Source organism: Apus apus, chromosome 1 (genome assembly GCF_020740795.1).
Source record: "Apus apus isolate bApuApu2 chromosome 1, bApuApu2.pri.cur, whole genome shotgun sequence".
Lineage (NCBI taxonomy): Eukaryota > Metazoa > Chordata > Aves > Apodiformes > Apodidae > Apus > Apus apus.
Window position 1 is genome coordinate 91860186 of NC_067282.1, and position 143757 is coordinate 92003942.

Here is a 143757-nt window from a genome sequence, read left to right on the forward strand (position 1 = left end):
CTCTTTGCCACCACCAGGTACACTTCCAGGGGAGCAAAGTAAGAGGTGACCTAAACATTGTTAGTCTCGTATGTCACACAATGACCCCCAAACATTAATGTCCATGGATACTTGACTGAAGACAAAGGCAGTGCTTCACCCAACCAGAAATCAGGCATGGTCTGTGAAATAGGAGTCCATATTAAGAGAACGGCAGAGAAAACTGTTGAATGGGAAACTTCTTCCTTTTCTGATGTGTGAGAGTTGAGAGATGAATGCCACAGAAGAGGAGAGTTTGTCCTGGTTTGATGAAGCCTGGCTCAAACCAGGACAGTGTTGGCATTCAAGAAAGAGAAAGAAGCAAGTTATGGACAGAAGCAAAGCAATTATTACAAAAAAGATTGGAGGACTATGTAGAGTCTACCGAGTGAATGACTAGGAAAGTGAATGGTGATGATGGAGATAACAAAAAGGGAGTATAAACTGAGAGTGATACAGTCCAATCCATGAGGTAGAAGTAAAAGTGGGAGTGAGGATAATATGAAAGAATGGAGAAAAGTAAGGGAGAGAAGGAATCTCAGAATAATAATTTTTTTAAAAAAATGGTAGGGGAAGAGGAAGCTGGGAAATCAGCACAGGTTACTGTACGTAGTAGAAGGGAAGTCAGCGGGAATTGCTTCTAGTCTTCAGTCCTTGCTTCTCCACTGCACTAGTAGGAAGACATCATTCCCACATGTTACACAGTGCAGTACTCCCACAGATTTAGGCAGAGGGAACAATAATGGGGGGGAGTGTACACATCAGCAGATGCACATTTAGGATGATAAAGTTCATCATCCTCACAAGTGGGCTGAGATCAGAAATAGACTGAAGTGCAGAAATTCACTTACAAGCACACTTTGAGAATTACCCATGTTCAGTGGGAATCCCCATTCAATGTACGAAATCAACTGAGAATTACCAGGATGAATCACAGCAGTGGTCCAACCTGCTCTAGCCAATACCAGAGATGTTAGGTTCCAGACACAAAATCACAAAAAAATGTGTTGCTCTTTAAGTCACATCCCTCGTTTGCAGTTATTTCTGCATGCATATAAACTAAATGTCTCCTTTGTGTAAGCCGTGTTGCTTCTTCATAACTCTTAAGATTGCAGTAAAAGCAAACGGATACATTTATCCACAAATATATACCAAATTAGTAATTCTTTTAAAATTGATGCATGTAGTATGGTGGCAAACTTGATTTTAGTTTTTTTCTCTTTGTTGGACAAGCACAAAACTTTACAAAAATTAACATAAGCAAATGTCAAGTGATGAAAGAGCAAAAACATACAATGAATCAGTATGACCAGTGAACTGTACTCATGTGCATCGAACAGGAAAGCATATCCAGTCTGGACACAAGAAACAGCTGGAATTATCAGGAAACTTAATGGCATATAAGTATCCACAGAAAATAATTATTCTATTATGACCACCACCTTTTCTCTCCATTTGTAATTTAGTGACCTTAAAATACAAAAAAAATACTCATTTTAAGTGTAGAATGCAAGAAGGAAACAGATTATCAAACCAAAAATGAAATGCAGATGTGCTTTAGATAGTCACATTTCTCAAGTGTGTATTGCAATGGATCTAAGAAAAAAAAATTGCTGTCTTCTCCTGTGCACCACTGAGATCTCCATGAATCCTGAAGATAATCAGGCTTTGATCCTGCAAACAGATACACTCCACTTTAAACTTTTGAGTAGTCCTGTTAGCTTTGCTGGAATTACTCTTTCACATGAAGTTAAGCACTGTTATCAGCATTTCTATGATTAAACAGTTTCCAAAGCTCATTAAAGTATTTGTCAAAGAAGCAGGTCATTGTGTAAGATTCTGCCAGGGTACAAGGAATGAAATTGAGATAGAATCTGCAAACAACTTAATGTCATGATGAGGAGTACTCCACAAGCATGGAATGTTTCTGAAATATCATGTTTTATCAGGACATGCTCCTGAAATAAAATAATTTTAAGTGTATTTGAGGAATTAAAAATGACCTAATAAAAAAAGTAATGAGAACACAGACAAGCAACTACCATTATTTTCCCTATGCTCAAAGCTTCATGAAAAAGAGAACAGGTACACTCTCATCTGACATATTAAACAGATCTGTTTCCAATTCTGTGTGCATAACCATTCACACTTCTGTTCTGCCAGGAAATACTGAAGGTTTAAGTCTCTGGGGATGCCTTACAAGCTGCCTGCATGCAAAACTGGCCAATGAATAATAAGAAGTATGCTTTAAAAACTGCCTTGGTTAAGCTACTGTGAACAGGGCAGATAGGGTGTTATGCTAGAAACATAAAATCTACTTTAAGTAAAATATTAGTATAACCATTACATTATCTGAAAGACAATTTCTTAAATTACACATTGTTCATCCCCCAACATCACAGTATGTATGTAGATTAGTATTCTTTTGAATACTAATCACACAATGATTACTAAGTCAACACAATAAACTATTTTGGGACTACAGTCTCAGCAGAAGTGAAGGGAAGGCATCACTTTGCTCTCTGTAGAGCAGAAGAGAAATTTGGGAGCTCGTCTCTCCTGTGGTTTGTAAGAACCCTGAGTAATTTCCCAAGAGATATACCAAACAAACCCCAAACCAATTTTTTTGTAATGAGATTTTCAGCTTAAAATGACTGCAGGCTACTGCAAAAATCAGATTCATTTCTTGAATAGAAACATGGAGAACGGACTTTTTGTAAGATTCCAAAACCTTGCAACTCAAAATATTTTGCCATTTGGGACCCAATATTCGATTTCTAATAAAAGATATCACCTGAGAGTCAAGTTTAATAAAATAATTTTTCTAAATCATTTTAAAAGAGAGACAGAGATATTTTATACTTCAGAGAAATCTTTTTCCAAATAACTTATGCAGCTGTCGACTCATTGGCTAATTGAAAATAAGTAACAGTTGTATGCAAGAGGTTATGTTTTCACAATGTCTCTGAGTAAGGGTGTGTATCTTGCAAATGTATGTATATAAAATATATATCTGCCTGTTCTTAGAAATAGTTCAGATTTTTTGTCTTCATACATTGGATCCACTATTCACTGAAGTAAATTCACACTGAAGTAAGTGGGACTCTTCTACAGATACACAATTATGATATATATGTGGGACCAGAATTAATAAATTTATTCATCCTCTCCAGCGAATCTTTATTAATTTACATAATAGCAAACCAAAATATTTCTACAGTACACACCCTGTGGGCTTCAGTATTAAGAATGCAAGACATTTGTTTACGTGTTTGAGTAGCCACCTACATTTAAGAATCCATTCAACTAATGAGGTAACAACTATTTGTTTTTCATACCAAATAATATTGTGCAAGAAAATATGCTTCCTACTCCATTTGTGTTCCATCTGATTATATATTCCAGGTGATATGATATAATTTACTTCCGTTTTACTTTATTTTATATATTTTCTAAGCAAATCTATTCCAACTGAAAACTCTGGAACACTTGTACTGCTTTTAAAACAAAACAAAACAGTGAAAGCATATCCACCATCCAGAATGTTTTATTGTTGTGGTTTTAAATTAAATCTTACACCTGTGTGTAGTATTTAATTGACAAATTAATTTACCTACTACCCTCCCCCCTTGATGGAACTGAGCATCCCAAATTTCCAGTAAAGCCATGATGTAATTAACTGGAACTAAATATTACTTTTCATTGAGCTCAAATACAAAATACAAATACAAAATCCTCTCACTGCAACAAGCCCTTATAGGTCACCCCGCTCCCCCAGTTTTGCTGAAATCCAAGACCTTTTTTTATTTTTTAATAATAAGGGTTTTTTTCCCTGTGCTTGTGCCTGTTGCAGAAGTTTGTCGAAATACATGAATCTTGTTTCACATCACAAATGTTGTGGTTAAAACACAGTCCTGTTTTGAAAAATCTGACAAATGAAGTGGCATTTCCTGCTTGAAAGAGGGGAGCAACATAATTTTTCAGGAGTGTGCAATGCCGGTGACATTCAACAGATGGAACTGAGCCTAGTGTATGGGGCAACACTAGTGTAAAGTTCAGAATGTAAGAAAAAGTATAAGTTCATGCAGACATCCAAAACAAATATCACCGGGTTCACAAATTAATTCAGTTCTCCCTCAAGAACCTTATTTGCTGCCATAATAGAAACATCCAGGCAGCCAAAATCTTGTGCGGTCAAGCAGCTTGCAGCATTACTGAAGCTGATGTCCATGGAGCACTGTTGAGGCATGTCCTGGTTTGAGCCAGGATGAAACCCTGAATTTCTACTGATTTTTTTCTGCAGTGAACTCTCTTTTAAGCAGCACATTTGCTGAAACTAGCAGCAGGTTTTCCAGCTAGTGGACTGATAACGCCCAAATGTTTATAGTCACTGCTTAGAGACCAAGAACGCTTTGCTCAGCTTGTTGAATCTGTTGCTTCAGACACTAAGGGAGCAGAAGAGTCTTATCTACAACCCTCCCATAGGGAGCAGCAGACTAGACAGATGGCAAAATCAGCCAAATGGATTATTCCATCCCGTATATATGACCCTCTCAGTATAAATTCAGGGATCACAGAAGTCAAGCCCTTGTTCTTCCCTTTTCTTCCATCCATGGCCAGTGTCCAGGGAGGACTTGATCTATCCAACTCCTTTGATCCCCGGGCCTGTGAGTTCCTGACCTTTATATCTCTGCCCTCAGCTCCTGTCTGCTCTGCCACTAGCTCTGAAGCAGTCTGGGACATTTCGTCACTGCTCACAACTCAGGAGAGTGACGTGGGAGCTGCTGGGGGTGGGAGGAGGTGATAGGGGGTTTGCACGTTCATGCATGTATTTGTTTATATTGGTACATATTTTCTTTTATCACTAGTATTTCATTAAAGCTGTCTAGTTTAGTTTTCAATCCAGAAGCCTCTCTCCTTATTCTCTCTCCTTTCCCTACCTGTGTGAGAAGGGGAGGGGATTGAGAGCATTGTTATCATATGTTTAATTGCCAATCCTGAGTTAAACTGACAAGGCAACACCTTCTTTTGGTGGAATATTATATTGAAAACTTTTACCTTACCTATTTTACCAGGAGGTAGGAACGCTGCACTCGAGTAGGCTCTAAGTAAAGGTCTAAAGTGGAAGCTGTGCCTAGATTCCTTCCTTATCATCAGCTCTTTTTACTCTGTGGCTTTGCTAGACCAGGGGAGCAGACAAGTAGATGGTAAATCCAGTCTACTAACTTGAAACAGAACTCATCATCTGAATATGACAAGACTTTAAGAACTGAAAAATTATAATCAAAATTTAGACTTCTGCATATAAAAAATCACTGAAAGCTTTGATGTTTAGTTCAAGATAAATTTTCTTATATTGCACTCCATAAATAAGAAACTCAGCAGTTAGCTGTACACACTGCCTGCCAAGAATGCCCTCACAGTGCCAGAAGATGTCTGGCTTCTCTTTTTATTTACAGTCTTTGGCAAATAGAGATCACTACAGGTATATTTACTCCGATGATTAATTTGAACCATTTGTAAATAAAGCTTCAAAATAATAAATTCCATTTAATAGCTTTGATGAATGGATTTCAGACATGTTCTCCTGAGATTTTTATTTTTTGATCTTGGAACCTGGTAGCTGTATTTTAATCATGTCACAGTAAATTCAAGTCTTCATCTGCAACATCATATGTTAAAAATACAGTCAAATAAATATTGAAATGCCAATTTTGTAAATACACACCCTAAATTTGTGAAATAGCTCCACAAAAACTTTGCAATTGTATTTATATTTCTAATGTTATCAATCAGTACTGGATCTCAATCACTATAGCTAGGTTAAACTTTGGTTAAACTTTGACTCAGCCTGGGATCTCTGAATAAGATTCACCTGAAAAAATGTGGTGTCTAGCAAAGTAGACCTCAGCATTTGAAGTAAAAGTACAGAATTTCTGTATAGTCATGGAGATAAACAGGTTTTCTAGGGTACAAATCATCTCCATCTAAAGTAGAAATCAAAAGCAGGCCAGATGAACTGTGTCCAAAAAAGTCTGTTTCTTCCCACTTACAGACCTTACAGAGAATCCAGGGTAACTAGCATAGACAGATGTCAATACCGTGAAAATCCATTTTACTTGAGATTAATCCCCTATCAAAGGTCGAAACCTGCTCGCACTCAGGCTCAGTGGGACTTCAGAATTGTCATCCTCCTGTAGACAGATCTGTTAAAAAGATTGTCACTGAAATTACCCTGGCAACAAGGATTCCACAAACAGAATTGTTCATCTGCACTTGCAGGAAGTCTCAAGCAAGGACTGACCTTTCACATACATCAAAACCTTCTCAGTTCTAGTTTTCATAAGAAGGAGTTATAGCCCGCCCTATACCTGACATGTCTTGCCAAAATTTTCAAATATCCAGTAGCCTGTGCTGGCAAAGATCTGGAAATAAGGTAGATCACCACCTTCAGCAGCAGGACAAATAAATTGCTATAAAAATTATCATCAATCACCTAAATCAGTAAAATTAGGTCAGCAGTAAACATAAGATAAAGCCATCCACCTGTAGTAGGACATGCAGAAGATGGATATAGATATAGATGATATAGATATAGATATAGATATATAACACCTTGACAAGCTATCTGGTGTTTAGAATTTTTTTTAATGTCTGGGTTTTTTTGAAAGTAAAGAATACAAGTGCCCAGGCAACAAATGCTATGTGCAAAACTGCAATATGATAAATGGTGTTTCTGCACGTAAATGAGCACACGTCTGTACTCAGGAGTTAAATAAAATCTAAAACAAGAATGAGTGAGTAAATTTACGATTAAGTGAAAGTACACAAAGTAAGGCACACGTAAACCTATCTTGTGTTATATGAATCATTCTTGATATATGACTATAACGGCAGCCTTCATTAGAAAGGGGAACAGCAAGAACTTCTAAGAAATGAAGTAGGAATGCTTCCTAACGTTCAGTGGTTTGGCATTCTTTGTTAAGAAGGTGAAGGAAGCATAAACAGGGCCTGCATGCATTTCTTGGACCACTTGAGAAATTAAAATTTTATGTATGAAGTTCTGTCACTTGGAAAAGAGGATATAGTATGTATGAGGTGGGCATACAAATACTAGATACATTTCTTGTTCTTAGTTGTAGGCTGTGTTTTATAAATGCTTGTCTTTCAAAGGATGAAATTTAAGATAAAGCTGTAATATTTGATACCTGAATGTTTTAATCTTATGCTAGAGTGTAGATACATCCTATAGAAAGGAAGTTGTCACTAAAGTTTCAGAGTCAGGAAATAAAAGTGTATGTGTGTGTATGTAAGTCTTCTTGAATCATAAATTCATTTACAAATCTACTGATCCTCCAGCTGATATTGATTTATTTTTCTTGAAAATCATTCACAGGTATGTTTAGTATTCTTAGAAGTGTCCTGATGGCACACAGTCATCTGGTGGCCTGCTGGGAACACTGACAGGGGCTGGGGCAGAGAGGGGAGGGACGTACCTATTTGCATGTACACACATATAACAATCACCTTCAAACCTCCAATGGCAGACTGAGCTACATATGTATTGTGAAAGTCCTAGAATAAATTAACTGTTATTTGCAAAACTCCTCAGACTGAGGAGTTTTACAGGTACAGGTCTGTCTCATCTGCTCCAAGCAAATCATCCCCTTTCATCTCATCAGCACAGCTTTGGCAGCAAACTTCCTTGCCAGATGGGTGCTTTTGAGCATGCTGAAAGCACTGGAAAAATATTAACTGGTCGTTCAATTTCTCAGATAAATTTGCTACTTTGAGATCCCTTAAGACATGAAAATGTCATTCCAAAATGGTTTCTTTCATTGAGGAATGTTTTTGAATATTTTTTTTTCAGTTTTGGAACATCGGAAACATGAGTGATTACTCATAGCAATTTGTGTCTTTGTGAGTATCAAATACACAGCAACATAGTTGTTTGATGTTTTAAATTATTAGAAGGGAATATTTCCCTCCTAAGTATCACATGCTCGGTTGTCAGTTACTTCATGGAGCTAACATTTTCCCGATTAGGGAAATGTTTTGGCTGATACCAGATCTTCCTTGCTCTACTCTGCCACTTGTTCTTCCTGCAGGATAGCTAGATGCAAGGAAAGGGAGGACAAGTTGAAGCAATGAAGTTGTGCAGTGGCTGCATTTTCCTGGGCAGAGCACGGCACTGAAGTGTTGGGATATAAGGTGTTTTCCATAGCAATAGCAGACTCAAGAATTCTGCAGTTACATCCTACTTCCAGTTTTCACTCAGGGAAGCTTGCAAGCTCTCACAGTTGCACACAAACACGCTGAAAACATGATCCTAAAATGCAGAACACATGAAGGAACAGGAAAACCTATTTTACCACTTCAAAACCAATGTGCTGGCGTTTTTGCTTCTGGCTTTAAGTTCTTTGCACTCAGACACATCATGTAGCATTGGTAAAGAATACTGCAACACAGTGTAATTTTATGATGACCACAAGCCTTGTAGAAACTTTTCTCTTTCAAAAGACTTTCAATAAATACTGAGCAGCATTCCTGCTGGTTTCCTGCCATCTCATCTCTCTGCTGTGAGCTCAAATCACTGAGGCTTGTGGCCCCAGAGAACCACTTCCCTGCCACTAGGACTGCCTCAAAACCAAACTGCCCCAAATTAAAGAAGGACTTTTAGGATGCCTTAGCAAAAACTCCGGCAGCTCTGGAGAGCAAGACAACATTGGTTACAAAGGGTTTTCACATTTCCACCTATGCAGAGATGTATGGAGCTTTTGCTGAAGCAAGACTTTCTCTGGCTCCCAGGATTTGCACTTCATAGCATGATGTTCTCTGAGGGGCTTTCCAACCACCTGTGTGTGGCAGGGACTCCCTGAGAGTCCAGACACCTACCCACAGTCTGCCAGCTGCTGGGAACAGTCCCCAATTAGCCCAGACCTCTAATTGCATCGTATCTGCTGAATCTCATCTCCACCTTCACTTTGCAGAGTGGCAATTGTGTGTGCCCAGGATAACCACGCTTGGGCTGATGAGTTAGCTTGAAATTGTAATGGATCATTCCCAGAACCAAAACCTACATGGATGCAGACACACTCTGCTGCATTGCCACACTGTTAGACAGTTTATTATGTATAATGCTACTTCCCTGATCATGTGTTTGCTGTCGAGTCAGGCTCTGGTTTGGGGTATTTTTCTTTGCTTTTCTCCAGTTCCGGAAATGTAGGAGGAAGAGATGGTTCAGATCCTACAGTTAACAGACACATGTGTAATCTTTTTGAACCCACCAACAGGACTGGCCATGTGAGGAAGTGCTCCTCACCTGAAAAAAAAACGCAGAGTATCCAGTCATCAGTGCTGCTTAAAAAACAGAGCATGCTGTTACTAATGCCACTGTAACTTTTCTCAGTGCAGGATTGTGTTGTTTTTTTTCAAACAAGACAGATACAATCCTTCATTCCTCCCTCTAACAGAGAAGAAATCAGTTGAGGGTGTGACTGAAAGTAAAACCATTGGCCCCATTGAAGACCTCAGACTCTCCTTTGAAGGTTATATGTGACTTCATAACATGGTTTTTAGGCACATAATTACTAGTTGGTTTCCCAAGGCAACTTGATGCTGGTAACACATGCTGTCAGACCCTCAAGGCTTGCTTGTTCTGATTTTGCAATTGCCACTAACAGAAAGGCGTGAGTAGGAACCCTAGGGCTCCTGGTGGCACTGAAACACCCTCCTAATGCTGCCTTCCCTGCAGCCACCTGCTTTCAGGGTGTCAACCTGAAAAACGGTAGACTCCACTTTTTCTTTCTTCTAAAGAGCTAAATAATAGTATAGTTATAGTGGTATTGGTTATAGTGAGATCTTCCTTACCCAAAGAGTTTCTGCCCCCAGTTATAACTTATTTTTAGGTCTGACACTGTCCTGCCTGAAGTCCTTTCTCAAGTGTTCTACCCCACTGAAACCAGCTCCCTCCACTTTTTTTATTTATATGTTGCTTCTGTTTTACTTAACTATTCCTACATTTATTCAATGAAAAGCGTTTATAATTTTTGAGAATTTTTAATTACTGCTATTCAGTAAATTAGTTATGCTTGAATTATTAATTGCTGCTACTGTTGTTACAGCTCCTGCTGTTATTAATAAACCTTCTTGGCATTTATTAATAAACCTTATTGACATTTCTTCATGACATTTAAAGAGAATTATGACATTTAAAGGGAAAATGAGGTTGTGTAACCATGCTTACAATATGTTTTGCAATTTATATTTATAAAGTAATTTAGTTCTCTTAGGAACATATAAAAGCATAGAAGACATCCAAACATGTAATTTTTTATTCAGCATCTCTATCTCTGTGACATAAATATACTTATTACTCATTACCAGGCAAACTATTTTCTTTTTTAAATCCCATGTCTCTAGTAATAACCAGTGTTGTCATTAAGGGGATTCTGGGAAGGAAATACTCATCACCAAAAAGCACAAAATCCCATGTACTTTACAGAAAGAAAGATCACTGATTGAAGACTGACTTCTTCAGAAATTTCTGAACTTGTGCGTAGCTTGTAAAAATTCCCCACCCACATTAATCTCTTTGAAGAACACTCTCACAGAGCTGCTCCTTCCATTTCTTGCTATAAAACTGTCAGCTGAGTGTTTCATGTTGTGATACAGCTCTCTATATTACAGGAAATCGACCTAAGTAGTTTTCCTCTGAGTATAAAAGAAGCAGATAAAATGCATTAACCCTTTCAATGCATCATATATTTACACACTTGTAACTTTGCAGGTCTTAGAACAAATAAAAACAGTCTCAATGGGAAATGGCAATGGTTGTGGGGAGGGTATTTTTTATTAAGAACCTTTTTTCTACTCATTAGGTAGTTATTTAAATTTATCCCCAAAAGATAATATTTGTGGATATTTTCATCAGTGGTCCTTCTTTACAACACTGCTGTTTCTAACAGCCACAATTACTATTTTTTCCATAGTAAACATTAGCATACTCTCTCAGCTTAGAAAATAAACACATTTTCACATTTTTCTTCTTGATTTGACAGCCTGGTATGTTGCTGGAACAGAGCTGTGTCCATGAGCTAAGATCCAGCTCTAAATTTTCAATGTGTGGTCGATATTTCTGATTTAGTTCTTGCTGAAACCTCTTGCTAGATTGTTAAAGATGTGCACGTTGCAAGAGATTAGGAGCTTTGAATAAGGCTATACAAATTCATAATTCTTACCTAATTTCCCTAGTCATCTAGACAAAGAGAAAAACTTTAACTGTAATAAGGAAATCTTGCACTGTGGAATTCTTAATAAGTCTTACTGTCATGCACATTATATTTTATCGAAACACCACTCACTTGAAAGTGTCCTAATATTTTAAATTAATAAAATTTACTTTGCAGTACAAAGTGGAGAAGGCAGCACAGGGCCCCTCAGCTTAAGCCATAATAAGAGGTGAGCAGGTATTTTAAACTCAAGATCCAAATCCCAAAATGTACACCATTAGTTCCATCCATCGGAATTTTTTATCTACTACCAATGAATTTTGCATTCTTCTCCAATAAATCCTCTATGTGTGCTATATTCTACAGTGAGCTGAACTCTGCTGTCAGAACAAGTGAGTAACATCAGGTTGGAAGGAGCTGCATGCTGCAAGACCATTTTATATCACTGCATCTGACTATACTGCAAAGCAACTAAATGAAATCATTGAACAGGTACACATGCAGCTCATAAAAAACCAGCATGAAAACCATCTTCAAAAGCAAACTAGGTCATGTTTCAAGGGAAGAATTTTTGACCTTCAAGTGTCACTCACAAATAGCTGCAAATAGCCCCTAATTGAGATAAAAAATTCCCAACATTTCTACTGTGAGAAAACGTTAGGTTTCTTTTACTTTGTACTCAGTCATATATTCTCATAAATTCTGAACTCCAGCTTCTCATTGCTCCACTTCTCACTCTCTTCCTTGAGGATATGAACACAAGCATCTGTGGTATATCATTGTCATTTTTCAATAAGTTCAAACATTTAATGGTTATTGTTGAAGTCAACTGTCCCGTATTCCATTTTAACATCTGAAACTATTTATCCTGGGAAAGGCAGAAATAAGAGAATACACAATTACTTGCACAGCACCAACCTGGATTATGGAAAAAACCCAAACTTTAACACCTGCAAAAATACAATAACATTTCTTAAATTAAAAATTCCACAGAGTGACAGTTTTACTCAGCCTAAAGTTCAATAATCTATGCAAATGTTCTTATGATTCCCAAAAATGTACTTCAGATTTTTCAGGAGGAAATAAGAACCAAAGGGTTTGATATCAGGTCTGCACTTGAGGTCACTTAGGTGTGTATAATCTACACATTTTTCTCTGTGGCTTATGTAAAAATCATACAAGTACTGCCCTGACTATTCAGGGTAGTTATCATAAGGAATATAGTAGTTCTCAAAAGCTCTGTAAGGAAGGCTTCACTTGTTAGGACTACAAATGTATAGCAGGTAGAAGGAAGTTCTACAACACTGAAGGCAAAGCTCTGATTTCTTTTCCCCTCCTCTGTGAACATGCAAGTACAACAGTTGGGTTAAGATGGGAGAACAAATTCTCTTTTAGTTTTAGGTCTGAGCTCATCTCTGGCTCCCTGCTAAGACACCCACAGGATTTTTTATCATAGTGAGGGACTTAAGCAATTTGTGAAGATAATTTCTCCAAGCAGGAGTCATGTTAGTCCCTTCAGCCCTTGCCTACCAATACTAAGGGTAAAAAGTAGAAATACAGAACTTACCTGCATAAGGTTACATATATGTCTTTCTGTAGCCCCAGCTTGAATGTGTACTAAACACGTTCCTGTGGTGATTAACTTTCTCAGTCATATTTTCCATAGCTACCCTTTGCTAATATAATTGCGGACTATATTACATAGCTGGACAGGAAAGCTCCAAAAAGTTAAGAATCCATGAGGAGAGACATGCAAATTGAATTTTTCTGAAGCCTGGCAAAAAACACATATTTTATTATTTTATTATTTAGTGAATCCTTCCCTCCCCCCACTCAATTTTCCTCCTGCCAAACCGAGCAGACATTTATCTTCTACCTGCTCTATGTTGACCTTTAACTGGTTCCTCCTGAGAAAGAGAGTCTGAAGAAGTTTGTGGGTGCTGCCCTGGCTGGGAGCATTGCCAAGTAGCTGGCCATGCCCCTGTGTTCTTCTCCAGCTCTCCCCCAGGGCAGGGATCCCAAGTGTCTGCCCCTGGCAAGGCCCTGAGGAGGCCATGGGGGATGACTATGAAGCACCTGTGCATACCCAGGGCTGTTCTCCATCAAGTAATGGCTCTGAGTACCAGGCCTGCTGCCTGGCACTGCTTGTGGCATGAGGAACTAGTCTGCCTGAAGAAAGAATATTTCTGCAGATTTCTGCAAACCAGAGCAGAGGAGAGAACCCATCTGAGCCAAAGGGTAGCAGAAATCCAACCAGCTGTTGTTCATACATAGAAATGACATACAAATGGAATCAGCAAAAAAATATTGCATCCCCCCGTTACGTTAGCAAGATTTGTTGTGGACGTTGTGGATGTCCCCTCCCTGGAGGTGTTAAAGGCCAGGTTGGATGAGGCTTTGTGCAGCCTGGTCTAGTGTGAGGTGTCCCTCCTCATAGCAGGGGGTTGGAACCTGATGGTCTTTAAGGTCCCTTCCAACCTTAACCACTCTATGATTCTGTTATTCTATTATTTGAGAATTACAGAAGTGCACTAGATGGAAGAGTTTGGGCATCAGGCTACCTTGTCTTCTGGCCCTGTGCATTGCAGCAAGATTCATAATTCCTCTGGTCTTCCATATTTGAAAAGATGACAGCAGTTTTTGCCACCAAAAAAGTAATGGAAAGGGACTTGCAGTATGTAAAAAATATTTCCAATTCATGTTTTATTGCCTTCCTTCCTACAGTCAAAGTGGACAAAGCATGGATGATAAACATAATTTTTAAAAAAAGAACTATCTCACAGACTGCTAGAAAATAAAAAATTAATGAAAGTCTGGGAATAAAAGTTATTAGCTCTCCCCCAAGAAAAAAAAAGCTATAATAAAGAAAATATCCAGAAACTATGAGAGGGTGCCTTAAAATGTGTATTTTATAAATATAGGTCATTTTGCAATATGAAGATAATCTCAAAGGCAGTTTGCAATAACATCCATTCCTTTTTTGTGCTAGTGTCCTCTTTACTAGCTCAAGTTTTCATTACTTACCAGGGTCAAATCTTTTCTTAAAGAAGTAGAAGGAACCTGGGACCTTGAGCATGAAGACTCTGGAGTTCATGTTCAAATCTGATCTCTAGATTTTTCATTGGAATGGCCTCCAAGCTGTACTTGAACATCTGTGCAGCCCATTGCTCTGGCATGTCCTCTTGGATTTCTTACAGTCAGTTTAGACACAAGTGGAGGAAGACCACAAGTAACTCATCTGCTTTTCCTGGGCATCTGCTTTTCCTCCACCTCCTGGGGTACTGGCTCTAGCCCTGGTTCCTCAGATTGGCCACAAGTTCCACTGGAAAGCAGGTCCCTCTGAACATCTTTCTTGTGTTACAGCTTCAGAAAGCAGCATCTCCATTGCATAGACAAGAGAGACTGTAAAGACAGGGAAGGCACTGCTCATCAGTGCTTAAAGGTACAACTAGGATTTATGAACTTTGAATCAGAAAAGGAAGATAAATTTGAGCAATTGTGTTATAGCTCCTCTATGGTTCACCATTAGGATTTCAGTATAACAGAAGTGATAAGCACTTAAAGAGTAACTTGGGCAGAATTTTTGGTGCCCACAAGAAAAAAATGTTTTCCTGTAAAAGCAACTCAGTTGTCATTAAGTCCTAGGACTGCACAAATTGCAGTGCCAGAGGCTGTTGCAAAGGGATAGAGGAGAAGAGGGAGAGATGGTTTTAAAAAGCTTCAAACACCCATCTCATGGTTTCTCATGTTTTAGAACTGTCACTGGGCAGTGTGACAAAAACTGATAAACCATATAAAAAAATTTGCCCAATTGAAATGTTGCCTTCTAAAGAACTTCTGTTCAAAAATTTCTTGTCCAATCAATGTCACAATTTCCATGGTAGTATTAAAAGTGTACTAAAAATAAAAATTTATGATCAGCTTTTATTGCAAAAACCTCATTTTAGTAATATTGGAATTTTCAGCTGAAAATTCTCATTCGGATAATACACTGATTTATTTTAAAAATGAGAAGAAGGTGAGTCTGGAAAGTCTAAAGAAAATTGCAGTTAATCAAGTGAGAAGTTTGCTGCCTCTAGATTGTCACTAGTTTTTCCAGTGACCCATATTTTAAACCCCTGCAATCACTCATGAACAAGCTCTATTTGAAGAAGATGTCTCTGTCATTAAAGCTTTAATTAAATCTGGCATTTCCACTTTTTTATTGTTTATTTTCTAATAGAGTTCAAATTGTGCTCTGCTTCTGTCTCTGATAGATGGCATTAGGAGTCTTAGCCACTATCTCACATGAAATTAGTATTGAATGTTATGGGTCTGACCAGCATCATATTAAGCTCAAACTCTCCTTGATTTCCACCAGTTTTGGGCTGGGGTCTATTGCTTATATGAATGCATTGCCCTCTGTTGGTCAGACATATCCCACAGAGCATCACAGCAGACAGGAAACCTAACCATCTTCACCTTGCCAGTTAGGAAGTTTATATTTCTATGTATGCTGAACAACTAGACAGACTACAGGAATTTAAAAATATATAGCGTACTTTCTAAGACTGTTTTTTTATTAATGGCCTTAAAGGTCCTTTTTTATGTTCTTACAAGGTGTTACTGCTTTGCATCTCTTGATCTTGCCACTGAAATCATATTCACACACTTCAAAATACAAAGGGAGTTTATGCTTCTCCCAGGAAATTATGCTACAGTTCTGTGCTGCACTTGAGTGTAGAACCACAGTGATAATTGCTGGAGTGAAGCTCAGAGGAGCAGGAAGAGAGCATGAGGCAGCCTCAGCAGTGCTCTGGACAGCTGCAATGCCACCAGACAACCCCATGGCACCCTTCAGTGTGCACATTTGAAGCTGATTGCCTGCACATGCACAAACACGCACACATAATCCTAATCAGGCTACTACTAATTAGGCATCAATGTCTAATTGACAGCTTTGCTGCTAAATTATCCATGTATATTGTTCTTAGCAACATTAGGGGTTTATTGCTCACTAACCGAAAATCATGTATTGATTCATGTATTAACTGGTGTTTTCATGCATTTAAGGTAATCCCTTACAAAGCAGGTCATTTTGTGAGTGGCAAAATGAACAAAATCTGGTTGCCTATGGATTTGTAATTGAGTTCCCATGTGGACTCTCTAATATTTAATAAGAATTGAAGTGCAGTTACCATCCTTTCCACAGTGGGAATTTTAATAAGGTTTTTCCTAATCTGCTCACTTGTTTTCACAAAAAATTGTAGAAGCTTCATATCCTCGAGATACCCCTCAGTCATTGTGGGTTCAAATTAACCAAATTAATGAGAGGGGACACCACCAGGTATGCACACAGACATACACATGCCAAGTGTGATTCCATAAGTCTCATCTGTTTGGGAATACAGGTTTCCAGTTTATACTGAAATCAAGTAAAAATGAAAGTTTAAAAAGAATTTGAGATAAAAATTAAAATGTTTGTGTTGTAGTATAATCAGTCTGGAGACAATCCAAGGGTCTAACCGCACTAAAATGGAGCTTCCCTCTTCTTCTCCATAAAAGCTGGCCCCACGTTTTGGCCATACATCAAGTACCAAGTAAGAAAATACATTTGGGGGAGATAACCAAGTAGCTCAGTGGGTTTTTTGGGGTTTTTTTGGTTGTTTTTTTGTTAGGGGGGTAAGGGCCCAAGAGAAATTGAGTCCCCTTCTGGTCCATGGGCATAGGAAGAAAACAGAAAGGTGACTGCCATAACCTCCCCACCCATCCAGGTGCACCAGCACTACAGCCCAGCCAGGCGTACTGCCCTCCTCTCCTCCAGCAGCATGGGCAGTGGAAATGTCCCCGGAGAGGGGGATCTTGGAGGTAAAATTAATTGTGTTTCTCAAAGTTGTTTTGCCTGGGATGTGTCACAGAAACAGCACAGCTCCAGCCACAGCTTCAAACTTTTCTCTCTAACCAAGGGAGCCAAAATCCATCATACTGTTAATGAGGCGTGAGGGTCTGATGTAATCATGTGAATGTAGATCTGCAGACAAGGACCCAAAACTTAGTTGGGCTCAACAGGGAAAAAGAAGACATTTCTAGTTACACACCTAAAATAAAGAGAAGAATAGCGTATGTAAGATGGAATTTGACAGAATTTTTAATTTCCTTATATTTCACTGGTTCACAGAGAACTGTTCTCTTTCAGCCATCTTAATGAGTTCTGAAATGAATTTTATTATTTTTTTTTTCCAAATGTGACTAAACTTCAAAAAGTTGAGGCAAAAAAAGTTCTGTTATTTATAGTGAACATGTATTTTGAGAGCCTACCTCCATCTGTGTCTAAGGAAAATCAAGAGGTAGTAGCCACACCTTTCCTTGCTGGAAATTCACATAAACTGGTTCTTTCTGGGAATACGTTCAAAACCTAGGAACTGTATAAAATTATCTCTCCTGTACATTTAGACCAATCTGTCTTTCCAGCCATCTGCAGTGGTCTTTCAAGAATGTGAAAAATGCCATATAATTTCAATAACAGGCTTCCACAATCCACTGTTTTACAGTTTTCCATGTACGCCCTAATTTGGCCAGAACTTGTCCCGGGTTTTAGGGGTTTGCAGTTCCTCTAGCTACAGATTTCAGGTCTCTCTGCACATTTATTGAGGGCAGTGAGAATTTTATCCACCTCTGATTATTTCTTTTTTTCCTGCTTGGATATGCCAGGGTTACTGGTAATACAAAAACTCCGTGCAGAACAGCTCAGGATGAAAATCTAATTCAGAGAAAGTAAGAAACAGCTCACCACATTGAACTCCCTCTTCAGTCAGATCTCTGAAGATACTGGCATGAACTCTCTCTTGCACGACATACATTTAACTTTTTTAAGAGTATCATCACTACTAAGCAATCGTTTGCATTTATTATCACTGCTCAATTCAAAGGCTGATGCCAGGCTGTCTGAAGGAAGGAAAGTACATGGTGTATTTTTTAAAAATCTTTTGTTTGTTTGGAGTTTTCCTTAGGTGTTCTTTCTTTTTTTTTTTTTTTTTTTTTTTCCTCTCTCTCTCTCTCAAGTTCTGTTCTAAGAAAAGGAAAGCAGGGGATTTACTAAAGGCAAGGCAAGTCGGTTAGTTATGAGTCACCTTCATGACTTATAAAGGGTCTCAAGTTATTTGGAGCGGGCTTTCTTCACCTAACTTGTACTGCAAGGATATCAGACAACCAGCCAGACCAACAGACATCTGTGGCAACTGCTCCTGCCTCAGTTGCTTTTTTTTCATTTTTTGTATGCCTTATTTCTCTCTGTCTCTCGCTGTCCCTCTCTCTCTTCAGAAGAAAAAAAAACAAACACAACCCAAGCTCAGTGATCATGGTTAACCTGTGAGATGGAACAAAGGAAGTCTGTGGCCTTCTTTGCTGCACTGGTTTTGCTTGCATCTCTGTGTAAAGAAACTGCCTTGTAGCAGGTAGGTTTTTCAGTTTGGTTCTTCAGCTTTTTTGTTTATTTTTGTGTGTGCTCCGTTTTTAAATGAGCTCAAGGGTTACAGGAGATGGGAGCAGGCCAAGGGAAGGGGCCCTAGGGCAGGGTTTAGAAGCCTCAAGAGTCAGAGAGGACAAACTTCAAAACATCTGCACCCATGCAGAAATACTCAGGCAGGCATCCTAATGGAAATATGCCTTCAGCCATCCAGATTAACACATGTTTAACTAGCCTCAGCTGAATATAAACCCAGTCCCCTTGCTGTCTTTGCATTCACTTTTAAAGGTGGCTACACCTCATGTAACTGATGGGACAGCACACACTGGAAAGGTGTCTGCAGACAAGTAAGAGGACATGGGAGATGCTTGCTGCTTTTTAGCTCCTGCACGCCTCCTTTTTTTGTTTTGAGATTGTTTAGAAGACCATGCGATATGAAGTAGCATTTGTACAGTGTTTCAGTTATCTGTTTAGAAGAGGTTTATGGCTAATTTGCAGTTACTCTCTTGCCTACAGCTTGCCAGAGACATTTTGAGGTGGGGAAAAGTAACTATACAGTCTTACCTAATTTTGGCCATAAAAGTAGTTTTAATCAGGGGACTGGTTCTGGTCCTCATTTTATAAATAAGTATCAGAGAAATGTCATCTTTAAAGTATTCCCATTAGTCTTGCATCATTTACTTATTGTTTGGTTTCATTATATGTTTTTTAATGAGGATGTTTAAAATGTCCATATAATAACTTTCTGTAACAATCTTGAAATGCATATCCATACTGACAGACCAGGAGTTCCATGCACAGTATTAATACCTGTCTGGTGAAAAAATCTAAGGTTTAACTTGGTTGTAAAAATTTGCTCCAAACAAAAATTTGGCATCCAATATCTAAGATTAATCATTTATTTTATTAAAGTTTTAATATGGCTATGACTGCTTTTAATTTACAAAGGAACAAGCAAAGTAACAGAAATAGTCTTTAAAAAAAATCCAGTTACTTGATCCACAAAGTGAAACAGAGGTACATTTGATTTTAGAGAGAGGTTTTCAGTAGAGAAAAGCCTCTTTTATCCACATAGGCATCTTTGGAGCTCTTCCAGTATCTTAAGTAAGAGGCTTGAATTAAATTTTTTTCTAAGTGTTTTAAAAAGAAAATCTCTATTTTGTGAGAAAATAGAGGATAATGGAGTACTAATCCTCCTGAAAATGTAAGTAGGGTACCTGGAAATGGATGTCTGCTGTATTACTTATGTGTAATGGCTTTTGCAGGTAATTAAAACAATTACAGAATGTGGTAATTATATTAACCTTAATTATTTTCAGCCAAAATCAGTTTTCTGCTGTTCAAGCATAAAAATATCTTTGAAACGGGAACATTTCATTTTGATCTTATTTTTTACAAACAAGATTTTTTCGGTACTGCAGAGGAAGACATTAAAAAGCCACACTTGTATACTATACCGAATCTTAGTTTTGGCAAATAAAAGGAAATAACCATTTTCAGAGGGCAATATGCAGCTTTCTAAGAAAGATATCAAATATGTGAACCATGTTACCCATTGGCCAGTGACAACTCCTCTCTCTCTGATTAATGTCTATCTATATTTATAGGCAAGCAAATGGAGACAAAAGACTGGGGCTCACTAGGTCTGTTTAAAACCTAATGCAGTCAGCTTGGGTTACTATTCTTTAACTTCAAAGCATCAGGCTTGGGGTTCTATCACAGTCCGATTCCTCCAACATGACTGTGAGTGCACAAAGACACATGCATGAGCACCGCAGATTTCTGGCCCTGGTGAACTGCCTTTTCTCTCATGCACCCTTCCCACAGAAAAGGGATTCATAACAGAGATAATTGCCCAACCCTAAGCACCTTCACATGAGGCTCTCCAGAAGGCAAGGTTCTAAATTTTTTTCTGTTTTGAAAAAAACCTTTTATCTTTTCTAAATTGGCTACCAAATTTTACAGTTGGAATTACTTTCCTAGCCTGCATGTGGTTTTCATTAAAAATTTCTATTGGGAAGTACTATCAAAGCTGGCATGTCCTCTTGCTATCAAAAGTTTGAGTTTTACCCCAGATTCATGACAAAGGATCCCCTCTGGTTAACCAACAGGCAAGTAAGATTTGGTCATTTGGACTGGAGGAGCAAAACTGCCTAATAACCACATAACTAGACTAACAATTGTGCTGGATGCTTCTAGTCCAAGTCCACTCAGACCCTTGAGTGCTGTCCAATGATGTATAAGTGTACAGGTGGGGAAATGAGCACTTGTCACATTTAAAATTAGTAGTTTATATTGTACTCATGGTAGTACTTCTGAAAGGAATCTGAACAGAGATTATGGTGTGGATGAACTGATTAACCATTGATATTCCACTGATCAAAACAAATCCTAGGCTAGAGAACAATGAGTTACCTACACTTGAACATACTTTTTAAGTGCCTTGGTAACTCATAGATTTAATTTTTTTAAATACATTAAATGCAAAAATACATGATTATGTCCAATCTTACATATTTTTTAAGATAAATTGCAGAGTAAAGTTACTGTAATCTATAGAAGTACAACTCAACATTTACTTTTCAGTAATGCCACAGGTCTCAGTGAGGTCTCCATCAGTTGCATCAATATTGCAGCAGAAATTAAGATAAACATTGTCACATACTGAGGAAATTACAAAGAAAAGAAAACAAATATATGTGCATATTTGCATACAAGAGCAGAGAAAATCTTGTCAAGGTTTACTGGTTCTACTTTTGTTTTGATTGCATATAGTACAAAATAAGTCATCCAGCCTCTCAGTTTATCCCAGCTGTCTCACAGGCTCTTCAGAAAGCACTAGCAGATTTCCTGAAGCTGCCATAGCAGAAGTTGAACTTTAGGAGGTAATTGAAATAGGAGAGAGGAACTATGGATGTAAAATATTTGTCTGAAGGAGGGTGGTCTGTAAAAAGGTATGAGGAGAAGTAGACTGGAATAGAGATTTCAGTGGGAAGGGACCTACAGTGGTCACTTAGTCCAACTGTCTGAATGCTTCAGGGCTGACCAAAAGCTAAAGCATGTTATTAAGGGCATTGTCCAAATGCCTCTTAAACACTGACAGGTTGGGGCATCAATGACCTCTCTAAGAAGCCTATTCCAAGTAGATGAAGTACAGTAAGGAAGTACAATCTGTGAGGTGGGAGGCGGGAGGAGAACCAAGAAAGAACAGTTACAAAAAGGCAAGGTGGGACAACTTTTTCATATATGTCTGACTGTCAAACAGGAATAAAATAATCAAAGGGTAGAGAATCTAGCCTAAGACATCAATTCTGATATGGGCAGCTTCTGTGGAGGCAATAGCATTGAAAGCAGATAGGAAGTCTGAAAATAAAATTAAAACACACACCTACCTGCGGTCACTACCACAGAAGAAAGAATAAAGAAGCAGATGAGTGGATAGGGCCTGCTGATCAGAGATCAGCAGATAAGGTAGGAAGAATAAATGTGTTATTCTGACGTTAGTGACTGAAGGGACAGAGTGCTAGAAAGAGGAAGAGGGAAATCACACCAGATCTTATTAGTTTTTTCTTTTTTTAATGTTTCAAGGGAAATAATAGGGGATTTTATTTTATTATATTTAAGCATAAGTAGATGGTCACCATTTCCATTGATGGGAAGGCCACATTTTTAGATATGTGTGAGAAGGCAGCAGTATATGTATTTGTTCATGTAATGGAAATCTGACAGCTGTACAAAAGGCTGTTACAAAGGTTCAGCAAGAGGAAACACATGTCATTTCTCACCACTTCCTGCTAACGCATGATTTTTTTTAATTACTTTTTTGTTTTGCCTTTAGCACACAGAAGCAAAACAGTTTGCAGCGTTGGAGGTGCTATGCAGCTTTTAAACCCAAAATTAAAATGCTAGGGTGCCAGCCTAGGCAAAACTATTCCATTGCAGAAGTCCAAGATCATGGGAATAGAAAAGCACCAAAGACAAAGGCTTGTCTGTGATTCTGGCTACCCACTTACCCACTTTTGCTAGAAGGGCTGCAGAGAGAAATGCTTCCTGAAGTCTCTTGCTTCCCTCACTGCTCAACAGCAATGCTAGAAGTAGGCATGTGCAAGCACAGCACTCCTTCAGCTTCTTTAGAGAAAAATATTATTAGATCTATTCCAGTGACTGATTTCAAAAACAGCCCTTCTCCAAGACCAAATGCAGAGAAGACAAACTGAAAAGACAAGTGTCATCAACCACAACGGCTACTGCAAACCACAAATAAAAATATTAACTTTTTCAGCAAAACCCATAGGAGTCTCTGGCAAACTCTAAAAAGGTATGAAAGAATCAGGATTTGGAAAGCTTGGAGTTGCAACCAGAAATACATCTAAGAGAGTGAAAATTTGTAAACATGTTCTACAAATACTCTTGGGGCAACAGACTCAGAGGTAGCAAAGTTTGCTTCTTGTAGCAAATGTCTTGTCCTACTGCCTAGTGCGATCCTTATCCAAAGCTTCATGAAGCCGAATCTACTGTCCCAACAAGAGGACATTTTGCATCAAGCCTTTCATAGAGATGTATGCCCAGTAAGTGACAACAAGTGAATAAGGAGTCATTGAGAGACATTAAAAGTACAATAATTGATTCAGAGAATAATTTACATTTGAAGGATCCCCGAAGGTCATCAAATCCAAAGCCCTGCTCAAAGCAGGTTCAATCCACAACAAATTCAGATAAGACAATAGTCTTTTATTAACATAATTAATTTGTTTGCGTTCTTCCTAAAAAAAAAAATTAAAAAAATAAGAAAAAGGAATTTTTACACACATACCACATATGCACATACGACATGAAAGACTACTGATGTAGAGGTTTAGAAACTGTTCACTTCATTGCCCACAAATGCAAATGTTACCCTACAGGTCTCAGTGTCTGACTTCAGTAGTTTAGCCTAAACACTCAAGAGAGCTCTGAATCATCATTTTAAATCTGAGGTCTGGAAATTTCTAAACCACTTGTTTCTGCCTACCAAAATTTTATATTCATCTTGGAATTTTCGTTTGCCACTTACATATCACAACCATGTACTTGGCTGGTTTCATTTAGAGTGGCACAAAGTGAAAGGTAATTTCCCTAAAATCTCTAAATTAGATCACAGTCTTACTATGACATTTTAACTTCCTCTTAAAACATGTGTTAGTAAGAGTAGGGAACTTATAAAAGTACATACGTTTCTTTAAATTTACATACAAAAAAACATCTCCAAAATTGCGTCTTTTATAATGTCTCATTTCCCACATTGTTTTTTCTTGTTACTTTTTTCTTAAACAACAGTAAATGTGTTTTGTTTTGTTTTTTTAGAAGTGGTTGCTGGGAGACCAAACAGAAAGCAAACAAGATTCAACAATTTATGAACCCTGCCCAGGAGACGATACTTTATTTTAAAAAGATGGAGAAAGGAAACTGTATTTCAGTCAAGTCATATTTAGCAGACAACTAACTGGGCATTACCTAGGCCTGCTTGGTGAGTCTGCTTGGAATGACTGTCTCAACTATTCCATCCTTATTACCAATGTAAGTAACTGAGAATTGTAATAAAATGTTAGATAATTGGATATAAAATGAGGATTCTCTAACCTTTTTTCTACTGAATGCACTTCTGCTTCATAATGCAATTTTTTTTTGCAGATTTTTGAAATATTGCATAGAAATACTGCTTTCTAAATCTGTTTTCTGTGTTAGTTTTCAAGATAGAGTTCACAGCAGACTGAAGGAATTTTAAAAAAATGTTTAACTTTGGTAAAAAAGTATTCAGCACTTACTAATTTTATGGTCAAAGCATCAATGAATGGTTAATGTCAAGACGCGATTAGCAAATGATGTGAAGTTCAACACAGACAATTATTCACAATAATCTCACTCTAGCCTGCTGGAACAAGGGTATAAGCAATGTGTATAGATCCTAGAACCGGAACTATATTTGTCCAACAAGTTTAATCTCTGCTTAGCACTCATATATTCCAGAATCCAAATTAATATTCATTGCTTAATCACAGACACTGGTGAAACTATGATTATTTTTTAATCTCATTTTCTTACATCCTGTTAAACAGTCAGCTCTCCTGATAGGCATTTTGTCTTACTGAAATAAAAATAACCTCAAGTAGATTTTGCTTTTGTTCATCTTAGGTTCTTACTATTTTGAGTAATTTGGCTGATATTAGAAGTCTTTATTAACTGATATCGAAAAGGATACAAAATGATGCAAGACCATACTACAATCTGTACTCCATCTGCTCATTGCAAGTAAAGCAGCACAAACAAATGCAGTAAGCAGAATAATACAAGTCCTTCAGAGAAGAAGAATAGTCAATATACTCCTGTTCTCTAGTTCTCTTATAACTAAAACAATGCAGGTTTGACTGTACAGCAGATGGTTCCTGTGTATTTAACTAAGTACAATCATTTTAACTGTGCTGTTTCTCCTCTCTTAGACATATTCTTCATATATGCATTTGTCTTTTTTTTTTGTCTTTTTTTTTTTTTTCTTTGTAGGTGTATCAAGGGGAAATAACCAGTGGTTTCAGTTCTTTGTGTCTCATACTCCAGTCTCTGGAGTTCTTCTGTAGGCTGTATGTTGTTAATGCTAATCGTGATAGGGGTTTTTACCTCTGACTGACTCCTACATGTTAGCATTAACACTGTATCATGCCTCTTACCAGAATTCACATGGAACAAACTGCTGCTGTGGGAGAAGAGAAATAATGAATCAGTCAGTGCTATGCTGGGAAAACCTCCATTCTTTGTGTAAAAAGATGAGTTGTTCTGCACACAAGCATGCTTGCTAGAATGCTTGCTAGGTTTAAAGGCACTGGAAAAAGCAGGGGGAAAAGCAGCTTTATGTGTCAATAAATCCTTACTAGGATGCAGAATGTGTGATATTTTGAGCACAGCAACATGGTTTTGATTTTGTTTTGTTGCTTTTCAGATCTTCTGATTTTACTCCCCACAAAAAGATTCCATTTCTTCATTTTATTTAGGAAATAAAAATGTTTAATTAAACTTTTGGCGCATATAACTGTGCATTCTATTCATTTCTATAGAATTGTATTATACACAAGAGAAAAACTAACAGAAAATGTTTCTCTGGTGTAATAGTTAGTTCATCAGGAGAAATGGGCCAATGGGTCATTAGGAGAAAATGAAAACATTTTATTTTAGGATTACAAGTGCATTCCAAACTTTTAGAAAAAATCTCTGATAATTTCAGAGAGATAGGAAAGTATTGTTATAGTCATTTTACAGAAGGTCAAAATAGGTACTGAATACACACAAAAACTAAGTGACAGAGCCAGTCGTTAAAACTGTCTTTTGCTTTAATTATGTCTGTTTAATGAATAGTTTAGTTATGAAGCATTAGTTTGATGGGGGAGCAGAAGGGGAAACAAAAAACCTCCAAGTACTCACTTTAATTATTAAAAGAAGTAAGGTTAACATTTGTACTCTATCAACACATAAACCCTTTCCTGTTCACAGTGTTTTGACTGTGAAGCGGCAACAGGAGGTGTGATTACAGAGCACCTTGAGACCACAGACTCTTAGAATCAATGGCCTCACATATAAAACTGTCTCACATATGAACAGTCTCACTGAATATCATAGTTCCACTCAGACAGAACCGCTGCAGGGTGTCAGTGTTTTCCAAATCAGGTTGCAAGTTCAGTGGCTCCCCTGGGGATGCATGCAACCGGGGGCCATGACCACCAAAAAGCAAAAGCCATCCTCATCCTCTCCAAAGTCAGAGCCACAGCTCTGAAAGGGAATTCTCAACGTGGTGAAGCACATTTTGTTAAAGAAAAGTGCATTCCCATTCATTTTGCTGGAAAAACAGCTCTGAAAGTCGGGAGCAAACTGTGGCGAAAGAGAGGAAGAGAGTTGATAGAAATCCTCATTTCTTTGGACAAGGGTGAAAGTGCAGTGCACTTTGATTTCCCTCTCCAGTTGAGGCAAGATTTGGCAGCATCCATTTTCCCCCTGTAGCCAAGGTGGTCCCTGAGCCCCCTAGAAACTGGAGAGTTCCAGGCTCACAGGTCACTGCTGCTTGTCTTCTCCATGGTGCAGTTAGCAGAGAACTGGCAGTAAGCCGGGCACTGCCCCGGTGTGGTTGCAGTACTTATGAAGCATCTGGCTGCATGACAACACGGAAAGTCAATTTCAGAGGGAATATTTCTGTGATCTGCAGAAATCTGGAGATGCTGTTGAACATGTCTCCACAACCTAAATTTCCCCATGGGTTGTATAGATTAAAGTGGAGTATGAATTAAATTATGACATTTATTATGTCAATTGTGCTCACAAAAGGAAAATGCTACATATTTCTCTTGAATCCCCATTGCCTTCAAAAGAGTTTCATCTACCACACAGTACCCCAAGCCTGCAACCAGTAACAGTCTTCTTCCCCTTCTTCAGAGGCTTTAAGGAACACCAGAGTGGTATACATGGAGTACAGTAGCATCTATCATATATAGACACGTGTCAATAGAAGGTATATTAAGAAAGAAATTGGGCCTTGACACTCACTGTTCTGATTTGTAGCCGTGCCATAAAATCAAATGTACATTCCCTTACATTTTCTCTCCTTGAAATGTAAGCTGAGTAACCTGCAAACTTAAGAAATAGATAGCGGATGTAAATATGGTTATTAGACCATTTATATGTATTTTTCTGCATAGCTGATTGACCAGAAAATCAGGCATATTAAATTGTAGCTATTATATTAGCAGATATTTTTTAAAACTCAAGTTTTCTTTTTACTCTGACAAAAAATGTTAATCCTGTCCGTGACTGGGGTTAAATCTTGTGAGACACCACAGCATGATAGCATTACCATTTTCAGAGGGTTGGTGTTCTTCAAGAAATATTCACTGCCAGCTCTTCCCATTGAACGCCGCTACGATATTGAGCCCCTGTGTCTGGATTCCTAAAAAAACCTAACAAAATAAATGTAGCTGCACTAGCAAGTTCACTGCCTTCAAGTATGACAAAGTATTGTGATAAGCTGAGTGGTACAGCATTAGACAAGCTACCAAATAGCAGTAGGAGATTACTTCTTGCCAGAGGTTAAAATAGAAAAGAAAGCTTATTCTGGCTGCTATCATAAAAAGACTTGCTGTCTGTGATGACTGAGCATTTTTATCCCTTGCATGTGTTCTTTTTCCCAGGGCAGAGTTTCACTCCCTTGGTTAAAAAAACCAAAAAACACAACACTTTCTCTTGACATTTAATTCTTTCTGTTAAGAAGGAAGTCAGACTACATCATAATTGACTTTTCTATCTCTAAAATCCATTATAACAAGAATCACAGAATATTTCTTTGGACAAAATATCTCAGTTGGTCGGATAATGTGCATACAAAGCTGAAAATTACTCAGCTCAACCTTCCTACCACCACCCCTTAGGATCAAGACACCACAGAGCTTTAACCTTTGTATGGAGTCTCCTTTTTGGATAAAACCAACAAACAAAAGGGAAGGCTTAGGAGTCCTAAGCTCAGAACAAAAATTAAAACTTTCAAATCTCTTTCAAACAAGAAGTAGAAGGAGAAACAACTTGAATGTGAGAAGCCATGGAGCTACTACTGAGATGTGCAACAAGGAAGAAATCTTCAGTTCCTGCTTTTTCCTCTGCTGTCATAGAATCACAGAGTGGTTTGGGTCGGAAGGGAGCTTAAACATCATCTAGTTCCAACCCCCCTGCACAGGCAGGGACACCTCCCACCAGACCCCTGGATGCTCAAAGTGCCACCCAACCTGGTCTTAAACACTGCCAGGGAGGGGCACCAACAGCTTCCCTGGCAACTTGTGCCAGTGCCTCACCACCTGTCATGGTTTAGGCCCACACAGTGACAAAAAAACACAGGGATGCTCACTCACTCCTCCCCTGATGGTGGGGTGTGAAGGTGAACTGGAAGAAAAAGACCAAACTTGTGGGCTGAGGTAAGTACAGTTTACCAAGACAACACGAGGCAAGAAGAAATAATAGTAAAAGTAATACTAATAAAATACAGCATGATTGATGCACAATATAATTGCTCACCACCTGGGACACGATGCTCACCAGACTTCTGAGTTGTGATTCCCCTCCCCTGGCCAACCCTGCAGTTTATATGCTGAGCCTGACATCATATGGCGTTGAATACCCTCTTGGCCAGTTTGGGTCAGCTATCCTAGCTGTGTGACCTCCCAGCTTCTAATGAAAATTAACTCTATCCCAGCCAAAACCAGGACACCACCTTCATAATTAAAAAAATTCTTCCTTATTTATTCTATATCAGAATCTGGCCAGTGTCATCTTCTGTTCATGTATGTTGGCCTATATCACACACCCACCTCCCTTCTCCATCATCTGCATGTTGCAGAATGGTGGCTTCCTAGATTCTTTCTTACCTTTAGCTGGCTCTGCATTTCTTTTACTGAACAGACACTGTAAAAAGTGCCTCTTTACTCCTGAAAAGCAATTTAATAAAGAAGAGAAATAACTAAGAAGAGGACTTGTCTTAACTCTGCGATCTCTTTTGTCCATCTAACCTCCCTTAATCCCAGCAGTTTCTGGGATATATAGCCTTCAGTATAGAGAAATAACAGTATCTACTTTCTTTAATGTTTTAAACTGACCCGACATTGGTCTCTTTTGGCTAATTCCAATGGGGAAGATCAGGCTAGTCCCCATGGTAGGCATAAAATCACACACACATCTAGAATCCACACCCAGATCTTTGACATACCCAGGCTCATTTTGGTATTTTATATTACCCCGTTGCTTTAAGTTTGGTACATAGCTATAATTCCAGCTATATGTCAGAGCACAGCCCCACATAGCCAGCCAGGCTGGTACCACCCTGCAGCTCAGCTAAAGTACAGAAATCCTTAAACCAAATCGAGAAAGGAAGCATTAGTCTAGCCTAGATGCAGTAACATTCCTCTTGGTAGTCAATTTCAGCATTTTATATGCAAACACTTAATGGTGAAATGCAGAGATGGTGTGAGCTCTGGGATGGGTCTCCTTGTTGCTCTGTTGCTGTCATAAGCACAGAGTATTGTGTTCATTCATTCTCATGCTCATCCAAGAAATGTTCAGGACTTTTTTTGAGTAGCAGCATCATTTCTTACAGATCGAGTAAGGAGTACACACAATACCTTGTGATCTATCCCCCCCGAAAAACCCCCAGATATTTCTCTCTGCAAATGCAGCTCTGAATTCCTGTCAGAACTGAATCTACATCTACTTGGAAAAATGCTGTCACCAGCATATTGGTATAAGAAAGAAGTGGACACTACCTTCTATTACCCAGTTCTCTTTTTAACAGCTGCTGTCCTCTGCGAGAATTCTGGCACTTCTCAAAGATATCCTCTAGCTGCATCTCTCCCAAAGGAAGACCTGCCTTCTGCAGCCCACATAAGTCCAGATAAAATCATAGAATGGTTAGGGTTGGAAGGGACCTTAAAAGATTATCAGGTTCCAATCTCCCTGCTATGAGCACGGACACCTCACACTAGAGCAGGCTGCACAAGCCCCATCCAACCTGGCCTTTAATGGCTCCAGGGAGGGAGCATCCACAAACACCCTGGACAGCCTGTTCCAGCACCTTATTACCCTCATGGTAAAGAATTTCTTCCCGATGTCTAACCTAAATCTCCCTTCTTTCAGTTTAAAACCATTACCCCTTGTCCTATCACTACCCTCTCTGGTGAAAAGCCCCTCCCCAGCTTTCCTGTAGGCCCTTTCAGGTACTGGAAGGCCACTATAAGGTTCCCTCCCCCAGAGCCTTCTCTTCTTCAGGCTGAACAGCCCCAGCCTTTATGTGAGCTAGCACCAAGCTCTGCAGAAGTTTGAGCTTCCACGTTTTCGTGCAAAGATCTCCAGGGAAGAGTGGAAGTTAAATCTCCTGTAACCTTCAGCTAGCAGCCCTCAAGAGCATTTTTAGTAACGTAGTTCTCACTTGCAAAAGTCCCTTCCGCGGGGATTCACCCCGGTCCCCACGGGTCCACTCTTGCTCCTCTCCTGCAGGCAGGGCAGCACCTCTCCTCCCAGGCCACTGCTCCCACCTACTGGCGGGAGCTCCGCAGGTTCCCCAGACTCTGCTGTCAAGTCTTCGGCCAGACTTACACCCATAAAGGTCAGGAACGGGAAATGCCCTATATCCCTTCCAAACTGTTTCTTACACTGCACACTACAGAAGCCAGGTTCCTCCCTGCTCCAAAAAAAAAAAAAAAAAAACCCTACAGAAAGGCTCCCTGTCCTGACTTCACTGGGTTAGAATTATAGAATCAATTTTCTGTTGAGGGAAGCTGCAATTTTTGAGAAGACTGCAACACCTGATTCTGTAAGGCCAAAGTTAGTAAGACATTTTTGTTTAGTTTGTGGCCATCCGTGGGTATTTCCATAGCAACCAAGGCCTTTAAGTGCTTAAAGCTCACAAGGTTCTAGGACCAGGACAAGCAAAACCCAAAGCAGCTGGCTCAAGCTGGCCAAGAGAAGTATTCTATGCATGAAAGTCACCCTCATGGCTTATTGGGAAGTTGGCTGGTTCTTCCTCAATGGCCACCCTCCCTGGACATCCTCAACCATCATCCTGCCCAAGGCCTGCTCCCATCTTTGCTGTAACCACTGTTGATGGAGCTGCAGTGCTCGCAGTGTTTGACATTTGGTAGTCGCTGGTGGGAAAGTACTACATGAGCTGGGTATAACACTGTGCATTTTACATTAGTATTGGGATTAGTAGTTCTTAATTATTGCTTTATTAAATCTGTTTTCATTTCAACCGACAAGTCTCCTTTCTTTTTCCCCCAATTTTCCTTCTTGGGTGGGGAGAGGTCATCAGGTGTAGAGGAACTGCCTAAATGTAGACACGCTGAAACAGGAAATTCCTGCTACAGTTAAAAAACTTCCTAAGAGGAAGCAGCATTGTCACCTTCCTCTGCAGGTGGTAGAAGCCAGGAGGAATTCTGAACTGGATTCCCAAAAGACAGAGCAGAAATCAAGAGACTGAGCGGGGTGGTGATATAAATGCCTTAAGATTCTAAACAGACCACCAAGATCTTATCCCACTGGCCTGACTTCACTGTGGTTGTGGGTTAATCATAGATGGAAGGTACCTCAAAAAAAAACCAAAAAACCCGACACAAAAACCCAGAAAATTTTGTGTTCCTCAAGACAGGAATCAATGTCTGCCTGCATGCTTTTTCAGTAGCACCAGAGCAACAGCTCCAAAGCCAAAGCACACTGCAGGTCAGGTTTAAAAGAAACAGAAATATTTGAAGTTCAGTGCAACAATCATTTATAGTCTTAAAAACGTATAGAATGTGTTTATATTCTTTAAGTAAACCTTGAATCAAAAAATCTTACTTAAAAAAACAAGCATCTGATACCATTATAAAAAGTCCTCTGCAACATTAATCAAGATGAAAAAAAAACACCAAGTTTTTCAAGTGGTATGAGAGGGCCTGGGCTATACTTAGAGAAAGCATTGTATTTAACAGGAAAGGAAACTAGAAGCCTTACTCCATTAACATACCGATGGACTTCAAACTGCACTGCATGCCAGCAAATGAACAGCTGAAGACAGCAGTAAGCACAGAAATGCATAGCAGCAAACATATTTTAACACATACCTTAAGCAGATTTCTGCAATTTCACCAAAAGCTACTTTTACCACCTGTATTTCTTCAATGTTCTGACACTTTTAGTATTTACTTGCTTATTACTTAATTGTATTAAGTTAGATAAGATTTCCTTATCTAAAAATGTTGCACTGAACTGCTACCCTGCTCTTAGAAAAGTAGAGTGTCAACTGATTAGAAAGCAAGTGATGCAGTTTATGGTAAAAATAGTTAATTGAGAGGAAATTCAGATAAAGTATTTGGATTTTAATTAGTAATAAAAATATTTTCTAATAAAATGAGAACCAGCTCTAATGAGCTAGGGATGAAAATACAAATGTCAGAAAATATAATCTAAGAAAAACCCCTTGTGAAATTTAATTGAAGTCACCGTATTTAAATATTAAAGAAAGGCAAATGCATAATAAATCTTACTACACTGAGATGCAACTAATAGGCTAAATTTCTGGTACTGTTCTGGAAAATAATCTTTAACTGCACTTGTACAGCAGAAAATATTAAACTCAAACAACTCCAGCTTTTACATTCTGCTATTTTTGTATTAATAAAGCAATGGCAATTGCACAGTGGTCTACTGAATGGAGTCTTTTGAACCAGAAACACAATACAGTATCCAGTTTCAATTCTAACAAAATCAAAATGAGGAAAATAATAATCTTTTGTAACTCTTTATGGGCTTCTGAAAGGGATTTTATTTTCTTTTTTTCCTTCCTTTTTTTTTTTTTTAAGTTACTATTTGTCTCAGTTTTTTATTGCAGTAGGCAATAGAAACTGAGTAGAATTTCATTGTAAAGTTCCAGCAAGAAACAAACACATCAGGTCAGAAATTAGAAATAAATACTTTCTTCATGGGAGACCAAATAAGGGGTCTTGAAATGATACCAAGATACAGGAGATGGCCTTTACAGCTGCCAGTTCAACTACAGTCTGTAGGCCAAAATGCACTAATCACAGAGGATAAAATACAGACACTTTTTTTTTTTTAATAAGAAGCAGAGTCACTTTCAAGATGAGCTACTGCAAATAAAGCATTAGCTTTCCCCCTTCTATTTTTTTTTAAAGTGGACTGAAACAGTTGATAATGGCTTTACAGCTATCCATAACTGAGGTCCACAGAATTAAAACTAACTACCCAATACATTTTTATACACAGCACAAACAAGTCTTGTAAAAATACACATTTTATTATGTACATTTAGAGGTTGAAGTTAATTTAAATGGATACAGTTTTTTCTTCTTCAGTTACATCTTTTGCCTCATGATGTTCTGCTGCTGCTTCCAAAGGCTTTTCTTCAGTGACCTGCAGAAACATCCATTATGTTATTTTTTTTTGCTCCTTGACCCTGGGAATTCTCCCCTCATCCTATCACTGTTAACAAAAAAATGAAAACCTATAAAAAAATACAGTGTCTCCCAAATTAAACAACCTGAATGACAAGCATCCTCAAACTAATTTAATAGAAAAATATAATGGGTTAGGCTCTGAACACATCCTTGGCTAAAAGGTTTCAGCAGACATACAGCTTTTTTCTTTTTCTCTCTTGCCACACAAGTAAGTAAAATATTTTACCTCAAGACTCCAAAACATCTGCTGTATATTTTTTATGAAGATTTCCTACATTTAAGCATGCCTTGATACGAAGTCTCTAGTTACAGATGGCTTATGATATTTCATAGTTCCATTCAACTTAAACAATTGCCTTTTGCATTTACACTATCGTTGTAAAGCTCCTCTTGGGTAAGTATATTTCAACTGGTTGTTTAGTAGAAGGTTTGCAAGAAACTCTTACTTTCCATGTAGGTTTTAAACAGGCAAAAAAATACTCCAACTAATGTGATTTATGCAGTTTACTGAAATAGCATTCCCTTTTATGTTCAGTAACTTCCACCTAGGCTGACCCAGTGGTACTGGATTTTATTCCTCCATTTACTTATCAGAAACATATTTCTATGTGCTCTCTCAAACCTGTGGCAGGAAATTTGTTCTTACCTAAAATCAAGGCAAGTGTAAAAATATTATGGCAATTTTTAGGTTTTTTGTTTTATGTTTATGATTAAAACAGGAAAAAGTAGTTTTAAATTTTACACACATGATATCAGTATTTCTTCTGGAGATTAATTTGAAAAATGCTAATATAGTTTAAAGTAATAATCAATAACAGTGTAGAGAGATTATTACAGAAAGCATATAGAATTCTCAGAAGCAGACAACTTCAGTCATAGATGGAAAGTTTTACACAATTTGCTTGGGGTTTTTTTTTTATAGGACAAACTCTATCAACTGAACACTGCATGTTTTTTTAAATGGTACAATACTAGACATGAGAAACAGTACTAGCACATCCTCTACCACACAGCAATTAAGATATCTTGTGCACCTGATTTTTCTTCATCTGTGAGCATTTCCCATATCTAAAGATCCATTCTTGAATATATTACTCACCTCTAATAAGTCAATTTTTACTCTTATCACAGCATATCTTTATCTTTGGTAAACTGTATTTCAACACTAATGAGACTCACCAGCTTCTTTGATCTTTCCAGCAGTTTGTGCCACACAGTGTGGTGAGCCTGTATTAAAAGTCATTAATGTATGTCAGTGAAAGTAGAAAAAATATCTTATCAAAGAACAGATTCTGAGAAGCATATAGGAATGCTGGCACAAAAATGTAACAAACCCTAATTCAGATGTTACAGCTCATGATTTCAGTGTCCTATTTGCCTATATTCCTCTGGGGGCCTTGAATAAATGTCTGCTGATCACATCCGCTCATTATGTGGAATCATTGAGGGGGCTATGGGCAAAAATGGGAAATACAATCTTATGACGAGGAAGGGTACACCAAGATAAGGTGGGAAACCCAGTGCCCACCTGTTTCTTTAAGACTTCCCCAACTGAGTCAACAGCACATGTGCTAGACCACAGGTCAAAACTATGTAAGTCAACAGGAACAGGAAGAAAAACTCCTCCTTCCACCTACAGTTCTGCAAAGCCTTTATTTAAGACTGATTACTGCTACGACTTCTTCATTATTAAGTTCTACCTTGGTGTCATGAAAGATTTTTAAATGGTATCCTTTATCATGAGTATAAATTCAAAGTTTTGCTCTTTTCTCAATCTGAATAAACACTGTCAGCAGTCTCAATTTCAGACAGTTAACATGCACAACTAAGGCCAGGTGAATGAAATAGCCGTGCAGAAATTGCACAATGAAAATAACACTTTCAGTACCGAAAAATAGTATCAAAGGCACTCTGATGCAAGCTTTTCTAGTTCTGATTTCATAGCCATAATAGTTCCATGAAAACAAACACCAAATATCTGCCACAGTCATCATCATCATGGGCCTTCACTTTCTGCTTCTGTTCTTACTTCTGAATTAATGCTTGGCTACCAGCACAACATATAATAAAGATCAGAAAGTAAGCCAAATGCCCTGACTTGAAGAATAAAAACTTGTACAAAATGGATTAGTTACCTTCAAATGTATTGGCAGGGACACACCTTGGAACCTCCTTATCAATTCAGACTGGTTAGTCTGAAGATTATGGGCTGCTGTTATCTCGTACTGGAAACAGAAACTTGTCCTTGGAATATGAGGGCCTTCACTAACATCTACAAAGTCACCAAACCTGATGGGAGGAAAAAAAAAAATCTGTCAAATATATTCAGAGAGAAGTACAAGTCTATTTGTTTTTATTTCTGATTAGCAAATTCCTATCTACAGAAGTGATGAAAGTAAATCCACACAAATCCCAAACCAAATCTAAACAAATCCTCATTTCAGCATTTCTAGCTTTCCTGAAGCAAGAGTACAGGCCACACACAATTTCCTAAAATTAACAAATGAAATTAAATCCTTGAGTCTAAAAAGAGGATCCTAGGTTTAACAAATCTTTGAAGCCATGTTGGCTTTAAAAGTGGGTAACCCTGTCATGCACCAAAAAAGGATTTGTCTCCAAGATCACATACAGCATACAGCATTTACAACCTACACAGGTATTTTCCTTCCAGGTCTTGGAAAACTGAGAATCCATTAAGAAAAGTGAGAGACCAAAAAATGTACAGCAAAAGAATACTCAGAATAAACCTCTCCCAGAAATCAATAGGTAAGATCATTTTCCCTCCTATCAAGTAAACTAGAGAGTGGAAGGAATGAGAAAGAACAGACACAATGTAATTATAAAATTTCAAGAACCATCAATGCACAGACATCTGCTCCTTTATAGAGATATGGACTCCAAAATCAAATGCAGAACAACTTACACATCTAGAAAACTGAATAACCTACACTAGCCTAGGCTAGTCACAAATAGCTTTATATGCCCAAGGTACAATACAGGCTTTCTGCCTCCAGCCTAAGAACTTTTTATCTTACATGGTATCCTGGGAGCCAGCTCTGTTCTCATCTCCATCACTACAAGGAAGCAGCTTGTCATTTAGGAAGACATAGACAACTTTGGAAGAAAAAAATCACTATGCAATGCTAAATCTTCTTTTCAAACAAGTATTTGGTTTGTATTTTATTCAACCTTTCAAGCTTCAGAGATTTATGTAGATTTTATGTAAAAGCATTCAAAGCATTAAAGACTTCTCTGGCTCTTACAAACCTGAACATAGAAGGAAACAGAAATTAAGTGAGATCCACCAAGTGTTAAGTATCACAAAACAACTGTTGCGCAAAAAAAACAAACCACAATGAACACCCACTCAAACAACAACTTAAGACAGACAACAGACCACAAGGAATGCAAGTGATTTCTAAACTGAAAACTATCATAAGCAACTTAATCTCCTCACTTGCAGATAGTGCTTGCAATATAATCAAATTTTTCAGTGAATCATTGCAGAATGAGAGTTCAATTTTGCTCACCTATGTAACGTTACAATTCCTTCCATATTCTGAGAAGCTTTTTGTTCTATCATCTCCATTTTGTATCTGAATAAGACAAAAAAAAAATTATAAATTCTCACCTTTAACACCTAGTTCTTATAAGAATCCTTAAAAGAAAAATTTGAAAAGCATTCTTAAAAATCATGCTCACATTTCTGTGACCTTTGAAGCACCACACGTGAAACATGACAATATGTATTAACATGTTTCATAAAGCACATCATACAGACCTGTTAGTCTAACCTCAGTTTCTGGAAAAATTATGGAGTTTATACTGGGTACTACTGAAAGATATTCAAAGAATAATGCAATCCTCAGGCAGAGTCAACATGGGTTCATAAGAGGAGAGTCCTGTTTAATCAACTCCATACCCTTTTATGACAAGGTCACCTGCCTAGTGGATGAAGCGAAGGTGGTGAATATAGTTCTGGATTTTAGTCATGCTTTTGATACTGTCCCTCATACCACCATCCTTTTGGACAACTTGTCCAACTATGGAATGCACAAGTTCATGTTGCACTGGGTGAAGAACTGGCTGAAGGGAAGAGCTCAAATAGTTGGAGTGAATGGGGCTACATCTCAGGGTTTAATGCTAGGACCAGTCCCATTCAACACATTTATCTGCAATCTGGATGAAAGAGCTAAATGCACCATTAGCAAGTTCACTGATGATACCAAACTGGGAGGTGCTGTTGACTCTCTTGAGGGACAAGAGGCCATGTAGAGGCATCTAGATAGATTGGAGCACTCTGCTATGATTAATGGGATGAAATTTAACAAGTCAAAATGCTAATTCTGCACCTATGGCAGAGTAATGCTGGGCACAAGTATAAAGTGGGAGAGGAGTGGCTGAAAAGCAGCCCTGCAGAGAAGGATCTGGAGGTGCTGGTCAACTGCAAGCTCAGAGTGAGCCAACAGTGTGCCCTGGCAGCCATGGGACCAAACCACATCCTGAAGTGCATCACACATAACATGACTAGCTGGTAAAAAGAGGCAGCTATCCCCCTCTATTCAGCACTGGTGCAGCCTCACCTGGAGTACTGTGTGCAGTTCTGGGACCCACAATTTACGAAGAATGTGGAGGTGCTTGAATGCATCCAGAAGAGGGCAACAAAGCTGGAAGGAATGTCCCATGAGGAGTGGCTGAGGACTTTGGGCTTGTCTAGTTTGGAGAAAAGGAGGCTGAAGGGCAACCTCATTGCTCTCTACAGCTTCCTCAGGAGAAATGGAGGGGGAGGTGCTGAGCTCTTATCCCTGGGATCCAGTGATAGGACGCATGGGAATAGTTGAAAGCTGCACCACGGGAGGTTTATAATAGACATTAGCAAGCATTTCTCCACTGAGAGAGTGGCCAGACACTGGAATAGGCTTTCTAGAGTGGTGGTCGATGTCCCAAGCCTGCAGTGTTTAAGAAGCATTCAGACGATGTCCTTAAAAACATGCTTGAACTTTTAGGCAGCCCTGAGAACTGCTCAGGCAGCTGGACTAATCGCTGTAGGTCCCTTCCAATTGAAGTAGTTTATTCTAGTCTATCATATTCTATGTATATGTTACAGAAAGGCCATGCTCTGTCAGCAGTTTTATTCAGAAAGACAAAATGAACCTACTGCTTCAAATAAAAATAAGAGTGTTTCAAGTCACATTAAGACTATAAGACAGTATCAGATCACCTAAACTGGTTTTATGCAAAGTGTGGTCCTCAACAGCCAGTCATCTGCAAGGCAGAAAAGTGTTCTCTGTTCTTGCTACACACACAAATACACAATAAATGTCTAAAGCTGTTATAAGTCAGCTCTCACCTGCTGTTGTGGTTTGCTAGCCAAAAGAACAAAGAGGCACTAGTCCATATGTCACATTAATATAATCTTCATTATTAAGCTAAAACACTAGTTATTTTTGCAATTTTAGCTTTAGCATAGTTTTGTTTTGGTTCACAAAACGATAAATCCTTTTTTCATTTCCCCTCACCTCTCTTCAACTGCCAAAAAGCTGTGGACTGGAGAATTTTTTTTTTCCAAAACATTGCTTAGGTGTTTCTTCAGTAAAGAAGACTGAAGTGTTTGGAACAAGTCCTCTTTTATATAACAGGCAAGAGTATTTTACCCATCTTCCTCCTGAAGAGCTCAAATCCTGCATTTCATCAAATCTTCATTTGAAGATACAAAGGCATAAAAAAAATCTACCAAAAAAAAAAATCTACATCTCTTTAACATGAAAGCCTTTCAGCAAAGGTTGAGAATAACCAACATACCAAGTCTAACCACCAGAGCTTCCACTTAAAAGAAGTAAAATTTAGAAGCACACTATTACACAAAGAAATCTACAGTCTTTCCATTTGTCACAAACTACATTCAGCAAAGGTGCCTGGTGTTGCCTCTGGAGAGAATATTAAAAACAACATAAGGTAGAGTGACAGAGTGGAGGGGTGTTCAGAGTAGTGGAAGAAGTACCTTCTTACCTCACCCATGACATCTTATTTTAGATTTACAAAACTAAGCAGAGATTTAAATGAATTTCTAACTGCCTTTCTAAAAGAAAGGCAAATTCAGACACTTACCTGTTATGCTGAAACATTTCACGTGCTACTTTTGCTTCAACATGCAGTGTTTCAAATGGCAGGTCTTTATGAATGAGTTTACTGGCATCCCTTGTAAGAGAACGGAAGTTGTCCTAAAAAATAGTGAAGTATATAAAACTGTCAGCACTGTTTCACAGCTGCACTGAATTGACAACGCATAGGAAACACTAAATATTAGTCAAAAGAAAAAAGATCATCTCCTATAAACCCTAAATATAAGAATATTGCTGCAGGATTGTAACTCTTACTAATTATCAGCAACAGGTTTCTACAAACCATCACTGTCTAAACAGACTGATTCAATGTCCAGTTACATTAATAGGCATTTTTCCATCAAAAATATATATATCAATTAAACTTTTTAGGTTTTCCTAACATTATATACTTATACAGGCTTGCTACTCTTCAACATTCATGTATGTGTATCTTGTTTCCCAGAGTTACAACTACACTTCTGAATTATCTCTGTTGTGATGGAATCAAATAAAAAAAGGAACACTTAATATACAGAAATTTATCACCTTGGTCTGGAATCCAAAGTTCGGCCTACTCTTATTTATTGATAAATACGAAATTGTTATTAGGAGAAATTATGTTTATGACGCCATGTAGAAAATATTTCAAGCTAAGTTACTTCAACTGCAAAATCATATTGAAGAAAACTTGTGCATTGTACCAATATTGCTTTGTCACCCATACACACCTCTGCTGGTATTTGGGCATGAGAACAAGAATAGGCACCAGGTAAGTAAAACACCTGTGATTATACCAGCTACCAAGTGGTTATGAGATTCAGGGGGTTTAGATTATTAGATTTACTGAGAGCATGAAAAATAAGAAAGCTATTGAGGAGAGCTTCAGCTGTACATGCTCACAGTTCTTTTACAACAGTAAACTGACTATGCTGTAAACCACTAGGTGAAAATACACATATTACACACAGTTTTCAGAGGGCTCTACTCACACAAAGACTATGATTCCATCTACTTTACCAGAGAAGAGCAGGGGCAGATCTGTATAGTAACAAAGATGGCACTGAGGTCCCAACTGCCACATCAACTGTTTGTGCAATTGTATTTCAGACTAGAACTTACTCTAGCCCCACAGACCTCATATCTGTAAGCATCTGGAGAGCAGCTCAAGGTTTAGTTTCATCTGAAAGGAACCCAGCCTGTGTGCTGAGAACACTCTGGAATGAGAGCCAGTATGTGGTAAACACAGAGACTAGTTTCCAAAGAGTACTCCTAACCTAAAAAAAATAAATACTAGTGTAGATATACTCAACAAAAAAGAAAAAAGAAAAAAAAAGAAAAAGAAAAAACAAAACAAAACCAAACCTCACTGCCCTCTCTACCCCATTGAGAAAGAACCACTGGACAAGTAGTGCAAACCATGTAACTTTTCAGGCAGGACGTTACTGTGCTTACATTTGTTGGTTTCCAGTCATTCAGTCTGTTGTCCAAAATTACATCGTAACAGAAAGCTCCAGAGATCACTGCAATTCCAAGAAGAAAAATATTCCTGTCTGTAACCAAGTGTGTATTTCATCATAATATATTCTTATATCTAAACAGCTGAGAAGAAAGCCAGAATTATCTTCATAAACCCATCATAAAATATACATTTTCAGCTGTGATTATACAGTCAAATGGCAGATTATGGCTGTGTCATTTTAATTTCATTTCACTGAATGGGAAAGTAATTTAAAATTAATCTTAATGTAATAGCAGCAAAATACAACCCCACTAAAGTGAAAAAAAGTTATAGTGCTCAAAACCGTATCTAACACTGTAAGAAAAAATTCCACTTTGAAAACATTGAACAAGTTTTCCTCTGTACACATCATATGTTAAAAGTAAATTTGCACTGTTAAATTGTAAAGAGGAATTTATTGCATAGAGAAATTAGAACTGAAATAAAATGTTTATCCATGACACAAGCATGGCTCCAGTTTCTGATAAAGGCAATACAAATTTCTGTGGCAGTTGTTAGAGTACTCTTTCTGTATATTTATTCAGATATTGCTATCTTAGAAATTAAACTTATGACATAAGCTCACACTACTTCTGTATCTATAGTAAAACAATATAGCTTAGTATATGCAAGACTACTCCAAATCCTGGTAGAACTGAAATATCCACTCTACACTTAACAATCCAGGCAAATGTCAATATTGCTTTAATGGAAATCAATTGTAGGAACACTCCACATGACATTCTTATATATCAAATAAAAAATCACACAGACTTTGTTATTTAAATAAACTCCTCTCTTCTGTATTTCTTACTTTTGTAAATCTTGAATCAGGTCACATGACTTTTTACTAACCCTCTTTGTACTTCAATAATCTTCCTAATTTATGCATACACCATAATATTTAGTTACTCATGCGCTCACAAGGTTATGTACTTATTAAAGCAAATTTCACAGAAACCCATCACATCTTCAAAATACCTTACTCATGTAACTTCACAATAGAAAGGTTATGTCCTGAAGTTACTAATTCAGCCTATGACATCCTAAGTGGTCTGAAATCCAGCTGCCACACAGACCAATTTTCTGCACTTTGCTAACAAAATTGTTTTCAGTGTGACTACTATAAACTAAAGGCTACAACAGCATGCAAGACACATATCAATGGGAAGTACCGTCAATCGTTGCGGGAAAAAAAGCCTCTTTTTTTTAATAACACTATTAGACACTCACTTAAGAAGCAGTGGAAACCAAGACTTTCAAAATAAAACACTTATATCACCTGGCACTTCTGGAGCTTTAATCAGATTCACTGAGTACTCATCTTTGAACGCTCGCTTCAACACACACGCCATGATCGTGGCACAGGAACGCCAATAGGCCTGCAAAGAGAATTTCCAAGAAGATTTACTACCTAGATGCTAACAACCCACGCCAGATGAACATCTGCTACTTATTCCAAAAGAACAGCATCATTTAACTGACACACAAACCTAGCTGTCAATGCAAGTGCTACTTTCTTTAGCATTTAAACTTCTATTTGGAGATGATTCTCCACATGGAATCAATTAAAAGAAAATCAAACCTGCACTTAAAATGCAAGCCATATGTTTCCCTGGAGATATTTAAATCTGAAATCATAGAATACAACAATATAGGTTGAAAGGGATGCCCACACACCACCTAGCCCACACACCACCTAGCCCACACTCTTGTCCAGCTAATGAAAACCATGATGTATCATCCAACTAATAAAAATATCTGAACTTTTACAACAATAAAGTTCAAGAAAGCAGAAGCACATGGAACTGAGAGAGTCATACAGAATCAAGTGGTTGTAATTGGGGTTGCCTACAATGGGATAAGAAACACACTCACTTTGTTTACTTCCTCTGGATCTTCATCTTTGAAAGTAAGGAACTGAATTTCACAGGATTTTATCAAGGGTCTATACATATCCCAGACTTCACCATCCACAAGAGCTAGAACCGATTTCTTGCAATGCCATTCACTTAAGTCTAAAGAAAGTACAAAAAGTATTACACGGGTATTAACCACATTTCTCTGAGTCAGCAGTTTAGATCCCTGCATTTGTAACAACAAAATACAAGTTTCACTTTTGCAAATTACTTGGAAGGATGAGCTGTTAATAGAGCCTCCAAAAATAACTCAAATTTATGCTGATGTATTTTAGTACAAATATATATTAAAACATACCAACTACAAATATTCTGAATGCATGTCTGTTACCTGGGTCGTTAAAATACCATTATTAACATTCCAAATTTGGATGACAAGTACTTCAACTGGCAGCACATCTTCCATCACCACTGGTGCAACATTAGTTTAAAAGTCCATTCACTTACGCATGGCACAGTTGTATGGAGTAGACAAAGCTTTGTTCATTACAAACACACTGCCAGGGTGAGACTTCCCAGTGTATTTCACTTCGATCTTCTCTATCCGTGGATACAGAGATAACTGTCTCTCCTTCTCCTTGGCAAAGAGCTCATTACGCATCTGAATCAGTTCCTCTGAGGTCAGCCGAGGAACAGTCGGCGTGGAGACGAACCCTGGCAAAAGCAATGGTCTCAAATAAGCAATAAGGAGTTTTTAAAGCCTCTTTGTAAGACATTTGTCTCTGCAGAAAGGAAGACACGCCCCCGCACTGCTAATCCGCCTGTCTCCTCACGCATAAGGTCAGCGCCCGACGCTCCTGGTCCGCGCACTGCCCGCACCAAGTCACCACAGGAAAAGCAACAACATCTTGGTGACATTCGCTCTCTGGCCGCGCAGGCGCTTCCCTCGGACAGGGCCCTGCGGCCTCAGCCCGCTCTGCGCCCCGTCCCCGCGGCCGCCTCCTCAGCCCGGTGGGCCGGGCGGCCCGAGCCTCCCCGCACGGCCGGGCGGCCCCAAGCCCCGACCGACCGGCCGCCCAGCCCCGACCGGCCGCCCAGCCCGCCACTCACGGCGCCCGCCGCGCAGGCCGCGGGCAGCCCAGCGCGCCGCCATCCTCCGGGCGAGTCCCCTCCTCCCCGGCCTCCGCCGGAAGCAGCGGCGCGGCCGCGCGGTTCCGGCCCTCGCTCCTCCCGCCGCCGGGAGCCGTGCGGGGCGCGGCAGCCGTGCGGGGCGGGGCAGCCGGGCGGGGCGGGGCAGCCGGGCGGGGCGGGGCAGCCGGGCGGGGCGGGGCAGCCGGGCGGGGCGGGGCAGCCGGGCGGGGCGGGGCCGCCTCCCCCTGAGCCTTTAGCGCCGTCGTCAGCGGCTCCCTTCCGTGTGCGGTAGTAGCGCTGCGGGTGTCACGCGTAGCGCCCCTGCGCTCCCTTCGCCCCCTTCGCCCCGAGGGGCCTCCTTGCCGTCCTCCCCGCCCCCCCCAGCAGCGGCTGGGGGCCGTCAGGCGGTAGCGGAGCTGCAGCAGTGAATGGAAGAGCCGGGGCGGGCGGGAAGGGCCCGCGGTGCCCGGGCGGGGCAGGGCCGGGGGCGGGGGGCAGGTCCCGGCGCTGCTGCCCCTCGGCTCCAGGCCCCCGCGCCCGCCCTGGCCTCCCTGCTGCCCCGGGAGCTGGAAGCCCGGCACAGCCGAGCTGCCGCCCGCGTAGGAGAAGCCACCGTGGCTTCTGCTAAAACTCGCTTCCACGCGTGGAACAACTCGGAGTTTGATTCAGCGCTTCACAGTTCGGCTGGTGGGCCCGTTCGGCCCAGTCCCCGGTTCGCACAAGCGGAACAGCAGCCAGAGCGCGACGGCAGTTCCGTAACCAGGTGAAACGGTTATGCTGAATTAGCGTCATTAAGAGCTAAAGGATGTCATTAAACTCAACATCAGAAGAGCACATGTGTTAATCCTGGCAAGGGGCAGCGGCAGCCAGAGAGTTTTCCGCTGTGGAAGCACGTCTGCGGAGCAGCAGGGCAGCTGGCTGCTCCTGGCTGGGTACCTCGCTGCTTTCCCTGCTCACCTGGGCTCCCATCCGGAGGGCCAGGTGTGCAGTACGGTCACCGTTTGTGCTCTTCGTTACAGTGTTGGATAGATTTCAGAATTTCAGCGAGTCAATCATCCTGCTGCTTCGTTTTTTGAAAAGAAGTTCAATACAAGTTACGTTTAGTGCACCAGGCTTATTGTAGGCTACATACTTGTGTGTGTAAAGCAGTTCATAGTCTCAAATATGCTGTTATTATTTATAATAATATAGCTCAACTATACAGTTCTATTATGTTTTAGTTCTACAGCTTGAGGAATCATATGCAGTCAATGATTACATCACAATTTTTTGTTTTAAACAATAAAAAACCCAAACAAACAATGTAGGGTACAAAAAGAACATTTATACTCTTATGAGGATATAAATTCAAAATGTTTAGAGAATGAAAGATGGAAACAAAGGCTATTCTGTCAGTCTGAGGAAGTCTTACAAGAGTAAAATCCTATTTGATTCTGCATGTTTCTTTATTATGTCTCCCCCTCTGTTTTCAATTGACACTATCTAATCTGTAAATCATCTTTTGTACAAGTACTTGCCACTTCCTATTCAGTTTCATCTTCAGAAAAATTGTAATAGAATATCTGATTCCTCCTTCCACTTGGTGTCACTTTGGAACACGATGCAGATAAAAAACATCTGGGACGTAACATGCCACAGACTACAGGAAGTGCCTGATCATAGCCCTCTGCCTTTTGGTAATCCTCATCCAACAGAGTGACAGTGCAAAGCTTTACCCCAAGTGGAAATCAAAAGGCATCCAAAGCTGCTGGAAATTTCACCCAGGGTTCAGCTGGCATCTCTACAGCCCCTGGACAAAAGCAAAAGTGGATCAACGATGGCATAGATTTGGGGTTAATAAAGTTAAGTCTTCAAGCTTATGTTTTATTCAAGCTGACACAGCTGGCTCACAAGTGTAATGTCCTTTCTCTGTTTACTACAGTATATTTACTTGAGGCTTCTGTGAAGGAGTGAAAACCCCTGGGTCCACTCACAGTGGATTGAGCAGAGGGCCAGCTGGGGGTTACTCTCAGCTGTCAAATAATGGCCCTGCAAGCAGCCTGCGGGGAAGGAACAGAAAGGCTCAGTGCAATACCTCAGCTATTGATCCCTCGATGCTAAAAGGCAAAGGTCTTCCTACTGAGAAGTACTCTGGAAAGGGTTTGGCTGAAGCCCAGCGACTTTTAGTGTGTCATAACACAGAGTATGTTTGTGATACTGAGAAGAGACAGGTAACAAAAGTGGAAAGCTGTCCAAGAATAATTACAAGGAATCAAACTTCATAAAGCCCTTTGACTTTTAGGAAAACTGTGGATGTTATTTTATAATGTGCAGAAGAAAATGGGAGAAGATTGCCCTATGAGGCAACAGCAACCCTGTTAAGAGCTCTTATACACAGTATGTGGCCCAACTCTAACCAGTAAGTGACAAACTGTCGTGGTCTATGTCTCTCATGGAAGAAAGATTGCCTCAAAAGCAAAACTCCTGCCCCTCCCTTGGCCGTTGTCATGCATTTCTCACTGCTTACCCCCTAGGTAGGTAACTGTGGCAGTTCTGTACAAGGCGCTAAACATGAGATCACTGAAGTGATACAAATTGCAGGATCAGTATTGCTGAAAGATGTTTTATTCACATTATTTCAGTGACCTGACTTAAAGTGCACCTTCATATACACATTGCTGGGCACACTGTGGCAAAATAATTCTGAATCTGGATCCCAGGAGCCCCAGATCCGTAAAGCCCTGGAAGAAGTCAGGATGAAGGAGGAGTTTGCTTTGGTAGATGAGGATTGGGTTAGGGATCAGTTAAGCAGTCTGGACATCCATAAATTGATGGGTCCAGATGGAATGCATCCATGGGTGGTTAGGGAGCTGGTGGAGGTCATTGCTAGGCCACTCTCCATCATCTTTGGTAAGTCATGGGCAACAGGAGAGGTGCTTGAGGACTGGAGGAAAGCAATGTCACTCCAGTCTACAAGAAGGGCAAGAAGGAGGACCTGGGTAACTATAGACCGGTCAGCATCACCTCCATCCCTGGAAAGGTGATGGAACAACTTGTTCTTGGTGCTATCTCTAGGCATATCAAGGATGAGGGGGTCATTAAGAGCAGTCAACATGGTTTTACCAAGGGTAAGTCATGTTTGACTGACTTTATAGCCTTCTATGAGGGAGTAACTAGGTGGATACATGATGGTAGGGACGGTAGATGTGGTTTATCTTGATTTCAGTACAGCATTTGACACTGTCTCCCACAGCATCCTCGTAGATAAACTGAGGAAGTGTGCTCTTGATGGTCAGGTAGTGAGGTGGCTCATGAACTGGTTGAAAGGAGAAATCAGGGAGTTGTGGTCAATGGGGCAGAATCTAGTTGGAGGTCTGTGATCAGTGGAGTCCCTCAGGGGTCAGTACTGGGACCGGTGTTGTTCAATATTTTCATCAATGGCCTGGATGAGGGAGCAGAGTGTGCCCTTAGCAAGTTTGCTGATGACACTAAACTGGGAGGTGTGGCTGACACACCAGAAGGCTGTGCTGACATTCAGCAAGACCTGGACAGGCTGGAGAGTCGGGCGGGGAGAAACTTGATGAAATTCAACAAGGGCAAGTGTAGAGTTTTGCATCTGGGGAAGAACAACCCCATGTACCAGTACAGGTTGGGGGCTGACCTGCTGGAGGGCAGTGTAGGAAAAAGGGACCTGGGGGTCCTGGTGGACAGGAGGATGACCATGAGCCAGCAATGTGCCCTTGTAGCCAAGAAGGCCAATGGCATCCTGGGGTGCATTAGAAAGGGTGTGGTTAGTAGGTCAAGGGAGGCTCTCCTCCCCCTCTATTCTGCCTTGGTGAGGCTGCATCTGGAATACTGTGTCCAGTTCTGGGCCCCTCAGTTCAAGAAGGACAGGGAACTGCTTGAGAGAGTCCAGCGCAGAGCCACAAAGATGGTTAAGGGAGTGGAACATCTCCCTTATGAGGAAAGGCTGAGGGAGCTGGGTCTCTTGAGCTTGGAAGAGATGGAGGGGCGACCTCATCGACGTTTACAAATATGTAAAGGGCAAGTGTCAGGAGGACAGAGCCAGGCTTTTTTCAGTGATGTCCAGTGATAGGACAAGGGGCAATGGGTGCAAACTGGAACATAGGAGGTTCCACGTAAACATGAGTAAAAACTGCTTTACTGTGAGAGTGACAGAGCACTGGAACAGGCTGCCCAGAGAGGTTGTGGAGTCTCCTTCCCTGGAGACATTCAAAACCCACCTGGACGCATTGCTGTGTGATGTGCTCTAGGTGATCCTGCTCTGGCAGGGGGGTTGGACTAGATCTTTCAATGTCCCTTCCAACCCCTAAGATTCTGTGATTCTGTAATCTGCCACCATCAGCATTGTGGCTAATGCATTGTACACTGTTGCTTAGGTTGAATCAGCAAACCTCCAATAATGCCATCCAATTTGGTGGATCTTTTTTAGAAATGTACCTTTGATTGCTACTGAGTGGTCTGCTCGGTGGCAGTAATCTTGAAAATTCAGTTTAAAAAAAAGCATTCATACTGTACTTTGCAAGGCAAAGATAGAATTATACAAGATGTTGCAGAAAATGGAGGGGAAAGTATTAACAGAAAAAGCTAGAAGTACACGTTTTGTGTTCCTGTTATCTTGTTCCACCCTCACATTTCTGGCTTTCCTGGTTCAAATTTGGCTGGCACATTAGATATTAAATATTTTAAATCTAATAGAGGTCCAGTGTTCTATCACAGCATTCTAATCCTTTTCATTATAGCAAGACAACTAAGCCATGGCATACCCTGTCTTTAAACAGCCATCAAAAACACCTTTGTGGAAAAAAAGAATATCTGAATATTTTTTTGCTTCTTTTCTCAAAACAGTACTTGCTCACAATTTTCAGTTTCAAAGTATAAAACAAGAAGATTATCTGCTAGCTAAATGATTTTTTTTTTCCAGACAGGAGTTAAAGTAACATGAAGCAGCTAAACAAAATAACAAGATGCCACAAAAGTAGAAAGGAGACAAGGACTGATGTAACTGGGGGAGTGGACAGCCATTAAAGCAATACCAGAAACATTACAAAAAGCTAGGTGTGATGAGAATTCAAAATAAAAAATAAAATAAATTATCCTTTAAATTGTAGATATCAACCTCTCCACACATTCACACATGGCTGCTGATAATTCTTCACACTAAGGAGCAAGGCTTTCAAGTTGATAGATTCAATGTACTGCTGGCTGGTAATCTGGGCACAATGAAAACTACATAGCACATCGGTAGCTTGGTTTCAGAAACAAGGTTTGTGATATGGAGCTTGAAATATGTAATTTTTTGATTAAGCTAGTTAATTAAATGGAATCTCTTTTAGCAGTTTTACGAAATAGATTTCCAGCCACTTGTCCCATTGCTGTGCCCAGAATCACACAAGAACAGTTACTCTTGATGTGCTTGGAAAAAAGATTCCAAGATGTGAGTTTTAACAATAGACAGGAAGTCTCAAATGGTATCTGTGACCACCTTAAATGCAACATTCCTCTTTTAGAAATATTAAATAAATCTGTTTCTTCTTTTTGATGTGCTTTTGATATGTTCCCCCACAGCCTCCTTCTGGAGAAACTGACTTGTTATGGCCTTGATAAGTGGTCTGTGCGGTGGGTGGGGAACTGGCTGATAGACAATACCCAGAGGCTGACAGTAAATAGTTCCTCCTTAAACTGGCAACTGGTCACAAGTGGGGTCCCCCAGGGATTGATATTGGGCCCAATGCCATTTAACATCTTCATAAGTGACCCTGATGTTGGGATTAAGAGCACCCTGATGAAGTTTGCTGATGACACCAAGATGAGTGGAGAGACAGACACTCCAGAAGGGAGAGGCACCCTCCAGGATGATCTGGACAGACTGGAGGAATGGGCTAGCAGGAACCTTATGAAATTCAACAGGGAGAACAGTAAGGTCTTTCACCTGGGAACACATAACCCAGGAGTGCAGTTCAGACTGGGATCCACCTGGCTGGAGAGCAGCCCTGTGGAAAGGGGGGACCTGGGGGTCTTGGTGGATAACAGGCTTAACAGGAGTGAACAGTGTGTGGTAGTGGCAAAGAAAGCCAACAGGAGGCCGGGTTGCATCATCTAGGGCATCACCAGCAGAGATAAAGAAGCCATGGTCCTGCTCTACTCGGCACTTGTCAGACCACACCTGGAGTACTGGGTCCAGTTTTGGTCCCCGCTCTACAAAAAGGATGCAGACAGGCTGGAGAGGGTCCAGAGAAGGGCTACAAGAATGATCAGAGGACTGGAGGATGTGCCATATGAGGAGAGGCTGAGAAAACTGGATTTGTTCAGCCTGGTGAAAAGGAAGTTTAGGGGAGACTTCATTACCATGTTCCAGTACTTAAAGGCTGGCTACCAAGATGGAAACTCCCCATTTACAAGGAGTCACATGGAAAAGACAAGGGGTAATGGGCACAAGTTGCTCCTGGGGAGATTCCAATGGGACTCAAGGGTAAATTTTTCACCATGAGGATGGTCAAACATTGGAATAGTCTCCCAAGGGAAGTGGTAGATTCTCCCACATCAGACAGTTTTAAGTCTCAGCTTGACAGGGTGCTGAGCCATCTCATACAAACTATAGTAGTTTCTAGAAAGGTTAGATCAGATGATCCTTGAGGCCCCTTCCAACCTGGCATTCTGTGATTCTATGATTCTATAATTTCTTACCCAACGTGTGGTCCATCCATTGAATTCGTATCACTTCAGTTTAGATACCAGGATGTTGTGCAGAACATTGTTGAATGCTTTGCACAGGTCCAGGCAGATGACATCAGTTACTCTCCCCTTGTCCACCAATGCCATGACCCCATTGTAAAAGGCAACCAAATTAGTCAGGCAGGATTTGCCCTTAGAGAAGCTATGTCGGCTGTCACCAATCAACCCTTTGTTTTCCATGTGCCTTGGCAGGACCTTCAGAAAGATCTGCTCTATGATCTTGCCAGGCACAGAGGTGGCACTGATTGTTCTATAGTTCCCTGAGTCTTCCTTTTTTCCCTTTTGAGAAATGCAGATTATGTTTCCCCTTTTCCAGTCAGTGGGAAATTCACCATACTGCCAAGACTTTTAAAATAAGATGGACAGTGGCTTTGCAACTTCAGGAGCTGTGGATGAATCCTGCCAGGTCTAATGGAATTGTCCTCTCAACCCCTCTGTCACTACGAGAGGGAAAACTACAGGGAAAAAAAAAAAAAAAAAAAAAGATAAAGAAAAAATGCCTAGTTCAGAACCAGTCTGTGAAATCGTGGCCTTTATGGCTCTATGAACCCTAACCCTAAAGGTAATGGCCACGTGGGGCTTAGACCCTGGTGCCCAGCCTCATGCAAGGGTAGGCCAGCTGAGAAAGCTGTGGAGAGAGCAATGTTGGTGAAGTGCCTTACTCAACTTGGCATGCCTTGACCAGTCCCAGTGTCCCTGGACTTCTAGGCTTTGTGGTTCTCTGAATTCTAACCCTAAAAATAATGGATCTGTGGGACAGAGGCCATGGTCCGCAGCACCACGGGTGACCCAGAGGAGAAAGATGTGGAGGGAGCAATCTTGGTGCAGTGTTGTACTTCACTTGGCATGCCTTGTCCAGCCTCAAGTGTCCCTGGACCTCTAGGCTTTGTGGTTCTCCAAACCCTAGCCCTTACCCTAAATATAATGGATTTGTGGAACTGAGGCCTTGGGCCACAGCACCATGGGTGGCCCAGATGAGAAAGGTTTTGAGGGAGCAATGTTGGTGCACGGTCTACTACTTTTGGCATGCCTTTTCCAGGCCTAGTGTCCCTAGAACTCTAGACCCTAACCCAACTGTAACCCTTGTGAGAATGGATTTTTTGGACAGAGGCTCCAGACTTGTCCAGACTCATTGTCCCTAGAGCTCTAGGCTTTGGGGTTCTCTGAACCTTAACCCTAACCCCAAGGGTAATAGTCTCGTACAGCTCAGGCCATCATCTCCAGCCCCATGTGTAGGCTTTAAGTTATAATATCCTGAGCCACAGAAAATAAAGACTTCTTATGTTGCCTGTGTGATATATTTCATTTTATTAAATGAAAGTCACCGTTATACTGGCAACATTTACCTGACATATATCTATGTACCTTTTTTGCAGAAATACTACTTCTATTTTATAGTCTTTTAAAATGTGAATAGTAAGGTAAGAATATTGTGATATGAAGGGCTTCATGGCATCCAGGGTTTTTTTTTTTCCTCCATTAAAATAGCTGCTACAGAGTTTATTTATTAATAATATTTCCTCTTTTTGCTACAGCCTAACAAACTACAGTCAGCATTGCTCTTCTGATTATCAAATAAATGCTTATGACAATTCTTGTTATAGAACCATATTTCATAAAGGGCAATATATGAGATAAATAATGTCAGTAGAAACGACTTGTGCACAATTGACTGTCACAATGAGTAATTTTCCTTTATTCATAAATGTAAAGAACCATTACACTTCCTGTATATTTCATCAAGAATCTCCCAGATTGTTATAAAATATTAATAGAAAAAGGCCTTGAAGGTCACTGTGCAGTCCACCTGCTGGTAGGTGGGATTTTGTCCAGCCCAGCTGTACAGGCACAAGGAGTCACTGTGACTTTATTTAACCAAGTCTGCAACTGGGAGCAGCGCCTCATCATCACGTTGCTCGTTTCATCCGGAACATCTACATTTTTGTTTCTTGAGTTCACCCTGTTATTCCTACTTCCACCCTGGCTGGGTTTGGCCTCGAAAAACGTTCCAACAGGGACTACAGTCTTCTTTCAGAAGTCGAAGCTTTTCGTACTTAAAGTTTATTCTGCTGCCAACAAACGTCCTTGGAGCTTGTGAAGACCCACGGTTTAAAATTAAGTACATCGGAGGGACGAGCCGCCGAACGCCAGGCGGTGCAGCCTCGGGACGCGCGGGGGCACCGCGCTGGCTCCAGGGCCAGAAGGACACGAATCCGGGGAGCGCTGCCCCCGGAGGTGCCGCGAAGCCGCCCGGGCTCCCCTCCCGGTGCGGCCCCGGGGCGGGGCGGGGCAGGGCAGGGCGGTGGCGGCGGCTCAGCCCCGCAGCCGGTTGCGGGGCGGGGAGGCGCCTCCTCCGGCATGTGGAAAGTTTCGGGGCGGCGGTGGCGGGAGGGCTGCGCCGGGGCCGGGGCTACCGCACCTGCTTGGCAGCGGCCCCCCCGGGCGCCCCCGGCCCGCCAGGCGCCGCCCCGTCCCTCCGAGGCCGGGCAGGGCCGGGCCACCCCCCGGCAGCGCCGCACGCCCCGCCGGCGTCGCCCGGCGGTTATTAACGGCTGCCGCCGGGGAGGAGCGGCCGTTCCCGGGAAGATGGCAAGCCGCAGCCTGCGCCTGCTGCTCCTCGGGTACCTGGGGGTCCTGAGCTGTAAGTGGCCGCGTCCCTTCCCCGCGGAGCAGGCGCGGGGGCCAGCGCGTACCGCTCCCTTCGAGGGCGCCCCGGCCCTGGGCGGGGGGGAAGTCGGTGCCCCCTCAGTCTGTGTGTCCCTGCAGGGGGGTGGGCTCGCCCGGGCCCTTCCCCGGCTGCCGCCCGGGCCCTGCCCTGCCGAGAGCCGCGCCCGAGGCACCGCACCCTCTGGCCGGGGGGTCGTGTCTCCTCCCTCTCCCCCGGAACGAGAGGAGCCAATTTGTCTCTCCAGCAGCGACATAAAAGCGTCCCATGCTGCAGCTGAGGGAGTGCGCACTGATTATTTCCGTGTGTCTCGTGTTTTCGCACAGATGTAACCTGTTTCAGGGCAAGCCAGTTGCTTTCTGCGGTGGTGGAAACTTTAGGATGCAGGCTGCGTAGTTTGCTTTCCTGATGGCCTTTCCAAGATGAATGTGCAAGTAACGGGATCGTGTTTTCTGTTGCCAGCACTGGGTGCTGCAGCTCCAGAACAGACTTATGTTTCAGATATTTATATGGTGTCTTACTGTCTAACTCCTTAAAAACAACATAGGGAGAGAGGGGGATGTTAAAATATGTTGATACAAGCTGCCCTACCCAGAAAACACATGGAAATAAAAACAAAACAAACGAGATCATGGGGCCACATACCTGCAAAGAACTAGTGAATTAATATATAGTGTTAACAGTGGCAGTCGTGTGGTAAGATTGCGTCTTACTGTGCTTCTGCTGGATGCTTCTTGTATGTGTCCTGCTGCCATTTTAGGGAAAGAGGCTGTACATGGAAAGAGTGTTTTGAAATAGTGTTAAGAAAATAATTGTGTAGTGTAGTCTTCCAATGAAGTGATCTGGGACCAGGTGCTGGGATGGGTTCTAAATCCATTGTGGTTGTGGGACATCCACAGTGCTGATGCTGGTATGTTCTGTTGTTTACCTTTGCACCCAACAGAAACTTGTGTGTGTGTAAACTCCTATTTTGCAGATGAAGGACGAGTTCTGCCTAGGAGAGACTCGGAAGTTTCATGTTTCTGTTAGGTCTTCGGTTTGGTGGTAGATTTTCTCTCCCTTTGCTTCGATGAGACCTTATGGAAACTAGGGCTACTAGATGAGCAGACTTTCTCTTTCATATAGTAAACAATACTAAGAATTATTTTCTTGGAAATTTTTTTCTTCATTTGTTGTTAATTGCATGGGTATATGTGACCAGATGAGGCTGCTGTGTTTTTTTTTTTGTCAGAAATTTCGGTGTCTTCAGGCTGCTTAGCTCTCTGGTTAGTTGTGACTGCTGGCACTGCTGGCTTTGATCAGTGAGAAATGATAGAGGGTGGTTTGTAAGCAGTACAGTGGATCAAAGTCTGGTGCCTACACTGTTGTCAGGCTTGTATTTTTTTCCTCCCTTTCTGCCCAAACTCTAAAGAGATGTCAGGTGGGGAGGAAGTTTACCAGCAAGGTGCTGATAAGAGGTCCTAGCGTGAAGAAAGTGACTGTAGATGGTTGTGCAAATGCTGTTTGTTTGTGCGAGCCAGAGGAAATCCAGGCAGAAATTCAGGCAATTGGGAGTCTGCTGCTGCCCCTGGGGATGAAGTTATGTTCACATTAACAGTAAGACTGAGTAATACTAGTGTCCAAGTCAGGTGTGTGGGCTGAGTGGCCTCTTACGTGGGACTGGGGCCCAGTGTGCCATGGAGATAGAGAGGAATGGGCAGAAACTAATGAGGAAAAGAAATAAGTGGTTGATACCTGGATTGTGTGAACATTATATTGTGGAGTAGGTCTAAAGAACTTGTTTGGTAGTTCAGCTGCGGAAGTAAAGAGCTGTATAATTTAGTCAAAGGACATGAACAGAGCCAAGAGCAGCGCTGAGGTAGGTTTTCACTGCTTTTCAGTGAGAACTTACTAAGAAGTAGTAATAATCTGCAGAAATAGTGGTTTCTCTGAGTTAAAGTTTCTCTTCTGCCTTTAATTGAGGGGAAAGTAGGGGAGCTGGAGGTCTTCAATCGTATTCTTTGTCAGCCTGAGTTTCTGAAACTGATGTTAACTAGAAAATTTTAAAAGGTGCCCCAGAAGAAGAGCTGTAAGCTTTGTTGACAAGACAGAAAATGTACAGAAATCATTGTTATTAGTCATCATGGCTACTCTGAAGGAGATAGTATGTACTGATGAACTGGCCTTTTTGTAAAGCTTCTAGGTGTGATTTTTCTTGTGTAAGTGTACATTAGAAATTAAACTTAAGCTGGTGATGCTGGAATCAAATCCAGTACAATGTGTCTGAGGACATTGCAGAGGCAATAAATAGTGTCTTATATAAGCATTTGATGGAACTCACCAAAGTGTTTTTAGCAATATATAAGGTGACGTTTTTTGTTCTTCTTTGGGTTTTTTTTGCTTTAAAACAAATAGTCCTTAGTGCTTAGGAATCTTTCAGCCAGATAGATAGATTCTAGACTAAAAAAAACCTTTTGTGTCTTCACCCCCCAAAAAGAAGTCATAAAGCACAATGTACCATGGATGTAGTCAAAACTGAGAATATTGTCAATGCCCAGTCTTCTGTTGAACCCTCTTTGTTTGCTGGATTAACTGGGTAGGGACTTCCTCTGATTTCTAAAGCAGAGTCCATATTCAGGTGAGATGGGATGTATTAAATGTGTGAGACTGCATACTTCTCTAGTAATATCTGTACAACATAATACTATAAACCAGACTGTCAATTTTTAGAGGGGGAGTGAAGGGAAGAGACATCAAAGGAAGGTTCCTGCTCTTGCTGTTGTATTTGAGAAGCAGCATTTCTTTGCTGTAGACTGCTGGTGGTCTACAAATCTACACAGACTCTTGGACATGGTAACAAAGGCTGAGATGACAGTAAGCTTCTTTAATATAAATAAACAAATTGGCTACAGAAAAACAGTGCTTGTTTCTAATGTACTAATGTTCAGCCTAACTTTTGTTTTATGACTGTGGTGATACTGCACAGGATACCTGAATGCTTCTAAAACATAAAAATTGAGGACTTGGTTAGAAGACCTTCCTGTCTAAAAATGAGGCATGCTCCTCTTTCTAGTTGATGTTACAGCCTTCACAATTTCATCCTCTTGATTAGCTTCTCAGAGCTCCGAAGAAACTTTGATTGTGAGTTAATGGCACATCTCTCAGAAATCATGGCCTTTGCTGCATTTTAGCAAGTCATGCTACCTCCCTTAAACCTAGATGTGTTGTTTGGACGGGGCTCTCTATTTCTGAAAGGCCTTAGCCAGAAGAAAGGCTGTCCTCTCTCTCTCTCCTTTTGCCTCCAGCAGAGTGGAGGCAAAAAGAGCTGGTCCCTGGTTGGCCCTGTGATATCCTTAGTTCAGATTACTGGCCCTATGTTACAGCATGTTATTTTGGATGTGTAAAACAAAAAGTGAGGGTGACTGTCTTCCCTTACTGCATACAGGAGATGAGAAATGCACCTGGAAACATCAGGTCAAGACAATTGCAATTCCTTTTGCTTTTTTTGGTTTAAGGTGTATGTATGCAAGTGGAAGACTTGCTTTTGCTGTCACTTGGCCTATGAGGTCCTGTTTTCTCAGTTTTAATGTTGCAACAATTCTTTGTTCATGTCATAGAACATGGATTTCTGGTAATTGTAAATACCGTAGAGCATCTGGCATTGATAATGAGAGTTAAAACTATCACTGTGATTAGCAGATCTAATTGAGCCTGGATGAGGTCTTCTTACTGGCTATTTAACTGAATTACAGAAAGATACTTTTGAGATTGTTTCCTGTATTATACCTGTATTTCCTACTGCAGACTGGTTTGGCAACAACATGGTAGCTGCCAGGTTCTGTTGCAGAAACTGGCTGATGGCATTCACAAATTATTAGTAAGAACTCCCAAGTAGTTGAACTTTGTCTTTACCTTTTCTCTTTACCTTTTCTCTTTAGCTGACTGACTTAACAAAAACATGTGGGATCTTTTATGACCTAGAGCTACCAAACTTGCCTTCATCCACTGACTAACCCCAGATATTACTGGCGGTGCTTGCAGACCTGTTTTTAAATAATTGAGCTAAAAAATGTTGAAGAAAGCTTTTACCCTCCCTCAAAGGGTGTCTCAGGTGCTTTAGGTTTTTTTCAAGTGCTGGTGGTCACAAGAAGACCTCTTAAGTATGGGAGAACCTTCTTGTACAACTGTTACTTTAAAAATCCAGTTTTCTCATTATTTTAGATAAATAATTTCTTCACTGGAGATGGACAGTGACATGCATGTGAATCTTCAGCAGCAGTAGTAAGCAGCTTCCCTTATTGGAGCAAGGGGTGTAGGTTTGGGTTGTCAGTGCTTTTGGAGGGGCAGGAAAAACTAGTAATTTAGTTCTGAAACTGGAATTTAAAAGTTTACATATGATTTAATCTACTTGGAGACCATCAACACTCAAAACATCACCTTTATGTTGAAGCACTTTTGAAGACAGTCTGTTTATCATCAGTTCCGTACAGCTGGTGATCTCTTTTAGGAATACTTTGATAAAAGTAAGGCTTAGTGTCACACCTTCTTGTGGCAGTGCTAGAGGTGACTCCACTGTAAATGCTTACGTAAAGGAAGGTTACTGGGAAATGTTCACACAGCCAGAAATGTCCACATCGCAATATAAATACCTTGTTTATCAAAACAATTTAAGCACAAGGTAGACACTTTTATTTGTCATTGTGGACTATTTGCCAGGGCCATATGGAATGGCTAAATCAAGGTTCCCTTCAAGTTATACAATGATATGAAGAAAAAAAAAAAAAGAAGCTTAAGATAGTGTCCCTGTGGATCTATACAAAGCTATCTTATTGCTGGTTTTTGATTCTTTGGCTTTTTGAGGGTTTTTTTCTGCACCATAATAACTTTGTGGCACTATTGCATATATGTGGGAAAATAGATGGTTTATGAATTCTTCTTTTCTAGTTTAGTGGCTAATTGACAATGGGGTGAGCACTTTACTGGAAACTGAGGGAAATGTTATGTGGAAGCTGAAAACCAGTTTAACAGTAATTTATTCTATCCTGGTTAGCTCACCTTCCTCTTCTCCTTGCCCCCCCTCTTCTCCCCCCTCCCCTCCTCTCTCCAATCCTGTACAGCTAGCTTTGTTTCAGTTTTACTCTCTGGCATGTCTTTTCCCAGCTTGAGTACTCTTCAAAGAAGTACCAGTTTTAACAAACCATTTCTGCAGAAAAGTGCACCACATCTTCCTCAAAGCATTGTACGTTACTGTGCTGTAATTCCACCACAGGAAGCTAAAAGCAAATATTATGGTGTCTTGTATTCAAGACAAATGATTTGTTTCCTTCATCTAAATACTGGGGTTTTTGGGGAAATGAATATGCATTTCTAAGAATGAGACAGCAGATGAGGAGCACTTGGATAATTGCCAGTGCTTCTGCTCACCTGTATTTCCAAAGTGACTTCTTTTCTGGAGGGCTTAAATTAGTTATGTGACCTCTGTGCTAACAGTATATTACTGAGCACTCAAGTGCTTATATAAAATTTCTTAAACAAGGCAGAAGGTGAGCTTGGCAGCTGAACATCTGGTCCTTTTCATTGTCTGTTTCTGACATACCCTGGGAGGTAGAAGAAGGAGCTTTTGGAGAGAGAAGAAGTGGAAAATAGCCTTTTCTGAACAACAGCAAGTAATACAACAATGGTAGCTGCTGAACCACTATTAAGTCTTTAAAACCTGCTGGTTAATAGGAATTAAAACAGACAACCACTTTCTCTCAAAGATCATTTGCAAGTGAAAACATGATAGAAAAATCTGGTAGTATTCCTTTTTGAATGCTTGCTTTTTACATGTTCAAAACTTAGCAGTTTTCAGTAAGAGACAGGGAGATCAAATTTGCATTAAAATAGCTAAGACCTGATCCTGGCTGTCTAAGAAAGTAAAAAATGGTCAGATGATCTGGAAAGAACATAGGCTACACGTATGAAGTTTCAACAGATTTATTTACATGGCTTTTGTTCGGGTTAACTTCTTACGGGTTGAACATGGTCTTGAGCCCATCCAAACCACTGGATCACACTCAAAAGGAAACAAAATATTATCATCTAGATGGAAAATTATATATTATAGGGTTGTTTTGGTATCCTATGTTAAAAATAGGGACTGTTTTGCTGTTCACAAACTGCTATCATAGTACTTGGAGGTAATGATGGAACGTGGTCTTGAGAAGTTACTTTTGCTCACATTAATAAAATAATTAAAATTATTATGTAGTGTATTTCAGACTGCACAAAGTGCCCAGTATGAACTGGAAGAAATTCTTGGGGATAGTTACACTAAGGACTTGTGTATGTTGGCTAGAGCTCGGTTAGAGTTGGAGAAATGTTTGTGCTTGGCATACTTGTAAACATATGAGGAAACAATATGCAGAACACCAGAGTTTGAATACATAATATGTGAGTTAGACAGCAGTTTACCATTTGAATGTATATAAAGTACTTACCTCCAGGAGACCCTTATTCATAACTGAAGCCTTCCAGTAGCTATACTGGCAAAAAAAAAAAAAAAGTAAAAACTAATCATCTGGAGTGAATGTGTAGGTATATCTAGGTGCATGTTATTGTTAGCTTTTGTGCTCCAGTACTCTGTTTCTAAAAAGTTGTGTTAAAAATTAAGTATTGGTTCTTTGCCATTTCACTGTTGGGCCACCGAAACTGATTTTCTACCCCTCCTCTGGTCTTAAACCTAGTCAACTACAAAGGTGAGAAATCATCTCTTAAACTCCTGTCTCGTTTGTGGCTCTTGTTGTGTGTACCCTTGTGCCAGATTGACTGTGAGTGTGACAGGGCTTTGATGCAACTTTGACACTGTTCAAACTGGTGGTGGCGAGCTCTTCTGAAACTGAGATTCAAGCAAATTGTCCCACATATTAAATACCAAAGGGCTATACTTCTGTATTTGAGGAGGCTGCTTCTCTGCCTAAATACAGAGAGGACACAGTGGCTGTGTCCTCACACAGGGGCTTTGGTGTGCCAAGGGGCAAGGAAGGCTGCTGGCCAGGAGCCCCTGCAGCTTTGGCTGAAGGCGTAGCTCCGTAGCATTGGCTAGGACCTTCTGAGCCACCATTTTGATGCTACAGAGCTTTGCTGGTCTGAATGACTGGTGTTAAGGTGCTGAGCTTCCTTGAGAGCTTGAACAGTTTTAAAATGTAGACTGGGGGAAGGTCATGGCCTGCTGAGAATAAAGCTGATCGATGCTATATGAAAGGTGTGGGTGTTACTTCACTCCTAAATTGCACAAATTAATTTTAAGCAGAAATACATTCTTTTTGTAATAAACATGACATGATTTAAGACAAATTGAATGCTGCTGCTGAATTAAACATATTTTAGCGTGATTTCATGCCAATCAAGATTGTCAAGATTTGGAAAAGAGTATAAATTTTAGTGATGTCTAACAGATAAATGCATATACTTAATTGCTTGATACTTAGAAGTTTACAACTAATGAGTGACTTATACTACACATAAAGAGCTCCAGCTTGTTTCTGACATTTGCAACTCCTAACTGTAGGAATAATTAAATAGAGGAGGATTATTTCTAAATCAGAAGTAGCAGAATATAGCAAGGCATCACTGGTATTTGCTTATCACTGTTCTGAAACAAAAATATGTGATAAATATTAACTGGCTTGAATTCTTTTGTTGTGTGTTCTTGGTTTCTTGGTTGTTTTTTTTGTTGTTGTTGTTTGGTTTGGTTTGTTGTTTTCCCTGTGTCCATTCATGTCCTGTGCTTTTCTTTAAAGAACAAATGTGTATCACAGGGATTTTTTTGGAAGATGGGGAAGGGGTGTGTCCCTCCTTTTTCTTTTTTTTTTTTCCTTTCTCATTTTCTTTCTCCTCTAATGTCCACAAAGCCAAATTAAAAGATCGTTAATAGCAATGCTTAGATATTGGAAGACTTTCTGTAGAAAAGGTCTTTATCCTCTGAGAAGACTTAGTAGCTTTCCATTTAAATGTCAGTAAATATTTTTATGTGAAAGATAAATGTTTTCTTTTCAGTCAGTATTTGAGTTTTCTTTGTATCTTGCAGTGAATGTGGCTGTTGCCTTCTGTTCACCAACAAAATGGTCCTCCCTGGTGTAATGTGATTCACCAATACACAAGAATGTCATAATCATTTGAGAGGTTCTTGAAAGGAAAACCAGTATTTCAGTACTGGAATTAGGGCAACAGAGCATCTGAAAATGTAAAAGAGAGGGAGGATTGGGATAACCAGGTGGTAGTAAGGGCTCATAAGACTTTTTAGATTATGCTGTTGTAGTGTTGGAGTGACTAGTAAAGCAAACAAATTCAGACACTCCAGATTCACTGGTAACATCAAAAGTTGGTGCCTGGGAGAGGAGATAGAGAGAATTAAGCAGATGTGTCCATAGTGGAAGTATGCTTAGACTTAAACAGGCAACACTTTGGACTGCATTAGTGTATGGGTTTGCTACTTGCAATAACAGTCGTAAGAGGCTGCCCACCCCTTAATCTGTACCATCTACATCATGCCCAGATTCTACACCACTCTTCCTGTTTATACACACTGGGCATCACTTGCTTTGTATATTATTTTATTAGCATTGGTATTATTAACCCTTCTCTCCTTGTGCTGTCTGATTAAACTTTGTATATCACAACCTATTGGGCCCCACACTGGGCACCAAAAATCAGTAATTGTTAAAGTCCAGCTGGCAACTAAGCACCATGTGGCTGCTCGCTCACTCCTCCCCCAGTGGGTTAGGGAGAAGAATTAGAAGAAAAAGGTAAAACTTGTGGGTTCTCATAAAACTTTCAGACAGATATTTTGTCTTCCAGTAAAATAGTAGAACCTAAAATAATAGAATATCTATATAAATAAAATCTGCCAAACCCAAAACATAGTTTTACTCTTCCTTTTGGAAAGCTGGGAATAAAGTCGGTATTTAGGATCAGCCTAGCATTTGATAAACTCTGAACACAACTGATTTTAACTTAATCCAATTTTTTGAGGGGGTGAAGTTGAACTTGGATCTGGTTGGCATCTTTAACAATTGATTATATATATCAGCATATGCTCTGTCACACTCTCAAAGCAAAAGAGCAGCTTAGAGGTAGAGCGGGATGGGCAAGGAACAGAACTGCTGTGCATTACTGAAGCAATGCTTTGGATTCCAACACAAATTAGATGTTACAAGCAGTTAACAAAATATTGGGAGGAGGTAAGGAGGAATTTGCCCTTCTTTTGAAGCTGAATCAGCTCATATTGCATGAATACAAAGAGAAGAAGAGGGACAAATAAGGAGTTGAGAGAAATCATGTTGACATCAGTCAAATTAGTAGTGTAGCTTGTGTGTCTGGTATGTACATAAAGAAGCTGACTGGAATGCTAGTGCCCTTGTTTACCAGCATACTATTAAAAATAGTATTTCCAATATAGATATGTTAGTAACTTAAATACCTTCTGGTTTTGGGGTTGGATTACACATCTGAAAACAAGAAAAATTATCTGCTGCATCATGTTGCTATTAAGGCTGCAATCCTGCACTTAAGTGCCGTGTTTGAATCCCTTATAACTGAATGGAGCCCTGCTAAAATCTTGTATGAAAAATGTGGTATGAAATCTGATTATTTTAGATTGTTAGTTGCGGTGACTGAAGATTAGACAGTCCATTTTCTTTAGCTGCCTCTGCCTTGGGATGTGAAATATATGCTGGTTGGACAGATAGTATCCAAGGAAGATCCTATGACTAAATGTGGCAAGGGTCTTAGACTGTTTAAGTAGAAGATATATGTAGACTTGGGTATAAAGAGTTGCATATTTGTAAGCTCTGAACTGGATACTCTTTCCTGGGAAAAACTAATTAATTTTTCCTTGTTAGGAACCTGTTCCTTATCTGCCTTAAGACAATAACCAACACTTGTAAACATAAACCATAAAAGTGTATGGGCTTATTTTACAAAGGTGCTTTCAGCACAGCTGTTGTACTTTCACACAGCTGGTGATGAGTTCCTCTTCTAGAAGAGAAATGCTGCTAGCAATCTATTATTCAACAAGCCATCTTGTTCTCTTACTTGATTTCTTGACCACTCATAGATCTGCTTTGTACTCTCCAGGCTCATTGAAAGAAGCTGAGCCCTGCAACAACAGAGGGACTAAATATGTAAATGCGCTCAGATCCTCCTCTTACTAAAATAAGGAATTCTGGCAAGTTAGAGCTGAACTTTGAAGACCTTAGTTTGTGTTTGGATTCCATATAATCACAGCACTTGTGCTGATCTGTTTGCCTATATAATCTATTTGCCAGTATAGTCACACAGAATCATCACAATCTGAAAAGACCTCTAAGATTGCCTAGTCAAACCATCTACCTGGGGGAGGTACAGCACAACTCACCCAAACAAACAATAACAACAACAACAAAACAAAACCAAAACCACCCACCCCATAAAATCCACAAGAATACACAGCCCACAAAAATGCCACCATGCCCACTAGAGCATGCCCTGAAGTGCCACATGTAAATGTTTCTCAAATACCTTCAGGGATGGTGACTGCAACACCTCCCAGGGCAGCCTGTTACAGTGCTTGATGACTCTGTCAGTATAGAAATTCTTTCTAATATCCAGTCTAAACTTCCCCTGCTGCGGTGTTTGGCCATTTCCTCTAGTCCTGTCGTTTTTCACTTGGGAGAAGAGGCTACTACCTGCCTCCCTACAACCTCCTTTCAGGTAGTTGTAGAAAGTAATGAGGTCTCTCCTCAGCCTCCTCCAAACTAAACAACCCTAGTTCCCTTGGCCGCTCCTCATAGGACTTCTTCTCTAGTCCCTTCAGCAGTTTGGTGGCTCTTCTCTGGTCACTCTCCAGCACCTCAGTGTCCTTCCTATAGTGAGGGACCCAGAACTACACACAGTACTCAAGCTATGGCCTCACCAGTGAGTATAGGGGCACAATCACTTCTCTACTCCTGCTGGCCACTCTATTCCTGATGCAGGCCAGGATGCTGTTGATCTTCTTGGCTACCTGGGCACACTGCTGGCTCATGTTAAGCCAGCTGTCAGCTAGCGCCCCCAGGTCCTTTTCCTAGGCCTGTTTATTCACTCATCATTCTCAAAAAGAGATCCTTAATCTGAAGTTAGTTGACCTGAGTTGAAGAAGTTAAAGCACCTTCAAAGTGGTATTATTTTGTCTTAGTTCTAAAGGAAACTTCAGTTTAGGCAATACTAGGATCACACGAGTTTCTAAAGCATAAATATCTCACGAGCAGTTGGTTATAAAGGCAATGCAGGCAGAAGTAGGCAAAAGAGAGGCAAAACCACAGTTCAAAGCAGCATATATACCTGTCTGGGAGCTATAGCTTCATGAAATCTGTTGAACTATTGTAACAAGGGTTCTAGGAAAGTTTTTTGATAATATTGTAGTTTATGTGCACTGTAGAGTGTTCCAGCTATAGCCATTTTAAGCACTGAATTGCACTTGAGAAGCTGACTCCTTAATTAGATAACGTTTATTCTTAAAAAAGAGAGAGAGAGAGAGAGAGAGAGAAAATTCCCAGCTTTTCTGTTCCTGGTACTATTTATTTTTCTGAACTGTGACTAGATTGACTATTTAATTCTGACAAGATTTCTTTGTCTTCCATACAAATAATTTTGTCTTCTGGATTTATTTATTGATTGTTGTAGTTTTACAGCATTACTGAACTACTGACTTTTTTTTTAGTTTTTTTTGTGAGAGTGAAACAGCTGGTACTTTCTTAGTTTAAGTACCTGCAGACAAGATCATCAACTCCTATTACATGAAGCAGCAAATCAGTGAATTGTGAATGTTAGCTCACACACTGAGCTTCCCCTTGTGACGCAAAGCAGTGTTTCATTAGCAAAACTTACCCAAATATTCTCAAGGATGTGGCTCCTAACACATCTCTTCCGTTCAGAAGCTGTGATGATCACAAGTTAACATTTATGCTTGATTTAAAAATAAATAAACAAAGCACAGAGATACTCTATTATGTTTATTCCTGTTTCCTCTGTTAACTTTCCAGTGTTGTTCTAATGTTTTCTAATCTGAATACCCATATGTTGTTTTGCTTGTGTAGCTTTTAATGTCCTGAAAACTGTAGTGGTTTTTTATTTTGGTTTTCTTTTTTACCATCTTCATCCCCTCTAAGGAAAACTTGGCACCTGTTAATGTGACCTATTGTTTCCAGCTCTGCCTTCCGGAGGATTTCTTCTAATCACCCTTCTTTAAGCCTACAAAACATCTTCTGTTTGTTCTAGCTTCTCTTGATACATAGCAGACTTAATTGAATTGAAAGCTTCAGACTTGTTCCAAAGTGCTGGAAGATGCTTCTCTAAAATTTTATATTAAAGGACTAAATTATCTATTTGAGGCCTGTAGAACTAGGCTAAAATATGTATTCATACAGTAAATTACAATGTTGATTGAAAGTAATAGTCGTCAAACATGACTGTTAGCTGCTGCTGACACGAGGATTCTATTGAGCAAACTTGGCAGTGTAAGAGATCATGTGTGAATGAAAATGGGATGAGCTAATTCGGCAGTTGATTTTGGATTATTAGAGAGTGTTCACCAAATAATTTTGGCCAGGAAAGAAGTGATCATCATGTTCCCAGCTCATATTAACAAAGAACCCGGTCTGTAGTCTGGAGGAAAAAAAGAAATTAAAAAGTTAAGTTCAGTGCTATTTATCACTATTAGGATGTAGTCCTAAAATTCGTGGTTCAAGTGAAATTTGCTCGAGTGAAAACACTGCTACTACCCCCAGTTGCTGGAAACATCTCCACAGAAATCCCAGATTCACAAATCATTGCACAAGGCTCTTGCTGAGTACTTGCATTTTGAGAGCATCCTACTGTTTTTGGAAGTACTCTTGACTTTTTTTTTTTTTTAATTAATAGAAAGGCTAGCTAGAATGAAGTAATGGTGTGTTCCAAAGTCAGCAAAAAATGAATGGGAGAAAGCCTGTGTAAAACCCTTTTTAAAAACTCACCACAAGGAGTTGTTCTTACATTCACTGCATGTTCTTGGTCAATATGTGCTTCAGAGATAACTTTTTTTTAATTAATGTATCATCTCCTTCAATAGGGGACATAGGGTGACAATGTTGACTTGGCTTTATTACACTTTGCTGAAAATCAGACATTTGGGCATAGTTGGTCAACTTAGCAAGTTACCTGCTACTTGGGATCTGTCTGCAATGCACAGTTCTGGTTAGCTAGCTACTCCTATGCCTTTAGAAGGCAGAACATTATATGTACTCATGCAGTGAGAGTGCTTTGTATAAATGCTTAGATTCGTCAAAAAGGGTTTCAGAAGACCTACTGGGGAAAAAAACCCACAAACAACAAACACCAACAACTGCTATGAACTTGAGAAGGGACTGAGGATGCACAGGAAATTTGGTTCCAGCTTTAATTAATGAGACTGGCTATGGGAAGTGAGATTCTTCACTGCAACAATGTATTTACTTACAGCTTAAAATTGTAATGTCTTCATACTCTTCCTAGCACCTAGAGACTTGCTATTAATTTGCTTTCAGGCTTTTTTGGCTAGGTAATGTGTATTTGTAGGTGTATAAATAAGCTGATTTATTGGAAGTGTTAGTGCTTTTTTAATTGCTTGGCGATTCCAGCAAAAGTCACTTACAGGTTGTAGGAAATTCCAGAGATCTGCATCTTGAATTGTGGGCCAGAATGGTCGTGTGGGTTTGGAGGGAGGGGTGGGGTTGTTTTAGTTTCCCAACTCTGTGGTGTTTCAGAACTGGTTTTACGGTTGATGTAAATCTGTCTAGTACTATTGACTTCAGAGGAAGATGCCAGGTTGCATTGGGCACGTAGCTTTGTTGTTTAAATGCAACAATCATTCTGTGACAATTTCTTTAGGCATTTGCACAGGCCAAGTGTTTTGCTGAATCATTTACACTTAGTAATGCAACTGTACGCCTGTTTCTTCAGATGACTGCTGTAGTGTGTAATAGGAGGCGAGCAGGGTAACAACGGCAAGGGGTTTCTACTCTCTTAGCCAATTCTCATGTTCTTTTGAAACATGATGGTGCTAGACACAAGCTGTGAGCATCCTGATGCATCTTAAAATAAGCAACAGCTGAAGCAGCTGTAGTTTTGCACCACATTTACAATCTGAGCCACTGCTGAGTTGCTGTGGAAACCACTGTTGAGCAGGACTGGGAAAGGACTGGAAAATAGGGGTTTTTGTGAGAGCCCAGCTAGTTTAAAACCCCATCCCCCGTTTTCAGAAGCTCCCCTTGAATTGCCATGGAGACAAGAAGAGTAACAGAGTTTTGAGCCTTGTAAAAATGCAAGCTATAAATATTTGTTTGGTTAATAGCAGATGTTTTCTGGATTGTCTCTCTGTTGGAATAAACTCCATGCTACATTGAACCTTTGCAAGCCGTGAATTCAAACCATTCCTCTCTCCTGTGTGAGTAGAAAATGATGAGGCAAAAAGAAAAAAAAAAACAAACCCAAACTTTTGAAGGTAATTGAATTTTATATTTTTATTATTAATTTGGTTTAAAAAATATATAATTACTTAATTTTTATGTGAGTTTCCCACACCACCTTATTCAGTCATCTTTCCATGTTGGTGGACTGCTGAAAGCACTTAGGAAACTGTTCAGTTTATCTGGAATAGTTTTATTTTGATGTTCAGTTTCTTCAGAAAGCCTGACCTAAATATTCTCTTCCCTTCTCCCAGGCCACTTGATTTTTATTCCCTGCTTTCCCCTCTACAAGCACTTCCAGTTTTGTGTTACCAGAGCCAACTGTCCTTGGGGCTCTGCTCTGAAATGAATCATTAACATGGTGTTAAACTCTTAGGACTAATAACTAGATAATTGGCTGTGAAAACTTTAGTCTCTTATTACTTTTACTTTTACAAATGAAAACCTCTTTGCTCTGTAGTTTAAGTGTTTAACATGAGAACTTATTTCACCTGTGAGATTGAGAGGTCCTTGGAACATCCAATACCAGCTTTTAATACAGGTAGAAATCTTTCTCTTGGTCACCTTGTGACAAAGCTTCTTATCCTCTGTTAAGTAACTCCTGGCTGGACGAAAATGCAGTTCTGCATTCTGTTTCTCATGTGATTTCCATTGTAAAGGCAGAGAAAATTAAGCTGATTAAAACCTACTTTCTATAACAGATGATTGCAAAGGATTGGTTTTGTTACATCCAAATAAAACAGTGGGTTTTGTATTAGGCTCTAGACCTCTGGATAAGTAATTAGTAGTAAATCCGAGTAAAACTGTTTGAACTTGAGCAGCTTGGCCATTTAAACTGTCACTTTAGCCTAAGTTTTGGTGGTTTGTTTGCTTTTGGTTTTTTAGGGTTTTTTTGTTTGGTTCTTTGATAGTTTATTTTTGTTTGGGGGGGTTTTACACTTGTTTTGCTCTGTTTTGTTTTCCAGAAACAGCCTACTACTTGTCAGGCTTTTCTGTTTGGAGGAACCACCAAAAATCACCCTTTAGGGTGACACCTTGCTTTGTTTCAGTAGAGGTCCTCCAGGCATGATACCATAAAACTTGATTGCTTTGTCTTACTTGAGTATCTGTAGATAATTTGTTTATTTATATATATATATACACATATATAAATTTGACTGCTTTTGCTCTTAATTTGCGATATTTTAATAAAAAAAGGTGAAGAGAGTATCTGCCAACTTCCCAGCAAGACACTTAATGTGTGTGTGTCCCATATAGACATAGACATACAGATCTGATATCTAACCAACATGCCATCTGGATGCTGGCCTTGTTATCAAATTCAAATGTTGTGAATGTGTTTTAGTGAAAAGAGCAAACAGAGTGGAGGGATTACTCCATGTGCATGGCTCTAAGCCTGGGCTGGAAGGGGAAAAATGCCTTTGAGTTTTGGGGAATTTTTTTTTGTTTCACTTGGGATGGGGGGGAAGGTCCAGTTTTCTTTGTGTCAGATACTCAACTGTAGAGATGGAATTTTAATTTTATAATAGCTGCTCTTTCAAAAGAAAAGCCAAACCAAATACTGTTTTTAGCTATTGTCATCCCCCTGCCCCCACTCTTCCCTTGCTCCAAAATTCTAGTCCGTTTCTCCATGAATTAAAAAAAAGAGTCATTAGAAGAGGGTTTGTATAAAAAGAAGGGAGGGAAAGCCACCAGGTATCAGTGTGCGTGAATTAGAGTTCATTACAAGGCTTCTCATGACGTTATTAATATCTCCTGGAAAAGACACTACCTACAACATAGAAGTTAAGCTGTGTTACTTCACCAGTGAGCTTTTATTCCCTGCATCTCTCTATTCTTTGACCCTTCTGAATATCTAAAAGCTTGTGTCTGCTGTGTCTTTGTCATTCCCAAGACTAAAGACCAAGATACTGCATTTCTAGTACTGCCAAAGGGTGAAAATAACCCCTGTTTTTTTTCCTGATGCTTGAAACACTACCAGCACTTCTTGATAGTGCCAGGAAACCAGCACTGCATCTGCTTTCTTTTATAGTTTTAAGGACTAAATACATAACTTCTTTGTTAAAGTCACTTCTTCAAGCCTCTAGAAAAAAATTTCTCATTTGCCACTGCTGTAGGATCCCTAGGTTTTCTTCCATGATTAAAAACATCTGCAAAATCTATGTCCTGATTAGTCAGTAAGAGTGTTGAAAATCTTGCCACATATTTCACAGCATATTAAGCTACTCTCAAGAGCTGTATGTGTTATCACCAGGTCTCGGAGAGTTGCAGCATCTCTGGGGTCTAAGTGTCTAAGACTTGTCATGTTTTAAGTCTAGCAGTTTCCACAGAAGTGCGGCTGACAGCTACCACATAAGTGAAGGGGTGGCTGAGAAGCTGTTTTAATTCCTTTTGTATTTTAGACCCCTTTAGCTGGTCAGCCAAAATATGTGCCTTCTCTGTTAGGTTACCATCCATTATGCAGTCACACCATGGCTATTAAAATACAAAGTTGCTCTCCTAGGCTTAGATGGGCTTATTATTCCTACCCTGCTGACTGCCTCTTTAGACTGCACCCTTATTTGTTCTCTGTGTTTGAAGACATGCAAGGTTGTTTTTTTGTGAATCAGATAAACTCCACCTGAAGTAAATCCTGTCCTATTGCTATTTTTTAAGATTTAAGAAATTTTGTAATTCAAGATAGCTGAAAAACTGAAGTTGAGCTTCTTTCTCCCTTTTTTCTTATGATGTGAGATAATTTCTTCTAGCCCTTGTCCAAAAATGGAAGTCTAATGCCATGTTTATGTTCTGTTCACTTAATGAAGCTGGGTTACTCCAGTTGCTTCAGGCTATGCTGTGGTGTCTAAACTCCCAATTTCAGAGGTCAGTTAAGGACTTCAGCCAACAGAGGAGACTCCTGCAGAGGCTTTGAATACTCCCCATCTCTTGCCAGCTTGTTTGCTGAAGGTTAGCATTCACCAAGCATTACTGATGGAGGATGAAGGCTGCTTGAACACTGATGGCTAACAGCAGCATGGCAGGAAAGAGTGGTGAGTCTGAGCCCTGGCTGCCCATTGTTAACTGTTGGAGTTAATGTAGTCTAGCCTGCTAGTGTCACCATGAGCAGAGTTGGTAGCTTTTTGGTTGTAGCAACTGCATCTTAGTCTACTAAAAAGAATTAGTATTTGGTTAGGTTTGGTTTTTTAAGGTGATTTACAGCTAATTCTGTCTCAGTAATTCCCTATTTATGGACTACATAATCTATGGACTACTTCTCTTAGGAAAAAGTGTGGCAACAGGAGAGCCAAAGCAGACATGAGTGTTTAAATTATGTGACTGCAGCAAATTTCAACGTTTTTAGTACCTCATGGTAGGTAGTTACATAGCTGAGAAGTCTGCCTCAGCATCTAAGCGTGTTGCTGCTGGTTTATCCTGAGGTGGTCACATGTCTAAACATGTCACATGCTAACGCCAAACAGATGTCTAGTTTCCTACTCTCTTTCATGGATTTCAGAAAGATAATTGGCTTCATTATTGCTTTATTCTTGGGACACTGGACTTCCTAAACTTAAAGAGTATCTTCTGAAATCCTTTGTTAAGCTGTGCTCTAGGCCACCTGCTATTTAGAACTTGGCAAAACAAATAACCACAAGACTACTTTTTCTCTTGTACTTATAACTTTGTTTTGATTGTGTTATCATGTAATTTCCTCCAGGCACACTGTTTCCTTTGATTTGGTTTGACTAATAGGCTTTTCCTTAATGATTCCTCCAGCTAGTACTATCAGTTTACAGCTATGTGATTATCAAATGGAAAGTGTGTATTTTTGGGGTTAACTCCTAAACAAATGAAGTTACTGACAAATAAAAGTGGGGTTTTGGTTTTTTGGGTTTTGGTCTTTTGTTGGTTTTTTTTCAGTCTGTATAAAAGTGTTTGAACTAAGTTTACTGGTACAGTAATACATAATCTTTTCACTATTGCTCTTTATGAGGTGAATTAAAATCCAGAGCTTAAAATTTGGGTGCTGAATAATTCTAAAAGAATATTTTAAGGAAGAGATGCTCTAGTTTTAAAGAGCTCTCTTGTCTTTCTGCTTGGTCAGAATATATAAAGGTTTTAATTCAGTTAGATGTCTCTGCACAATCTTAAGTTACTGTTTGAACCTGACTGCTTCTTCAAGAGAGTTGTGTATATATATGGTTTGTGCATGTGAGGAGGGCTATGTGTTCTTGTTCCTGACATATTTGTTCTTACTGCATTGCATAATAGGATCTTCATGTATTCTGTAAATCTCCTGATGCAAGGGAAAACATGGAGACTTTGTGCAATTGCAAGCTTCCAATACAAAGTATGCAAAGTAATTTCATGATAACTTCCATATGAGAAGTAAGTACCATAATCCAGCCCTAGAAGTCATAAGACGTGTTTTCTTACTGTGGTTCCTAGCTTATGAGTACTTCAGCTGTGACAGTGAGCTGCATGACATCTGTATTAAAGAGAAGTTTCCAGGTCCATGAGGCAGTGAGTGCACTGCAGTGGTGAACTGCATATGTCTGAGCTAGTTTGTGTCCAGACAGAGAAGGCTGATGTGCCGATAACTTATGAACGGGTTTGCTCATACTCTGGTGTCCTAGAAATGCATCCCACCTAAGTGTTAGCAAGTGTTAGTTGCTGTCAGAACCTCAGAACAAAATGCTCCTCCCCATGATGAACACAGGAAGGAAGATTTTATTTCAGTAGATAAATACGATTTGTTACCTCTGTGCATATAGGATGGGGGGTGGGGGGTGGGTGTTACTGTTTTTAAAACAACATGGTTTGGGTAAAAGTCAAAAGCTAATTTTCTTAAATAGAGCTTAAAAGATAGAAAGGAAATAACTTCTGGCTGTATTCAAAGCCAAGCTTGGACAAAAACAAGGAGATGGGCTCTGTGTGGACACAAAGGAGTAACAGTTACTTTGGGAGGCACTGGAGGAGTGGTTCCCTCCTCTGGTTTCAACACTGTGTGTGGGGCGATCTTTTTGATCTTTTTATCTTTTTTTTTTTTTTTTTTTAAAGTCCAACAGGAAAGTTTCCGTTCTTCATGGAGTGGAAAAAATTTCCAAGTGCTATTTGTAATGCAAATATTTTTTGCTATTTCAGTATTCTAAGGGTACGTAAATGGCATTGCTGAAATTGTCTTCTTCCCTTCTTATTTATTTTTGTATTATGAACATCTGCTGTAACTATTTTGGGGTAGCAAAAAGGTGACAATAAAAGTAAAACATACTAAACACAGGATAGTTGCACACCAATTTGGATCTTCTGGTAGTGTACACATATGAAAATTATCTTCACATTGCCAGGTGTTCTGGGGACTGAGCACAATGCTCATCCTCCACAATCCCTGCACTTACTATATTTTTAATTGGCAATACATTTTATTTTCTCTAAGTTGAATCTGTTTTGCCTGTGGTGGTAATTGCTAAGTGAGATCCTTGTCTTTCTCTTGACCCATGAGCATTTTTACTTTTATTTTCTCTCCTGTCATGCTGAGGAGGGGAAGTTAGAGAGCAGCTGGGTGGGCAGATGGCAGCTGGCCAAGGTCAACCCGCCACAGCAGGATACACTGAATGAGTAACTGAACTTTTGCTGCAGTGCTGGGGACTCAAATACCTATGCTGACTGTTGCTCCATGACTCACATAGCCAATGGTTATAGATACCAATAGAACCACAGTCTGTATTTTTAAAGGATGCTGAAAAAATCCAGAAGATTATGGACGGAGAGGGCCATAGGAACAGTTTGGATGGAGAATTCCCCATGTAGTGCCGTGCTTGAACGATAAGGAATTGAAAACCATGATGGCATGTGGGACCAGTACTGTTTAATAGCTTCGTCAATGACATAGTGGGATTGTGTGCACCCTCAGCAAGTTTGCAGATGACACCAAGCTGTGTGGTGTGGTCAGTATGACTGAGAGATGGGGTGCCATCCAGAGGGACCTGGACAGTTTCGAGAAATGGGCCCAGGTGAACCTCATGAGGTTTAATAGAGCCAAGTGCAATGTCCTGCACCTGGGTTGGGGGAACCCCCGGCATCAATACTGGGGGATAGGGGGCAAAGAGATTGAGAGCAGCCCTGTGGAGAAGGACTTGGGGGTGGAGGAAAAACTGGGTGTGAACCAGTAATATGCACTTGCAGCCCAGAAAGGCAATGGTATCCTGGGCTGCATCAAAAGAAATGTGGCCAGCCGGTTGAAGGAGGTGATTCTCCCCTCTACTCTGCTCTGGTGAGACCCACACCTGCAGTACAGTGTCTAGTTCTGGACTTCTCAGCACAGGAAAGACCTCTTGGAGAGAGTTCAGAGGATAGCCACAAAAATGATCAGAGAACTGGAACACTTCTATGAGAAAAGACTGAGAGAGTTGGGGCTGTTCAGCCTGAAGAAGAGGAGGCTTGAGGGAGATCTTATAGCAGCCTTCCGGTACTTAAAGGGGCCTTATAAGAAAGATGAGAGCAAACTTTTTACCAGGGCCTATAATGTTAGGAAGACACATAGTAATGGTTTTAAACTAAAAGAGCATAGATTTAGACTAGATACAAGAAAGAAATTTTTTACAGTGAGGCTGATGAAACACTGGAGCAGGTTGCCCAGTGAGGTGGTGGATGTCCCATCCCTGGAAACACTAAAGGTCAGATTGGACAGGGCTCTGAGCAACCTGATGTAGTTGAAGATGTTCCTGCTCACTGCAGGGGTTTTGGACTAGACTACCCTTAATGGTGTCTTCCAACTCAAACCATTCTGAGTCTACATGGTACCTTCATTCAAGGAAGTCAGTATGCTGACTCACAGCTGTGAAAATCTGTAGCTGAAAGCCTAAATTTCAGTATTCCAAATACAAGAGATATCCAAGAATGTATGGGGTCTTTTTCTCTCTTTGATATAAAACTATAGTAAGTGTTGACTAATGTTTTCATTTCAACAAGAATCTGAGGTAACTGACAATTACTACACATATTTTCTTTATCCTGTAGAAGCTGTGCATGGTATTCTTCAGTGAATATTCCTGCCTTGTAATAGTAATGCAGTGGAAAATACAGTTATGAATTAACACAAGTCTCCCCAGTTAGAAACAGACTGAGACATAACCCTAGTATAAAACAATGCCTACTGTTTATACAGACTTCTCAAATGTAAATATTATCATGCTATTGTAAAAGAGAACTATTGCTATTTTTTTACAGGTGCTAGGGCATGGGAAGGAAAAGATGAATTGCTCAAAGCCACCCACATAGCCAGCCCTGGTCTAGGTCTTAGTCCCATGACATCTCAAGTAGACAATATTTAATCTACCCAGTGTAAGGAGGTCTTGAAAATATTGCTGGTAGCTGCTGAAGCACATCTGAAATTACAAGTGTTTATTGCTGAATTCTCTTTTTGTTTCTATCCCCTTGCAGATCATAAAGTGTCTGGAATTTCCATTGAAACGGATAACAAAAACGTAAAAGCAGAGGAGTTTAAGGGTACAGTATGGGCATTGCTGTTATTATTTTTAATATATACACAATGATAATTAATATACACAATACATACAAACTGTGTATACAGAAGCTGTGCAGCTGTTAAGATTTTCTTTCTCTTCCCTGAGGGGTCCTGCTCCTACTCCCTCCATTTGTTCTCTATGTAATCTTGGTCTTGTCCCCATTTTCTCTTACTTGATGTGAGATTGGATGAGACGCTCCCCAGAGGTACTTACCAAACTCACCTATTTGGTGATTCTATGACTTGTTTGTCTCGCTGTGTAAGTTCTGCCTGGTTTCCTTCCACCCAAAATGATGGGAACTGATAGAAAGGAGAAGCATTAATTATCTTACAAGACAGAGAAGTGAAGGACTAGAGAGGGAAGTCCTTCTCTATTGTAAGTCAACTAGTTGTCAGTAGCTATAATTTAATTACTATTTTTAATTGTCAGTAATTAATAATGGCTATTTATATATGTGCATGTCATGTAAAATAACAAATTACTTCCAGTAACGTACTAGGGAAGTTAAGGAGGCAGGGAGGAAAGCCCAGTGTTTGCTGAGTAGATGAGAAAGGGATCCTGGTAGTATGTATATGAGGCCTGTGGGTACTGAAAGAACTGTTTGCCGAGTTTTAGGCTTGAATCATCTTTTTGAAGTAATAATCAAGTATTTTGGAGGTCTCTAAAACTGTCAGCTCGGCTGCTGTCAAGTATTGTCACTTTTGGGGAAGAGCAATTTTAATATATTTAGAACTCAGGACAGGAAGGAGGAGAGATAAGCTCTTCAGGTAATGTTTAAGCTTTATAAGGTTCTGTCTTTTTATATGATACATGGCTTGCATTTTGTTCATTGTTATTTGTATGATAGAGATCAGTTTACCATAGCACAGGTGCCATGCAGAGTTCTTTTTGTGTATCAGCACTAAGGAAACGGCAGGAGCTGATGGAGGTCGCTGTTTATCTGAATGCAACTGACCTGAAATGCATTTCTCTTTTCTTCTCCAGCTCCTGTTACTGTAGAGGAGGGTGGTCAGTCACTGGAACAGGCTCCCCAGGGAAGCAGTCATGGCACCAAGCCAGTCAGAGTTTAAGGAGCATCTGGATGATGCTCTTAGTCACGTGGTTTAGTTTTAAGTAGCCCTGCAAGGAGCATGAAGTTGGACTTAATGATACTTATGGGTCCCTTCCAACTTGAGCTGTTGTGTGATTCTATAACTAAATGACAAATTATAGCCTACAGACCAGATGTAAATCCAAATTAAACATTGTCCAGACCTCTCCAAGATTCCAGAAGGTTCTTCTAGGCCTGACAGAGCATGTGGTAATGCACAGTGTCCTGTGGGCCTATCTTAATGCAAGTCAGCTAACCCGTTCTTGATAATACCTGTCTCACTGACTGATAGTATGTGAAAAAGTGGGAGAGGGCAATGATAACTAAGGAGGGGTTTATTGTGTTGTCTGTTCTGTGGGCATTCCCCTTGTTCCATTCCATTCCCATTATCCAGATAAGATTAGTGGGAGAGCATTAATGATAGCTTTTTCCTGAAATGAAAAAAAATTGTGGCATGCAAGAAAGGGATAGATCATTTAAGACAGAGGTGACTTTTTCAGCTGAGAACACTTCAGCTGATCTTTCTCTATATCAAGTAACATAGACCAGCTCATGAGACCAGCCAACTATCACAAGGTCAGTAGCAAAAGCTAGCTGAACTTGAATGATGGTTTTTCTTTTTAGAAGAGTACAAAAACAAGATGGAAAGGAAACTTTAGCAAATCTTAAGATTCAGGAAGTCTCCACCCATCCACTCAACCTGAAGTCAGGAACCTCAAGCTTCCTGAGTACACAGCATGTTTTTCGAAGCAATCAGTGTGTGTGCGTGTAACATGTTTTTGGCAAAGAATGCCCTCCTGCCTCAATTTTTCTTTCAAGTCTGAACGTTTTTTTTTCCCCTTTGAGAAATCACCAAGGCTACCGGTCTGGCCCCTTGGAAGCTCTTTGTTTCTCTTACAGCACAGACATAGGAAATCAGACTCCAAAGGGTGAGGGGGCAGATCTGTCGGTAGCTCTAAGTTACCCGTCAGCCTTGTTTGCTGAGACTGGAAAGAAGGATGCAACTTAATGTGTAGATTGACTGTGTGTTTGTGCAGTGGTTGATTGTATCCCGAGGGCTAGAAAGGCATTTCCAAAATTATAAAGGCTTTTGATCCTTGGTACTCTGGCCTGTATTGGAAGATGAGCAGCCTAAAGGTGGCAAGATCAATATTGCATTTGTTTTTTTTACAGAAGTTTCTGGCAGATAGTAGATTTTACTTACTAATAAATTTGGAACCAGTCAGATGAGTGGTTGGATTCTTTCCTCTGGTGTTGTCTCCCATTAATTCTTGTTAATACCTTGACTTAAGAGTTATTTACTGGGGGGGGGGAAGTATTTCAGCATACTATTCCATGGACAATGGAACTACTGAAACTCTGAATTTGTCCTAATAACCTATCTATACAGTTTATTTCATCTCTACCTCCTTAGTTCCCCCATAATAACTGTAGGCCTGAGCATAGACCACAATTACTATGATGCAAGCTGCATATTAGTGATAGCATATGCTGATGTCTTGCTGTGAGGGAGTAAAAACAGTTGAGCTCCCAGTATAATCTGCTCCTCATTAGGAGCACTACTTGGGTTTATTACCTACCCAGTTATGGCAACTTCAGCAATAATCAATAACTCTTGAAATCTCAGCCTCTCTGTGAAATTTGCTTGGTGATGCCCACTATACATATGTCAGGGAAACCTGAGTGGATAGACAGAAAGATGAACAATTGTATGAACCTGCTTTTCTTGAACTCAAGAAAAAATAAGAGGTAACCACCAAAGGATGTGATGAGCAGCCTCTGCTGCCAGCCCATTTGGGAGCCTAGGGATTCCTCCTGCCCGGCCACAGGAGCCCAGCCCAATGTGCCTGTAGATACAAGGGTCTTTGTCCCAGGCCAATGGACACAGCTGCTGCTTTCCCATTTGCAGGTTCAACTAGTAGCAAGGCTGTGTATGTGCCCCAGAGATGCATCGGTGTGTGTGCACACCCACTCATACACACACTTGTGACACTGGCACTGCCAGCTACATTGACAGCCACAGGCAAGGCACTGCCTTCAGCAGCACCCACATACAATGCTGCTTGGGGGTAACTCACATAAAGCTTTAAGTGTAGACTGCTGAGCTGCCTTCCTCCTCTCTGGCTGGTAGAGGTAGAAGTTCAGTGGTGAAAGCCCTCACGCAACACTAGATCACAAGCACATGCATGTTCTTGTATCCCCTGAGTATAAGCACAGCCCCTCTCCCCTTTTGCCACCCATGCTCTGCTCACCAGCTTGCCCATCATGAGGTTTGCTAGTGAATTACACACCTCTGGGCACATGAGGTATAGGGAAGATACAAACGCTGCACATACACTCCCACTTCCAGAAACCACCACCACAAGCCCAGGGGTGCCTACACCCCCAGTGTGACCCCAGTCACTAACCCAAAATTTACTCAAGTCACCCCTCTCTGCCCTGATAGCTCGCACTCCAGGCAAATGTGCTTTGGGACTCACCAGCAGACACTCTCAACATCTGTGGCCCCTCCAAGTACTGATGAAGAGACTCCTACGTGCTCCAGTTTCCCACACCACATTCCCATCAGTTTGTTTGGAGACTGATGGTCTTTATTGTCACCTCTATTTGTTCATGTCTGTCATGTTTCTGTCTGTGTTTTTGTTTGTTGCTGCCCCCTCTACTTGTTACCACTTCTGCATTGAAGAGGTCCTTGATTGGGAAACACTAATGAAGCAGACTCTCGCCTTTCACATATACTTAAAATAATGAACGTGAAGTTGTAACTAAATTTGTAAGTTACTTAGGAGAATATTTAACCACCTTACTAGTGTGTTTTCCATCTGTTGAAGTTACACAGTTGAACTGTTGATACTGAATTCAGAATAGTAATTAACAAAATATTGTTGATAACAGAGTCAGGGTCCTTTTCTAATGGTGGTCAACTCACTGTCAAAAATACTTAAAGCTAAAATTAATATAGTAATACAGAATCTGTGCCCATCTAACGTGGGAATAACTAGTCCCCAACATCTGAAGTTTGATTCAAAGCCCACTGAAGTATGGGAAAATTACTAGTTTCTGTTTCCCCACTGTGTTTGTGTAAATCTGGAGATGGTCTGATAGCATCACTTTGAGAGGGAGATCTGGCCCTTGCTGACTGCTCAAGTTCTTTTGAAGGGTGAGTATTAAATTCATGGAGCCTGAATGTATACCAAACCTAATGCCAAAGACTCTAATTTTCCCTTTTGCTTTTTTTCCCCTCATCTAGAGGCTATTCTTAGTTGCAAGCACAAATTTTCAAAAGAGGCAAGCGTGAGAATAGAATGGAAGAAACTCCAGTCTCGAGGAGTCTCATTTGTCTACTACAATGGTGAATTTACAGGTACAGCACTGCAAATTTAGACTGGTGATTTAACATGTCGCTCACTAGTATAGATACCAGCTCTTTCCTGGGGAATAACATTAGGGAAATGACTGAAAGAGAATGCTCTTGACTCCCCATACTGAACATCTTATTTTGAGGAAAAGAATTCTTCCCCAGAGGGGGGAAAAAAGCACTTCTTAATAAAATCATCAGTGATTAGTTACCTTTTTAATGAAATTAAATATTATAAAACTCAAGACTTAGAAAAATGGCACTGCACGTTCCTTGACATTTTTCAAAAATGAAATTACATTCAGATATAAATTTCCCAAAACTATTACAAGTTCTGCACTCCAACTAGAGGTTTCTGAAGCCTTCTGTAGAGCTGGAGGCTTAGATATGAATAATGCAGCAATTTTTATATACATAAAATATAAACTCAGCTGTATATTTTAAATTATTCGTATTCTTTTCAGAAACGGAATTTCTATTTATATGTTCTGAAAAGGACTTGTCTCAGCTTTATGTGTTGAAGAAAATATGGGTCTCTGGTACCTCGTGCATAATAAATGAAGGCTGAGAAGTAAAATAAAAGCACAGCAATTTTCTTAGTTTGTAGAACTTGCAAGATGTGCTGGTCTTGCTGATGAAATTGGTTTTTTCTGCATATATTTAATTTAGAGAAACACTGAAACTTACAGTTCTGTGTATGCATGTAACTTTCAAAACAAGCTATAGAATGAAAAAAACCCCTCATTGTAACAGGTCTGATGGCAGTATCTTTGCTAAATCCAGTAAGTTTTTCTTGCCAAGTTAAAATGTCAAATACTTTTCTGTGATCTCAGAGTTCTTTCTGCAACATATTAAGTGACTGATTGCCATCCCTCTAGTGGAAAATAAGGAAGGTCTTTTGTCACCTGACTACTGCTATGCATGTTTTCTTGAAATACCTGCAGAAAAAAAAAAAAAAAGGCACTCCATCTTACAACTAGAAAATGTATGACAGATGTAGGTTTTTTGGACTGAGATTTTAATTTATTTTATTGTTTTTTCTCTAAATGGACAAGTTGTGGAAGGTTCTTACTGTCTTGGAAGGGGGATTAGACATTGCTCCTTGGTGATAGATAACTAACACTGAACAAATGAGGAATAGTTCATAAATTGTATGTGATTTCAGAACAAACCCATGAAATGTAGATATTTGCTATAAGGAAAGAGAAGAAACCTCTGTTCTCCCTTACAGGTGATCTTCGAGGCCGAGCAGAGATGCTGAATACAGGAATCCATATTAGGAATGTGACTAGAAAGGATTCTGGGACCTACCGCTGTGAAATCAGTGCAAGGAGTGATGAGAGGCAACACGTGGGAGAGGCTATTATTACTCTCACAGTATTGGGTAATAACTTTATTACTTGGGCTTCTGTAAATAAACTGAGTGACGGCAAGGGGTTTTGAAGGTAGGGTTGTCTATATGGTGCGTGGCTGCTGATTCATGAGTGTTCTTTGGGCTGCTTTTATAAATGCACATTCTACAACATACTTCACAGAAGAGTTTTGCAGTATGCACAGCTGCATTAGAAAGGAATATGACTGGGGTTTTGATGTAAATGTGGATTTCAGTTCTCAAAACTTAGCATGTCTGCTGACTTACGTGATGGTGAAACTTGTATTTCTACTAAAACTGAAATCACTCAGCGGCTGAGAATCTGGATAAGCTGATCAGGGTGTTTGGCACTGGAATGTCTGCATCTGTCAACTCTCATCAAATATTCCTAAGCAGCAGTTCATTCCCATATGCTACAGTCTCCTGTTTTTGGAAGGAGAAACTGCTGCAGTGACTGCACAATGCCAGCCAGTGAGCTAGCAATCTGTGGACATTTTTTACAGGAGAGACGGTGCTGGCTTGTGGGGTTGGTTGTTCTTTGGGATTTTTTGTTTGTTTTCTTCCCCAGTTGGGTAAAGGATAGAAAAGTGAATACTGAGCACATTCCTCTTACATTGTTCTTGATATTTTTCCCAGTGGATGAGTGGTAGGAGCTAGTAGTTTTCTTCTTTTCTCCATATAGGTGAGAAAATAAAATACGTGCTTTTGTAGTTTCTATACTTCTTTTTTCTATGCAAAACTAATCAATCTTTAAAAATTATAAATTAAGTATCATAAAGAATGATAAATTAATTAACTTCCGATTAGCTCCAACAATGAGGTAACCCAACTTAAGCCTCCTTTATTCCATTATCTCAACAGCCTTCTTCTTTTAAATATGGCTTCTTAGTTTAAGTTGAAATCTTAGAGCCCAAAGGAGATTGCGCGTTGCTCATATTGTTGAAAGTTAATATGAATTGGTTAGCATTTCATTTGTTTTTCTTATTTTTTGCTTTTTATTTCAAAATCAGCCAAAAACCCCTCTGAATACTTGTTTATGGTACTAAAAATAGGAAAAAGAAACATTTGTCTTCATGGCAGAAGGAACTATCAGTTCTCCTGCATCTGTTTGTGAGAATGTTTGCTTTTAATTCAAACTGAAATTTAGTAGCCAGTTGACTTTGGTCCTCAACCTGGGATTTACACAGTGACTGTGATGATAGCTAGTCTTGGTAATTCTTTCTGACAATAGTTATTTCAAAAAACCCATTGATTTCTTTTAATACAAAAAATCTTCATTGCCTTCCTCACTCCTGTTTTTAATACTGGGCAGGGAAGGGGGGAATTTGCTGGGCTACAGATTCCCTGAGTTACCCTTCTTCTGTCTGTGAGCGAGGGGCTCCATACAAGAAACAAGGTGAAACAAACTCGCTGAGGTTGGATGAGAGTGTATAGATAGGAGACAGGATGACACAGCATGCGGAGGAGGAGGTTGGGAGCAAGGCTCTTTCTTCTATTTTTAGCATCTCACAAATTTTACTGTGCTCTCCAGTAGCAGGACTCTGCCCTTCAACCCTTTTTCCAGCACCTCTTCTCTTTTACTTGGTAGTTGCCAAGCATATACACAAGCACTCATCTCACCAGTGACTGTCAAACTGTTGTCATGTAAGCAGTACTGATAAGACTGTGTAACAAGTGCAATTTCATTGTCCAGTTGCTCCAACTACTCCAGTATGTGAGATACCCAGCTCCGCAATGACGGGAACAGTCGTGGAACTGAGCTGTAAGGAGACTGAGGGGTCTCCTCCCTCAGAGTACCAGTGGTACAAGAATGGTGTTGCGTTACGGGAGAAGACAGGAACAGGCAGTGCTAGAGCAGCAAACCTAACTTACACCATGAATAAAAAGTCTGGCACGCTGGTAAGTGTGATAAACAACTCTGTAATAACCAGCTACCAAGAAAACCGAATACACTTTTTAGTACAAATATGCACAGGGGTCGTAATCAAAAAATGCACAAGGTCTTTGTCAGTGATCAATGTCATGCCGAAATATGTGGCAACAAATGTAGAAGGTGCTTTCTGCCTCAGACCAATGACAAGGCATAGACATTGGGTGATACAGAAGAATGGGGTGATTTGCAAGGCTGCAGTAACGATAAATGAGCAGAAACTAGAAAATAAATTACAAATTTTGCCTTGTCAGTTAACTGACCAGTGCCAGGTGAGAATGATCTCTCAGTACGTCAACAGTTACATTTGATAGCACCTTAAATTCTGAAAGCAACTCACTTCAGTGGGAATGCAGCACTAAGGGCAGTCCAAAATCTGGGCAATCTGATGACATTTATGGATTCTTGTCCAGTATCTATCAAGTCAATGGGAGTGAGCTGGGGCTGTAAGTAACCTTAGTATGTGTTTTATTTTACTTGTTTGTTTTATGTTGTGTTTTGAGGTTTTCCCCCACTCAGAACTAGCCATCTCTTTCTCGTCCCTTCCCCATGAGCTGCTCCTTCTAAAAAAAAACTATACATACTTTTTAAGATGCACTGTCAGCTGAGATTTTTCAGAAGTAAAAAGTTGTTCTAGGGACACTCTACTCTTATGCATGATAAAACCTGAAAACTGAAATATGACTGAACATTCAGAGGTGCTCTGGATCTTTCAGTACACTGTGAAAGTTAGGTGGACTACTCAACATTACCAATCACTTCTGAAAATCTTAAAGTATGGGATATATTAAAGGGGAAAAAAATTAGCAGCTCTAAGGATTTAAAAAAAAAAATACAGGGAAACCCTGGAACTGACATGAAGTCAGTCTCTGTCCATCTCCTTAATTTCATTTTTACAGCAATAGTATTTGATAAATAATGCAATTTAGCATTAGAAAGTGCCATTTCTTGGCAGGGGGGGAAAGCCCACAAACCTTCCATGGGAAATACGTTTTTCTACTTCATTCGTTCATACATTTATTTATTTTAATTTTTGTGTATGTGAAATGAAGAAAATGTTCTGATACCACAGATTCTGAAATTAGAGCATGTCTTAAATAAAACACCTTTTGTTGGAAGCTACTGATGCACCGAAAAAGAATCTCCTTGTAGATACACTCCATCTAGTTAAAATGTCCATCTAAAAGACCTTTTTAGACCACAAGTGGAATTTAAAGACTAGAGGGTATGACTAGGGAACTGAACTATGAGGTCAAACTGGACCAGAACTTACCCATTTCAGTTCGGTGGGGTTTTTTTGTTTAAAAAAAAATAAAAATCAACCAACCAAACCCTGTTGACATATCAAAATTTCTATTCCACAGGAAATCCTGACTTTTTTTTTTTCAATTCTAATAATTGGTTTGGACTCTCTCTTAACAGCTATTTAATACAGTTACAAAAAATGACACTGGAGAGTATTTCTGTGAAGCCTTCAATGGGATTGGATTATCTCAGAGATGCTCAGCGAAGCGAATGCAAGTTGGTATGTTTCAAAGCAAATAAGGGTGGAAAACAGCCTTGCAAGAGGAATTATTTTATTGCATGATGCAGCTGGGAAGCTAAGACCAGATTGAATTATATCTGTTTGATTATGCCATTTTGCAGGAGGGATTATAATGAGTTCCTTATAGGTAGCTGCCGTGGCTACTTAAACCATGATACAGCCATCTTATAGCAAAAACATGTCTCACAGAAAAGCAGCTGTTATAGTACCTTAAAATTATTGCACCTGTGCAATAATTTGCACCCTGGCAAAAAGTTGCTGAACGCTGAACTTCATACAACAGCAGTATTCATATGAGATCCTTAATTTTTCAGAATGCTTTTGTGGAAGCTGTACAGCATAATGTGCCAGTCCACTGGCTTGTTTTCTTTATGAAAAGCCTCCCTTTTGAGATGCATTGGTGTGAGGTCTTAATGTAACAGATCAGAAATTTAACTGAGTGACTCATTTATACCTGCCAGAGGAACACTGAAGAAGTGAAAAAAAAAAATTTTAAAAGAAAAAAATTGCTTGATTCTTTTCTACTTGGACAGTGTCGGTGAAGTCTAACATCTTTTAGGTAATAAAGAATTTTAAAAAGGCTGGAGATGCAGAGTAAATAATAACCCAAAATCTATGAATGTTTTGGGAAAGTATAAAACTAGCTCTTGCAGATGTGATATAAAACAGATGGTAAAGAAACATTTCAAGTTGCTGAAGATTGTAACAAATACTGCACAAAAGTTTGTGTACAAGTACTTCATAAAGGAATTGTCTGGTGCTTTCTTAGAACTTACCTGAAAATCACCTGTCATGGTTTTTAATGCATTCATGGTTGATTATGAGCAAGCATTCCCCAAGCTGCCAAGATAGAATCCCTCTGTTGTGGAAATACTTACCAAAATCCTAAATTGCTGTCAAGCAATGCACAAAAACTGATGGTTTGGGGGTAAAATTCCCAACTACATAATAATGTATGTTTAAATTCAGGATCCAAGTAAGTAATTGGATATATAGCCTATGAAGCCTATGAAAATGTTTCTGCTTGTTTGATGTTTTTTGTTTTTTCTAACATGGATGGTTGTCTGAAGCTCCTGGTGATTATATCAGGAAATGGGCATGGGTCACCTTCAAAATGAAAAAATGGCTAGATGTTTCAGTAGAGTTTAACTTCAGACATCTGGGCTAAATCATTTGTTGGTCTTTATTGTGTTGAATTTTTAAAGCCTTGCTGTTTAAAAAAGCCATTCAGTAATTTGTCTGATTCTTCAAGACTGGGACCTGACATTGTCATCAGCTGTTTCAGGTATTTTAGGCAAAATAACTATATGAAAACACTTGCTTTAAGACTTGTACACATTTCAAGATGTTTTCCCCCAGAGACATATGACTTGAATAATATTTATTGGATATGTATAATGAAAAGTATGTATCCCTTGACCTGTCTTCTTCGTTCCTTTTGACCCAAACTAAGGAGTTGAAGTGTATCAAGCACTCCTGTCACTGTGGCTGTGATACAGTAATGCTTTTGGACTACTTATCTACACCTTACTAATTAACTTATGTAAATTGCCTGGGCCAAAGACCACCTTTAAATACAAAAGACGCCTGTAGTATTTAGGGGGAAAAAATCCAACCAATGGGAATTTTTACAACTTAACAACATTGGACTTATGCTTTATAATTACAGATGACCTTAATATAAGTGCTATCATCGCTGCAGTAGTATGTGTGGCTCTGGTAATGTCATTGTGTGGCCTTGGAGTATTTTATGCCCAAAAAAAGGGCTACTTTACAAGTAAGTAAAGTAAAATCACTCCTTCCTTGTGGGGAAAAAAAATAAATCAATCTGCTGACTGTAACATGTTCTCCTTTTCATGAAGGCTCTGACTCCATGGTACTGAAGCCAAAGAGCATTACAGCAGTAATGTTATAGGCAGAATAAAAATGTCTGCACAATTTCTACTGCAAGAGATACTTTACAAATGACTTGGAGACGTTGCTGCAGTTGCATGAGGCTACCAAACAGCAGAGTAGGGAAAGCAACGAGCCGAACCCTGGTTCCTAGAGCCTCTCTGCTCTAATGTTGAGAAGGGATGGCAAAAACAAGGCAACATGAAAACAAGCTGTTCCAAGTTCACTTGAACTATTAAAACGGTCTGAGCGGCCGAGTTTGATAAAGGGAAACTGAATTACGGGCTCCCTCTCCTGGGTTGTGGCGAAAGTGCACGTGGAGAAACCTTGCTTTTAAGGATTGCTGCAGAAAATCTCGACACCCCGCAACCTTTTCTCCCTAACGTTTACATTAGTCCCGGTAGAGATCAGCCCAGCAAGAAGGGATGTCAAATGTCGGGTCTGAGAAGGTCCACTGTCTAAAAGTGAAAGTGAAATTCGTGGTCACTTGGAAGTTCATTTACCTTTGATACTCTTCTTAATCTCACTAGACCAAAACTAGACATTTGGTTCAGAAACTCCTTCTAGAAACAGAGGAGCTGAATAAGCTATGAATAACTATTTCATATAACTTTAAATCAGCTAAGGGAACTGTTCTTGTGCTAATTTTTATATTTTTTTTCTTTTTCAGAGGAAAGCTCTTCCCAGTAAGTATCTCAATACAGCTAGTACACAAATCACCGCAAACTTAATTTACATGTCTGATGATTTAGTGACTGTGGTGATTGTTTAAGGCCTTTCTCACATGATCCTTGCACAGTGGCTCTTTTGAACACTGAAATAAACCTGATTCTACACAATAGCTGGTTCCCTTACTAGAACCAGTGTGCTGGTCAGAAAATAATTAATTATTATTACTGTGGCAAATGTTGTAATTTTACATAGCTCTGGTTTACACCCCTAACTCAGCTACAGACATGCATTTGTCTCCTCCTCAAAGGGGACTAAGGATGCTCAGAACGAAACTGAACTGACCCCTTATCCATGTTTACAGATTATTTCAGGAACTATTTTGAAAAAATATGATGGGTGGAGACTTCCTGAGGTTGTCTGGTCTAGTCCTTTGATACAGATTTATTTCATGCACTTAAATTTCTTAGTAGCAAGTCAGAATTCCTCAAACTATTTTAGTGCTCCTGCACAAGGTTAAAATTGTGTGCTTTGTTTAAGGATGGCCTCAAGTTTTTAGTTTTATTTTTTGCTTTTAAAAGTTTATCTCAGCATTTCTAAATAACAGCAGGTAAAAAAAAAAAATAATAATACTAAAGAGAAATACTGGCTATGACCTAGGCAAAAAGCATAACTGGAAGCAATGAAAAGACAAGCTAAGGAAGCTTGGCAGTGGTTCAAGAGATAATGACAGCTGTCGAAGTATCAAATTGATTTTTTTATTGTTACTTTTTCCTAAGTGGGGAAAAACTCCAAGGATTGCTGGAAATCAGGAAAAATGCATTCATAAATAAGCTTCTCAAAGGGTTAAAACAAACACCAGAAAAGTCACTATTTAACCTATGTTTCTTTCCTGTTAACAGAAAGAAGACAAACTATCAATCTACAAGTGAAAAGGCATGTATTTTGCATTCAGTAGAAAAAAGTTTTAGATGTCTTCAAAATTCCTAATAACTGTGATGTTTTTGCACATACCCCAAAACCATACATGCTACCCCCACCTGGGGATACCTTATCCCTCTTTGCATTTATAGCTTCCTAATACTTAGTTTCAAGTGCCATACAACTACAGCACTTTGCTCCATACTTTGCCATTTTTTTCTTTTCCACATGAACTAGATTGTCTACCTGGTGGTCTTTTACCAACTTCTTCCTACATCTCCCTGTTCTGTTAGCTTCTTTCATGCCTTTTCTTTCCCCTTTTCATACATTGCCTTCATCAGACCACAGTAAAAAGGTAATGCACTTAACACCACTTGGCAATCTCATCTCTGTGCTGTCCACTTAATGATGCCATTTCTTGTTTGTGAAGGATTCCACTCTGGTATGCTTGTGCCTATTGGTTAAACAAGGAACTTAATCAAACACAATGGCATCAGCAAGATGAACTTTGGGTCAAACTTCCCCTAAGATTCATGTGGGTCAAAAGGCTTGCCTAAATATGGAAGCTGAAGTTGTTACGTTTTTCCAGCTTCCTCGAGAGGACTCAAGGGCTGTAACTGCATGTACATTGCTCCAGATTTTCAGATTGGTGTAAAAAGAATGGTGCTCAAACTAAAGCTTCAACTAGGAGCAACTTGATTTACCTATCTATAGCTTAAGGCAACATTAGTAGCCTTAAGTCTGGCTTTAAGGCTACAGACTGCTATGTAGTATGTACTGTGAAAAAGCTTTCTATTTACTATGTAAATACCACCCATTTTTTTAACCAAAACAGAGTCTACTGAACAGTTTATCTCTTCACCTGGTATTCATGTAAAAAACTTACTGAGGGCAGCTACCTGGCTGCTCCAAGTGGTAAGAAACAAACTTTAAAAGAGTTGTGGTATTTATCAATAGTAATGCACGTAAGAATTGTATGCTTAACAGACCTGTTTATACTTGGATTTTTTAACAGGTTATTGCTTTTACTCGTTGTGGCAGTGCATTCTGTAGACTTCCTTTTCCAAAAAGAGTAAACATTAACCAAATAAATCAGGGATGCCATTTTTTAATTTTATTTTTTCTGAAATGTACACAAAATGTAAATCTGGTTAAACTTTGTATTATTACTTATGTAACCTTGTTTGCTTCGTTTAGGATTTCAAGCATACAAAATCCTTTGTTATTTAGAAGATTTCAGCCTCTGTGAGGGACATCAAGACTACATGTTAGATGAAAGTATCAAATGGATCTTTCAACTTCTGTAAATATTATTTCTGTGTACTACAGGATGAAAATAGGAACTGCCAGTGTTTAAATCTTGTTAACCTGTGATTGCTTTTTAAAAAAAACAAAACCCCAAATAAACTTAACTTAAAGACAGAACTTAATTGAATATAGAAGACAATTTGTGTGAAGTTATTTTGTTCATGTATAAATGGAGCAATACAGGATTCACTCTTACAGCTCAGAACTGTCTATTAAAGTAACATGAATAGATGACCTTGCTATCACTACTTCTACTTGTATCTCCACCACCGTCAAGGGCTCAAACTCTCCTGCAATTCCAACTTCTTAGAACCTTGACATTGTATTACTCTGTAAAAACCATCTGTAAGTGCCTAAGTAGTCATGCAGACTTCAGCTCACTATCCTGACAGCATAAAGCTTCCTGTAATTGAGGTTAGTATTTTATTGTCTGATATAAAATGGCTACAGCTTCTTTTCCACAAGGACATGTATCTCACTGTAGACTGTACATGTAATTTCCTTCTGAAGAAAATCTTGCCAGTACAACTCAAGCTGTGGTATCTGAACCCTGACCGTTGAAGCGTCACAAATAAATAGCTCCTTCAAATCTCACGTGTGTGTGTGTGTGTGAGAGGTTCAGTTACTGGAATTTAAGTATTAATATCTTACTAACAGTTTTCAGTTGCTTCTATAAGAGTAATACTCCGTCACTTGTGTGTGTTCACTGATACAGTATAAAATTAATATATTTGTGCCCATGCTTTTGACTGTGCAAGTCCATCACTGTCATTGGGCTTTGCTACAGAGTTGGGGTTCATGGTATTTTCTTCAGCATTAGCATTTTGGATGTGACCAACTCAGAAAAACAAGTTGTTCTTTCTTGGTGTATCATTATCAGTGTTATTACTTCTCAGCACTGAAATACAGCTTGGCAAAGGAATCATAGAATCATAGAATCCTAGGGGTTGGAAGGGACCTCGAAAGATCATCTAGTCCAACCCCCATGCCAGAGCAGGAGTTTTGCAGTTATCACTAAGAAATGCTACTCAGGTGCCTCAGTCATGTAGGAGTTGGCAATCACAGCAAACTGTGTTCACCATGGTGTTAAGAACTTACTCATACTCTGAAATCAAACAGAAACTGCATTTATTAAGTTACAACTGCTGCCACATCCAGCAGCTCCATTGGTGTACACTGCTCTTTGGTGTACAACCTCCAGAGATCACTTTGGAGCATCCTCAAAGTTGGGCTCTAAAAGAGGAAGGGGAGAGAGAGAAAAGTTATATTAGTCTCTTCTTATTCCAGCTTTGAACACTACAATTAATCTGTTCTTGAAAGAAAACTAACATTAAGCTGGAGAGCAGAAGGAAGCTTTTGTACATTGCAGTCTACACCAGCGTGTACTTTGTATCGGGGATGACTGGATGAGGGCAGCACTACAGAACAAACTATGCTGGAGACAGGTCTTTTCCACCTTAGAGGAGTTATGCATAAGATTTAAGACAGACATGCACCTTAGCAACACTCTGCCAAAACAGCTTTTAGCAACACCTGGGGTAGGGAAGAAGGCAACAGAGAAACTGAATAAGTCAACCAGCATGTTACTGGACATGACACTAGTATTTCCAACATAGCTCTGATATCAAGTAACCAAGCTCTTCTTTCCTCTTGATTAGAGTCTTACAGCTGATTGACAAAATGGAATGCACCATTTCAGCTCCTTTCAGCAAAAGGTATTCTCCACATATAAACACTGAGGAAGGAGTTCTTCATGTCAAAGGTACAAATTCCAAAGGGTTAGTTTTTGACAGATGTGCTGTTAATTCCTGTTCTTGCTACAAAGAGTCTGAGAGGTAACGCTCATAGTAATCTTCACTAAGACAAAAAATTAAGTTTCTACCCATCTAGCCACTTAGTTTTGAAAACTTGCTGAAATTAGATTAAGGATAGGCAACAGTGGTGTAAGAACAGTGTCCCCTCCACTTTTTCTGTTCTGTGGTCACACAAATTTTGTTTCATTACAAAAAAATCCTAAAGCTTATTATGTATTGTTCTACATATTACATAGAAATAAAACTAAATACAGATAAATCATATTCCTATAACTGTGGGTGGGAGGAAGAAACACTTAGATTCTACTTTATAGATGCTCTGTTTTATTTGCACCAGTAACAATCTTGACAACAAATTCTTCCTTCATCGAACAGATAAAACATCAAAACCAAAAATTGTCTTAGTCAGTGACCTGAAATTCTTATCAGACTAACTGGAAATTCTAATTTAGACTATGGTGGCTTGACTTTAGCTGGCTGCCAGATGCTCACCAAGCCTCACAGTCGCTCACTTTCCCACTCTCTCGTTCTTCCACAGGAGGGTTGAGAATAGAAACAGCATTTTTCACCCTTTTAAAAAGATGTTGTCACAGAGGCACTACCAGCATCGCTGAACAGGTCAGCCATGTCCTGCTGTGGGTCAATTTTGGAGCCAGATGGAAGTGGCTCTGTCTGATGTGGCCAGAGGCCACCCGTGCATCCCCCTGCTACTGAAACGCTGCCACATAAACCAAGTACAGTGGCACATTCAAAGGATTGCCAAATCCCAGCTACTAGCTGCTTACAGCTTATGAGAAAGACATGTTAACCCTGCAAAAATGGACTTCAGCTGAAACTGCTTGTGAGCAATGAAGACTTTGAGATGTACTTAAGCAAAAGAAACAACTACAGAAATGAGCCTGTCTGTAAAAGAAGTTAAGTTGCCTTTCTGTCCTAAGGCAGACAGAATCTTTGCAATTTCTTAGCATTCTTGATACAGCAATTGTCCCAGGCATTCTCATCATGAACCTGGGTAATAGGAAAACATGCTAGCACAAACTTAGAGCAATTAAACAGAGATCATAGCCAAATAACTGAAGAAAAATGTTTAATATAATTTGGTAACAAAGTAATCGTAAGCAACAAAGTTAAGGTCTATGTTCTTTTTCTGAGATCACCAACTTTACAGATGAGCTTGCAAAATTTACAAATTTGGATGACACAGGCAACTGGTTTTCAAACAAGTCTGCTGACCTTTTTGGAATGATGAGGGGAAAAAAAGATGTAAGAATAGGCCCTGGGCTATTTCTATTCTATTTGGGCTGGTTTTTTAGGGTCTGTTGAAGGTAAGTAAGATAGCCTGATCTGACTGAAAGTTTCTTTAAGCATCAGTGTAAGTCCACATCTCTAATGGAAAAAGGAAATAATGAAAACAAGGAGTCGAAATCAGATGGGAACTGTGCAAAAGCAAGGAGATTCACTGAGAGCATCTTACATTAAATTACTGAACCAAATAAAAATTAATGGGAAGTAAGAAAACTGGTCAGTGAACTTTTCCTTAATTACAATTAGAAATTCTGTAAGATTGCTAACTCACCCTGAAATTTAAATTCTGGAAACTTGGTTAGATCTCCTTCACCATAGGCCCGCTGAAGTCTAGCAAGAGCTTCAGTCATGTCTTTCTGAAATTCAGGACCTGTATCAACAGGCCCTCCAGCTTGCCTAAAAAACATTAAAAAGTTCTGGTTAACAGTTCAGTTCTGAAATTTCGTGTGGAAGTTCTACATTTTCATGGCCATTTATTAAATAAAAACCTTTTTTACAACTAACTGAAGCAAACTATTTAAAAGACTACCAGAAGTCATGATATGACAGACCTTAGGGCCTACTTACCTTACACATAAACAAGGTTCTCAGGGTAAAGTACAGGCTATCTACTATCACTGATGAAAATTAAAGCTACAGAGGTAGCCTTTTGAGACAGAACACTACACTGATTATCCAGGCTTTGAGGGCTCTTAGTTTCACTTGTTCCAGGTGTGATTACCTAACAAAATTGTGATTCATAACTCTGTTATTTCTGAATTAATGATCTTGGTTAGTAAAATATAACTGGTTTTGCAAATAGAACATGTTTTAAATAATAAACAAAAAAGAAAAAAATCCAAAACAACAGGACACAGGGCACCTTGCATTCATACAGATTGAGACAGGAATTTCTTGGGATACAAATATAATTAAAGTAGTAACTCTTTAAACTACCAATGCTCAGTTGTACTAACACAGGTATCACTTATGACTGGTAAAGTCACCAAAAATATGCCTCCTTAAACAGGCTAGTTTGTAGGTACAAACCACACCTCTTCCTCCAGTACAGCTAAGAAGTGGCTTACTTCCTTCCCAAGAATAAATTACACACAATTACTATAGTTTTAGTTTCCTGTTAGTTCATTCATACATTACAAGAATCTGATATTGCATTTAAATGAACTGCTTATTAACTTAAAATGTTTTATGAGTCAGCCTCACAGTTCCATTAGCTATCAATGGCTTTTGGAAGCTATTGCCATTCAGCTTCTGGAAACAAGAGTGAAGAACTGTCATTTTCCCTAGACAAAATAATGGGTTATTGTGTTTTGTTATGGTTTTTTTCCCCTACTTAGAGAGTACACAGATGGGTAAAAATTAACATACTGGTACGTTCAAACAGCAAGCAAAAACACAGGCATTCTCACTTGTGACCCTATCACTAACTAGCAGAAAAGCACACCTTAGGCATTTAGAGAGAAAACTACAAATGTAGCATATTTTAGCATTTGTTAGAATGAATATCAGCCTTAAAATAATTTCCTTTACTTACTTGCTCTTTGTGTTGTACTCTCTGAGCTTGTCCACAAAGAGCTTCTGAACTGGATCGAGCTCTTTCGTCTTGTTAAAGACAACAGCAGAAAGGCCGATGTTCCTGCGCAAGTGAAGGGAAACGGCAGAGCGGAAAATGGAAGAAAGGCGCAGGATCTGATGCAGAATCATGATGACGCTAACGTTTCAGCTAAAAAAACACAACAAACAACAAGAAAACAGAGCGAAGACAGAAACACAGACTTAGTTAGCTCTTCCCACTGTGCTAGTGCATAACATAAAGCAAAAAATTAAGCTGTTTCAGAGACGAGCACGGGACCGTAAGGGGAATTTAAAGCAGAATCCACCCGGGGGGGAGACGTGAAGCAGCCGCCCAGCCCCGGGAGCACCGAGCGCGTCCCCCCCAGCCGCTCGCTGCCGGTGCCCGCGCCGCCACCGAGACAAAACCAGGATTTCGGGTTTTGCCTCCTTTAGCGAAGAAGTCACCATTTCGAGGCAGCCCAAGCCCGCAGCGGCGTCACCTTGGGGCGCCCCCCGCCCGGGCCCGGCCGCAGTCACCTTGGGACGCCGCCGCCTCCAGCCCCGGCCCCGGCCCGGCCCCCGCGCGGTGCACGCCGGGAAACCGCCGGTGCGCGCGGCCCCAGCGCCGCGCCCCGCGGCTGCGCCCAACGGGCCCCGGGAGCAGCGGGAGCGGGGGCGGGGGCACGCGCCTCACCGCACGGCCCCGCTCGGCTGCCGCCGCGGGGCTCGGAAGAAGGCGGGAAAAGCCCCCGCGGCCCGGCCTTACCGCCGGAAGCAGGCGGGACGCTTCCGGGTGAGCGGCTGGGAGCGGCCCCGCCCCCGCCCCGCCGGTTTGGCGGCCGCGGGGGCTGCTGGGAGCTGTAGTTCCCGCCGCCGCGCGGGGGGTGGCGGTGTCGCGCGCCCTCCCGCCCGCGCCCGCGCCGGGCCGCGCTGCCCAATCCCGAGCGCGCGACGGCCTCCTCGGGGCGGCGGCGGCACGCGCCGGGGCTGCGGGGCCGCGGCGGCGGGAGGTGTCGTGCGGCCGCGCCACGCGGGGCCGGGGCGGCGGACGGCGGCGGCGGGTGAGCGAGCGAGCGAGCGAGCGAGCGAGCGCGGCGCGGCCTGCCGGCCCGGCCCGTGTTTTGTTTCCGTTTCTCCCCGGCGCCGCGAGCCTCATTTCCGTTTCGGGTTCAAACAGGCGCCGGGCTCGACGAGGCGCCGCGGAGAGGAGGGGAGGAGGGGGGGGGAGGCGGGCGGGGTGGCGGGGGGAGAACCGGAGCCTGCGGGGAGGAGGCGGCCTTGCCCGGCCTGGCTGCGGCAGCTCCTGCCCGCCCGCGGGAGAGCCTGTGGCGGCGGCGGCCCCGCGGCCGAGGGATCGGGCCGGGCTGCCCGGTCCTCGGGGGTCTCGGCGCCTCCGGGTCAGGGCGCCGCCCGCCGGCCGCCCCGAGAGCGGGAGATGGAGCCGGCGGCTGCAGCGGGGCGCAGGGAAGGGCCCGCGGGCAGCGCGGCGGGGCGGGCGGGCGGGGAGGCGAGTCCTCCCGCCGCGGGTCCCGCGGCCGCGGCAGAACCAGGCGGCCCGGACCCAGCTCCGTGAGGCCTTCCCGGAGCGTCAGAACTTACCTGCGCTTGTAAAAACCTGTTTGGGGTGAAAACGTAAGAGGGTTTTTGGCATCTTTGTTTGCCTTTTGGTGTTCGGCCAGGTACGTGCTGCACAACTGCTTCTCCTAGTTTGCGTTTAGAACTTCTGACTGTCGATGAGGAAGAAAAGATTTGAAATCCGGCATGTGTGTGCCCTTCAGTGGCCCACGGTCTTTGTCTTAAATCCCAGCTGGCTGATAACTTGGAAAAGCTGATCTGTAAAGGATAGGTTGACCGGTTTGCATTGGTATTTACCCATTTGAATGCGTAGAGAGATGGGTAGTACCAAGTGTTCCACAAACAGCTCAGCATCTTGGGAGCACAGATATCTCCAGTGACCAGGCTTTCAGTATCACTTGATAATGTGCATGGGTCCACTAGTTGCCCCTGCTTCACAACTCCCTGGTAGGATCACAAATGCTGATTCTAGTACTACTAATGTAGAGTTGGTGCCCCTGTCATGATGGGCTTGTTACTTGCTTAATTCCTTGTGTTTCAGGAGAAAGAAAAGCTAGATCTCAACAGAAGACTGGGGTTTCTCCCCTGACTGCAAGTGCCAAACTGCAAAAGATACTAGTGTAGCACTGGGCTGTTATGCAGGGAAAAACAGGCTCTGTTACGAGGTGTCTCCTCTTCCATTAGTGGAGGTCTGTGTTGGGCATTATGGTCAGATTCCTTCCTGGATAACAGCTAAGTCTTAGGGCTTTTCAGGTTGAAAGAAAAATAAAACCGAACAGAAATCAGTAAGCTCTAACTTCCACAAATCAAGGGCAGGTTTTTCTGTTCCTCCAAACAGACACTGCTGTTGTGGGATTCCTACCATACTGACCTTCATAGCAAAACAGGCCAGTTTATGTTCTCTTGTTTGTCAGCAGTCTTCAGGGGAAGGCGCAGGAAGCTCAGTCCCGTCTATCTGAACCGATGTACGCTTTCAGTCTTGGCATTATCTTGTAGCAACAAATTTTGCTAGCCTTAATGTAAAATTGAATAATTTTCCCGATTAGATTTCTCTGAACTGCCAATGACTTTACATGTTCTCATGTCATTCTTTCCACACGTCATCTCCCTTTCTTGTATCTATGCTCAGTGGAACCAAATTTCTTCCTCTTTCCATAATTACTTTCTATGCCTTTGCTCCCCTCTCCTACCCCCCGAGCCTAACCAGAAATGCAGTAGAGCCTGCAAGATGCCACCACAAACCACCTTTGAAGAGTCAGTGAACAGTTACTAGTCCAGCTGCCAATTTGGAGTCCAATCCATAAGGACTTCAGTGTGTCTTACCTAATTCTATACAGTTAGTCTGCTGTTGAAATTGTTTACTCGTTTTGCATCACTTTGCATTTACCAATATTGGGTATTTTCTGCCAGAAATCATTTAAGCTTGTGAGTTCTTTCTGCAGGTCTGCACAGTTTTCTCCATAAATAACTTATGAATATGTCAAAGAAGAGAAATCTTAGCTTAACCCCTTTCGTGACCTTACTGGTAAACTCCCTCAGAAAAAAAAAAAACCACCCAAAGAACCAAAAAACTTACTCCTGTTGTTTTAGGGTTTTAGTCTTGTTGCTATTACAGGAAACTAGTTCCCCCCTTTTTTTATGGTGTCAGTTTCTTTGGGAGTTTTCAGTAAGAGACTCTTCTCAAAACTTAATTTAAAAAAATCTTTTAACAGTCAACCAGATAACCTGTAACTATGCAGGTATAAGTTCTTTCAGGTACTTAATTAAGCATGTCTGCGTTCTTCAGGAATTGTTTCATTTTTCCTCATTTGTCCTGAAGATGATATACAAGAGTAAAAACCATACCCTGGCAGTTAGGGGATATTTATGGAGCCAGATCTGAAAGCAGAACAGATTCTAGTTTTGCTTCTAGTGGTGAGATATTACTGAGGTGCTGTTTACTTCCTGTCTAGCTCTGGTACCTTCTTAAAGATTGATATCACATGTAGCACTTGACCTCTTCAAAACTGATTTTACATCATAGTTTTTGAAGGAGATAATAAGATGAGTAGTTTGAATTTCTGTAAGCCTTTTCTGTAACAGCTGTACAACTTATTTGGTTACTATTCCGTTTGAGAAGTTTTGAAGTTTAATAAGTTCCCTTAACTTGCCTTTAATAAATTCTGAAACAGTTGAGTTTGGGATAGAGTAGTCCTTGGGAAAGAATGATTCCAGGATGGAAACCTTACTAATCCCTTCTGTTGTGGATATTTAAATACTAGCAAGTTTTGCTTTTTCTACTGTGGTTTTTTTTTTCCTCTGTGCTTCTACTTTCTACTCCACTTCCTGTGAGTTGGTAGTGGGGTTTATTGTAAATTTTTAATATCATTTGGCCCTGTTCTCTATCGCATGTATTTCATACGTAGGGTGTATGGCATTGTTGGTGAAACATGATAGTATTATATAAACTGTATCTTTACAGACCAAATGCTGTAGTTCTTTCTTTCCCCCTTATATTCCAACAGACTCCAGTATTCTGTAGGGCATGAAAACCTGCAGTGTCGATGAGAATATTGTCACAGAATAGCTTTGCATTTAATTGCTTAAGTTTGTAAGCAGCAACTTTCAGCCTTGCTAGGAAGGTAGCATGAGCTGAATCTAGATGGCAGAATGCTCCTAACTTACAAAGAATTTTCCTAAGTTCTTTGCAACTAGCCCCTAAAAGCTATAGCTGGCCCATAACAAAAACATCCAGTAAATTTGGATGCCTCCAAGAAAATCAGGCTCTGGGCTCTGCTAAGATCCCTTTATGTTCTTGGATTTGCACCTAGATCATTTGTTTGAGGAATGGGTATTGTGATCTGTCTTGTGATAACTGCAATCTGTATTAGCTTTTGGCTTTGTTTTTAGGTGGATTCTTGTATTTTAAGAGCAGTCCAGGTATTTGATTTTAAAAAATATTTGTTAGAACTCAATCCATCATCAAGCTTTCTTGATCTGTGACTTATCAAAAAAATTCTGTTCTGTTCATAGCTCTGCTCTTAAGACGTTGTAGCCATGACTAAGAGAGAGGCAGAGGAGCTGATAGAAATAGAAATTGATGGAACTGAGAAACAGGAATGCACTGAAGAAAGGTATGTACTTTCTTTGCTTTTTGGGGTCCTTGGTCAACAATTCATTTATTTATTTGCTTTCTTTAATTGGTGTCAGATTTGTGGCTGCACATGCTACATTTGGTTATTCAGATTTATTACAGGATATTGTGTAATGCTTCAGAGATGGTCATGGTCATGAAATACCCACAAGTGTTTTCTATCTGGGTGGAAGAAGTAACTTGAAACAGGCAGAAGTAACAGGCTCAGTACTTTCTCGATAATCCTGCTGTTGTTTCCACAGTTTTTCAGCTTTCTTGCTGGTTATGAAGTTGCTAGTTTTGCTTGTGTTCTCTTCAGATTTTCTGTTTCTTACCTGGTTAAATGGTGCTTTTCTTGTAGTTGGACTGCAATCACTGTAGGAAATCAGCATAGTGCTGTCATGTTACTCAGTCTCAATTGCTTTAATCCCAAACCATTTTGTCTCTCTCTGGCTGTGCTCTTAGTAGTTCTTTTCCCTTACTTTCATAGAATCATAAAATGGTTTATGTTGGAAGGAACCTTAAAGATCATGTCTGTAACAGAATGCCTACATGTACATGTTGCAAACCTTTCAGCTTCAGTGTATCCTTCTCTAAGTGAGATGAACCTTTCCATTTCTCCAGTCTGTTTACTGTTTTACAGGGTCATTTGTTTTTGACAGAGCAAAAATTATGTTCTGTATCTGTTGACTGTTATTGTTAGGGCCATTGAAACGACAGTTACCTCAACCTGTTGCTTTTTTCCTTCCTAATGCTTCACTTCTAACTTCTACAAAAAGCAGAGAGAGGCAGTTGGCATGTTGCATACAACTAGCTGAGGCTTATGGGTGACTTGCTCTCTAAGAACCTGTTGCAGAGAACTGATTCAAAACCACTTATTAGTTTATTCTTATTCTGAGCTCCTTGCATATTTTTACTACTTAAAAACTGACTACACCTGTATACTTTCTGTTTTCCTTCTGTGTAAATGTAGAGAAACTGACAGTCTAAGGTTGTTGTTAAGACACAAGTCCTGTGACATTGATGTTTCTGAATACCTGTGCCAGTACTGTCCTAATTTTAGTGCAGGACATCCATGACATGAAACTGATGTTTCCTTCAGGGCTCCATTCAGCTTTATTTCCTTCTGGTTGCCTCTTGTGTGCATTTAGCTTATGCTTATATTAACTTGTGAGAAGACGTAACTGTTCAGGAGTGGATGTTTTTCCATTTTTCCCTATCTTTAAGTTTCTGTTTTTATTGTTAACGTGAATGTCTTTTAAACAGTCTAGGCAAGACAAATAGAATAAGTTCTCTACATGCAAGTTAAAATGTATCATATATTAATAATGACTTAACATACTGAATATAGAAAATAATCTTGGTATTTAATGTAGCTTTCTAATGGTGAAAGGGTAAAAGAAGAGTTACTCAACTGTAGGACCAAATTTAATAATTCGCTCTACTCAATTGAAGAGTTTTTCTGCATGGTATTAAGATCTCAGAGTCAGTATTACCTTTTATGTAGTTTGCTTATTTTTAAAAGCTTTCCTGTACCTACTGCATTAACATGTAGGTAATTATTTGTTGTATTGATTTGGTATTTAAGCATTGTTGAGCAGACTTACACCACAGCAGAATTTGTGAGTCAAGCTATTGACATCAATGAACCAATTGGAAATCTTAAGAAGTTGCTGGAACCCAGACTGCAGTGTTCCTTGGATGCACATGAAATTTGCCTACAAGATATCCAGGTAAAGTGAAAGGCTATGAAAGATTTAACTTCTTAATGAAGACAAAATTTACATACTTTGTCCATTGCTTTCATTGTTTGTGGCATCCATGCTTCATTTGGTATATTAATTACAATTAAGAGTTTAATTTTATGTCAGGTTCATTGACATTGGACCATTTAATATGTACATGTTAAATGCTAGAGTAGAATCAAAATACTTCGGGGCTCCTGGGGTGAGGGTAAGAAAGCAAAAAATTACCAACTTGCAAGTGAAAGCTGAATGAGGCCAACGACAATACTGTTTTCTCTTGAGGTAACCCACATCATTTGTTGCTGCCTGAACTTCCATGAGTCTGATCTTGTTTTGAATCGGAATAAAGTGAGAAGATTTTTATAGTTTTCAGGTGCAGGGAGAGGGAACATTACTTGAGAAATCCCTCCCTGTGCTTACAAGCATCACCACATGTCAGACAGTATGACTATTGTGTGTTGTGTTTAGCTGCATGTGTTATTTGTAGTTGCAATCAGACATCTGTGGCTTCTGCAGAAGCAACATGCTTTACATGCAAGAATTTTTATGAAGGTATTAACAGTGAGAAAAGGAACTATAGATACTTTTCACAAAGTGAAATTACTTCCAGGCTTTGCATTGCTTTTTTTAGGTTTAAAAATGTCCCTGTAAGTGCAGCTACATTAAACAGAACAGAGTGGCAAGTTTCAAGTTCTGATCAAATTCTTTCTATCATGTAATTTGTCTACATAAATAAAAAATTATTTGCATGCCTCAGAAAATTTGCTGCAGACACTAAGTGTTTCTAAATTTCAAAGCGGAATAAATGTCTTATAACTGAGAGACTAATACATACTTTCCTTTTTTTTTTTCTTTTGTCAAGCTGGACCCAGATCGAAGCCTTTTTGATCAAGGAGTAAAAACAGATGGAACAGTCCAACTCAGTGTGCAAGTAATATCTAGGCAAGGTAAGCAGTTGTGTTTGTCAGTTGTACAGACAAATTAATTTTGTAGGATTCCTTGTGAGTAAATCCCCTAATCCCCTTCTATTTCTAGCTGAAAAAATGAGAAAATTACTGAATGGTCACATAGCTTTGTAATGTCTCTTTCATTGTGGACTGTGATTGTAAGTAATAGTAATTAAAATAACTGTCATGGACTGATGCTATTTGAAACATCTTTTATAGTAACTTCGTATAAATTTGTAAGTAAAAAAAACCCAACAAAGCACACAACCACGAAAAACAAGCCAAAAGACACCTGGGTCTTATTGTGACAGTTACACTATGAGGCTTTTATTGACCAAGTATCTTAAGCAGGCAAAAGATTTTTATCTAGGTAGGTGATGGTTTAATCTTTGTGAGGTGAGTGAGCTTTTTTTGTATTGTCAGATATGAGAGGATTTCCCCTTGTAGAATCCTCAGTAATTTGTAGCTTTTTGTCCAGTTCTTCTCCTTTGCCCCCTCTTGAGTGGAAGGACTGCCACCACTCACTGAAGACAATGTTCATACTGGGCTCTGGGGACCGATGCATATGTTTGTTGCCATTTTTTTGAAGAAATGGTGACAGCAGGTTCCTACTGGAGTAGAGTATCTTTGATTAGCTGTTTTTATTTATGTCAGCAAAGCAGATGAGCAAAATTTGGGGAGCAAATTTCGTTTCCTTGTGGCTGAAGTGTAGGTTAAACATAAGAAAGCCTTTCTGTTTTGTATTAAGTAAGATGACAGTTTCCATTTGATGCTGAGTGTCAGGTGACTAGTGCTAGATTGAATCCTCCGTTCTTTATAGGCACTGAGTGTTAAACTCTTTCTGAGTTTCAAAAATAAGAGTAGAAATACCCTTATAATTCATGCTCAGTAATTTGTAGCATGCAGTACTCAGACTTTCATTTTCAAAAGGATGCAGATGATAAATGTCTTCACTATTATCTTCTGTTTCTTCCTGTGGGTTTTTTTTTTTTGTTCAGTGACAAACTGAGGTGCATGACCATATAGCACAGGAAGCTGCTTTTTTTTGCCTCTCTTCCCCCCCTTTCTCTCTCTCTCTCTCTCTCTCTCTCTCTCTCACTCTCTCTCTGTCTCTCTGTCTCTGTCTCTCTCTCTCTCTCTCTCTCTCTGTGTCCTTTAAAAGAAGTACCTGAGTACTTTAAGTACTTTTGTTTAACTTCAGAGCAATCCTCAGTGTTGTTTTTCAGCCTGTGATACTTGACATTTAAACAACTTACAAGAAATCTGTCTGCTAAAGGCAAGTAAAATATAGCAGGACAGAATATCAGAAAACAAACAGCATGAGCAAAAAAAGGAACATATTTGGATCACTAACAGGGAAATGGACTTGTTACTCTAAATGCAGTGTCCTTTTGAGCCATGGGAAAAAAAACAGCCTCTTACGCCATCTACATATTTTTCTTGCATGGATGAAGTACTGAAGATTCTTGCTTTATTTTTAATTTTTGCCCGACTTGTATAATATATAGAATTTAGCTAGCAGTAATCAGTGATGCTAATCCTGGTTATGGATTGGACTCTCTTATTTCTTAAGAGAAAAGCTGTTGTGTCAGTTCAAGTGTTCTATCAAATTCTCGTTAGTCATCTGTAAATTCAGAGGAATAAACACCAGCTGACTGATAGTCCATTATAGTTCTTTCATAGCATTTATTAGAAAAATATCTTAAGTTACAGCAGATAAAAGATCAGTCCTGTTTGTTCATTTTGCTAGAAAGACCGTTCTGTCACTCCACCTTACCTTAACTCTTCTTGTTTGAAGAATGGAAATGTATATGGTTTTCCTGCCACGTAAAGAAATGTGGTTGTTAGTTGTAATTACAATGGAAACTCTATGTCACAAAAAAATGAATTTGTTTGTTTGTTTAGCATATTATAATAAGAAAAATGTTCTAGACAGTGTCAGGAATTTGGAGGCACCAGTTGGGCAAAATACCTTCTCAGAGGATGACAGAGAAGGTGGTGATACAAAGCATTAGTAGTGTTTGTAAATGTGTTCTTTACTGCAGCAGAATGGATACAGCAGACATATCTTCCAGCTCCATGGTCTAATATCTTAAATGAGATGTAAAACCAAGACATGAATAGCAGATGAAGCCTAAAACAAGAATGATTTTCTAGTTTTCTTTTAACTTGCTGTTGAACACACTGCCTCTTGCAAGATACTGAAAGAAAGTGTTAACTCCCATGTTTAGATCCTAGTGATATTAGGGAAAGATTGTAAAGGCTGAAAGAAATGCCTCTTGGCTGGGGGAAAGAGGTGCATGCTCATTCAGGTTTTTTTGGATTTGTTGGCGTTTTTTTTCCTCTTTGGTTCTGTATATTTCTTGGAAGCCAAAATTCTTGTTCTTTATGCCCACATGCTGAGCATTCTGTTCAAAATATGTTAAATGGATCACCTAAATAGAACAGGAAGCTGTAATACTGGGGGGAGGGGGAAGAGGGACAGCTTTGTATTCGCCTTGCTAAATTATGTACTGTGTAACAGAGTATGTAATTATAATTTAGGTCACTTGCAGTAATTTGATTATACTTTTGTGTCATGTTTCTTTTCTAAGTATTCTAACACTTATTAATCAGAAAGCTTTAAAACAATTTTTCAGTTATATTTCCATTGCTATCTTCCAAGTTTTCTGTTTGTTCTTTCTATACATAGGGATAGAGCCCAAGTTGAACATCCTTGAAATTGTGAAGCCTGTGGAGACTGTGGAGGTAGTGATTGATCCGGATGCTCATCATGCAGAGACTGAAGCTCACCTTGTTGAGGAAGCTCAAGTGATAACCTTGGATGGAACAAAACATATTGCAACAATTTCAGATGAAACCTCTGAACAAGTGACACGATGGGCTGCAGCACTGGAAGGCTACCGAAAGGAGCAGGAGCGCCTTGGAATACCCTACGGTAATAATACGTAACTCTTGTGTGTGTGCGCGCACGTGTGTGCATGTGGGGGCTGAGTTCTTTAGCTTGAGGGATTGGTATTTTCACTATTTTTCACAATTATGATAAATTACAGTTACTTTTGGTTATATAATTTAAGTGCTCCAGTGCCTTGGAGAAGGCTTCTTAAGGTATGTGTAAGTACATTCCAAATGCCTGCATAAGAGAAGGCTAAAGAGAGAGAGAATACTTTTTGCTCCATAATGTTTTTGTCATTGCAGTTTTTAGAAAGCCATTTTCTTCTTCCTCACCTCCTCTAAAAACATGAATGTTAGCGAGAAGGCTCCTTTTCGTGTTTATCTGAATGCACTTGGTGGGGGTTGCCTCTAAAGATATGCTGAGTATGCTGTAAAACCAGGCTTTGCATGGAACGCCATACTCAGCTGCAACACAGTGGAAAAAGATGATTTGGAATTCATATGAGTATTCTGGTAGATAATCTCCTTTAAATTAATGTTAATACTTGGCAAGCTGCTAAATTATTGTTATATTAGAAAAAAACACCTCTGAATGTCTGCTCAGGTTTGAGCTGAAACTGTGGTTTTTAGACCTACATCATGTTCAGGAGATTATTCAGCTGAGCTGCTATTGTGACTTGCAGAAATGTACTGTCAAGGCATATTCAGCACATAAAGCTGTACTACCTAAGAGGACTTGCAAAGCTGCAATATATTTGGAAGTGTTTAAACGTTCCAGTGAACTCACTGGTCTTTGCAGGACATGTAGCTTGCTGATATTTTGAACAAATTTTTTATAACTAAAAAGTAATGACTTTTTCATGCCTTTTTTGTTATTTTCATTGGCAAGCACTTCCAAAATAGCTTTCATCTCACTATGTCTGTTGATAATCAGGGATTTGACACAGAATGTTGGAAAAAATGTGAGGTGTTACTGGGAGCAGATTGATATTTTTCAGCACGCGCTCCCATTAATATGGGAAGAAAATTACTTAACACCATATTGTTATGTCGGATAGTGTTTTTAATAAACTTTAATAATATGGTTGCTTAAGAAAGTCCTGTAACCCATAACTGTGACTTTAAAAGTTTAATGTCTTCAGTTGTTGTGGGAATGCAGGTTTTTCAGGAAAATCACACTAGTTCAATATGGCAGAGATGTCTGTACTAAGAATAATGCTGTCCTCTTGTTATGAGAAATATGTGCAAAATTACCTTCCTTCCATTTTAAATGTTACCTGGCTTGACATCGAAGGATCTTGGTTTGAAATAAGGCACAACAAAGTTCTACGTTATGATACAGCTGGAAATTTCTGAGGATAAGGAATGTTCTTAAGGTTTTTGTGTAGTTCCCTAAAAAAGTCTTCCCCCCCTGCAGTGTTTATAAATATGCATCTTAAAAAACAGAAAAAGAGGGCAGTTTCCATCAAAGATTTGTGAGGTTTAATTCTGTGAAGTTTTCTGAAATTACAGAATCACAGAATATTAGGGGTTGGAAGGGACCTCCAAAGATCATCGAGTCCAACACTTCTGCCAGAGCAGGACCAAAAAACCTCACACAACTAGGGCAGATCAAATTACTAATCTGAAATGATTCGTTGAATCTTTTCAAAAGAAAGCATGTGTTGATATTGAAAGTCAGGTCCAGTCAGCAATTAATAATCTTCCAGAAAGGTAGTGGTTCAGTATCTTCATCCTTATGTCCTTACAGCCTTCTCTGTTTTGTTGCAAACAGAAAAATAGCTTTTAGCAGGTTTTTCAAGTATTGTGGCTTTTCCTTTGTGTTACATTTTGTGTGTTTTACTAGAGATTTCAAATTCTTACCTGTTAAAGGTATTTCTGCTAATAGAATAAATGAAAAAAAAAAAAAGGTACCATTATAAAGGTCCTTAGGAAGAAGAAAAATATTAATTGGTATGAGAAATAAAGGCAGAAAATGGAGCAGCAGAAAGCTTGGAAACCATGAAACTGGTTAGAGAAAGCAATGATTCATGTTACCTTGCAGATTATGTTCTGTCAATGAGAACAAATTAGCAAAATTTTCATGAAAAATCACTGCTGATAACATTTTGAAGGCAAAAACCCTTTTGATGTGGCTTTTCCTGAAAGATTACATTGCATGGTTTTTCGGTAGCATCAATGAAAAATAATGCAATTTCACTATGCTTTAATAAGCAGAATGGAATCTGTGGCTCCTAAATGATGTTTATAGACTTAGAAAGCTTTTGGTTTTTTAAATTCTTAAAATAGAAAATTGTCAAGGTGTCATCTGTATCTAGGTGTCATAATTTAAAAATACATTATTGTTCTACTCCTGTTTTTTGCCTGTGAGACAGTGAAATAAATATCCCTGCTTTGGTCTCCATTTCTAGTTTTTGCTCACTGACATGTTTTAATGTATTGCATACAGTGTTAAACTTTTGAATATGATACTTAGATTTACCCATCCTCTTTCTAGCTTGTTAATAGTAATGCTGCTTGAAACAGTATACTTTTATGTCAAAATGTCTTGAGTCAGCAAATCATCTATTGCACATATCTTGAGTTGATTATGTATTACTCTTTATTTATGGTAATAGATACTCTCTGCTGTCTGAGTTGTCAATACTTCTGTGTGTTTGGCACTGGCATTTAGTGATGTGCATGTGTGCATCCCAAAATGGCTATGGCTTGTTTGATTAGATACAGACATGCATTTGGTCCTGTTGTATAAACTCTTGGTTTATTGGTTTATTTAATATGGTCTTTCTAGATGTGGTGTATTACTGTTTATATTCTTATCTATATATACATAGTGCCTGTTTATTAGCCAGCCCAAGTGGTGGGTTGACCCCAGCTGACAGGTGAGCCTCCATGTAGTCATTTGCTCACTTTCCCTTCAAGTGCATGGGGAAAAGAATCAAAAGGATGAGAGTGAGTTTTAAAAAATAAATAATGGGTCAGTATAAAGATAATTAAATAGATGAAGGGGAACAAAAGAGAGAAAGAAGTGGAGAGGGAAAGAAAAACTGATGCAAAAGCCATCACCTCCAGCAAACTGATGACCAGCTAGTCTTCATCCAAGGGCTACTTTGGAAAAACTGCCTCAGAGTTTTATTGCTTATGATAATGTATGGTATGGAATATTTCTTTTGTTAGTTGGGGTCAGCTGTCATGGTTGTGTCCCCTCCCAGTTACTTGTGCACCCCCAGCCTACTACTCATTGGGGTGGCTGAGTGAGGAACAGAGGAGGCCTTGTGTCAGAGCCCAGTACTCTGACCAGGTTCTTTTAGATATTCTGTGCTTGGCGGGTGTAATGTTTAGTATCAAATTTACCTGAAGCTGGGTGATGTTACATAGGATTTCTGATTTAGCAGAACAAAACAAACCATATTAAAAGCACAATACAAAGATAAGTTACGCTTAAAAAAAAGCCGGCGACTGTTGGATCACAGCACCACTGTGATTCTCATTACCAGTGTCTATAAAATATGCTCATCATCATGAATTTGGGAGTCCCCAGTTGCCAGAAAGGGCATGGGTTGAAGCCAACCCAAGCCCATTGCTCTCTTAAAAAATATTTTGCTTATGCAAGCAAACTACTGCTGAGCAGGAGCTAAAACATCAGGATGTTACCAACAGCATTTTGATCACCAACCTAAAACGCAAGACCATAGGGCTGCTATAAAGAAAATTAGCTCCATTCCAGCCAAACCCAGTGCAACGGTGATTTTAAATAGTTAAGAAACTGGGATAATGTGAATAAATTTAGAATGTAACATTTCATCATAATCACATGCTGATCAACATATTCGAGGAGCATCTTGGTCTGAGAGGGAGTACTCTTTTTTGAAACTAAAGACCTGTAGAAAAGAAAAATAATTCTTTTCTGTGTTTGAGAAATGTCAAGTGTAGTTTTGATGTAAAAGCTTTTGCTAAAGAAAATCCCTTCTTTGCCCTTTCCATCTCCCCACCAAGCCTCACCACTCCATCAACGTTTTAAGAGGAGCCCATCCAGTCAGGTTTGGTCATGGTAACTGCATTTACATATCTTCTTCTATGGAAGTTGTTACATAATTGAGAACATGCCATCATTGGACTTCAACTGAATAGCAGCACTGATAGGCCTAGAAGCAGGCTCTTTTTAAAAAACAAATAGTTTGCAAAAATCCTCTAAATAAAGTTGGGTGATTGCGGTTTTTTGTTATTTTAAGGCCTTCAGAAAAGGTCACACAAAAAAATGAACTCTAGGTTATGCTTATTTGACTGCTATGGATCAGTAGCCATTTGTTTCATTCTTGTCAGTTACAGTAAGGTCTAGCTTGTTATCTTGGTGAGGAGGAACCTTATCATATACAATGGGATGAACTGCAGCTTTGTCTCTCTTTTCCCAGACCCAGTGCAGTGGTCGACAGACCAGGTCCTGCACTGGGTGGTGTGGGTGATTAAGGAGTTCAGCATGACTGACATTGACCTCAATGCACTCAGCATTCCTGGGAGGGAGCTCTGCAGCCTCAGTCAAGAAGACTTTTTCCAGCGTGTCCCACGGGGAGAAATCCTCTGGAGCCATTTGGAGCTTCTTCGCAAGTGTATGGAATATTTTTCTGTATCTGATTTTGCTTTTTTCCTTTTCTCTCTTCTCTTTTTCCTTTTTTTTTTTTTTTTCCTTTCTTTAAAGATGAAACTAATTGCAAGCAGTTGTTTTTCCTCTGTTTAATATTGGCAGTAAAAATGAGGGCATCAGTACAAGGGAAGAGAGGTTGTCTGCTGTTATGATAAATGTCTGCATACTAAGCACTGTTTGCCTGCCTTTCATCTGACTTCAACACTAATAGGAAGAACGTAGTGACTGATTATTCCTCTTTTGTTTTAATAAAGATTTTTAGTTTATGGATCTCCTGAATTTGACAGTTTTATAATTAAGTATTGGTTGCAAGTTATTTAATGTACATCTCTGTGTCATATAGAAGTGAAGATTAATAAGCACAGGCAGTGGAATCCTGAGATTGTACACAACACAACCAATAAGTGATGCATTGTATGTGCGTAATACAATCACGTCTACGTGCATTTCAGGTTTACCGTGCTTGGATGTAACTTGGCAGGCTAAAAACTATTTCCATTTTCAATTATGTGATATAACTGAAGGTTGTAGGAGATGGAGAATGTGTAAGATACCTTGAAATTTACTTGTTACATCCTTTTTTCTAAAAATTGAGTGACAGATGTTAAGTATCTCTACTCATAAGACCATGAGCTGCACATATCTCTTGCAAACTAATACCAAATTTTTTACTTTTTTCCTCTATGAAACATGAAAGTTTTTGATCTTTTGGTGACTTGAAATTTGTGGGCTAAATAAAAACATTTTATTTTTTTTCCTATTTTGCAGATGTCTTGGCTAGCCAAGAACACTCTGGAGAGATAGCAACTGTTACTATTGATCAGCGTAAGTATTTCTGCCTGCTGTTAACTGTTTGCAGGTTTAGCACTGGGCTTTGCTTCAGCAGGCTGCACTGTAATAGTGCAGCATTTAGAAAGTAAGTCAGGAGAGTAGTTTTCTTTGATGAAGGAAGGAAGGCATATTTTGAACTTCAAAGAAAAATATTGCGCTTCTTGATATTTTGTTATTGTCTGAAAGGTAATGTGTGACCTGAACAATGAAAGTTTCTAATTTTTATTTTCGATGATATGTGTTGCAGTCTCTTGAAATAAGGATACATATTTGAGGTCTTGAGTTGGTTTGGTTTTTTTAGGTTATATATTGCATTAAGGGATGGATATACTAAAATGTTATGATTTCAAAAGAAAGCATTGCCATAAATTTAAAGGGACTGTGAAAGAGAGGCTGTGTTAAAAAAACAATACTAGAAAAAAGACATTAAAGTAACTGTCCAGTTACTTGAAACTCATTCTTCCAGTTGAAGTAGTGTCATCAACTATTACAATTATTCAATTTTCAAAAGACTTGTAAGCAGCTTATATGTTAAATAGATAAACTCTGCACTGCATCCTCAGTTTGTCTCTACCTAAAGCCACTGAGAGTGGGGCAGGCTTTTATCTATAATGTGGCACCTGCTGCCAGTCTAAAACCACATTTTCTACTGTAAGAACTAAAGTCTTTAAATTATTCTTGGTATTGTGACTTAAACAGCCTGTCCTTTAAGTCAAGGAAAAAACTAGTTCCTGGATTCTGTGATAATGCAGGTAATAAATAATAAATGCTTATTTCTGTGCCAGCAATTTATAATTGATGTTCTGCAATGTTCTCTACTTTACAGCTGTGCAGATTATTCCAGCATCTGTACAGCCTGCTACCCCAACCACCATTAAAGTAATAAACACCAGTGCAAAGGCAGCTAAAGTACAGAGAGCTCCAAGGATCTCTGGGGAAGATAGAAGTTCCCCTGGGAACAGAACAGGTATTGTCTACGTTGTTTGTAAATGCAAATGCACTAAACACCTACTCATTCATTTGAATTACAGTTTTGTAGAAAACATCTTTGTCACTCTAGATGTGAGGTTTGTAGAAGCCCATGTGGTATGCAGGGGACTGTTATCTACAGAATACATCAGGAGCACATGCAGACCTAGCAGATTGGTTAGCTCACACAGGCACTATGTTCACATGGTGTCACAGCTTTTAAGCCCTGCAGTAAATGCAATATATAAAATTGTTTCTTTTCCTATTGCTTCACAGTCTGTCCTCGCAAATGACTGCACAGCATTTGTTCAAGCTTTACACTTTTTTCCGATCTAGGTTTGCAGAAAGGGGAGAAAATAAAGTGTCTACTGTAGAATCCTAGACTAGCCACTACTTGCTCTGCTTGGTCGACTTCTCTTCCCCTCCTGTTTGGTGACTTACACATTTAGCAAGTTTCAGATTCCTATGTTGTTAAATGATTGCAGTTTCTGGAAAACTGCACACTAATTCTGCATTTTTAGAATTACTGTTACTGGCACATACTCTTTGATTGTTAATAACTCATCTTAATTTCTTATGTTTTTTCTTGCTGTAACTTTTGCTTTGGTTCTCTCTGCTGTTGTGAGTTTTTCTATTAAATCCTTTCCTGTCCCTTCAATTTTTATTTATTTTTAGACTCTCCATGAAAGCCTATTAGATGTCATTCAGGATTCTTAGGCCAGGGTTTTTTCAGCTGAGATCAATGAGGAATACTCTGTGTTTGTCCCTGTAGCCATTAGGTCTGCTATCTGTATCTCATTGAGAATTTAGAAATTTAACTGCAGATACTTGAGTTAAAAAGAAATCTTGATGACTGAACATGAAAGATGTTATATTGATAGAAGCTGGTTTGAGATATTTTTATTTCTTTTTTTTGTATTTCTAATATTTCATGTTGAAAATTGGAAACTAAGCTATTTTTTGAGCAAGCAACAACTGGTGGATGTATAAAAATACATGCATATATGCTTGAAAAGGAAGAAGCAGCTCTTGCTAAATTTGTTGTATTTCAGGGATAGGTGTGTGTCTAAGTAACTATCTGTAGTATTAAGATTTTTTTTTTCTTAAGTTCTAAGGGACAGATTTATGAGAAACAGTGATTTATTTATTTGTTTTGTTTTGTTTTCCTTTGTTCATCGTTTCTTTTTAAATCGAATAATACTGATGACTTTGCTGGAAAGTGTTTACAAAAAATACTTAAAATAAATTGAGTGCAAGTTTTCCTTCCATCATATATCCCGTGTTGGTCTGCTTTAATGTGTTGACTGAAAATGTTAATTGAAATCGATCCTGTTATTCCTATTTCAACAGGAAACAATGGCCAGATCCAGTTGTGGCAGTTTTTATTAGAACTTCTCACTGACAAAGATGCTCGGGACTGTATTTCTTGGGTTGGTGATGAAGGAGAGTTCAAACTGAACCAACCTGAACTGGTTGCGCAAAAATGGGGACAGCGCAAGAACAAGCCCACAATGAACTATGAGAAGCTTAGTCGAGCTTTGAGGTAAGACAAGACACATCAGGAAGTGTTCAGATATGATCCAGCCTTCTGCTAAAAGCAGGACCTTTCCAGTAGAGCTGCTCCCCAGCCTGTATTGTTACAAAACCATTCCCATGTTTCCAACCTGTTTTTGTGAATCTGTGTGTTTGTGTTTTGAAAGTATATGTGAAAACTTTCTGGAATATCAAAATTATGTAAATGATGATGGTTTTTAGGGTTTTGTCAACAAACTCTGCAGAAGATCTCAAAGGCAGCTGAGGAACTTTAGAATAATGTTCTTATCACTGAGATATTAAACAGATGTCTGCACAGTAATTTGCATAAATCACTATTAGAGAAGTTTTGCATTTATATTTTAGTCACAGAATTACAGAAATCACATTCCTCCAAGTGTTGCCATTTTGGCAGCTGCATCAATATTGACATGTTTTCTAGCACTTGAATGTCTGAAGGGATATTTAATGCCTCTCACTACTCCCAAGATAACACTGTTGTCAAGCTGAAGTTTCATTAAAACAAAATTGGTAATATGTTTTGTTTACTGATGTACTGCAATTATTATGTCAATTGTTGATTAATACAGAAAATTATTATATTGTTGGGAAATGTGCTAGATCTTCTGGCCAGCCGTAGGAAGGCCAGGCAGTATAAAGACTAGAACAAGGTGAAAAGGGAAGAGGAGCTTGTATTGCTACATACACCTTGGTAAAAATATCTAAAATCAGCATCTCTTTATCCAGTAATGAAATGAGACTTGAAGAAAAATAATTAATTTCCTGTACACCTTTTGCATTGCAGCTAGGAGACAAAAGTTTGTCTTCTAATTGACTTAATTTTGGTGGTGAATGAGAATCACCTTTCCTTTATGAGCATGTCACTCAGATAAGTGAGTTTTAGACAGTCAAGAAATCTGTAATGTTTGTACTACACTTGGGTGATAATATGGAGTGATAATTCTGAGTTGTTTTGGGTTTTTTTTGGTTTATTTTGGCTTGGTTTTGGTTTGTTTTTCAAATTTATCATAAGCTTGTTAAGCTCATCAGGTCCAAGTTATATCCCAGCCACTTGAGTGTTCTTAATGAGAAGTGTAACATGCATTCTATTAGTGCTGTGCCTGCAGTGAGACAGGAACAGCAACAAAACTGTAAAATTCTGACTTCTGTTTGTCTTGTGTGAAGATTTGCAGTGTCTCTGGAGTATGGTGCGTCGTGAACCTTTACTACATTTCTGCTTAGTCTTGGTAACTCTCCTGTTACACAATGTTAAAAGTACTCATAGTTAAGAGAAGTCACTTTTAGCTGTAAATAAAGACAAAGGATCTAGTTTTTCCAGCATATGAACTATTCAAAACAGAAAAAATACCAACTATGCTTTTATAGTTTTACTTCCATCTATGAAAACAGTGGAGGAGAATGGCTTCTTTAAGTAGCATAGAAACCAAAATGTTAATTTTAACACTGTTTCCAACATGACTCTTTTTTCCTTCAGAAAAGCAGATACGAGTAAAGAAAGCAAAGGACAATAATGAAGGGGAAGAAAATGTTTTCTTGTTAAGGCAAAACACTATATAAAACTTAAACCAGCACCACCACAAGTTGTTTTTAAACTGCTTGGAGACCTTCATTTCTGAACTGGCACTTACTACGGCTTATAAAATAATAACTGTGTTTTGTTTATGTTCATATTTTTTTTCTTTTGTGTTTTTACAGGTATTACTATGATGGAGACATGATCTGCAAAGTGCAAGGCAAGAGGTTTGTGTACAAATTTGTCTGCGACTTGAAAACTCTGATTGGATACAGTGCAGCAGAGTTGAATCGGTTGGTCACAGAATGTGAGCAGAAGAAACTAGCCAAGATGCAGCTCCATGGTATTGCACAGCCAGTTACCGCAGTGGCACTAGCTACAGCTTCCCTGCAAACAGAGAAAGATAATTAAGCACTAGGACCTGAAAATGGGAGCCTGAGGCCTTTCCTATATAACCAGAGCTGTTGCTGCTCTTACCCTTACCAGAATTGGAAGCTTTTGTTTCTTGGCAGTACAGTGTAGTGCATGATTTTCTACAAAGAACTGAGACTCGCGTCAATTTGGATCTTTTAACAGCCTATATTTCAGTGTAAGTTAAGGGATCACCACAACTTCTGCAGCTTTGAGTCAAGGCCTCTATGGTCTGCAATCTGAAATGGGTGAGAAAGGTTGAACTGATCAGTGCTCCGTGTCCACAGCTGTGCAAAGGAATTTGTGCAGCGCTTTTAACACGAAGTACCTACAGCAAGCAGGTTGATCAGTTGTCTGGACTCAGTCCTTTCCAGTCTTTTGTTCTCTGCTGAACTACCAAATGGTATTTGATGCTTTCAAAGTTAAACATGTTAATTATCTCATTTAATCAAGCAGAGCCAAAAGACACATTGTTACAAAACATCAGGTTCTTAAAATAGTTTCTGTTATTATAAGCAAAGGAAACTAAGACTAAACCGAACTGAAGATCAGTGCTGAAGAAGGAGATCCAGGTTTAGATCTGGCTTAGGTGAAAAGCCAATTATTAGTATTTCATTGTAATATGTAGATAATATGCATATATGAGGGCAACTACTTACCTGTTTTGAAAGGCATTGTTAACTTTAGCCATTTAGCAAAAAGCGAAGACAAACTTCTTTCCCCACTACCACCCCTCATCAGGTGATTTGAAAACTTGAAAACATAGCCCTCACCCAAAGAGTAGTTTGTTTTGGTGGGGATTTTTAATGCTCTGGTCTGCAAGGTGCTCGTACCTGCACCAGTTGTCAACCTTAGTAATTGAAGACTTAAGTTAATCACAGTCAGTAGTCCCTGTTCAGAAACAAAATGCAAACTGAAAATAGTGTTACAGATAACTGAAGTTTGATTTCCAAAGTATTATACGGTCTGACATTTTAAAATACAAAGTAATTTCTTATTTAAAATTAACTTTTTTCTGAACTTCAAGTGATGTTTTTGAAGCTTTATAAGACAAATGCATGCTCCAGATCTGGATGAAATTTAAAGTCTGGATGTTGAATAGAAATAATTTGAATATATCCTAAATTCAGAGCTATGGAGAGTACTTCAGTAAAAAGTAGGCTGCAACTTTTGAATTTCTGTACTGATGTCTGTTAGACTATTTCTTTTGATGGCTGAAATTTTTGTGGTTTTGCTTTTGCCCCTACATGTTATTGCCAGTATAAATATCATAATACCATGCATATTTCTCAACTTCGTATAAGAGAAACCCCCTCTGGTACTACTTGGCAATTAAAATGCAAATGGATAAGGGAAAACCTTTAATTCTGTGCGGGATCAAGCTACTCTTAAACCTTAAATCAAAAGTTCTTGTACAGTGAGGTTCTTAACATAGATTGTGTTTATACTGAGCAGTGAGAGCTCTGGACTGTTCCTCTAGATCTAAAAAGGAATGGTCCTACTTGTGGGCAGAGGGCAAAGAACATGGAAGACATGTTTGTTGTAAAGATGCATTGAGAACAAAGCTTTTTGTTTGTAGGTTCATCAGCAGATAGGTTTTGCTTAACTAGAAATCTTGCATGTAGTTACAGCCTACTTTTTAATCAGCAGCATGATTATAATTTCTTTTTTGCAAGATTCTTTCAGTTTCTGTTCTTGAGCTCTTAAAGCTAAGCATGCTGGTTTTATTTTGATTTTGAAAACTCTTAAGCCCTGTGCAAAACACATGAGTGTGTCTGTCACGAGAGGTCAGCCATGAATCCATTTATTACTGTTACAGTAGTAATAAACCAGTCAGCGAGTGTTTGAGGTGATTTGCACAAATAGATGCAGGTTTGCTTACTAAAAATAAGATGAAGCTGATAGTTGGGTGGCAGCAGCTACGTGTAGCAGTGCTCCCTTGCTAAACAGAAGTCTAATACAAGTCACTAGTTCTATTTAGCAGGGTCATGAAGAAGCCTTTTTAGTCAAAATACAGTATAATAAGAAGAGAAACATAATCTTTCTAGACCAAACTGGCCTATGGAAGGATAAGCTTAACAGGAAAATTGAAATGCAGCATCAATGCTTTATCCCCCTGAACGCTCTTGTTACATGATGAGCCCTCTAGGGGAAACTTCTGATAAAACACTTTCTTTGTGAATACATTCGACTATTATTTTGCAGCTTTTCAGTAGGTATGATAGCCCTGTGAGTTCTTTGTTGTGGGATCATCCGCTTTTCCACTGTCTTCTAATTAGTAAAGAAGGAATCCTTCAAACAGTAGAAAATCACTGTCACATTCTCTGTAATTGAGGGAGAAATCTGTGACTAACTTGATGTCTTCAATAAAATAAAAGATGTAGAATATATTGTCAAAGGTTCAGTTGCTGCCAGAAGGAAACTATAGAAAGAATATTCCCAATTTTTTGTAAAATGGAAGGCTTTTTGCATACTTTTTACTCTTAATAAATAAAGACACTTATACTCTGCTAATAATTATGTATTTCTTTTGTGGTTTTTGTTTTTTGGTAATTTTACATGAAACAATTATTTTCTATTTTTACTCTGATAAAATATTTGTGCATAAAATGTCAATATAGTAAAATAAAAATGTTATACAGCTAATGCCTGTTGACTTCTTAATTTTTCAGAAAGCCATTTGTAGTGAGATTCAAGTGCAAATAGTTCAAAGATGTTACAGGAAGAAGACAATCTTATTTTCTGAAGCTGCATCTTTTTTAACTCAATATTTGGCTCTGTGTTTCTACTTTTAAGCTGTAACTGTGTCCTTCATTACTGTAACAACTTTCTCTAACATCTTAATTATAAGTCTTGGAACAGTCCTTTGGTTAAAAATAATGAAGGAAACTCAACAGTGGGACAAAATGGAGCCCTGTAAAACAATTAGTTTTATGCTTTTTGGAGTGTTTTATAGGAAAGGCTATGTTGATCAGTGACCTTTGGACTGTTTCATTCTTGCAAGTAGCCCCACGTGTGTCATGTGTCCTGCCACCTCAATAGTTAGTACTGTCCTTGTTAAAAAGAAGATAAAATTCTGATTATACTGTCAACACCTTATTTTTAAATCGTATCTCAATAGAAATATTATACCTCTGAACTCCTCCGTCTGGACTGACAAATTCAAAACTGAAATATTTTGTCATATTTAAACCTACCAGATCCCTTTATTTAAAAATGTTTATGTTTTGCTCAGCTACAACAGTGTGTAAAGGACTGGAAATATTTTTATTTCAATAATTTGTTGGACACCTTTTCAAGTATGGTTATAAATGTTCAGTATCTTACTAACTGAGGAGCTTTCGTTTGTGTTTATTGTGACTAGGATCTTTATGCCAGTGAGAGTTTGTTTTGGGATTCCCATTCTCAGAAATTCTTTTCTTGCAACAATATAGGGAATTACAAACTAACAGCTTGCAAATTGCAGTGCTGGGGACCTGTGGTATGTACAGCACTGAGAGCACTATGGGGGAGGCAGTATAGCCTTACATTTTATGTAGGGCCAAGACATCACAGTGGGGGGGCAGTAAGGTGTTATATGGTATGTATATCCCTGACATCACAATCCTGGGACCATATGGCTATATATGGTATGTGTGACCTTGAGATCACAATGGGGAATCATACAGTATTTATTGTATTCACGGACATGACCTCTACAAAGGGGGTGCAGTGTAGCTGTCTATGGTATGTATTGCCCAAGGTCACAGTGGGGGGGCATTCTGGCCTTAAACTGCGTGTATGGCAATGATGTCACACTAGAGGAGCAGTACAGCCTTAGGGAGTATATATGGCCCTGTGATCACAAGGTGGAGCATTATGGCCTTATATGGTAAGTATAGCCAAGACATCACAAAGGGTGTGTGTGGGGGGGGTGCAGCAGGGCCCTCTGTGGCATTTATGGGCCCTCAGATTATGATAAGGGGCCAGCAGAGCCTTATAAGGTACGTATTTCCATGACATCATAGTGTAGGGGCAGTATGGCCTTATCTGTTATGTATGACCCCAAGAACAAAATTAGGGGGGCAATATGGCCTTATATGGTAAGTATGGCCCTGACATCATGGGGAGGGGGCAGTATCTCCTTATCTGGTATGTATGATTATGGCATCAAAACGGGGCCTTCTCTGAGATCTATGAACCCGTGATCCAGATGGGGAAACAGTATGGCCTTATAAGGCAGGAAGGCCAGTGACATCACAATGGGGGACAGTATGGTCATATATGGTATGTACGGGCCTGACGTCACAATGGTGGGGCAGCATCACTTGTGTGGCATGTTTGGCCTTCAGATTAAGACGAGAAGGAAAAATGCACTTAAAAGGAATGTATGGCCATAATATCAGAACAGGGGGAACATGTGGCCTTATATGGAATATACTCACATCATTATAGAGTGGTTCAGTATAGTTGTATATGTTACATATGGTCCTGAGATCACAATGAAGGGGTAGTATGGCCCTGTGTAGTATGTATGGCCATGACATCACAAAGAGGGGGATGCAGCTGGGTCTTCTGTGGTATGTATGACTCCAATATCACACGGGGAGGGCAGGCAGTATGGCCTTGTGTTGTACTCTGGTCATGACATCACAATTGGAGGGACAGTATGGCCTTTTATGATATGTATAGTCATGGCGTCAGAATGGGGGGACACTATACCTTATATGTTATGTATGGCCCTGAGATCACAATTAACAACAGTGTGGCTTTATATGTTATTTATGACCCTGTGATAACAATGGTTGGGGGCTGTGGCCTTATATGGTATGTATGTCCCCAAGATAACAACAGTGGGGGGAGGGGGCAGTATGGCCTTATGTGGTGTATGTAGCCCCCAGATTATAGCATATAATGCTGGAATAATAACCTGAACTTGAATACCTGCCTTTCGTTGTTAACGAGCTTGCCTGTCCTTCAGCAGTCTAATGGTCTCCTTAGACATCCCTTTCAGCATGTTTATGTCTTTTTTTTTTTTTTTTACCTGTCTATCAAAAACTATGCCTGGTCCAAGGGCATCACTGGGCTGTGCCATGTGACACTGATGGTGAGACTGACCTGATATCTGGAGTCAGCATTGTCGTCATCTCTGTCCTTCAGGTGCCATTGGTTGGAGACTGTTACCTTTTCTCCTCGGGAGAGCTGACTGATGGAGGAGACATCATTCCACATCTTCCTCTTCTCCGCCAGTCTAATTAAAATAGTTCTTGAGAATCTGGAACATTTTTAATACCCTTGGGCTGTGTTACAGCCTGTTCCTGGATGTGGTTTAGGTCTCCTTTACTGTTACACAACTATCAAACTATACAAATAGTATGTATAGATCAACCCCCAAGACAAATGCTGTGGATACTCCAGTGCTGGAGAGAGGGACTGCAGCTACTCAAACCCCAGGACAGGAGCTGGGGGTAGATAACCCCCAGAACAAAGGCAGTGGCTGCTCAAACTTCTGCAAGAATGTCATGGTTTGACTCAGGATTGGCAATTAGACCAGTGATAATAGCACTCTCGATCCCCTCCCCCTCCCACCCAGGTAGGGAAAGGAGATAAGATGGAGAGACTTCCTGGATTGAAAACTGGATTGAAAACTAGATAGCTTTACTAAGAAAATATGTACAAATATATACATGTATGTGCAGGAATGTGCAAACCCCCTATTGCCTCCCCCACACCCCCAGCAACTCCCACAGCATCTCCTCAGCTGTGAGCAGCTCTGAAATGTCCCTGAGCTGCTGGAGGGAGCAGCAGAGCTGACAGGAGCTGAGAGGAGAGTTATGAGGGTCAGGAATGCATGAGCCTGGGGATCAATGATGATGGATAGACAGAGTCGTCCCTGGACACCAGCCATGGACAGAAGAGAAGGGAAGAAAAAAGGAAAGGAAAAGTCAAGCACAGGAAAATGCTTGACTTCTGTGATCCATGACCCTGTGCTGAGCTTACATAGATATATGGAATGGAATACCTTGGTCAATTTTGTTGTCTGTTTAGTGTGCTTCTTCCTAGAGGAAGGGTTGCAGATATGACTCTTCTGCTCCCGTAGAATCTGAGGCGGCAGAGCCAAGTGAGCTTGGGATCTCAGCAGTAACATAAACATGCCAGCATTATCAGTTCACTAGCTGGAAAACTTGCTGCTGGTTAAAAGACAGTTTACTGAAGGGAAAAAAATCAGTTAAAAGAAAATTGCCTTCATCCTGGCTCAAAACAGGACATTCCACCCCTTATTCCATACCATATATTACACATAGGCTCTATATTTTACCAACTGTCAAATTAAGGATTCTACCCTAGAGTCAGATTACCTTGAGGTACACATTGTACTTCACCATCCTCCATCATTACACACTAGGTATGTCCAGGTCCCTGAGGAAAAGCAACTCCCTGGACAAGTTTACCTTTGCCTGAAGCAGGATAAACCCTAACACTTTTACCCCACAGGTTTCTTTCACATACCGCAGGGACTTCATCCCCATCTACTAGGTGTAGAAGGTCTGGCTGAGCAGGACCAGCACAATTGATGGAACCCCTGGTGTTAACTAACCAGGTGGCCTTTGTCAAATTTTTGTCCCAATTTTGAAAATTCCACCACATATTGCCTTCAGGGTAGCTTTTAACAAACCATTGTACCCTATTTTCCCTGAGGCTGGTGCATGGTGCAGGATATGGTATATCCATTGGATGCCATGTTTTCACCCAGTCAGTCACAAGACTGTTTTTTAAAAGAGTCCCATTGTCTGACTCATTTCTCTCTGGAGTACCATGTCTCCACAAAATTTGCTTCTTAAGGCCCAGGATAGCATTCCTGGCTGTGGCATGAGGCACAGGATATGTTTCCAACCATCCTGTACTTGTTTCCACCACTGTAAGCACACAGCGCTTACCCTGGCGGCTCTGAGGAAGTGTGATGTAGTCAGTTTGCCAGGCCTCCCCAAACCTGTACTTTGACCACCTCCCCTCATACCACAAAGGCTTCAACCGTTTTGCCTGCTTAATTGCAGCACACGTCTCACAGTCATGGATCACCTATGCAATAGTGTCCATGGTTAAGTCCACCCCTTGGTCACGAGCCCATTTGAATGTTGCATCTCTGCCCTGATGACCTGAAGTGTCATGGGCCCATCGAGCCAGAAAGAGCTCACCCTTATGTTCCCAGTCTAAGTCTGCTTGGAACACCTGAGCAGCCTCATCTGCCCGTTGGTTGTGTCGATGTTCCTCAGTGGCTCGACTCAGAGGCACGTGTGCATCTACATGATGCACTTTTACCACCAGTTTCTCTATCCGAGCTGCAATGTCCTTCCATAGGTCAGCAACACAAATATGTTTACCCTTTCCCTGCCAGTTGTTTTGCTGTCACTGCTTTAGCCAACCCCACAAGGCATTTGCTGCCATCCACGAGTCAGTGTAGGGAGAGAGTCTCGGCCACCCCCCTTGCTTAGCAATGTCCAAGGCCAGCTGGATGGCTTTTACCTCTGCAAACTGACTTGATTCACCTTCTCCTTCAGCTGCTTGAGCAACCAGTCGTGTAGGACTCCACACGGCAGCTTTCCACTTCCGGTGGTTCCCTGCAAGACGACAGGAGCCATCGGTGAAAAGAGCAAATTGTTTCTCAGTCTCTTGTAGATGATCATATGGTGGAGCTTCTTGAGCTCATCTCACCACTTCTTGTGGTGGCATTCCAAAGTGGGTGCCTTCTGGCCAGTTTGTAATTGCTTCAACAATACCTGGACTATTAGGTCTTCCTATTTGAGCTCGCTGGGGGGCACGTCTCTGCTTGGTCAGATAGTATTGCACCCGTTGGACTTCCCTGTGCAGTAGACAAAACTAGAACAGGTTAGGTTTTTTTTAATTTTTTCATTTTTAAGACAGACCTGGCTGAAGAGGCCAAATTGAGGGAAGAATTAAAAACTTCTTACTTAGAGGTGCAAAGCTGCTGAGAAATATCAACTGTGAGGCTGGATGTGTTATTTAGTAGACTGACTATAAATGCATTTAGGTAGAGCATTTATGTTGGCTAAAGATGCAGGTGAGCCTAAGGGGACGGAAACGGAGCCATCATGGAAAACCTAAAATGCAGGGAAGCAACAATACTTGTGACTCAGCTGAAACACAGCGAGAGCCGTAGCTGCTGCTTGCTGGCTGAGAGCAGCCTGGTTCTGTATGCCAAGCTGTCTCCTCTTGGCCCCGTATCTCAGAGAGTCTCTGTAACTAAACCAGATGTGCTAAGGTAGTTCTTGATTTTTATCCTTGCTAGCTGCTGACTGAAGCAACCAAAGTTGATTATCTCCTTGGGCCAGGAAGAGTAAACAGATAAATGCAGTTTTTCTTCTTTCATTTTCAACAGTGTACACCTAGAAACAGTTGTTCTCTCATTATCTGGATTTCAGTGAAGGGTTTGAAAAACCTGCTTTAATTAAAATTTGGACATCCTATGCAGAAGTATTTTCAATATAAGTTAACAGTTACTTCCAGTGAGCAGACCCCAGGGAGCAAACAGCTTCCAGCAGACTGTTACATTACAGAGTAATTCAATGAAGCATTTTAAATGACCCATTTAAAGACTCCAGTCTTGAAGGCTCTACATACTAGGGAATCTTGTGTTTCAACTTTTTAAAATGTATTTGGCTTTGTGATTGTAGAGGAGCTCTTGCTAGAGAGAAGTGAGCTGTAATGTTCTATACTTCTTCAGTTTTCCATTGCTTGAGCTACTGATCACAATTTCCTTTCAACCAGCAGCAAAACTAGGGTTCGGCCAGATGGTGTTTGCTGCAGAGAATCTCACAAACTTCATAGCAACTCAATCTGACTTTTTAATAAATAATTTGGGAATTACTGGAGCTATTTACTCTGGTAAGCACTTTGCTTCTTCCCTGTCCTTATATTACTTTGGAAACTCTTCCATGAAGGGATGAACTAAAGGCAAAAATACTTCTATTTCCTGAGAGCAGTCCCAAGGAGCCTGCTAGCTCACCTCTTTTGACCAAAGGACATTGGTGCCAAAACAAGTCCAGGAGTAATGTTCTCCTGGAAAGCTCAGCTTTTTCCCCCTCTCCCAAAAATCAGGCTGCATGTGGTCTGGTTTTCATGGGTTATTTCCATAATCTCTTAAATTAGCTTGTATCTAGAAAGTTTTCTTTTTTTCCCCCTGACCTTCAGGGCCACCAGTTTTCTATATGAAAAAGAGGGAGTGAAAAATGCCTGTCACTTGCTGGAACTACAAAACTTTAGTCCCTGAACAAAATCCTGATCAGAAGACTTGCTGTTGAGGTTGTGGTGGTTCAGCAAATCAATACCAGATTTGAGAGTAGCAAACATCACAGGTATTATGGAGTAAGAGCTCATACAGCTTCTTTTCCCAAAAGATGAGCTCAGCTGCACCTATGGAGATTGTTGGCTGAAAAAACCCGATAAATATTAGTTTCCTGCCCCAAGAAAAAGAAACCTCTGTTCAGTGCTGGTCTGGGTCTCCAAGGATTTCTTTACCTGTCTTCCTCTTTGAGAAGGTTTTCTCCAACCTCACCTAGCACATCTTCAGAAATAAAATATTCATGCTTTCTTGCCAAAGAAAATATCTTGATGCATTCCCTGCTCATCCCTGTGTGCCAGAGTACTGTACTTTACAGCAATTGCTGATAACTTTCAGAATGAAATGTAGTCCTGATTTATGACCAGATCATATGAAACACATTAGATTCTTGCATAGTAATACATATTGCCAGCCAGGAGTTGAAACTATTATAAATATGTGTTGAATTACTTAGTGTTGTGTTCCAGCTGCCTTGCCTTCTAATGAGAAGCCTGTAGTCATAACATTAAAATACAATTAATACCACCAGAAGAAGAAGAACAACAACAAAAAGTCGTATCAAGCAGCCAGCCCTCCAGTATGATAATTACAACCTCCAGCCCCCACGAGAGCTGGTGCTGAAGTTTCATTCCTGTGTGATTGAAAGACAAAACCCCACTGTGCTCAACACTGTCCTTTGATGAGGCTGACTGCACCATCGTGCTCCAGTCTTCTTTTGCTCATCTCATGTATGAAAAATTTAAGATTAAAATGAATAATTAATGTACAACTTAATTTCATATTAATCTGGGCAACACTCTTGAAGAGGGAGAACATTGGTTACTTTCAGATTATGGAAAGTTATAATTTGCCTGCGATTTTTTGCTTTCAGAAGAATTGAGGTGTTCTGTGCAGCATAAGCGGAACTTACTTTTGGGTGGAAAGAAACTTATTTAAAATTAAGTTCTCCAGTACCAGCTTTTCCCAGGTGATGTCACTCTGACAATGAATTCAGGCACACCAGATAGGAAAGCAACACTCTGTAAAAACTAATGGTGTTCCTGAAGGGAGAGGATGCTCATCTGTGGGCTTAGGAAGGAGACGTGTTAACACCTGGGGCTCAGCTGACCACTGAAGCCCTCAGCTCTGCCAGATAAGTGTCGCTCAACTCCTGTGTCCAGGCCAGCAGAAAAGTTGTGGGGCATTTCCAAGGTGATGGGATCACTGACCATAGCTACCTGTCACTCTTGGGGTGCTGCCCTTGCTGGTCTTCTGGCTCATGCTGCCACACAGCTGACATCCTTGTTGTGGCCTGGCCTCCACCACAGCAGGGCTGGGTGGAAGACATCATCCAGCAGCCTGGTAGCCCATGTTCTTCCCATAAGAAATAGAAGGGGCAGTGTGTGATGGCTACAGGTATTTGGCAGCTGTGTAGGGCAAGTTTCTTGCTGTCCAGGTCTCAGTAGAGTCATCAGGCATTCATACCCCATTGCTAGCCAAGAAACACATGAATAATGCTCTCAAGGGTGTGGAGAAAATTAAATCCAGAAAAGAGGTAGCGATTAATATGCTCCAAGGCTTTGTATGTAACTTGGTCATATTTCACATCAGCACAAAGCTCAGAAAAATCTAAGAAAATAACTTGAAAAAGCACATAGAAACATTAAAATAACCTCACAGTCAGGTGCAAAATATCTATGAAGTGGAAGGCAAGGAAATAATTGAAAATGCTTAGCATGTCAGGTAAGCATAACATAATGAAGAGCGGGCAAGTAATGGCAAGCAGCAGAATGTTAAAAACAGGGAAAAAAAAACCTTCATCTTCCATAACTGTTGTCAAAAATCCCTCATTTTACCAAAATAAGACCATATCACATGGTAAAGTTCTCTGGTGAAGACAACCTCTTTTTTTTTTTCCTCTGAGAAAGATGTTTGTGTTGTTTGATTATTTAACAGGAGACATCAAGCAGGGTGGGGACCTCAGTGACAAAGCACCCCCAGGGCCCCTGGTTTGCATTTGCAGGGAGCCAAGCACAATGGCACTGGAAGTATGAACCACTCACTTGGATTTTTTAAATGCTGCTTCTCAGCATGTTGTCACCAAATCCAGCAGAGAGCTTCCCATTTGCTGCTGCTGCACCTTAGTCCTTCTGAAGCTGCCTGGTTAGGTTGCACCTCCCCGGGGGGGTGCATGTTGCTCTTCTTTCCCACCTCCTGCAGCTTCTGGCTGTGAACAGAGAGCTTTTGCCTTCCTCACTGCAGGCAAGACGTTTTTTCTGGGGCAGCAGGTAGCAGATGCAATGAATCAGCTGAAACCGGTTGTTTTCAACCCAGGCTTTTTCCGAGCATATGAAAATTACTGCAATCCTTTCTAAACAAGCACTGTGGTTGTCTACTATAACACACCCTGGAGAGGTTTTATCATGGTTTCTGAGCTTTGAGCTGAATTAGAGTGAGGATGGTTAGCTGAAGTAAGATTAAAATCCCAACACTTCTCTCTTCCCCAGGGGAAAAGTGTCAGAAAGCAATGTTCATGCCCACAAAACCACCACAGACAGAAGTGCTGTTCCTCTCTTCACATGTGATAGATAGGGCGGTGCATCAACAACACTTTATGACATTATTTTCTGACATTACTTCAACTGAAGTAATGCGGGGGGGGGAAAGAAAAAAAAAAACAACCCCAAACAAGCTGTGAAGCTAGAGCACCTGTGTGCTTCCTGTGTTGTAATACTCTGGTCCAATATGTTTGAGGGAGAAGCACTCAGATTTCCCTGTGATAGTGGGTGTTGCTGCAACTTTCTGACCTTGGGCTGTTCTCTCAGTCTTGCTGGTAAAATCCTGGGTGTATGTACCTGGCAAGATGGATAGAGGGTATATGTTCGCTTAAGTGCATATACAAATTATAGGGAAATTAATAGAAGATTGCAGTATCAATAATTTGAATTAAAAAATTAGAATGTCATCTTTAAAATTCCTTCTTGCTTGGGTTTAATTCCAGCTTCCTAATGAACTGTTTCTAGAGATTAATGATCTTTTTACATCTGGCATTAAAAGCAGGACCTTTTTTATTAAAAAATAATTTCTGTTATGTTGTCGCACAACCTAGTGATGTAGCACAGAGGAATGGGAAGCAGGGAACTACTCTGGGGATGCAACTCACACAGCAGAAGAGATGTCCCGGCCCAGCTGGCCAGCAGCTCCACTTGCAAAGCTCTGGGCTGCAGCCCTTCATCAGTCAGTACCCTTTTTTGTGGGAGGGGTGGTACTGAGAAGGAACCATTGCAGACTCCCTGCTCTGCGGTTTTGTAAGCAGGAGGTGAGCAGAAGCCTGTGCACCTCCGGCTTTCACAGGGAGCATCCTCATGCTTTGTTTCTCCTCATCACAGATGACAGAGGGGACCACTGGTTCAAATAGATAAAGGTTTGGACGGCCACCATTGTCAACTCCTGGATGTTATGTTTTCTGCATTAAATAAGCAATGTGTCCTGGCCGAGCATGCATGCTAATGAGGTGACAGTCTCAGCTGGGAAGTGGTGCAAGAGGCCAATCAGAACTAGCAACAGCGCGTGGGAGAGGCTTTGTGAAATGTGATTTTTTTTTTTTTTTTTTTAAAGTACCATGCTTCACAGGAAGGTAAGTCGGAGTGATAAACTCATCCTAGTTAAACATGGGAAGTTTTGATGTTTGGACAAAAATACTAAAAAATATAAAGTTACTTGTATGAAAACATATATAGCAATTATATACAACATAATATGTCATTATGTGCACCTAATATTTGCATGGAATAAATAAAGTATTTAGAAAAAACATCCCAGCAAGATTTTTATGGTTATATTTTACCTGGATCAGTCCCTGTGAGCTGTGGTATGGACTCAGTAGAGAAGATTGCCTGGGGGTAAAAACATCTACCTGTGTGTGAGAAGGCCCTGGCCCTGCTCACACTGTGTTTGTCACTGTTAACAGTGTCTTTGGGACCAGCCCCCAAGAGCTGGCACAAGGCTGATGATGTGAGACCCTGATTCCTGAAGCTTTCCTTTATCAATTTAGTGGAACTGCAATTTGTAAAGAGAAATGAAGGATCAGCCAGCACCATCGTGTGTGATTAGCATGCATGATATGCAACTGCCCGCATCTCCTCAATGCCACCAGCTGCTAAAATTACACTTGATCTCCAATACCTGGCCCCATGATGTTGCCAGACAACTGGCGGGGATCCATCTCACCTCTAGTTTCATGGCAGGTGACTTGTCTCGGTGTGTTGGCACCGAGTCCTGCTCATGTTGTCTTAGATGGTTCTGTGCTATTGCATGTGCAGCAATTGGAAGGAAAATAAATCCTTCTTTCCTCAGAGGTTTCCCTTTCTCTTTTTTTTTTTTTTTCCTTTCCCATTTCAAACCCAAGCTAATTTTTGTTGTTATGAAATGTCATGATGATGATGTCAGAGCCTATAATTCAGTAGCCAGAGGCAGCCACTTCTTGCGTTCAGAGTCGGAGCAGGAGGCTGGGTTAGTGGATGCCTAGAGAGAAGTTAAAATGGGACAGCTATTTGAAGAGATTGCTCACTGAAGTGCCTCAGTAAGCAGTAATTTAGAGACACAGGAGTCTCACATTTTGTATCCATTATGGTTTAAGGGATAAATGTGTCCCACCCTTTCTTCAACCACATTCTTAGCCTTCTACTCTGTTAAAAATATGCTATTTTTAATTTTCAGTGGTTTCCTAGTGGTACCTGTAATCATACAGAACAACACAAAACAACACATCCTGAATTTTCAAGAATCCTCTCTCTCGAGGCAAGCAAGGCCAACAAACCCAAGCAGAGGACTGTGTGCATTCCTTAGGCCGCTGCTCTCTGTTCCGCTCGTGTCAGCAGTCTGCTCCAGGCTCCACAGTCAAGCAACACTGACAGACCGAGGCCATGCGTGAAGGCAGCAGGGTGCGGGAAAACTGATACTCAGCTTCTTGCAGCATCTGTAGGTTTGAGCTGCTTGTGTCAAGGTGAGGCTTATTCCCCTTCAACTCTGACTGGGGAGAGGCAGCCCCTAAGGCAGCAATGTAGTGCGGAGGGCTGGCCTCCTGGTCACAGGGAGCTAATAGGTATTTGTGATGCCTTTTGAGTTCAAGCAGTTTTCTGCATGTGGTGATACGCTAAAACAGGAGGCAATATCCAGTCAAGGTTACCCTGTTTTCTGTAAGTCTATTATTTCTGACAACTTTGATGCATGGACAAAAGTCGGCAAGCCCCCTGAAGCCTTCCTTAGCCTTTCACATGCTAAAAAGAGAAAGTCAAATATTTTGTCTTAGCAACCTGCTGCCGTAGGCCTGAGTAGGGGCTGCTCAGCAAAATCTTTGCTCCTGATACCTCTTAAAGGACCTTGGGATAGCCTGATCCCTTAATCTTCTGTCTGGAGACTATAAAGGAGCTAAAGGCATAATGAAATATTCTCCTACACAGACAAGCTGTCTGTGTTGTGCTGCGACACCTGTTTTGAAATTTGTTTATATCATTGATAAGAAAGATACAAGAGGGTTTAGATATAAAGGTTTATAACAAAGATTAAGCATTGACTAAGTAGTGCTGAAAAGACTGAGTAAATTGTATGCAGGCAGGACAATAAATACAGATTGTCAGAGAGATTTCTCCTAAAAACATTTCCTCCAACTGAAATAAGAGAGCCCACAATACTCTCAGGTGGCAGAAACATGGCTGGGGAATATTTCTGCAGGCTGCAAACAGAGGTTTTCAGGCAAATGGATGCAGTGACCCTCAGCCCAAGGAGGCACCCTGCATCTGGGCAACGTGGATGCCTTCAGGCTTCTTTTGTGATTGGGAGTTCTGCGGAAGCAGTGTGGTGCCATAAGGAATTGTTCACATGTATCTCAAAGCAGCACTGGAAGGCACTTGCACATACGGAGGATGTCAAGGGTGCTTCCTCATATCTGTCTTTCCTTACTGGCATGGAGGAAAAAAAATCAGTGTTTTTGTAAATAAGGGGATGCTGTCAGGAGTCTCTTGCCAACAGCAGTTAATGCATGACTTAGCTTGTGCTGGCTACTTCTTTTCTATCCTTCTCTCACTGTGATGTGAAATGTGGCAGCTACACGAGTGACCCTGGCGGTACACAAACAAGCTTTGACTTGAACTTTGGATTACCATTTAAACTCCTTCTGGCACTATGCGTGGGATTTGACCAAAGGTATTAGTGAGTTGTTAGAGAAAATTGCAGTCTCCAGTGGGTTTTTGTTTGATTAATAAAACTGCAATACAGTTTGTTACAGTTGCTGGTTTCTGGTCAGAAAAGGCCCACTCAAGATCAGAAAATCAATGCCACACTGTGACAGGTCAAGGACTGCCACACATTGCTAGACCTTACAAAAGGGAATTAATGCCTAATGCTAATGCATCTACTTGTCTCCTCATGTTCGTGACCTCCAAAGTCCCCTGCAGTTATTAAGATACAGTGCAATTTTTTCTTAAGTGTGTATTTTGAATTCAAGTGGGTATTATGGGCTTCCTGTGAAATAGATGGATTCTACATGTACGCTTGTCTGTGGAAACATCTGAAGCGTAAAATATACCTCATTATACATTTGTCTGGTTGAATTCATTCAAGCCTTTAGAGAGCAAGAGACATCCTATACTCCATTTTTTCTGACTTAGAGGATAAAAGTACACTACCAAAAAGGAAAGAAACAACTTTTCCATGTCAGCATCAACTCTGGCGGAACTTCTTGTTAAGATTCAGGTTTTTGCTAACAGAAATGTTATGCTCTGAAGAAAATACATGGGTTTGGGCTTGCCTGTCTTTCCCACTGATGTGTCAGTGGACCAGACATTTTTTGTTGTTGTTGTTGTTGTTTTTCAAAAACTGAAATGTTTTTCCTGAAAAAACCTTAATCTGGATTTCTCCCACCCACAAGAGTCATTGCTGGAGAGGGGAGATTATCTTGGGCCCGCCTCCTGCCCCTCAACACACTCTGTAGTGGCCAGGGTGGAAAGGAAGTTGTTGACACAAGCACAGAGGCAGGTCAAAGACTTCACAGCATGAGCAACACTGAATTTCATTGTCTAGAGGACAAGAGGAAATTTCTGGTCCTTGAAGTAACGCCATACAGTGGGACCTGGGCTCTAGCTGCTCAGCTGCTCACAGCTTTGCCTGTGCCAAGAGCTGTGCCTTCTCGGCTTGCCTGTGGCACTTTCTGAATTTATTTGGTCTAAGTAGAAAGAGAAGGTGATATCTGATCATGGTACAAGAGCCCAGTGTGATGCAGAGGAAGCTTGTCCTATATCTGAGCAGGTTGGGATATATTTCAAACATAGGCATAAACACAGCCAGAAGACAGTCCTGGCAGTCAGGCACTACCTCAGGCTCAGTCCTGAGTCCCTGTGAGCAGCCCCTGCAGTCACACACCTTCCTCTCTTTCTATCCCTTCAGTTGTCACATGGTCAGCCATTTCTCAAATGACAAATCCCACCAAACTCAAATTTTGCTCTGAGCACCTCACCAACACTGTTCCCCATTCTGGAGGACCTGCGAGGCTCAGCATCGTATTGAACGCGAAGGTGAGCCACTCTGTTAAGTGCTCGGAGATGACTTGTAGCTGTTGCCCCTGAGCATTTCCCTGTGCTTGTCTTTGCTGAACCTGGAATCCTCCTGCCAGGCACAATTACACAGGCCAAGCAGGTACTGGTGCTGCTCTTCTGTACTCACTGTCCAGCCTGCCAGTTGCTCACATTTTCTGACTGCTCACCAGACAAGGGAGTTCTGTGGGGCACAAACACACACATTGGTTTATATCCCAAAAAGCAGACAGAGAATTGGGAATCTGGTGTAGCTGAAGCTGCCTGCTTCCATAAAAGTTGTGATATGATTTAACTTCAGAGATCAGCAGTTAAAGCTGGAGAAACTCAGAATTGGTGTGAGAACCATGGCTGTGGAAGAGCTGACTCCTGGAGACAGGGTGACACAGCTGGCTGATGGGGAGGGGGTCTGCACCAGGGCAGGAGGGTCAGTAGCCATCTCAAAAACTTGTTTTGGAGTGATCTTTGAAAGTTTTCACTGCCCCAGGAGATGCTGCGAGGACAAAGAAGGGTATTGCACAAGGAAACATCCCAAAAGATAGGGATTAAATCAGGAGGTGCAAAGTAAAATGAGGAAAGCCACTGTCTGTGCCACTACCCAGGGGCCATTTTTCCTGTAAGCCCAGGGTGCATCCCCTGGGGTGTGTGTCTGCTGTGTCCAGGATGCCCAGGAAGTTGGGCAGCCCTGCAAGCACTGAGGTGAGAGGAGGAAGAGGGGGAGAATGTGCTCCAGGTGCCTGAGCAGGGATGCCCAGGAGACTCCACAAAAGAGCATATATCCCCACTGCAACCATGAAGGACTCCACTTTGGAGCAAGTGGATATTTCCTGAAGGACTGCAGCCCATAGAGAGCTTGACTAGAGCAGGGGAAGAGTGTGTGGAGGAAAGAGTGACAGAGAGGAGGTGCTATGGAGTGACTGCACACCCCATTCCCCAAAATTCCCCTGCACTGCTTAGGATGTGGGGAGAAGACAGAGGAGTGGGGTTTGAAGGAAGTTGAGCTTGGAAAGAAAGGGAGGAAAGGGGAAGGTATTTTAATCTTTGTCTGTGTTCCTCTGCATTGGAAATTGTCTTGGCAATAAATTAATGTTTGCCTATGCCATTAAGTGATGCCCCTCTCTTTATCTTGTCCCATAAGTCTGTTCATCTTATTTTGTCCCCTGTCCTGTTGAGGAGGGGAATGAGAGCATCTGGGTGGGCCCTTTGGATGGTCAACCAGTCTGGTGGTGCTGCTGGCAGCTGCTTGCCAGGAAGGAGCACACACAAACCTTTAAGGAACAAGAGGGTCACTGCTCCTTTTCACCCAGCCTGTAAATAGCTACTCCCTGCCTGGGCTCCCCATGCTGTGGCTGCCTGGGAGGGCACACAGCTCCTGCTTGTAACAGCTGCCAGTGGCAGCCACTCCTCTGTGTCTCTTATTTTTTTGCAAGCTATCCCTGGAAGAATGTTGTCTCTCCTAAGCAGTTTAGTGAAAACCCCACTTTCAGGTGCTTCTTGCTTGCCTAAGAGATTTATTAGCCCTTTGCAGGTCTGTCCTCACACCATCTCATGGTGAGTCATGCTGACAATGGGATCAGTGAAAACTACCATGGGTTGCAGCCCACACTTTTTCCTTGATGTGCTGCTTTTCTTTAGTCAGCGAATTAACCATTGTTCCTGGGGCAACAGCCTGAGATTATTGCTACTCAAGTCCTTCTTCTAAAAACTAAAACCAGACCACATTAAGTGGGTCTATGTGCTTGAAAGCACTATGCTATCCCCCTACAGATAAGAGTAGCAGGATGACAGGTATGTCACCAGCCACCCTACCTACCATGGGCAGTCCTGCAGAGATGACTCAAGAGGGATAACATCCTTATCTTGTGGAAAGGCTATTCTCCTTGACATTTTTCTGCAGGCAGAAGTGCCTGTAGGCTCCCTGTGAGGATGGCTCAGATGGTGTGATGTTGCCTGGGCGTTGCTAGTGCACCAGGTACTGAGCCTGCCAGCTGCAGCAGAGACAGGCTCACCTGACCTCAGGGCTCCCCTTACTGCATGATACATGAAGACTAACCTACTGTTAGTACTTCCTGCTAAAAGCAGCCTGGGGACTGCTCTCCAAGCTGAGCAGCCTGTCTTTCTATTCCAGTTTGACCCTCATGGTCTGGGTTGCAACAAAGTTGTGATCACCAGAGTCCACAGATCCCAGCTGTCTGGGAATGTGCGTTTGGGTGAGCCATGTTCACAAAGGCTGTCTTAAAGGCAGCCATGGGGCAGCTTGTAGCAGGGCCAGCTAGGCTGTGGACTGCTCTGGGGGATCTTCTTTCATAAAGGCATAGGAGAAACCATGATGTTTTTAACTAGTCATGGCAAAGTGTGGTCCTTGCACAAGCAGTCATGACCGAGCTGCACCTGTCCAACGCAGGACACAATACTCTGTCATCTGCCTCCTCCCTCCCTGCCCCATATGTGGAGAGCTTTAATAACACTGACTGCCCACTGCTAATAAAATAATCCATAAGGGAGTGTTGTGGAAGGTGCTGAGAGAAGAGGCATGAAATGCTGCCTGCCTCTCCTGGGCTGTGGCTGCAGGGGCCCTGGCTGCCTGTGGGATGGAGCTGTAACTGCAGAGGCAGCCACCTGCCTGCTGGAGACCCTCACACCTCCAGGGGCTGTGCAGAAGGAGTGGCTGGATTCTAGTTTGAAGTAGAGGCTCTGTAGCACATGAACCTTGGTAAATTCCTTCATGTGTATCCTTAAACCATGAGCCATTTCTGACAACTCAAGCAGAGACACCAGAGACACTGATGCTCTCTGGAGACAGGGGGTAAGTCTAAGTTGTTTTTTTTGTTCCTTTCCCTCCTTCCCCCCCCCCCCCCACTTAATAGCTTAATTCCAACATTATACTAATGAAACCTTTCACTTCCCTACCCCCCTAGGATTTCATTTCAGCATCTTAAAATCCCAAAAAGACAAATAAATTAAACCTCAAGGGAGGTCAGGATCTCTCTGTAAGCAGGGGAGGAGTAGCTGCTGGTTGCATACCTACCTTGGAGGAGAAAATGCAGGGTGAAGGAGAGAGGACAGCAACCCAGCTTAGTCTCTTCTTCTCAGGAAAGCTCACAGGAAATTTACTGTGTTAAGTCACAGGATTTGTTCACAGGATTTCAAAGGGAGTTTTCCAGTAATTAGGTTTTTTTTTTCTCTTTTTTTCCTCTTTTATTTTTTTTTTTTCAGACAGAGAAGATTTCAGGTAGTGCGACACGCCTGTTTAAATGCCCCTTCTGACTGGAATCGTGGTTTCTTAGCCCACAGCTCCAGCATCCTTAATGAAGAACTAGCTAGGGTCTTTTTTTGTGGAAACAAGAAAAGGAGATAAATTTCAGACACCAGTGAGGAATTTATCATCTGCAGGCTTCTTGAACCTGCTTCTCCTTCCCTGAGGCTTCTAGCCTCCCCATCTCCTCTCAGACCCAGAAAGCCTCAGCTGACAAGTCCACTGGGTAAAGCCCAAAAGAGAAGATAACTCCTGTCTGTTGCCTGGTAACTGCAGGTGTAGCATCCCACTCCCTTTAGGTAGCACCAGCAATAAGTCTTGTGGCTGTCAAAAAGAGCAAGTTATTTTCTTCATGTTCTTTTTTTAAAGTGGCCTTAGTCCCGTTGGCTGCAAATCCTGTTAGAGCTCAGGGATCCTAACTGGGATTTGAATGCCACAGTACCTTAATAATGGTGTAAAAAAAAGATAACCCCACATTCAAAGACCCTCTAGTGTGAGAAGGCACTTGTTAGTAGGAAGAGAACCAGGACACACACAAACACAGGTATGAATAAAAACTGAGACCACTAACTCACGTAGGTGGGTGCTCAAGAAAAGGGGTGCAAGCAAAGAAACAAGGTCTGTCTTGACATATTCCTAATGGCTTCTTGAAGACAGGTTTGTTGATCTCTGGTCTAAACTGTAGCATCACAAAACACATCTGCAATGGCTGTGTTCAGCAGCTCACCCCTAACTTTTGGTGCTACTGAGTGGTACAATCTTGCTTGCACCCTCCCAGAGGTCTTCATCTTGCACGCGTCCAACTCAGCCCTGACAGAGATCAGCCCTCCTTGCCACTGTGTGGTGGCCAGGTGACCTAGGCCATGGCAGCTCAACCCATCCTCGTCCCTGGCTCTGTATCACTGTCTTCGATGATCCATGTCTTGGCTGCTGCAATGATGAACCAAGACAGCATGGCATAGACTAGATCTACATAGAGGGGAAAAGCAAACCATTAGATCAGCAATGTCCCAAGCATTGCATCCCTGTGTTAGGTATGCTCCTGTATTTCCCTCACTCCCTAAACTGCTGAATTTAAATTTGATCAGTGACAGGAACACCAACCATGCATGCCCCTCACATCTCCCTGGTCAGAGTTTATTCCATGTCAGCACTGTGGTGTTATTCTTCTGTTTCAGTACCCATTCCTACTCCAGAATTGCCATCATGTGAATTTTCATATTAATTTTCTAGGGCACAGAGAGTAGAAGAGAGCATCAAAATGACCCTACCAGTGTTCTCTGCTGTCAGTCCACCTATTACCCCCAGTGCTCCTCTATTGCCAGCTGGCTGCAGAGAGCCCCTGGGGAATGAGCTTAACAGTGTCATTAAGCAGCTTCTGAGATGGCCAGCACTGCAGGAGCTCCCAGGAGTGTAAATGTCCTCTTTGCTTCTCTCACTTTCTGCAGTCACATGGAAGGCCTTTTATATATGTGTGTGTGCATATTCATATCTATCTATCATCTATCTATCTATCTATCTATCTATCTATCTATCTATCTATCTATCTATCTGTCTCCCCCCTGAAGGTTATTTGTAACATGACAGATACCCTCCTGAATCAGACTAATGGGCCATCTTGGCAACCCAGCATCTGAACTCTGACAGTGCCAGCAGGAGATGCTATTTAAGGTGAGCATGTGAGTCCAACTACCAGAGACAGTACTCCCTTCTCATTTTCCCATGTTCCCAGGCACTGTATTTGGACTGTTAGAGGGTACATCCTCACACAGTTCCTTTGGTATTTATTTATGGACCTGTTGTTGATGAACCTTTCTAGCCCCTTTTTGGACCTGATGACCTTGTCTGTCCCCTTGAGCTCCTGAGGCAGTGAGTGCAAGCTGACTGCCTGTGGTGTAAAGACGCAGTTTTCCCTGTTTGAGACTGATGGCTGGGGAGGCAGAGCAGGTGCCCTCAAACTCTGGCTCTGCACAAGGCAGTGGATAACAGTTTGGTATCCAGCATCATGACTTTGTAAACCTGAATCATCCTCCTCTCACCCCAGTTCCCCACCAAGGCTTCACCAAATGATGTATTTGTTGCTTTTTCCAAGTGGTTGATGAGCTCTTTATATTCCATATAATGGTGAAGGTTGTCGGCTTGTTAGTGTCAGGAAGAGATTATGTAGCTACTGTGTGGGATGTGTAAATGCATTTTTAAGAGGTTAAAAATAGGATCCTGAAATGCTGGTATCTTAAGTTGTGCAAATTACCACATTTATTTTTTTGTTTGTCTCCTTACTGAGGTTTCCATAAGTTGTCAAATGTGACTATTTCTGGTTTAGTTCCATATTAATGTTGAGTAATGGTGCATTAGTCTGAAACACTTCCTCTAATGAACTGGGCAGCAGAATGTGGATGTTTTAGATAGACTTTATTTTCCAGCTGTGTTTCGATCTGCTTGAATTCAACAAGAACTTTTCCCTATATGTCTCTCTCCCCACCTACGCAGCACACTGTTGGGTGTATGGTTTGCTCATGACTCATTTGAGGACAGATACCAGCAGACAAAATAATTTGCAGTACAAAGCAAAATTGTTGTGGATCATCAGCTAGCTGGGATGTCTTGAGAACTGCAAGTCAATCTCAGTGGTTTCTTCTCAGCTTCAGTTTCTCTCTACAAAGCTACAATTGATTCCCTGGGAAGGAGGAAGACCTTTACTGGCACTTCAGCAGTATGCTGATAGTCAGCTTGAACCCTCCTCAGTTTTTGTTTCGATTGCCCCTTCCTCCTGCCTTAACATTTTATAGCTTTACACCACCTTGCACCTATTCTGCAAAAGCAAGAATTTCTCTTTCAGCATTTCTAAAATGCAGCTGCTGTTTAGTTACATCTAAGTACACAACTGAGTGAGCCCCAGCCTGTGATCCACCTTGTCAGCAGGCAGCTAGGGCAGGGACTCTGCCTGCCTGGCAGAGTTTCAGGTTTGTTCTCCCCTGTGGCACCCAGCCTTGAATGGGGTGGGGGCTGTTTGAACCTGCCTTCCCTGATTCTCCCCAGAAGCTCTGTCTCCTTGCCCGCAGAGCAAATATAGGATGGCTGGCCTCCTAAACTCACACCTCAGACCTTGTGACTTACCACTTCTCTTCTGGTGTGATAAGCAGCATCCACACACCAGCTGCCTAATTAACCATTTGTAAGCATAGAGGTGAAGGTGGTGTCTCACATTGAGAATGGAAAAGAGGAATATGTTGCAGCTTTGCACCAATAAGTGCTTATTGTCAAGTGAAGCTTTCTGCAGCTGTGGTAAAAACCTTAAAAAAAACGTCCTCACTGTCCAGGCATTTTGAGCAAACACTGCTGCCTGTAGGAATTCCTGCTTTTTTTCTACCCTGGAACAGAACTCCCTTGTCAGTATATCATTTAACATAGGCTCTGTTTTTGCTAGCTACTTCACTGTGATTTGGTACTCTTGCACCCAGTTGGAGCCAGAGTCCTTGTTGTAGAGCCAGTGACCCCTTCAGCTAACATCCTTATTTACTCCACTTTATCCTGCCTCATTTTAAATCTCTGTCATGGATCTGTGGGTAACACTTACAGAGTGGGTCCCTAAGACCCATGCTGGTCAATGGAGAGGCAGCTTAGGAGCAGGTGTCTACACTGTAGACAGATAAAAAACAGCAAGAGGAACCCAGAGTCCAGATAGAGAAGATTTTCTCCAATTCAGGCCAAGTTTACTGTTCCTTGACTAGTAGTTTTATCATTTGTAGTGCCATGAGAGGTGTTTGTAACAACTACACCCCCCCATCCTACCATGTTACCTGTGTCCTCTCTCATTTCTGTCAGTGGTGATCTAGTTTAGCATGTCATTCCTGTGACCAAATGTGTAAATTTTGGGCTAAGTAATTTACTTGAATCCACTGCCTGACTCTCCACTGCCCGGAATTCATAGTGGAAAGCATTAAATCGTTGACAGACTGCATAGCCTGGACTCATATGGCTGGGGTAGGAGTAAGAAGACCTGCTGCATCTTTTGCTTTTTGGTTGTGTGTCTGGTAAATTCAAAAGTTATCATGAGCAAACTCAGGGCAGTCCAAATGGTAAAATAAATAAATAAATAAATCTACAATTGTTTGTGAGACAAAAGCAAATCTATGTTCCTTGTGAGCTGACTAAGGTTCAGCTGCTTTTAGCTTTTTCCAGATTCAAGATAAGAGTAGCTGAAAAATTGCTGGGCATTTTGAGTGTAGTGCTCACACCTTGCTGTATGGGAAGGAGGGATGGAAAGGGAGAGGTGGAAAGGGAGAGGAGGGAAAGACAAGAAAGACTGACTGTGCCTCACACCTGAAAAAGGGAAACTGTATTGACTTCAGTGGTTTGGTTAAGGACCATCGTGTCAGGGCTTGAAACACACCCCCTGAGAGCATCCATTTCACCCATTAGCACATTTTTTTGTCAGAGGGGTTTTGGTACCTGTAGGATAGGGCCTTTTCAAAGGACATGAACTTGCCAGATCTGCTTCAGAAGTGCACCAGTGCCTGATGAAGATGTAAAGGTCCAAATCCCAGAGGGTCAGGGAAGGAGTAATCCCAGTAACCATGCTTGTCTCATGCTTGTAGATTGTTACCTGGGATTGGCAAATCTTAGAGGAGTATGTAGGAAAGCAGGAATCAACTTTCTCTGAGGAGTGGGAGTGGAGAAAGATGACAAACAAAAGCATCAGTGAGAAAAGTGTTCCTCACCCTCTTAATGATTCCCCACCCTCCTCATCCACTCCTGGTGACCAGAGTCTTTGTGGCCCTCATCAATGACAGCCATTAGCTCCATATGCTGGATGCCATAGGAGGACTGATGCCCCATCAATCACAAGAGGCTCTTCTTCCAGCAAGAAGCAACCATTCAACTTATACCACGCATGTGATGAGGGCTTGAAAAGAAAGATACCAGCAAAGTTATTGAGTCAGAGGCTGGAAGCAGATGTCCTGGGTGACATGAGTTCTTCCATAGAGACATCCATAAATATATTGTGAGGGTTCACAAAGGCCCATGTGGGCTCACTAGGGCAGCTTGGTGGTCAGTGCAGTCAGAGCCTCCCTGAACCAAGTGTAGAACAGGAAGGTGAGTGCAGCCAACAGCCCTGGCAATGCTGGTTCCCATGGGGCTAGGCCTGGCCAGTTGCATTATTTTGGCAGCTCCTCCCACTTGCACAGCTCAAAGTCTGTCTCAGACCCTGAGCGTCACCTTACCCAAACTGGGTAATGTCTGCCTGGCAGGACTTGCACCAAGATACCTCAGGGCAGTAGCTTCACTTCTGATCCCAGGGACAAGTTGCCAAAAGGTGACATGAAGCACTAGAGTCCATGCTCAGCTGATGGCCTTGACTGTGGCCACTCACATCCAGAGCTGGAGTTTGCCAGGCGCCCTAAGGGTAACACAGCAGCCCCACATGTCCCCAGGACCCTGGTCAGACTCAGACAGAAGTGGCATGGTGGCCACTCAGGAGCATATGCTACCATGCTCATCCTTCGAGAAAAACCAGCCAAAGACAATAAGACAGCAGGTGTTCTCCCAGCATTGCCCCAGGATTAGGCTCCCACACTCAGCCTGCAGTCCCTTGCAGGTCACACTGTATGAACACAAGCAAGGAGGTGGATGGAGAAGACAGCTTTGTGGTGCCACTCAGGAGCAGCACCAGGAAATACGGGAATAGCTTTTCTGGCATTAAACATTAAAAGGGAGATGATGTGAGTACAATGACAGACTAACAGGAGACAGACCAAAAGGCAGCATGGTGCTTTCTAGGAGGTGTGGCAAGCAAGGGAGGCAGGGTTCAGTGGGGTCACTTGGCTTCTGAAAATGTGAGGCCATACATGCAGTTGAATCGTTCAGTCCTGCAGGCTGAATTATGGATACTTGGAAATAAACACCTTGAACTTGAGTCGTAATGGGGACATGAGACGCCTCAGGAACAAGTGCTTTGATCAGCAGATCCGTACTTCTTGCACTGCATTAATTAAGGTAGGCTGAGCCAGATGTCACACCAGCTTTCTCTTCATCAAAAGCAGCAGCACCATGAAGATTCCCATGCATCTCAGCACTTATTTCCTGCAGAACAGCTTTTATATTTCATGGTTCCCTTGCTCTCTTTTCCAGTTGCTTGAACAGATCAGTCTAATTCAAGCCTGGAAGAAGTTGCATTTCTTTTGCAATATTGAGACTTTTGTGCTCCCAACTTTTATGAAGTCCTGAGCTGAACACTCCTAAGCTGGAAGCAATGCAAAATAAAGAATGTTACATGTTTACAGAGACATTATCTTGCCTGCTTCTGAAATAATTAAGATCTTGGCTCATAGATAAGAAAAGGCTAACAGTGCTTATTGAGGTCTGATTATTTATTATTGAAGAATCATGGGATTTGGACCAGAGTTTCCTTCAGCTAAGTATAATCAAAGCAAACTAAAAAACCACATTTTTTAAGAGTTTACAGTTTATGCAGTCTGCAGCAAAGTTGGAAGAAAATATTCAAAGCAGACTTCCAAACAAATCCACAGGTTTATGTTAATGGAGCCAGAGTTTGTTCTTCAGGTGTGTAATAGTTTGCAGCACTATAAAACAAAAAGAAACATTATGCAGTAGCAAAACATCGAGGAATTTATTGTGTACATTTACAAAGTAGTTCAGTCAAAAGCATATGGAACCATTTAAAATGCCATTCTGCTAACATTGACTTGCTTACACTGTGTGAATATTTAGTGTTTATTGTAATTATAAGTTCACAGGGATGCACCTACAAATGTGTAATGTATTTGACTGTGTGATAGAGGTCTGTTGTTACTATGGCCTTTGACACATTTCCTGAGTTGTATATTGGAATTTGAGCTTTTAAATAACAAAGTCTATGTTGATGAGAATCTTGTGCATTTTATAAAGCTATAAAGCTGTGGACCTCGAAGAGCTCCCAATTATTTCAAAATAGAGGTAATAGCAGTGTTTTCTGTCTTCCTTCCTGGCCAACAAGAGAAATTTCTCAATTAGGTATTAGCTGTGCTTGTGTTTTTCATGCTATTTGCCTAAGAAAGAGAGTGTGCCAGGGAAAAAATGAATCCTCATGCTCACTTCTGAGTCTAAACCGCTGACTTTCGGTGTCTTGCTTGCGTATAGGCATTGCACTTTGAACAACTATGTATTTTAGGTATGCTAACTTGGTAAGACTCATGACACAAAATTGCTTGCTTTCACAAGCATGCTATGGAAGTGGTGGTTTGTTTGTTTTGTAAGGGTAATTTTGTAATGACAAAAGGGCAGCATAATCTTCTGCTCCGTTTCAGTCTCAGCAGCATTAGATGCTTGGTTTGGGCTGATGATGGACTGGACTAACCTCACAACTACCTCAGCTTGTGCGTTGGCCACAGCATCACCACCAGGCTGCCGTCCATGTGACTGCAGCTGAGTGCTTGGAAGTGAGGAGTGCGTGTACCTTCAAGGTCCTGAAATTGGGAGGCAGATAAGAATGCATAATACATTAAAGACTCAGGATCTTGCATTACTCAAGCTCATGTTTTGAACTCACAGGACTGCTAATGATGCAGTACTCTCCTACTTTCAACTAAACTTGTTACAGTTCTCACATACAACTGTCAAAGCCGTATGCCAGAGCTCATAATTTTAGGCATAGCAATAGAAGACTAGTGCACACAAAAGCTGTGTTTTGGTTTTTGTTCTTTTTTAATGTCTTTGGTTCCCAAGGCTTTGATGAGATCTTACAGTCAGGATAATGACTGGAAAGCGCTCTAGAGAAAACCGATAAGAAGAACTGAGGATGTGGGTGTTTATTCCACATTGTCAGAGATTCTGAGCTCTGTCTCTGTTTCCTCTTACAGTGGGCCTTAAATCTTTCATGGAATGTAGGTTTGTATGTCTCAGCCTTCCAGAAACTGTGCAAGGTTTTTGGCCCCTGGATGTAAAAAACCCCAAAACCTCTTGCCTATCTTACAGGCATCTTCTTAGGCTCTTTTTCTCCCAGGCTCAGTTAACATGGTGCTGTAAGATGGCACAAGATGAGCAGGAGAGCTCCCTCCCAGTGTTGAACATTCACCTCATTGTGTAGGCAGGCTGCTTTGCTGGGATAAATGGGAAAAGTGTGTTTGAAACCTCTTCAGCTGAGGACTTGAGCTCTTGATGTGGAGGAAGGCTCCTGTCACTGGGCTTCTCACTAGAAAATAGAAACTACAAAGAGACCAACTTTTCATACTCTGAAGTTGTGAAAAACTGTCTCTCTTCATTATGGTACACTGAATGGACCCAGGTGGGTAGGTGGGCATGGGTCTGAACCCACACTTCAGGAAGGACAGGGATGAAAATCCCAGCATCCTTGGCACATCTACTTGCAGCCTGGTGGGAAGAGATGGGTAGTGCCTGGTCTTACCGCCTGCTTGTGTGTCTTCTGTCCCAGGAGCAGTGGGGTAAAATCACAAGCATCTTACCAGAAAGGGATTAATGTGGCTTTGCAGCAAGGGCAGAAGGGACTTAACAGGCTAACAGTTTACCATGAGATGGCAATATGGGTGAGTGAGATGAGGAAGCTTAATGAACTTTAGTCCATTCCCTTAACCAGCAACTGAGCCTCAGTGTACACAGGCTGGTCTGCTGTTACTGTGATGGGCAGCCACCCAATATATTTCTAATTGCACATACTTTTCTAAGTATGAGAGAACTTCAAAATGCCATTTACCCACCTGCCACAGTACTGAGACTACTTTTCTCTCTGGAGTTCAGATTTGAAAGCTGAAGCCATTGTCAATCTGCATTTGTACTGTTTAGCTTAACCATGAACTCGGTAACAACTTCAACTAGAATTGAATCCTGATTCCTTAATATTGGCAGAAGGCTGGAGAAGGTGGGAGTTCTGAGGAATCCTCAGAATTATCATTCTGATCTGCATTATGTTGTTTCATCATTATGTTTAAGCAATGCTTTATTTGATCAAAGTCACGCTCAGAATGATGA

The 143757-nt window shown here is 40.6% G+C and overlaps 4 protein-coding genes across 12 annotated transcripts; 2 read left to right on the forward strand and 2 right to left on the reverse strand.

The window, feature by feature from the left end:
• Nucleotides 1-33517: 33517 nt before the first annotated feature.
• Nucleotides 33518-44373, reverse strand: MRPL39 (mitochondrial ribosomal protein L39). The gene is made up of 10 exons (XM_051638427.1): nt 44270-44373; nt 43667-43873; nt 43179-43318; nt 42583-42682; nt 41255-41322; nt 39807-39919; nt 37229-37294; nt 35834-35987; nt 34878-34925; nt 33518-33654 (listed from the first exon to the last, which is right to left on the reverse strand). Exons 1-10 carry the CDS (start codon nt 44310-44312, stop codon nt 33568-33570), a joined length of 1026 nt encoding a protein of 341 aa, XP_051494387.1. The 5' UTR covers nt 44313-44373; the 3' UTR covers nt 33518-33567.
• An 8989-nt stretch (nt 44374-53362) lies between these two features.
• JAM2 (junctional adhesion molecule 2) lies at nt 53363-90335 on the forward strand. 5 transcript variants are annotated; one of them, XM_051625486.1, is made up of 12 exons: nt 68164-68184; nt 71010-71178; nt 72398-72514; nt 75569-75634; nt 79995-80108; nt 81334-81486; nt 83168-83373; nt 84827-84929; nt 86620-86727; nt 87514-87529; nt 88415-88448; nt 89631-90335. In XM_051625486.1, the coding sequence occupies exons 3-12, from the start codon at nt 72508-72510 to the stop codon at nt 89661-89663; spliced, it is 840 nt and encodes a 279-aa protein (XP_051481446.1). In that variant the 5' UTR covers nt 68164-68184; nt 71010-71178; nt 72398-72507; the 3' UTR covers nt 89664-90335. The 5 variants fall into 5 exon arrangements, with proteins under 5 accessions (XP_051481410.1, XP_051481419.1, XP_051481438.1 ...); XM_051625478.1 differs by lacking the exons at nt 68164-68184; nt 72398-72514 and adding an exon at nt 53612-53666; XM_051625469.1 differs by lacking the exon at nt 72398-72514.
• Nucleotides 90336-90852: 517 nt separating this feature from the next.
• On the reverse strand, nt 90853-95249 carry ATP5PF (ATP synthase peripheral stalk subunit F6). 4 transcript variants are annotated; one of them, XM_051625577.1, is made up of 4 exons: nt 95181-95249; nt 94395-94583; nt 93132-93256; nt 90853-90974 (listed from the first exon to the last, which is right to left on the reverse strand). In XM_051625577.1, the coding sequence occupies exons 2-4, from the start codon at nt 94562-94564 to the stop codon at nt 90946-90948; spliced, it is 324 nt and encodes a 107-aa protein (XP_051481537.1). In that variant the 5' UTR covers nt 94565-94583; nt 95181-95249; the 3' UTR covers nt 90853-90945. The 4 variants fall into 4 exon arrangements, with proteins under 4 accessions (XP_051481537.1, XP_051481518.1, XP_051481527.1 ...); XM_051625558.1 differs by lacking the exon at nt 95181-95249 and adding an exon at nt 94952-95160; XM_051625567.1 differs by lacking the exon at nt 95181-95249 and adding an exon at nt 94915-95005.
• Nucleotides 95250-95342: 93 nt separating this feature from the next.
• Nucleotides 95343-117254, forward strand: GABPA (GA binding protein transcription factor subunit alpha). 2 transcript variants are annotated; one of them, XM_051625437.1, is made up of 10 exons: nt 95343-95475; nt 99002-99102; nt 100690-100834; nt 101709-101793; nt 104486-104731; nt 109101-109295; nt 110099-110155; nt 110988-111128; nt 112481-112673; nt 114380-117254. In XM_051625437.1, exons 2-10 carry the CDS (start codon nt 99026-99028, stop codon nt 114606-114608), a joined length of 1368 nt encoding a protein of 455 aa, XP_051481397.1. In that variant the 5' UTR covers nt 95343-95475; nt 99002-99025; the 3' UTR covers nt 114609-117254. The 2 variants fall into 2 exon arrangements, with proteins under 2 accessions (XP_051481397.1, XP_051481389.1); XM_051625429.1 differs by lacking the exon at nt 95343-95475 and adding an exon at nt 95997-96093.
• The last annotated feature ends 26503 nt before the right edge of the window (nt 117255-143757 follow it).

Bases quoted from the DNA above. Each gene is read 5' to 3' on its own strand.
- JAM2 (XM_051625450.1), top strand. From the start codon at position 53,384: ATGTGGAAAGTTTCGGGGCGGCGGTGGCGGGAGGGCTGCGCCGGGGCC. The intron at 75,635-79,994 runs GTACAGTATGGG...CCCCTCATCTAG, and splicing joins AAAAGCAGAGGAGTTTAAGG to AGGCTATTCTTAGTTGCAAG. The intron at 80,109-81,333 runs GTACAGCACTGC...TCTCCCTTACAG, and splicing joins CTACAATGGTGAATTTACAG to GTGATCTTCGAGGCCGAGCA.
- GABPA (XM_051625437.1), top strand. From the start codon at position 99,026: ATGACTAAGAGAGAGGCAGAGGAGCTGATAGAAATAGAAATTGATGGA. The intron at 100,835-101,708 runs GTAAAGTGAAAG...TCTTTTGTCAAG, and splicing joins TTTGCCTACAAGATATCCAG to CTGGACCCAGATCGAAGCCT. The intron at 104,732-109,100 runs GTAATAATACGT...CTCTTTTCCCAG, and splicing joins GCGCCTTGGAATACCCTACG to ACCCAGTGCAGTGGTCGACA.
- MRPL39 (XM_051638427.1), bottom strand. From the start codon at position 44,312: ATGGCGGCGCGCTGGGCTGCCCGCGGCCTGCGCGGCGGGCGCC. The intron at 43,319-43,666 runs GTAAGTGAATGG...TACTTTCTTTAG, and splicing joins TCCATACAACTGTGCCATGC to ACTTAAGTGAATGGCATTGC. The intron at 39,920-41,254 runs GTAAGCACAGTA...ACTATTTTTTAG, and splicing joins ATGACTGGAAACCAACAAAT to GACAACTTCCGTTCTCTTAC.
- ATP5PF (XM_051625577.1), bottom strand. From the start codon at position 94,564: ATGATTCTGCATCAGATCCTGCGCCTTTCTTCCATTTTCCGCTCTGCC. The intron at 93,257-94,394 runs GTAAGTAAAGGA...AATGTTTTTTAG, and splicing joins GAGTACAACACAAAGAGCAA to GCAAGCTGGAGGGCCTGTTG. The intron at 90,975-93,131 runs GTGAGTTAGCAA...TTCCTCTTTTAG, and splicing joins TCCAGAATTTAAATTTCAGG to AGCCCAACTTTGAGGATGCT.